General features: G+C 44.1%; 1 protein-coding gene across 3 annotated transcripts in view; it reads left to right on the forward strand.

Moving 5' to 3' along the window:
• The first annotated feature begins 135610 nt into the window (after positions 1 to 135610).
• The window catches only part of CRBN (cereblon), a 22767-nt gene continuing 14198 nt past the window's right edge, over positions 135611 to 144179 (forward strand). Inside the window, exons 1-4 of one of the 3 annotated variants that reach the window (XM_075158595.1) lie at positions 135611 to 135763; positions 139288 to 139400; positions 139566 to 139768; positions 140652 to 140801. In XM_075158595.1, the coding sequence (XP_075014696.1) occupies positions 135697 to 135763; positions 139288 to 139400; positions 139566 to 139768; positions 140652 to 140801 (533 nt within the window). In that variant the 5' untranslated portion in view covers positions 135611 to 135696. The remainder of the gene's footprint in view (positions 135764 to 139287; positions 139401 to 139565; positions 139769 to 140651; positions 140802 to 144179) is intronic. The other 2 variants (XM_075158596.1, XM_075158597.1) reach the window with 2 other exon arrangements.

The following is a 144179-nucleotide window of genomic DNA, read 5'->3' on the forward strand; positions in this document are numbered from 1 at the left end:
CTAAGAACATTCTTTGCAAAAAGTACTCGGCCATCTGTGAAAAATAGTTGGATTTCTCTAATCTGCATTGCGGGTGCTCAGCCACCACCAAACCAGGCGTCCTGTGTGACCAAACACTGCCCAGAAGGATGTGATGGATACCTGGTTTGCATTTGAAAAAGCTGGGGTTTTTGCATGAAAACCAAGGAGCTGTTGCTCCCTGGTTGCTCACTGGTGTGCGGGCATTTGGGTAGGTCCGTAGCGAAGATGAGGGAGCCCGTACACGAGCGTGTTGCCATCCGCTGTGTGTACAACCTGCGTGTGTTTTGGGAGCCCTCAGCAGAAAATGGGGCCATGGATGATGATGATGGCAGCGTGCGTGCCTGGGCAGGGGCTGCTGCGCGTAAGAAATTAGAGGACACCACTTTCAGGAAGCAGGTGATGAAAGGAGAGGGAGATGCTGGCATGTATGCGGAAAGGAACAAAGCCTAAATGTTATGGACAATAATTCCAGCAGGTTGCAGAAAAGCAGGGACACTTCTGGCCATTGCACATTATTATTTATTTATGACTTGCTACTTTATTGACATGGAAGACAGTTTTGGAGAGCAGCTGATACAGGTTTTGCAATTTAATTTTTAGCTGCATGGGGTTGGTGTGTGATGCGAATCTCACCTGATAGGCAGTAAAAGATGCCTTTATTATTCTTTTTTTTTGTTATCTCTCTGGAAGGTTCAAATTGTGCTTGAGAAAATGAAGAACAAAAATATGCATAATGACTAGATTAACTACCTGGCAATTACACTATAGCTCTTTTCAGGATTGCTAAGGCAAAATTAGTCCCTTAAAACATGCCTCAAACCCAGAAATTTCTTTACTAAGAAATTAATGAAATGGTTGACAAAAAGGAATTGTTAAATCCATCCTCTTGTTAAATCCATCACTCCACCATGAAATATTTACAGTCATGCAGTTATGTTGTGTGAACCAGAGTCCTTGCTCTCATGGCTTTACTAGCAAAAGCGTTGTGTTCAAAATCCATAGCAGAAGGGGATGTATAGTGGACCTATTTTCTGTGAAACTTAGGTGCAGCACGAGTGTTTATTTGAAAGCAGACCATTTCCATTAAATGTTATTGTCTGCTTTAATGGGAAAGCAGCAAATAATTTATTTTGGTTTGGGTTTTACATTTCTGTTCTTTGTATCAGTACAAAATAAAGGTTTTGGGTTTGGGGTCTTTTAAGTGAAAATTGTTTATTGCAATCTGTTTCTCATTTGGTCTGTGTATTCTTGCAGTTGTTCTTGGAAGTAGAAAAGTTTTGGGGTATGAGAATGAGGCACAGATACCGGATGAGTTCATGATATGTGTAGGTCACTGACTTTTCCTTCCTGCCTCCTGATGTGGAGCAGTGGAGCCTGATTCTTTCCTTTCTGAAAGCAAACCTGGTTGTGGTCCTGCCTCCGGCAGCACAAACCAGCACAGAGCTGTGCAGCACTTGGCTCCTGTAGCATCCCTCCAGCCCACGCCAGCGTTCACCCTGAGGTCAGGAATTTTGTAGCAAAGTGCTGGGCACTGCTGGTGGCACGAGGGGCAACGAAGTGTCACTTGAATTTTTATTTTTGGCTGGAAGTTTCGAAGCTGCCTAAGGAGTTTGTCCAATTCTGAGCATCCGTGTAGCCTAGGTGCCTTCAGCAATCACATTAGTAAAAATTAAGGAGGATGTCTCTGGAGCATAGGAAAAAACTGAGAGTAAATGGCTCTATATTCTAGAGGCAGTAGTATTGTAATCTTTTCCCAGAGTGAAAACCTCACTTAAAGGTTCATGGGAACATCCTTTTCTCAAACACAAATTCATACTTTAGGTTTTACTGATGGTACTAAAAACGTGTAGGAGCGGTAACACTTTGCAATTGTATAATAGCTATTAACCAGAAGAATCTTGATTTGAATGTTTATCATATGCAGATACAGAAATCGTACCACCTGCCGCTGAAAAAAATGAAGCCTCAATGAATATTATGGGAAGTGCTCTATGACAGCTTCTAGCAGGGGAGGGCTTTTCAGCAGTTGGTTACTAAGCAATCAGAATACTGAGAATACCATCAAGTCATTTAAGATCCCTAGGAGACAGGACTGCAGTTTTGCACCTTGATAGACATATGTCCAAAAGTGTGTTTAAAAACTGCAGAAAATAAATCGTACTGCCATTTTTCTATGATGAACAGGACGCTTGCCAAGCTCACGTACACACTGCTGCCGTTGTGTTGTTTGGGGTTTTTTTTGTAAGCTTTTATCTCGCTCGTCTTCAACTGTCCCGTTTAAATAACTTTGGCGCAGGTTTCTGCAACTTCGCGGTGTCCATGCAGTATGTGCCTGTTGTGCCAAACAGAAATTGCCGGGATGGCGCCTGCCTGTGCGCTCCCTTCGCGTCACCGGTTGCTCTTAGGGCTTCCAGTTTCCTTCTGCAGCAGCGCTGGCCTGCGGCATCCTGAGAAATGCTTGGGGGTTGTCAAGTGAACTGGTTCTTAGAGCGCTTTAATGCGTTTTCAAAGTAATACACCGCTAATTAACGCGTAAACTCCTTGCCACCATTAATAAGATAAATCGGTGTTTTCTTGATTCTTATGCACAGTTTATGGTAATTTTAAGCCCCACAGAAAGTGGCTGTTTCCATGAACAAATGTGGATAATTAGTCGTAGATAGTTATTATGCAAATTTAGTAATCTGCACCTTTAAATGGAAGTGGATGAGCAGGTTGAGCATAATGCCCAGATTTTGGAGGCAAATGGAAAAGCTGTTTCAATGTAACCTGCCCAGGCTGCCCACGCTTAAGATCAGCTGCAGAAATTAATTTGGGAAACCAAAGCCAGAAACCGGCCCAACCTTTTCTCCATCTCCAGGTGTGACCGTGGCTGGGGTTGAGAGGCTTGTGAGTGAGCCCGGCCGTTTCCAACAAGCGCTTCCCCGCTTGCCGTTATAAATGAGCAAGCCATGCTTCCAGAGGGGAGATAACTGCGCGGCGCTGCCAGTATTAGGGTTAATGTTCTGTGTAATTATGGAGACGAGCTCTCTAACTAGCTCTACGGCACAGCTCTCGCAGCTGCAGGCTCTGCCGCAGAGCTCGACTCCTACCTTTTAATTTAAGAGCATGGATGGGGCAATAAATAGATCCAACCTGCCACAGGGCTGCGATAGCAGCTCGCAGGGCATGCTCGTTCCAGGCGGCTTGGCTAATTAACGGCTTCAGCCGAGGGGCTGAGAGATCACGGGGGCTCTCACGCTGTGCCACCCTGATTCTGGAGGCCTGTCTCGGGTTTGTCAGAGTCTCTTTGTGCTCAGAGACCAATTCTTTAAGCAGAGCACCAAGAGTGGTGTGGCTGGGCTGGAAGAAGAGTTTGCGTCTCGCAGAGAGGCTGTGTCTGAAATAACCGCGTTGAATTTCAAAGCGTTTGCTTTGGCCTCACTGCTTGCTCTCGCTGCCTAGCAAGGGCTGGTGGGAAAGTCCTGGTGTGGCAATTTTTTGAGCAAAACCTCACTTCAGTGAAGTTGAAAGGTTTCGGCAAGTATTGATATTTCGAGGTTTGTTTTGAAAAATCCTGACTATTTAAGTGATACTAAATTTTAATGCTTTTACTACCACATCTTTTCATTTAGGTTTGTTTTAAAATATTTTTTTAAAACGGATATGTAAATACTTTCAACAGGCTGAAATGCAAAGGAATGTTTTGGGTTACGAGACCGAAACATTCAAACAAACCCCAAGCTTTTTTTTTCTGCAGAGTTCAGCACAGGACACCTCATGTACATCTGCTCCATTTTGAAACTAAACTTCCCGTCAAACCCAAAATCCGGTTCCTGAACATCCTTCTGGTGCTGTCAGGAATTGCAGCCACCCCTGGGAAGCGGTTGAGGGGCGAGCGCGGTGGCTCACGGTGCAGCCGTGCCGGGAGCCCGCCGGGCTGGAAGCAGGTGGTGCCGTTGGCCGGGCTGGTGAGCCCTTCCAGGAGAGCTCTGTGCCAGTGCCGTTCAGTGTAAGCATGTTCTTACAGACTCGTTGCTTTTGTATCGGTCGAACTTTGTTCATCTGGGCTATCTGGGCAGGCCTTGGAACAGGCTGCCCAGGGAAGTGGTGGAGTCACCACCCCTGGGGTATTTACAAGGCGTGTAGATGAGGCGCTTAGGGACATGGTGTAGTGGGCATGGGGGTGTTGGGTTGACGGTTGGACACGATGATCTTAGAGGTCTTTTCCAACCTCAATGATTCTATGATCTCAGCTTCATGATCGCTCTAAGTAATCAAGAGCTGGCTATCAATTAACATCAAACAGAGTAGCAGATAGCAACATGCTTTAGGTATATTTTTCCTGCAAGAGACTTCAGCTCTACTCCTGTTTCACACTGTGTGATTTACAGTGATTTGGGTTTTCTATTCCTACATCTCAGCTTCTGCTGCTCAAAAGTCCTCTCAAAGCGCACCGGCAATTGCCCGTCGGTACCAGACCCCGCGTTGCTTGTGCAGTCGTGGCCGTTAGGGGTGTGTAATCGCACACCCGCTCTGCTGGAAGGAGGGCTCGTGCCTGCAGGCTTTCGGATGGCTGCGTTCTTACGGGAATGTTTTGTAAATATTTTTGAAGTGGTCATCCCTTGTTCTGCCTTGGTATTCAGGGAAATCCTTGACATCCCCAAAAACCAGAGGTCTGGCCACTGCGTGCCGAGGAGGGATGAATCGCTGGGCCCAGCTCGGTCACCCCGTGCCCCCCTCGACCCCCCCCCTGCCGTGCAGGGACTCTGGCAGCCCTTGCACCAGCCCTGCCGCTTGGCCAGAGACCTGCTGCCGGGCTCCGAGACGAGCGGTGGGTATAACCCACGCACACGTGCTCTTCGCTCAGGGAAACTCGTACACAGGGGAGGTTTGTCGCATTGTCCGCAAGAATAAATATAACGATTGGAAATGTTTGATGTTAAGGGAAAAGAGGCTTTGTCCTTGACAGGCTGGTTGAGGCTTGGCTTCCCCGCAGTGCAGTACTGAGGAGGACATGCAAGCGCAGGTAAACATAGCCCCGGATCCGCTTGGCTTTCCTGGCAAACCTCAGGAGCATCCCGGGGCACGGGTGAGCTCCCGGATCGCTCCCACCTCCACCCAGGGCTTGGGGGAGAGCGGCTCCTCCGCGCGTGCCCCGCTCCCCCCCATGCAAATCAGGGTCCGTGCCGCCACCGACTTCATGAATACTGAATAAAAATGCCTTATGATGTTTTCTTTCGAAACGAAAGGGAAATCAGATGGATGTAGGATACAAATGAGGGCAGCACATCATAGGCTCTTGTTTCTCTGAAGGAGGACAGAGCAAGTTATATTTACATTATGCGACGCGTGCCCTGACTATCAATATTTTGAAGCTTCTACACAGATGCGCCGAAATCTCCACCTGAACTTTGTAGAACTATGTTATCACTCAATCTTTTGATTATCATTAAAGGAAAAAAAACACATTTCCATAACAATAGCACTTAATGACCAGAGATGGTGAAAATTCAAGGTCTAATTTTATACATGGAAATAAAGATACGACTTCTCTGCCGAAATATTTGAAACTTGTTTTAAGAAAAGATGTTGGTGGAGAACAGATGGCCGCCTCCTGCCATACATATTCATGAGTGCATTTATTTCATTATGTCTTCCCCTAGGAAACTCGGCGCTTCAGCTTTTATAAGTTTGCCTGGCCATCAAGTTGAGCAGTCAGAAGCCCTCTGTCAAAGCTCTGTTGCTGTAGAAATTGGAGAAAGTATGCGAAAGGCTTTAGCACTTTTGTCTTGACTTTTATCACCGAAACACCTGTTGTTTCGGGATGGAGAGCAGGGGTTTTTAATAGGTGTTACATATGTTGTCTTTGGGTGGATAAAGTGACATGTTCGTTTTAACTAAATCACTTTTACCTTAATTTTGTGACATCCTTGGGCAGTGCTGCTTAATAACTTTTAGAGGGCTGAGACCGACGGGCTCAGCGTGTGGCAGGAGCTCCCACTGCAACCCAGAGCTGCCAAAACCTCTTCTGGGGAAATAAGTCGTGTGATTCTCTGCCTGATATATATATTGTGCAGGATAAATTTTACAAAGCAGCAATCACTTAGATCGCAAAGGGAAATAAAACATACAGCTAGAACTACAAATACAAATTGAAGTGTCTTTTCACAGCGAAAAACATGTTGTTAAGCACTAGTGAAAGCTAAAAATGTTTCGAGGATTATTTTTAATCTACTTTTAAGCTTTCCATGTGAAACTTCGGATTTCTAAAAGTTATACCCAAAGAGAAAATTCTTTCCCCCCCCCCCCGTTTTGCCCCTTTCCCGGTAACATCTAATTTCATATGAGAGGATACAGACTGCTTTCTCTAAACACTGACTGCGTTTGGCTTTGTTGCTACAACACAGCGTGTGCAGCCCTGCACGTGTCTCTGACGGACGCCAGTAGCGCTCTGTGGATCTCTGCAGGGTTGCAAGCTGCCGCGAGCTTCGTCCACCCCCAGGGGCAGAGCGTCCTCGGCCAGGCTGAGCCACCTTCTGGAGGGCGAGGACCAGGGGGTCCGGCAGGCCGCGGTGCCTCCTGGGGAGGTGTCGGCTCCGTGTCGCTGAGCCCCTTATGGGAGAGCGTCTGCGGCATCAGAGCTCCGGGTCGGTCCAGGGACGGGGAGACTCTTGGTCTGAGCGAGAGGGCAGGAGGGACTGATTGATAGTGGGGCCGGCGTCCCTTGGACTTTCTTCGCCTTGCATTCAAGACCTACCTCTTTTTTTAAGGCAAGTTTAGCAGCTGCTCCTTTGATTTGCAAAATGAGGTTTAGTTCTAAAGAATAGGCCAAGACTGAGGGGATTCTGTAGGTTTGGGACTTGAAATTGCTTTCATCTTCCTCTTTTTGTAACTCCATTCCTTTCTTTTGGGCCAGAAGTATTTTTGTGCGCTCTTCAAAAGCGGGACTGCTGTTGTTACGCGGGCTCCAAAGAGACAGAAAACTGAGTGCCTTAAATGTGCCATTTAAATTCAGATCTTTTGCAAAGCTTAAAGGGAGAAAAGTTTTTAAAAAGTTTCCTACTTGGACATAATTGATCGTTAGCAGGGTAAAACTCGGAAATGTTCTTTCGGGACCTTTGCGGAAGCCGAATGAAATTAGAGCTGGCGTAATGCGGCAGCTTAAGCTGTCAACTGTTTGAATACAGACCAAATTTGACCATGACAATAACGAGTCTCCAGTATTCTATTTTACTAGTTTTCTAGAAGTAAAAAATATGGTTAATATTCTCCCATTTGGCTTACGTGTTAAAGAGTACAGTTTAATTAAATAAAATGAGCACAACTGCAATTTTTTTGCATTATGGAAATGTCAGTTTAGCATACAGTTCCCGAAGGGTACTCGAAGGATCATTTAATTTTAAAATGATTGTAGCCTTGAAATAACTTAAAAGGCACTAATATATTTAATCAAAGGAGGTAACTGGTAACAGAAAAATAAATCTTTCATGCATATAAATAGCAGGGCTCCAGTGAGTGTGTAAAGCCAACAGGGAAAATATTTAGGACTAAATTGTTTCCTCTGGCCCCTTTCTGCCCGTGTCAGTGGAGCTAAAAGAGCTGATCTGTTTTGTCAAAGGCGAAATTTGGCCTTTATATGTATACAGTATATCAGGATGTACTGTCAAATATCTATATGCCTATCCTCATGCATAATTTGTGCATATATTATCCACACAGATTACGTATTAAGTGTTTCCCGATCTAAGAAGTTCACGGCCTCTCTAAATGTCAGAATTCAGGTTGCCTGAACAGCCTTAATTTTACCCTTTCATCTTACTCACTGACTGAGAAATAACGAAGAAGAAAAAGTCATATGTGGTTGTGCAATTAAAATGTCTTTGCTGAGACTGAGGGGAAGAAGTTATTTTACTTTTGGTATTTCTTAATTTATGAGGTTACCTGACCTCGCTGTATAAATAATGTACTTTTAGCAGTGCCTTTTGTGTTTTGTTTTGTTTGGGTTTTTTTTTAAAGGTGTGGAAAAGCACCGCTTAGCATATGCAATAGCAGGAACGTGCTTCGTTTATATCCTGGGGGCCTCGTGCTGCGCGCAGGGGCTGGTACCGCTGCCGCGGTGCTGCTGCTGCCGCATCCCAGCGAGCCCCAGGGATGGCACCGCGCTGTCCTCCCGCGAGCACTGGGCTGGGACTCGGCAAAGCCAATCTCCTTTGAACTAACGTCTAGTCGTTGCAGAAATACATATTTCTGTTGGTTCTTTTTAATTGTTGTTTTATTTTTTTACTTGCGGTTTTATTTTTTAATATAAATATACAACAGGCTTTTTCCCAGCAGTCTGTCACGAACAATTGGGGCTTGTGCTGTGCTCCAGCTACCGAGGCAATTGAAGTTCACATCAAGTGCTCTTTACGTGCACTTAAACACTTGAAACGCTCAAAACCTATAAATCTTTTGACAAAGCACCCACTACAGACTTGAATTTTGTGCTCTGAAGTATTATATTTTCATCTGTAATTTGCAAAACCTCTTGGGGTGCAGCAGCACTGGTGCATCTCAGCTGGGTTACGGCTGGGAAAAACCCCTCTCCTGGGGTCAGGAGTTTCCCCAGGCTCCGTGGCCACAAGCAGAAGAACCAATTTCTTGGCAATACGCCTCAGAGGGTCACAATCCCTGGGATATTCCCCTTTTTGCTGACATACCTTCCCTGTGACAGCCGGTAACTGTTTTTTCTTAATATTTGTGGTTATAAACTATCTGTAGCAGTTCACGTAAAATGAGGCAGTGGGGTGATGCTCCCCGCAGAAGAAACAGAGACAAGGAAAACTAATTTGATAAAAAGTGGTAATGCCACATCTGCCTTGGATTTTTTTTTTCACTCTTTGGCTGTCATGTGTTGTTTATTATCCGGAGGGTCAATTTGCTAATTGGCTGAGCACAGGTAGTCGACCCTGTCGTAGTTTTCTTAGAAACTGCCTGTTCTAAGTTATCTTCCCTCCTTGAATGAAGTTATTAAGTTAATTCAAAGATTTTCAAAGTGATTTAGTGAAAAAGTAATTTCTAGGAAAAAAAAAAAGGGTGGCAGGTCATAAATAAAAGATACTTTCCATCTGTTCGTGGTGCATGCCTCGGTGCTACTTGCATACACCTGGATAAAAGATGAATAACCTGAAAATAGTGCCAGAAGAGCTTTTCAGCTGGTTGGGATCAGGCAGGCGGGCCAAGGTCGTTTAGGATTCCCGTATAATATCAACTTGTTAGAAATGACGTTTTAGTGTTATAACTATATCCCTGGGAGCGTTAATATGAAGGAGTAAGACTTGAGGAAAAAGCTCCAGTGGCCTGAAATACCTGCTCATCAAATGTGCTGGGAATTAAGGATTTTGATGTTCTGTTGGTGCTGCCTGGGGGAATCGGGGTTTAATGTGCTCGGGGTGCGCCTTGGGGCTTTCCCCCGCCGCGTGTCCGCCGGGATCCTCGCTGGAGCCAGGCGCCCGCCCAGCCCCCACGTCCCGGGATCAGCATTTGTCTGCTAGAAAAGGCACTTTCATCGTTCAATGTGTTGGGTTTTTGCCCAATAGATAATTCAGTTTTGTTGCAGACAGGGATGTTTCTGGGGTTCTGGTGTTCATTCTGAGCAGAGGTTTGATTGGGGCGGTGGCGTGGTATGAGAAACCCGGCGTGTTCCAGGTGCTGCTGAGAGAGGTGCCGAAGTGCCGTAGAAAAGCAAAAGAAGGGGTCGTAGAGAAGCAGCACTTTCTGCTGGTACCCAGCGAGGTGTAGTTCTACCTTTCATTTCTTCGGAAAGCAGAAATCTATGATGATATTATTAGATAGAAAAAGATTTTGGGAAAGTGCCACTAAGACATTTTAGGAAAAAAGCGAAGAATCAAGTAACTACCGGTGCTGTAGAGTGCAGCTTTATTTTACTGCCTGTGTGACACGCAAGTAATATCCAGTAAGAGGCTATAAAAACCTTGCCTTTGGCTGGAAAGAGATTTTTAAGTAATAATTTTGCAAGGAGTTACCACCAATTTCAGTGGGTGTCAAAAAATAAAAGAGCTATCAGCTTTAAAATTCCTTACTTCCTATGTTTTAGTTTTCCTTTATTTCCTCAGATTGTTAGGGAATCGCTGCTGGTTTGTATCCCGCACTACATTTTGCCATCTCTGTATATCCCTTCAGGTTGCAGTTACAGCTATCATCGTCACGTTCAGTTTTGCACCCTCTGGCTTAGCTGGGTCCGGGATGATTGCAGGGCAAGCGTCGTCCGTGTCTGCCCGGCTTTCAGAGCAAGAGGCTGCTAACCTGGGAAATGTCCTTAAAAAAATCCCAACCCCGTATGAATTGAGGCTGGTAAGTGCTTCTGAGGGGCAGCAAGTTCCATATTAGAATCACGTTGAAAAGCTTTCCTGGCACTCTCTTATGGAGAGGAAAATCTTTTTGTCTGTCCCTCATCTGGGAAGGGAAATTACCTTGAGAAATGTGGATTTTAGTGGTTGTAAGTAACAACAATAATAATAATAATAGTGATGGGAGTAATAATAATAATGATAGTAATGGGAATTGTGGGAAAAATAATTATAAAGGTATGCAAGACATTGGTACGCAGTACGGGTACACAATACAGGCTGTGGGTGCCATGGAAAGCGCTGGGTTTCAGCTTTCTCTTCTCTGCTAAAGCTCTGCAATATCTCTGTTTTTTTTTAATCTGTGGTGGCACTCCTTTAGAGAGAAGGTACAATTCTATAGTCTCTTATTTTTAAATACACAGCAGTTGGTTTAACGAGAAAGCAATTTCATAGGTAGAAATCAAGTCATTCCGTAAAAGAGCTGAAGAAAGTTGTTTCCCACATATCCATCAAATTCTTAAAGTAGCATTCCCAAATCTTCTCCCAATGTTGTTATAAAATCTCAAGGCTGTGGATGCCACGACAGCCTGGTCTTGACGATCAGCCCATTTTCTGGGCTCTCCAGTACGTGAATCATGTTTACTCGCTGCGCAGCAAACAAAACCAACGCAAACCTGTCTCACAAACCTTTTGCTAGACTTTATCTCTGTATTTGAAGATGAGTGTGTAGCAGGTCCTGTGCTGTGTCCCTCCGAAGTGTGGGAAGATGTTATTCCTGCTGGCATACTGTGTGTGGGAGAGTGGGGAAAAAAACAGCAGAAAAGCTGAAATGATATTTCAAGCTAACGAAGCTTTAAAAAGGCATCTATGATTAAACAGATGTGGTTTAAATAATTTAAATTCACTGCATCCCTTAACATAGAAATGGTAAAAAGTACCATAAGTTTTCCAAAAGTCGGGAAGAAAGATGTTTTAAGGTGACTTTAAGGTAACAACAGAAACGGTGCTGGCTGCTTCTGTCAAGGGTTGATCTGAAAAACGAGTATTGGTGTGTGTTGGCAGTCACCAGGAAAAAGTTATGCTATGTAAATTTTAAGAGTTTTTAATTTAGTTCGTTGGTTTGCCACTCCTGTTCCTCTCTCTCGAGACAAAAAGGGAAAGCACGTGGAGGGAAGTGACTTTTTCAGTGTGGTGGGATTTAATTGGAAGAGGTTTTGTGCATCTTTAGGTTTCTAGATGCCATAATGTTACATTAACATTTCTTGTAAGGGAAAAGATGATCAAAATCCTGCTAGCCCTGCAATGCAACACCCTGGGCACTCCTGCAGGGATCTTCGTGTCTTTGGGCTCAGGAGATTTGGATGTCACAGGGATGTTTTATCTCTGGTCCTCATGACCGCAAGAAAAAATGGTAGGTGTGCACTGTCACGGTTGAAAACTAAGTGAATGTACGTTTTATGTCAGGCTCTGAGGAGCTTGACTAGCACAAGTGTTCGTTGCTAAATGTTGCTTCTGCTTTCTCTGCAAGAAATAGAGCCATTTACCAGGGTCACCTGGTGTAACCCGTGAGCGTTAACAGCGTGATACGTAATGGCTTAAATTGTCCCTTCTTACAGCACCAGCCTTTGAAGTCAGTGTCAAGTGCAGAGAGTTCAAACGCCTGAGGTGAGCTGTGCGACCAAGGTTGGGAAATAAGTACTAATCTCTTGATTTTCCTGTTTGGCGCCTCCAAATACGCAATTCCCACGGCTCTGCAGGCAGCAGGCACGGTTTACTGGGATTTCGGCACTTTCTCGGCTCTGGGACTGGGGCGGCTCTGCCCGGCGCAGGCAGTGCCGTTGGTCACAGCGCGGAGCCTTGCCGGCAGCTTCTGACTGTGGTTTCTCCATCGTTTGAGGGAATGGCCTCTACAAACTTTCCACGTCTCATCCCAGGAAATTAGTAAATAAAATCGTCTGATCAGTAAAGTTTTCGGTAAGGAAAGCTTTTAAAGAGACGCGAAGTGTTTCTGTATGGAAAATGAGAAAGGACGAGTGCCTCGCCCTTGGCTTTATTACCACTGCTGTTTCAGCTCTGCCACAGTGAAAATAAAAGCAGGCTTTCGACACTGGATCCTCATTTACAGAGCAATAAAATTTCAGGGAAAAGTAGCAATGCTTCATAAGTACAAACAAAGCAAATACCTTTCATAGGATATGTCCAGCAATCAGAGATTATTTGAAAGGTGGTAAGCAGAAGTGCAGGATGGTTACTTTCCCACTGGTAAAACAAAAATCAATGGACATGAAATGAGTTAATATAGGTGGAAATTTTTCGCTCATGGCACTGCAGAAGGTTTTCAGTGCAGAATTTTCTGAAGGGAACTATTTATCTAACACTGATTATGTTTTTTCCCTTCATATTAATTTAGCTTTTGGTAATGTCGGTGTTTAACTGTACTCACATTTTTTCATTAGACAGCTAATGGGCACTTCTTACAGAGCACTATCAAACACTTTTTATATCAGTTCAGGTTACGCTCTGCAGCAGAGCGTGGCTGTGGCTGAGCTCGGGAGGAGACACAGCTCTGTCCAAGAAGTCCTGCAGCCCAGCCTGGATGAAACATGGAGGAATTGCTGCTGGCAGGTATAATTTCTCCTAACGTTGACGCTGCCGTAGCCTCACGGGGGATGGAAGCGCAGAGGGTGTGGGCTCTGCAGATCGGGCCGCCCGGGAAGGACCGTGCAGGCAAGAGCGGCCGCTCGGGCAAGGCGTTGTTCACGCAGGGATAAAACACGCAAACTCAGCTTAGAAGGGCGTGAACTGCGTGTTTCCCGTGCGCTGGGGCTTGCAAACTGCAATTCCTCTTTGATAACCCGGACACGGCAGGGCCAGATTTTGCAACTGAAGAATTCAGGTCTTAGAAGTGGTGTCTTGCCCCGTGGAGCGATGCACAGCTGAGCTGAGGGGGCCCTTCGGAGCAGGCGGCACGTGGGGGCCATGGCACAGACGTTCCCCACGGGTATGGGTTAGATCTGACTGGGGACCTTAGTGGCTGCAGCAGGTGGGATTTTGCAAGTTCTTTTGGATCCCTGATAATTTCCTTTTCTTTTTTTTTTTTTTTTAAAAGCAATACAGTAGAAAAAAAATTGAGTAAAAAAGGTAATCAATCTATAATATTACATAACAGTGTAGTATGGATTTGCTTTGCAGGAACACAGATGAAGTTAAAAAACAGCATAAAATCATGGAAATATAAACAAATACAGACTTTAGTATGTCAATGATGTATCCATGAGAGAAATGATCCTAAAATGTAAGCTCTCACAGAACCCATCAGTCAGCTTCCCACAAAGCCTCGGCGTTTTATCGTCCATTTTCATGATGTTGCTCCCATCAAACGGGAGGGTTTCGGTTAAAGCCACATTAGCCGTTTCATTCTGCACAAGTCAGGCAAGGCTCTTCCACAGTTTCAATGTAAACTTCTTATTGATAATAAAGTCAAGCAAGTAATGTTTACGTATGATAGGCTGTATTTTGCCTAGTATTACTTTGATCCTTAGATTAAAACCTCTTCTCAAAAATCACGACGACAAAGGTGTTTAAGGAGAAACAGAAAGAGGGTCTCATGCCCTAATTCTGTTTCTCCCGCGGGTTATTTCTGTAGCACTTGGAGACACGCGAGCGAGTCAGGGTGCCTAGGTAAGAAATTGAGGGTTTCCTTGCTGAAATTTGCCTGGACGATCACAGGTCGGTGATGCAATTTTGCATACCCAGCTTTGAAATCAGTTTTTTGTTCATTAAAGCTGCACAATAAATGTTGTACAGGATGCCACCACGCTAACAAAACGTGCTTTCTGACATATTTTGGCAAAAAATATCTGATGGCAAAATTGTGTCTCCGTCACCGTCCCACCACAACCAGACCTTGCCAGGTGACCGCAGGTCACCAGACAGTGTGGCATCTCTGATGTCCTGTGGCCACGCGGAGTCCTGCACGTCCCGTGGTGTCACCAGTTGTGGCTGATGACAGCCTAAGTCAGTTTTGGCTGTAATTTGGCTGTTGGGGTAGGCTGTACCTCCAAGCCCTGTTGGACCATGCCAAGTGCCATGCGTGGCACCCGGCACCTCTGATGCCGCAGGTACCGCCGGGCCTGGAGCTGACGGAGGCCGGGATGGGAGCCCGCGCAGGCTGGCTATGGGAACGCGCTTCCTTAGCCGGATAAACCCCTGGATGCATTCATCCACATAATTCATTTTGTGTTCCCAGCTAGATTAGACCGCGGTGGAGTGTTTTGTATTAGAGCTGTTCTTCCAACACATACTCATATTCATCCGGGGAGCATTTGCAAATGATTGAACATTTTAATCTTTTTCTTGGATTTTCTCACGTGTATTCCAGTAATGTGCATACGGTAACAGCAAGTGGACTATGACCCAAAAGGGATTTATGGGTTGTGGAACAACGCGTCCCTGCTGTAATTTCTTTCTCGTCTTCATCTTCTCCTGCTGTATCCTCATCTAACTTCATACTGGGGTATTCTGAAACATCATTTATAGCAGCACTGTTCCTCGAGGCTCCCTCCCTGGCCTGAGCCCAGCCGTGTGCTTCAGCAGGAGCTTCACAAGAGACACCGCTATTAATACAAGCGGAAATCCTTCTCCGTGGGTAGTCAGTCTACGCGTGCGGTTTGGGCATACTATGTGTAATGCGGTTTGCTCTGTGTGTGTGTGTATAAATGCAAAGGAAATGGTGCCTGAGCATGGAAGAACCAATATAATGTTCTCTTCCCACCCACACTTTAAATTGTGTTTTCCCAGCTGGGTAGCTTTGTGCTGCGTGGTGGTGCAGTTGTGGTATAGCTGCTCAGGAGAAATCCCTGCCGGTAACGGGTGACTCTCTTTGGGAGATTAGTAGAACATTTGAATTTAGTTTGAGTTTCTCTTACAGTGTCCACGGAGCAGAGTGGCCAAACGGCCCCAGCCGTTGCGATAAACCTCGTGTTCCTCTAACCTGCTCCCTGCAGTCTCATCCCAGCGCTCCTCCATGGTCCCAGGGCACGGGGTGCAGTGCCACCAGAAATGCTAATCCAGAGGAGTGCTGCTTCAGACAAAAGGCTCGTTCTTTTAAAGGCTGAGTTTATACGTTGTGATATTGAATCTGTCCGAAATTGTTCCGATGTGGGTGTCCTCTCGTCAGCTGCACGGACCTCGGCATGGCGGTGGCTGCGCTGCTCGGTGTTCGTTCTGGTGCCGCAAGGGCTGGGTTTTGCTGGCTCCAGTGGCAGGGTTGGACCGCGTTGGCCACCGCTGAGATGCAGTCATCTGCCGTGTTTTCAGTGTCATTCGCTTTCCACTCTAAACCAATTTTCTCAACAGTTTTTCTTTCCCAGTGGTACTAATTCTACCTCCATATCATTTTCTACTGCAGACACTAGTCCTAAGCCACCTTCGTGCGAGTGTATGTCTCTGGCAAACGCATTTAAGCATTGCAGTCTGGTTACGTTTCCCTCCAGCCGGTGTCAGAACCTGCCTTTGGATTCCTCTGCTGAACGCAGCACAGGCTCAGGACCAGAGCCTGCCTAGATCTAATATTGCATGGTTTCTAGTTTCTCGTTCTCCTCCTCGTGTCTTGTTCTCCAAAGACTACAAAGGGAAATTGCCTGTTTGCAAAGGCTGCGGCTGCTGCCTCTCAAGGGGTTGTGTTTTATTTTGGTTTTTTGAGGCAGTCAGCAAGAACAGCTGGTTCTGCACTTAATTCAGTGGGTACAATGATCTACTTCATAAACCTTGTGAATATTACCCCCTTGCTTAGTCCTCACGGCGTCGGTGTGCGGGGAATGCAGTCGGTACATGTGGTTCATCCTCGGGGCCTTTCCTTCAAGATCTGGCTGATGACCTGCTAACACTTGCTGTGGGAATATGTTGGATTTGTGCTTGTTTTTAACTTCATTTGCAGAGACGATGATGATAACTTGTGGCTCCCTTCCTACAAAATGACACATTGTGAAAAGGATAGACAGTAACTTGCTTTAAAATTCAAAACAGCAGTCTTTCTCCAGTCCAACAAAATGATTAACTATCTCGGCGTACATTGAATGATTGCAGGCTTGCCTTCACGCTCCCACCTCTGTATTGTTCTACTGAATATCAGCTGATACATCTTTACTATCAGACACTTTTTCTTGATGCACAATTAGAATTATAACACCTTTTACGTTACCCTCTGAAAAGCATTCAATGTAATTAAAAAGCCAGACTTCCTTTGAAATAACAAAATTCTGGCTTTTCATCATGGCAAGTAATAGTGTTACAGAATGAATTGCTTTTAAGGCAAATTATGCTGGCAGGTTGGGCTGTACATCAGGCTGTAGAAGTAGAACACATTCCTTATTTGTTGTCAGTTTTCCTGTTGTGCCTCATGCAGATTTGTCTTGCATTTCCAGCACTGGAGAGGGAAACCAGGAAACTGTGTTTCGATAAGATGAAAACACTTCATGATCTGTTGGTGTAAGGCTGACATCTTTCTCCTTGAGTTGCTCGGATGCCTTTGATATGATTTCAGGGAGAGAATTGGTAAGGGTGACAAATGCAGCCCACGCGATCCTGCACCACCCCCGTGGAGGCACCTGGCTCCTGCTGGGATGCAGGGCTGGGCTGGCAATAAGTGAAATCAGCCGGGTCCCAAAGCCCAGCTTTATTACTAAGCTGTCAGAGTTGAAAGACTTTGTCATAACCCTGTAAAATGTGATGTTACACCGGTGTTTCAGCTTCCACTTAAAGTTAAAACCAAGTTTCTGTTCCTTGCAGTTGTTGAGGGAGGAAGAAGAGGTGACTCAGAATCCCAAAGACAGATAAAGACAATATAACTATTAAACAAGACAATTAAACAAGAAGAAAAATGTCTTGTGGTGATTAAAGCAGTCTTAGAAATTGCAAGGGCTGGGAGGGAAGCAGCCTTGTGCCAGGTTGGCAGCTGGCGTTGGGGCATGCCTTGGGTACCATTTTACAGCTTCTGTCTGTGTGTCAAAGTCTTAGTGAAAGGAATTTTAGGTCCAATTTTAAGTCCCGAAAAGTCTATATCGCTAATAAGGCAGCATTTATTAGGTGGTTCCACACTAATTGGGATTTTCATGTCTCCACCCTATTTTTACAGCCCTTAAAAATCTTTCTTTATTCCTAAAACTGGAATGCGTTATCACCACTAATGTAAAATACCAATACTGAGAATATGTAGTATGCTTCTCCTGGTGACCTGTATAACATTTCTTACAGGGTACAGACTCAGAAAACGTGAAAATCTCAGTACGAGGAAGCGCATGGAACTTTCCTCAAGGTTGCGGTGAAGAGCAGGCTCCTCGTGCAGAGCTGTTGCATGCCCTGAATGCAGCCGAGCAGGCAGCCTTCCAGCGCGCCGGGCGCTACCCGTGCTCGCCGCAGGCTTCGGATGCAGACAAATAGCTCTTAGGACGAGCTTAAAGCTGTTGACCTTTGGGGCATGGTGGAAGGCTGGTATAGGCACTTTTCTGTTGTTGTGTGAGAGAGCGTTACAAGCGTTGGAAGAAGTGGGAAGATAGATGTTAATATTTTTTGTTCTTCCTAGAGCGCTGCAGTTTGGGTTTCGAGGGGCGGCGTGCGCCGTGCTGGAGGTGGGTGTTGCTGTATTTAGAGTTTGTCCCTGGAGTCCGTTCAGGATGATCAGGCGTCCTTAAATCCATCTTATCTGGGAATCAAAACAAACAAAAGGAGAATAGAGGCACCATTCAGCCGCTGGATTTTTTTATTTTTTCTTTTCATACAAGGAACCAAATCCTATCTTACTGTTCTGGCATAATGGATATAAATAAATTGCAGTGTATTTGTGTTCAGAAATCTGGCCTGGTATCTTTTGTCTGATATGGATACTTACATTTTCTCTTTATTTTCAGTTACGTGATAAAGGAGAAGCTGACCTTTGTGTCTGCCTTCCAACATGCTTTTCATTCGTGCTATTTGCTTGAGCTCTAAGGGGAAAGTTTTGGGTGGAGTTGATGAAATATATTTTGCTGCAGTATTAACTGGCTGATAATTTAACTTTTCTTATTACATTATGCTGCTAAGCAACATTTTAATGGATTGTAAGTTTCCTTTTTTGTATGGGTGCCTGGAGAGCATGTACAGTCTTTATAATATGCTTTAAATCTAAATAAAAAGTTAAGTATATAGCACTCTAAGTCTTCGTAGCATCTTTAATAGATTTATTTAATCATCCTTTATGAGCTAGGCTAGCAGTTACTGCCTCCCTGTTACCGAAGGGGGAAATTATATATCAGGAGACTGAGTGACTTGCTGTGGTCAGGAGAAATGTCCCTGAAGCAGGAGAGCTCCCACTCGCGCTGTTCTCGGGTGGAAGAATCCCCGGAGCTTTAATCGTTCCCGTTTTGCATTAGTCCTCGCCACTGGTTCGGTGCAAACGTTGGTCACCCCCTGCCTACCGGGGGTCAGGCTGTGAGTGCAGAACGTAGCATCGCCCCGGGGCCGGGTTTGCAGTAGGTAAAAACTGCAGTCACAGGTCTGCAGCGATTTTCTTCATCGCAGGATCTGACTCACGGTTTGCAAGTTCTGTCAGAATAAATTAACTGCTAATTTATCATCTAGTCAGGTGAGTCCCGAATAGGTTTGAAAATCCAGTTCCCATCGTGCACATTTCCGATCTGATTCATACAAAATACTTAGCGGTCCTGCATACCAATGACCGCGGTTACCTGGGCAGGATTATTTAATAACCTCATAAAAAAAAATGGAAACAGATACTTAATGAGTCAAAGTGCACTCAGATTAAACGATCAGAAATTCCTAGTTAATCACCAGAAAGGAAACTAATTAAATTACCATTCAACTTTTATGGGGGCCTTGGGATAGTAAGCTAAAATAAGTCCCTTCAATCACTTTTTCATTAGATGGGACAGGCATATTCAAGGTTAGTGAAGATAAATGCAATGTTCTTTGCTTGCTCTTGAAATTATAGTATTTAAATAGTGTTTTATGCTTCATCACCTAATACTGAGCCCAATTGTATATTGGTAAGAAGCAGCCATGGCAGAGAAAGCTTAACAGACAGGCACACAAAAGAAAGGTGAAAATTGTGGAATACATGAATCAAGATTTAAAATATTTTCATTTAATTATTATTTAAATTTCTAATTGGATTTTGCCATAAGGAATAAGGTAGATAGGCGATAGTGGGAAGTGAGACACTGATTCCTGTGTTGACTCCGGCCCTTGGGAAGCACGGGGAATGGCCGTGCTTCAGGCACCACGTGTGGTTAAGTGTGGTGTGTGGACGTCCCGCTGACTCCGAAGGCCATCGAACGCTTTCGATAGCCAAAGGGGAAAAAATTGTTACTGCGTATTTTGTCGCAAGTATAGGATATTAGCAGCAAAAGAACAAATTCTTTTTTTGACAGCTCTGTGTCCTTAGGAGACATCAGCGTGGCTTTGTGGTGACAGAGCTTCAGCAGGTAGGTCAGGTCCTGGTGCGCGGAGGTGCCTCCGCTCCCCCCGAGGCAGGCAGCGTTCAGGTTATCATCCGGCAGGTACTGCCTGCCTTTGACTTTTTTCCTTTTTTTTTTTTTATCCCTGTCAGTTATTTTAATGTTGAAGGCAATGTTTTGTCAGGGGTTCTAAATTTAGTATATTGGGTGTCAGTGGCAGCGGCTCCTGCTGAGCCGTGGGGAGGCAGAGGAGATGCGCCGTCTCTCCTGCCTCCCCTGTGCCTCCTCCCGTCCCCAGGGCGGGGGGCGATGCCGGCGGGTGCTCAGCACCCCTCGGCCCCGATGGGCCTCTCGGCTGGTTTGATGGTGTAGTTCTGTTGCCAGTGCAGAGGCATTTTCTCTTACTTAGAGCGGTAGCTACTCATCACCGTGACATTTTTGAGAGGTAGCACTGCTATTTCATGGGTGGGAAACAAAGATGCTGTAACCCCAGGAGGTGCTCGCAAGATGGAAGGGAAATCCCACAGTGCTTCAAAGCCAGAAGTAAATATAATTCTGAAATACATAACAACCCCTATAGAGAAGAAAGAATAATAAATCTTAGTTTAATCATGGGTCTAAACATTTTGGTGTTCCTTTTTTTAATACAAAAAAAAAAAAAGGAGAAAAAAAAGAGAAAAGCAAACCTTTACAGGCTCACAAAAGTGACAAAAGATCCTGGTGATATCCCTTCAGTTCACTGAAAGGGAGGATTTTCAGAAGAAAGTGAAATCAGATAAATCCTTTCACTTTCTTTCTTAGCTTTTTAACATCCATACCCAAGGTTACTGAAACCTCGAACTTGCTTGAAAAACTAAGAAAAGAAAACACAGCTGCAGGATTTCAAAGCAGGTCACAATCAAGTCAAAATAATCTAACTATAAAATCTGGGGTCTTTTCATTCACTCTGAGGTTTTCCCACTAATGGAGATATTGGAGAGACATAAGGTCATTTAGATTGCTTGTTAAATTGGTGCAGCCTTACTTACAAGAATAATAAGTAGCCTTTTGCGATGAATGATCAACTGTAAGAATATTTGCTAACTAAAGCCCACAGAGCCTTGAAGCGTTGCTGATTTTGTTTTCTCGTAATACTGGTAATTATGTTCACTTTGCCAATTGGGATCATATCGTCATGTGAAAATCGTCACTTCCATTGAAATCATTAGTACATTTCCAGATACTTTGATATATCTAAAAATTTTCTCTAAAAGCCTGAGAATACAAACATAGGAGGCAAGAAAGGAGCATAATTATGTTATTTTTCAATTTAAATATTTTTAGATCAGTATCAACATTGGGGGGGGTGGCACATGGTTTTGAAGTGGAGAAGAATACGCCTCGCTGAGCTGCAGAGGAAAATACTGTCTCATATTCTTCAAGGAGTGAGAAGAGACCTGGAGGGGGGCTCTGGAGTGGGACTGTCAGCTGGAGCCTCCCTCACCTCCCAGACCTCCTTCCCAGCTTGCACCCTCTCACAGGCAGAGGTGCACAGGGGTGCCTAGGAGTGGCCCCAGATGTTCGGCCGGGTGCGGGTTCTGCCCCCTGCACACCCGCCACTTCCAGGGAGGTTTCTGTCACGTAGGGAGGGGGAGGATGCCCAGGAGCTGCGTCTTGGCTCACCGTTTCCTCTGGAGCCGATTTCTTTTTTTGTCCGCCTGGGAGGGGTTTTGGAGGTTTTTTCCATATGTTTCTTTGCTTTGTTACCAGAGCAAAGTAATTACCAAACTCTGCCTGCGGAGTTTGGGTGAGCCCATCGGTTTCATTTTGGTGACCAAGAACTGGAGATTGTTTGGGGGGATGAGGGATTATCCGTGATAATCCATTAAGCAAACTTCCCACCCACTTCTAGCAGTGGGGAGAAACTCTCTTTGGAACACTTTCAAATATCTGATTATAAATTAGGATTTGTGTAGCAAGGACTTTGCCATTTCTTTGTCCTTTGCGACTGTGAGAGCAAGGGTTGAGCTCTGAACGTAAAGGTCCTATTGCTTCTTCCTCCTGCTCAGCCAGTGAAGTTTGAGTGAAAGCAAAACAACAAATAGAAGACTGGGAGAAGTCTTAGAAAGCATGTAAATACGATTCCTGGGAACTCTGCTACAAAACAGATGCTGCCCTTGGAAAGATCAATGAGATCATTGACAAAGGGGAGCAAAACAGGGCTTTTGCGTTAACTGTCTCTGAAAGAAATTTTGGGTGGGCAATGGGAAGAGAAGCCTAACAAGAGGCATCAAATAGGAGTATTCTGAGAAATGTTTGATGTGCCTGGTGAGTACTGTGTGAGCAAGGCGGGCTGGAGAGAGGGACCGACCATGGGCAAGCACCGGTGGCCGGCAGAGCCCTGCCAAGAGTTTTTGAAGAAAGGCTGAGGACAATTAGGTGACGTACTGGAAAGCTGCAGCAGAGTAAACGTGTTCGTTGTGTAAATCTGCTCTCCTGAGCCGGGTCGGCTCTTCTGCCTGCGTATCTGATCGCACCAAGTGCTGCGTGTGCGGTAGAGAAAATAATTAAGCACAGCAGCCCTGTAATTTTTCTAATGTAACCCTGATTTTAATAACAGGAACTCCCAATGGCATTTGTGCTCTAACAACCACTGAGATTTCATCCCCTGTGCTTCATGGACCTCCTGATACCAGCAGTGGACATGGCTTGGGCTGATCGTATTTAAAGTAGAATAGAATAGTTCAGTTGGAAGGGACCTACAGCGATCATCTAGTCCAACTACAACTATATAGACCTTGTCACTTTTTCTTTAGTAATTAAAAAAATGGCTTTGAAGGACTTTTCTGTCCAAAATATTCCACCCCCACCCCCCCCCAGTAAAATTTTCTTCCAGGTCTTTTACGTCCTTCCATCCTTGCAAGGATACAAAAAGAAGAATTTAAAAAAAAAAAAGTCAAACATTCCCTAAATAAATTGTAATAGCAAGACATTTTGGAGAAATAAAAATGTTTCTCTTTAAAACCTGGAGACTGGAAGTTATCTAGAAACACAGAATTTTGGACAGAAATGCCTTGGGTTTTTTTCCCCCCACCTGCTCTCAGAGGAGCTGGGGAGAGAGGGGGCTCTGGGCCGTCAGGGGTTGCAGGATGCCGTCTGGAAGCGCAGGGTTTTCCCTTGGGCTGCTGCTGCCAGCACCTCCAGTGCCGGGAACAATAAGGAAAGTAGATGATCTTAAACGGTTGCGTGCTAGAAGTGCCTCATTTTGTTTTATTTCCCATTCAGAAAAGATATTTGCAGGGGAGTAAAACTGTTCAGGAGTCAAATTCTCCTTGACAGAAGCCAGCCGAAATCTTTGTTTGTTTAACTCAGGGGAAGCAGCACGGAGGCTCCCTTAGGTCCTGTGCTACTACTACTGTCACTTCTACAATGGGAAAAAAATTAGCATACTGAAATTTCAATTGAATTGCCAAAATACTCTTTCAGCAGATCACTTCCATGTGAAGGATACCTGGAAATTATTCTGCTGGCAATTGATTTGCAGTCAGACCCCGATTGAGATGAAGAGGGAGATGCCCAGGACTGAGTTTTAATGGTTGTTATATATTACGGAAACACGCAAGAATGAAGTGTGCTATACGACACTTTCAGAAGGTATTTTATAAGGAGATCCTGGTTTGAGTGACCTGTTGAGTAGTTCACTTGCAGGCGCAGTCCCGAGGTGGCTTAAATCCGAGTTGCCGCAGTGATGTCAATATGCATCACTGGAGAGTTCGGCCCCTGACGCGAGACAGCATCGTCTGCACTGCAGTCGGTGTGCGACAGGGTCTGCCAATCGCGGCAGAGTCCAAGGACGCGAGTAAACCCGGTTAGGTTTCAAGTTCTTGATAATTCTAATTTCCATTCAAAAGGCTAGCCTAGAAGAAAGCTCTATATTTCAACCATTTCGCATTTGAATCCAGGTCCTAAACCACACACACTTCTTGCTTTATTATGTGAGGCATAGTTTAAAGTTAAATTTCACCTTTTCTAACGTTATGGCAAGTTTGAAAAAAGCCTTTCCTTTGGATATACAATGTTAAATTGTCCACAGACCTGGTGCAATGTGACTGGTTATTTTTAGGGAAAAAAAAAAAGACACTTTATGTAGGTTTGCGTTCTGACTGATGTAACTCTTAGCAGGGGATTTTTTTTGTTTCACTGAAAATTTTCCTATAACACAGAACCCTTTTTTACAAGAAATATTTTGAATACGCCATCCGTGTCTCAAATACACTTAAAATACAACTTCCTTGCCTGACTCATGGTGCTTCAGAGGTGTCCCGGCCCTGGTAGGCTGGCTGCTCCGTGGTTGTGCCTGCAGGCTTTCCTCACCCCGTCTGCTCGTTTGCCAGAGTCTTGGTGGGCTCTCAGACCACGTCCCCGTGCCGTGGGTAACAGCAGGCAGCTTTAGGGGAAAAGGGGGGAACTCCCTGCCGGGACTGAGGCTCAGAGAGGTTCGCCACGGTACCCCTGTCTCTGCAGGGGGAGAACTAATTCCTTCATGGTTTAATGATGTTTAAGTGACTCAAATGGTTTCAGTGAACGAATACATTACAGAGACCATGTTTGAGAAATAGCAATAAAGCATAATGGAGTTAACAGTTTATTCGTTTCATAAATGTCACCCTGTTATTAACAACACAGGTAAAGGTAGTTTTACAAGGGATTGCATTATCATCTGGTCTGCGCGATACCGCGTGTGCTGAGCACTATGTTTAGAAACACTAATGTTAATCTAATGTACTCTTGCATCGCGCTCTACAACTACCTGAAGGGAGGTTGTAGTAAGGTGGGTGTTGGTCTCTTCTGCCAAGTAACAGCGATAGGACGAGAGGAAATGGCCTCAAGTTGTGCCAAGGGAGGTTTAGATTGGACATTAGGAGAAATTTCTTCACTGAAAGAGCGGTCAGACCTTGGAACAGGCTGCCCAGGGAAGTGGTGGAGTCACCATCCCTGGGGTATTTACAAGGCGTGTAGATGTGGTGCTTAGGGACATGGTGTAGTGGGCATGGGGGTGTTGGGTTGACGGTTGGACACGATGATCTTAGAGGTCTTTTCCAACCGTAATGATTCTGTGGTTCCGTGATTGTGTGCAGTGCTGCCCATGGGCTGGCGTTGCGCAGCCGCAGTTTCCCGGCTGGGATCCGCAGGGAGCTTACTGGGGTGCCTGGCAAGACTGGCTCCTGCTCCGGCTACTGCATTGCGTCGAGGCGCAGTTAAAGCCCACTGCGTGTGCTTACATCCCGCTGCGCACCGTGAAGCATTGCCGTGGCCAACGCAGGGCGGTGGTGTGGTCACGGCCTGGGGAGCGGCCGGGCGGCATTTAAACACGGGGGGCTGTAGGTTCTCGTGCCCTTAACTGTTTTGTCTGCGGAACTGGAACGTGAGTGTATTGGTGCGTAGGAGTCTCGAGCACAACTATCATAAGGACAAGTAAATCTCAAACTGTTTAATCGCTTATCGAGAACCTTGTGTGCAAGGAGGAAGCCATGTCAGGAGCTGGCTGGGTTCGTGCAGTTTGAACTGGCCTCTGCTGGCGCGGAGCCTTTAAGGAGGTGTAGCCCTCCATGGAGAACAGCTCTCTGACGACTTTGCTGGGCTTTTTAATCTTGGAGCTCTGCCAAAGCATATTCCCAAAGCGGGAGATCTTGCAGTAGCCGTGTCTCGGGGAGGTGAAGGTTGCAAGTGGTTGCGCCGTACTCTGAGCGAAGGGTTTTCTTCACTCTGCTGCACCAGAAAGGCATTCAAGGGCCAAAAAGACATGGCCCTGGTTTTGCCTCTGCTCTTCTGAAGAGACTAACGGTGCCAGAGGTATTGACCTGCCTTTGAGAGACCGCAGTTGTGCAAAAAACATCTGTAAACGCTCTTTTCCTTGCTCTGAGCGAAGCTCTTTTTTATGCTTTGCCTAGGAGAGGCACATTTGAAATATCACAAGTCATTAAATTAATTAGCTAATGTCTAAGAAGTGCTTTGAAGAGGAAATCATTAAATAAATAGGAAGTAGTGTTAATATTATTTTTAATAAGTATGAAAGCACGATCCGTAATGAAAGCTCGTAGGATGAAGTATGTTTCACTGTGTGTTATTTTCCCATGCTCTTAACAAGAGGAATTCAGAGTCTTTCTCATGATTTCAGGATTAGTCTTTGGGCACTGTAGAGAGCTCAGACTTTTATTCCCTAAAAAATAGGTTAAAAACCATATTGAAGCGTTTTGTTATTTTATACTTAAGGAAGATGAAGGAGGGCACCATGACAATAATCTCCACCACATACCCTCCCCTCAGATACACAATGGGGCTGGAAAAGCATTTCTAGAGAATAACTCCAGGTCTGTATTGAAATCCTGTCAAACTCCCTTGGAATAAGATCCGAAGATGGATAAAGAAACCTGGATCACAGTGATAAGCGCCTGAAGTGAAGACCAGGCACAATAGAGTGAAAAGCAGTAACGTTATGTAAGTACATTATTTTAATTGAAAAGCAAAATGTCCTTACATTTTTTGGGAACAGCTTGTCTCGCGGACTGTAAGGGAATACAAAAAGTGAGGGCTTGCCATCATCTCCAAATATAGAGTATCTTGCCTCATTGAAGTCAATAGGATTTTTTCACTTACTTAAATTAGACGTTGGATTTCACTCCTCAATTTTCAGCATTTTGATCTAAGTGAGGCTGCTGTTTCTTCATTTGACTTCGAAAGATGGTCGCGAGATGCACTTGTTAACTTCTGCTCAGCACATTTTTAGAAGAGAAGTTGCAGACAGTAGATAGCTCAGCCTGTGGAGAGATCTGCTTGAATTGGAGATCTTCCAAAAAGCTGTTTTCTGGTGGTAAGTGGCCTCTGTCAGCCCTGGCATGGGCACAGACGTTCCTCCTCCTCCTCCTCGCTGCAAGGTGGTCGCAGCAGCGTCTGCGCCGGTGCGGTGCTGGAGCAGAGCATCTTCCGTGCAGCACTGCCAATGTCACCGTGTCCCGAGTGTTGCAGCACAGGGAAAAGTCCCTTGGAGTTTTTCATAGCAGCGTCTTTCCTGAAGCCAGAGAGGCCCAGGGAGGCCAGCGGGGCGTTCTCCGAGTACTCGTGTCCTTCACGGCCACTGCTGGAAGGAGGAACCGCTCTTCTTGCCCAAAGCACAGAAGAAATCACAGCCTGGTCTGATTCATTATCATAATCTCTCTTACATGTTTAGCATTTTTCTGGACCACTTCATGTAGCGCATGCATGTGAGTATTTTGTTCAGTGAAGTATGAGAAGATCCTCTCTGTATGTGTATGTAGATAAGGCAACAAGTGAGACGGGGTTTGTGTTTGATTTTTAATCACTGGAATAATTTTCCCACGGCAGCTATCAAGAAAACCTGTGCTTTCTTGCTTAATATTTTCTGAAAAATATTAGGGTTTTTTTTCTGGTTGTTTTTTTCTCTCCCCTCTTTTTTCCTGTTTATTCCATTTACTATAAAATGTGAAAAAAATCATCTACTTTTCAAATAATGACTTGAAATTTTGAAGAAATATTTTTCCCTCCAAAATTTTATCTTTTAGGAGAGTTATGTCAACGTCTTTGGGAGAACAAGGAGGACAGGGGAGTTCTCATGACCTCTTCAGTAAGCGTAGGCATGGTTTGGCGTCAGTCTCTGTGGACCTGACTGGCACGCCACGTATTTGATCATGCCGGTCATTCTTCTTGTAGCCATCTTTGTTCTCGCCCTCCAGGATTGTTTCTGAATTTATCTCTTTAGAGAAAGAGCAATCGCATACAAAGTGCTGTGAGGATAAAGACGACTGCCTGGGGAGGTGGAGGCAATGGCGCTAGTGGAGGGCTGGGGTCCTCCGTCCCCCCTGCCCTGGCAAGCCCCTGCTCTGCCGGCACGCGGCGCCCCGTCAGCTCCGTTATTGCTGAGTGTATTTCTCCGAGACGAGACGCACCAGCAGCTTCATGATTCATTTGCCATCCTTTGTGATGAGAACACAGATAACCTTGCATGGTGCTTTCCAGAGAGCCAAAGCCCGATCAGAGGTCATCCTTCCAGAAGTCAGGCACCTCGCGAATCGGCGCGTATAGACAGACATATGGCCTGAAAAACCAAACCAGCGCTTCAAACTAATGCACGCAGCACCAAAGATTGCAGTTGTTTCAAATAATGCTGTATTATGCCCCATAAATTCAGTAAGGTGACCCAAGAGTGTTCATTAGAATTTATTTTAGCCGCACTTATTGTCACTTAACAGACTAAACAAGAACTGATGGCTCTTCGAGCAGTAATAGTAAATTATAGCTATGGCGAACACAAATGCCTCATTACATCGAGTCAAGGCCTATTTCCCCTTTATAGCGATAACTGTAGGAAAGCATTGTTTTTAATTTATGAATAAGGATGCACAGGAATCTTCGCTTTCCTATTTACGTAAACACGATAGACAATTAATCTTCTGTAAAGTAACAGGAGCGGTGTTTAAAACATACAGACTCCTTCCGAAACACATTCCAAAATGCCTATGGGGTATCCATATCGTAGGGTGTTTTAATGATAATCTGTTACATAGATGAGTACAAACAGCAGGAAAATAGGCAATTTCTTTCTTTTTTCTTAAGTCTAATTTTATGCTATATGATCCTTTCAGCGAAAACTGATGCGTGGATTTTTATTTGGTGAAGTATTGGGGTGAAAGTTATGTCAGACTAATAGGAATAGCTAAGGTAGCAAAATATGATGAATTTTTATTGCAGTATTACTTGTCCCATCTCCTCTATGTGAAATGTTCTTACGATTTTCAAAAAAATCTTTTATACTAATGTTGCAGTATAAATAACGGAGTGATGGAGAAAAATTGAACTTGTGTGTCAAGATTAGTCCTGCTTGAGAAGCGTCTTTTGGTTTTAATAGTTTACCGTGTTCTTGATATATTACCTACTTATATTCTGCTTAACAGCCATACGACCTACACAGATTTTTTTTATGCATTATAGACAAAACAGAGGGAAGTGCAGCCTGAATGGGCAGAGAGGACAAATGCAGATAACCCAGCCAAGGCTGATACGCAAGGCCCCTTTTTTTCTTCTTCCAATCTTCTCAAAAAGCCTAATTGTGTTCTACAGATACTTAATTATTTTTAACAAGTAGACAAGCATGCAGCATAGAAAAGGAACAAATTAAAGAATATTTAGATGCTGTAAATATTCTAAGATCAGTAACTGTTCTATAAATTTTTGCAGAAATGGGCAACTTTGCTCAAAAATCTTATTTCTCAAGCTGTTGCAATGAGCCAGAAAGAAAATGAATGTGGTTTTCAGGGCTCATATAGCAAGGCTTCTGTGTTCCTGAGGAGGTAGGGAGAAGATATTTGCCTGTACATTGAATGCATTTCACCTTAACGTCCTTGAGCAGTAACAGAAACAAACTCCAAGATGTTAAAACAAAAATCATATTTCCACGTACTGACTGTGCTTCAAGAAGAAACTAATTTTTGCAACAATTTCTTTTTTTTTCTGCTTTCCCCTAAAGGTTTGTGTTTTTCAGATCAGACCTTTGGCTTGATCCCGTCCACATTTCAACCTATTTTATTGTTGCTGCTAGAGATAAGTATTGGATTCCTCCCACATGAAATGTCTGATACTATTTTTTGATTCCTTGGACATGGCACAGTTGTTCTTTGCCCTCTCTAGGAGTTTTAAGATCAGTAACTCAATGTATCTTTCAGGGCATAGCTATTTTTTGAGATGAATTAACTTCGGACAGTTACACTGAACTGATCTTTCCACATGGAGACTCTTGCCTGTATCTCATCCAACAGAAAGTAATAAAATGTGGAGATCATAAGAAGTAAAATGCAAAAAGTGTAGGTAGAATGTAAAAGTTAATTATATATATGCTATATTCAGCAGGGCTTGGTGACTTGCTGCCAGTCGGTGGATTTGGTCCTTTTCTCATGAAAAATTTTGGCACTAAAAAGTTAGGAGTTCTTGTCACCTCTTTGGGTAATCAGAGAAAAATGGACTTTTGGAGTTTTGTGGTTCCAGTTTTAACATGTAGTTTTACAACTTGATATTGTGTTTGCCTAAAGCAATGAAATCAATGAAAAGTAGCCTGTGGATTCCATTCGAAAATCAAAATGAAAGGAGTCATTCATATTTTTTTTATCTCAAAAGTTCTCCAAATTGTTGTTATTTTAGAACCCAATTATTTTTCAGAATTTTACAGATTTGCTGTCTGTATTCTGGGCAGTGCCGCTGACACGACAATTTCTTGTTATTTCTTTTGGTAACTGAAAAGTTTTTAAAAGTTCCTGTTTCCAGAGGAAGTGTTGTAAAAAGGCAGTTAGAGCTGCCCAACCCCTTTCTGGTGGTATTCCCGACGCTCGCCTGCGCGCTCGGGAAGAGCGGTCGCTGCTGCCCTGGCCCCGTTCTAGCTCAGGCGGTGGCGGCTTCTCTCTCACCATGGCTGAGCGTTTTTTAAAGTTTTCATATGATTTATGAAAAAAACAGTGAAGCTGAGTTAACAAAATATGCTATCAATTAAAGAAAGCAATCAATAGTGGGAAAAAAGGAGAAAATACATGGAAATGCTTTCGTTTACTTCTTCTACTTAGCAGTTACATTAGCGTTACGTGCAGTCACGCAAGGTGCAAAATTAACATGCCAATGTCACTTTGTCCTGAAAATAATGCCCTGGAAATGAAATGTTTCCTGACAAGAAAATATTTGGTGCATCAGCGTTTAAGTTTTTGAGGGAAGATTCATAAAATACTTTTTTGAGTACCAAAAAACCCCCGACTTTTGGTACTTTTTTTTAAGTCAGACTGAGTTGCTATCTTTGTATCTTGGAATTAAATTAATGCAAATTATTATTTTGCTTTTCTTAATAACTGCAAATAATTCCAATTAATTCAGACTATCATAATTTACCCTGCTTCACGCAGAAGCCTTCTGACGCTGCAGGATGCATTACACGCCAGAGCTTTCAGCCTGCTATTGATTGATTCTTCGCAGTGGACCTTAAAAATCCATTAAGGAAGAAGTTAGAAGATGTGAATTAATTCTAAAGCCTTTGTTGGTATGTGCAGCTGAAGAAAGCCTTTTCAAAACCATTAATCATAACTCAAAATAGACTGCTAACTTTAAAATAAACTTTACAGTAAATTGGAGGACAAATCCAAGTAAGGTATTTAAATTCACTGTCCTGGTGCGCGCTAAGAGTTTTCTCAAGTGTTTTACTGAATGTATTTTCAATATTTTTCAATTTACATTGTTCTGATAAGAATATGTTGACATGCAGCCATCTGTGCCAAAAATGAAGAAGATGATTGCTATTTAATAGATAAGATATGTCACCAGTTTGGAGGCATCTGAAACGTAAAAACAATAAAGCTTGCCATCTCCTCCCAGGTAGCACCATTAATCAGGCAAAACTTCATTTAGAACAGGGAAAAAACCCTCCTTCTGAAATCCTCACCCATTATGAATTATTAAAATTAATTTCTATTGAATAGCTTATCACCCACTGCTCCCAACAACATCTCAATCTTAGAAATGAAGTTACAAATACTTTAAATTTAGACTGAAACACAATAGGAATGATGCCTGAAGAGCCGGGTGGTATTAAATAGATACAGAGAAACCTTGACTGAAAGAATAATGCAGATTTATTGAAATTGAGCTCTACTTACATACTTCGTATTTACTGAACTATGTAAAGCAATCTGTTACTGGTTTCTGTGTGGGCGCAGGAGGAGCCGGAGCCCAATCTGCCTTTTCTGTGCGTCCCTGAGAAGTCCCTCGAAGGGTCGATGGCTTTGTGGGCTCTCCCAGCTCCACGACAAGGCTCGCTGGCTCCAGTGGCCCCGGGTTTTCACACACGGTGTTGGGTTCCTCCTGGCCTGCTGCCTCAGTCCTCCGAAACCCCCGTCTGCTGTCGGTTTGTCCTTAAATCACATGCGGTATGAGTTTTGTGCGATCAAGGCGTAAGGCAGCTGTACCGAAATACCACAGTTCCCATGTGGTGGCACTTCGTTGTGTTTGAGCTTCATCGCATCAAACTCCTCATTTCTGTGTCGTTAATGGCCGATAGTTTGACACTGCTGAAAACATAGAGCTTTGGTAAAAAAAAAGAAATTTGACTCCTAATTGTGTATCCTGCTTAGGCTGGGCTTGGCTTTGCCGCTGCCGTTACTGTTCCAGGTTCAGGCCGAGGACATTTTGGTAAAGGGAGATCCAGCACTGCGGGCAGAGTTGCATCATTTCTGAAATGGAGTGGTTCAATTTGGTTAATTGGTTAAATATTCCTTTCCCCTACTTCGATAGGCTGATCAGCCCTGGAGAATAGGACTGTTGTCCTAACAGCTCGTAGAGCTGTGGATCGCCATGGTACACAGGAATATTTTTCCTAAAATTGTAAATTCTTTCCCAGTGAGGAAAATCAGAAACCGCATTTTCTAAAACTTGAAGGTGAACTTGAAAAAACACTGAAAATATTTTCATCGTTCCCCAAAGGTCCCATATACAGTAGTAAATTGCTAAAGTAATTGAAATGGAACTGGTGAGCTGTGTAATAAAGATTAATCCTTCCCCACTCGGAGAACACGCAGTACCTGAGACGACTGCTCTCATTTGAGACGTGTAACATTGAAGCACCACAGTTAATTTCTAGGTGGTTACTAAATTCATTAGTGCTTTCTGTCAGTTTGAGAATAAATTTGCATGTTGATTATATATATTAAAAAACTGCGAAGAAGCTTGAAGCACAGTCGGACAGCGTGGGCTGGTCTGGGTGGGGTGCTGCTGAGCCCTTCGCCGGGAAGTGATGTGTTCTTACATAAAGGTATAGAAAGCTTGGATAACGTCTTAATGCACGTTTGGAAGCAGTTCTTAAGCCATGCCATTTGTGAGCTAAGAAAAGTTACTTTGAAGAATTTTAGAGCAAATGTGGTGTTGGAAAGAGGAGAATCGATTTCCCCTCTCGTTATGCCAATACTTATACCATACATTATGCCGGTGCCGCGCCCGGCGTCTGAGGGGTTGTCCTGGCCGCGCGGGGGGGCGAGGCAGCGGAGAATGGGACCAAACGCCTTGCAACGCTGTGCAATCAGTCCCGTAAGCTGGTGCCAATAGGCAGCTCGGCAGTGCAAGGGGCAAAAATTAAGAGTTCATCTAGTACTGAGAACCTCTGTGGCTTCTGACCCTGCAGGCGTCCCCAAATCTGCGTCTTTACTCAATTAATCACAGGAAAGTGTCGGATAAACACACCCGCACACCCATGTTCCAATGTGTATCTTGTATGACCACTCAAAACGAGTGTGTCTTTGGCCAGAAATACTTGTGCCGATCACGCTGAATTGGTTTAAAACTTTGGGTCAAGCTTGCTTAGACTATGATAGGTGTTGTGGCCCTTAGCCAAGAGCTGCTGTTGATTTCAGTGGTGGTTAGATCAGGACATACACTGAATGCAGATTATCATGACCAACAGAGCCCCTACAGTTTTATGTACTATGATTGATAGGAGTCCTTTTCCTAGTTTTAATCCCCTAACCGAGTGTTTCGCATTGATCCTTAATTAGACTTACATATATAAAAAAAGACTATATATAGTCTTACATACAAAAAAATAATTTGAAATGTCATTCTGTGAAATGTCTCAAAAGCTAAATTTTCTATTAGTGATTCCTGTGGGGTTTTTTCAGTCGTTTTGGGGTTTTTTTTTGTGTGGGTTTTTTTTTTTAAGTTCTTGCTTTGGAAAACACATGCAACAAGCTTTAAAGGACACCATATAGCAGCAATTATAACATAGCATCAATAGTGCCTATATGGTAAAAATTATAGGACTGTTAAGAGACTTTATTATTTCTTTAGGGATTTGTTTTCCTTAATTTGCATACAACTGTCTTTGGTTAAAAATCGCCGGTCACAAAAGTACCTCAGTGATTTTTTTTGTAGCAGTCATCGTTTCTTCTAATGAGAATATATTTTATGCAAAGGTATCTTTTTATTTATTCTAAGTGTACTCTTTATTTTATTGATTGGTTCTATCTTAGTGTATTCAATTAGAAAACTGTATATCCTGCTGTGTTATAACTGTTGGTAATTTAGCTGCTATACTACATTTCTGTTGGTGCAGGTCTAGTTAGCGTGTGGATTCTTCTATCTGGAACAATTTTGTGCAGCTGGAATAATTTCTGCTCTAGAGAAGCTTAAGCTTCAAATCTCAGAGGTCTCATAATCAAACATTGCTATGCAATAAGCAGAGCTGAGTATAGAAATTTTTTACAGTGTTTGGGTGTGCTCTAACCTCTTCCTAGCAATTGTTATCAATGGCATTCATTTATAACAACAATTACATGAACAAAAATGAATAAATGTAAGGGGTATTCTATGAGAAGTCAACCAGAACTAAGCAGAACACCTTGAAATTCAGAACAGACCACTGTTGTTCTCTAACTTTTCTAATTCTCTCTCTCTTTTTCTCTTAGATGAGAAATTAAAGAGTTATATCAAAGTTCACCTTTTATTCACAAAGTGATCTTTTAGCCTCCAAACTAACTGCCTGAAGTCAAAAGTCATCTGCACTGCTTGTCTTTGGGTATGACACTGTGCACCTCAAATGGTGAGAAATCACATTGGCTTTTTTTAGCCACGTCAAAAAAAAAATCTTAGGCACTTTCCCCGTGATTGATGTTGCATTATCACTGACGTATGCCAAGGTAAAGTCCAAATATATCGCTGAGCGGCAGGAACAGACCCAAAAAAAGTCTCCATCTGTCCTTCCTGTAGATCTGTTGCGCGTGGTGGAAGCTTGCAGCCACTGCGAGGCAGGGCCGTCCTTGGCGCAGTGAGGTCAGGAAGCAACGGCTGCAACGCCGCTGCAATTCTTGAGGGAAGTGAGCGAGGAGATGATTTGTAGAGCATAATTAATTTGACAAATGCCACCTTTCTTTCTTTTTTTGTGTATTGTCTTTGAATAAATGGCCAGTTTCTCCTATGTGTTTGACATTTGCAACTTCGACTTCCCAGAAGGTTCTCCGGGAGTGGGAGCTGTAGATGTCCATGCTGTACCAGCCACACGGGCCAGCTGCAGCGTCCAGCCCTGAGTTGTTAAATTGTGTTAAATGCCCTGAGCATTTATTTTACTGGTAGCATGAGAGGTTTTTATTCAATGTTTGACCAGCCAAAGGCCAAATAACCATTTCAGCCCGTGCAGCAAATGCACTCTTGGGTCAGGTCACCATATCTTACTGCACGGTGGCATTTGGCCCCGTTCATCCCAAAGAAGGGTGGAATATCTCCATTTGGAAGGATTGCTCGTTTTACCAAGGCAGGGGAGCCTGTGCTGCGCGCATTCCCTTCCCACCACGGGTCTACCTCCCTGTGCGCTGTGTCGTCTCCTGCCAGCGAGGAGAGCTGCCGCACAAATCCAGCGTAGAGGGTGGTTATACAAGAGCTGCATTGCAGCACGCTGCACCAGCTCAGCCGGGAGCATCTGCCAGCAGCACCTCCTGTGACAGCTCTCCAGGCTCTCAACAGTTCATTTCCATCACCCGGAACAGGAGCACTCAGAAAAGGTGTTGCCCGACATTTGCAACAGGTTGTTAACACCAATGGGTTTTTTGGTTGTTTTTTGGTTTTTTTTTTAACTTGGCTATAAATAGCCTGATGAATTTTTAATGCAAATGCAGAATTCTGATTTAAAGCAGCAGTGACTGGATTTATTCTCAAAGTTTTGTGAATTCTCTGATGGGTTTCTTAGCACATCCACTGCTAACGATCTTTTAAATTCTTTTTACAGTGCATGTGGTCTGTTTTTCTGGTTGGTAATGGGTATTGACTACTTCCTTCACTTTTTTGTTTATTAGCTTCTAGTCATAAAATTTGTACAGACAGTTGCTTATGGTGCGACCTTTACAAGTGCATCCCAGTAGTCTGCCCATTGTCCTGGAAAACTGTCTCCTGTGAAGCTCTATAGTTGTTATTTAAACTGAGCTTTTTATAGACTTGCATTGTAATCTGCATTTCCCAATACTGAATGCATTTAGAAAATGCTCTGTGCTGAGAGCAAATTGCCTTTGTTTTTGAAGCTCCGGGACCTGCTTTCTCATGCCTTGCAAAGCCAAGCAAGTCGCTGTGGTCCGTATTCTCAGCAGAGCTCAGCAGATCGGGCTCTTGCTTGGATTCCTGGCTGGGAGCTGGGCGTAACCAGCTGGCGAGTCTGTTTACAAGTTTGAATATATTTCTCCCGTAAGCTTTCATGCCTTCAAACTCCGCTCAATCTTCGCTGAAGGAACTGGCAAAGGGCAGGAGCAGCAGATGCCAGGGCACTGGGGTGCCCCAGCACGCCGGTGGGCCCCACACACCGCTGGGGACTTGCAGCTGGCCAGATGTTCACAGAGGGAGGAGAGGTGTCAGCGGCTGGTGCTGAAAACACGCTCAGGATGAGCCTTACCGGCAAGCTCAGCGCCAGTAACAACCTCCACAGAACTGGCTTACGGGCGTCTCTCCTGACTCATAAAACCAGTGAGCGCCTTGTTCGGGGAACCCAGAGCTCTGGCATTCGATATTTTTTCTTTAAAAGGTATTTTTTTTAAAGGCTACAACTGAAGTTTATGGGGTTATCATGCTTGACGATTACAAAAAATACTTTTTTAGTGTAATTGTTCCCACTAAAATCTAAAATTTGTTATTAAAGAGAAAAAAAATGTGGAATTGAGCAAAGCAGCTTGATTATTGATATTCTGAGACATGGCAGTTTAAAGCCTTTTCACACTGATTTTTTTGGTAATTCTCCAAGTGCAGTCATACCAGTGTTTCTTAAATGTCCAAAAATACAAAACAGGGGCACAAAGTGCAAAACAAACCCATGGCAGGTTTAATCCCTCAATTCCACTTTTGTTTTGAGAAATACGGGAAACACAAATGAAAATGTTTAGAATGGTATTGGCAAAGTATAAATAAATCACAAGATACACAGAGATCCAAAAGAAATAATTTGCATGATTTTCTGTCAAGTTTTGAAGGTTATTGTGACAAATTGGAAGTGTTCTTTGGACACTTGCATTGATTGGTAGGAGATTTTGTACTGTAATGCAGATGGCACTATGAATATACGACGTTATTTCATATTGCTGCTCTGACAGCTGAAGTGAAATGGTGAAGTCAGAAAAACCGCGATAAATACTTTCAGGGCCAAATTTCCACTTAGTTGAGTTTGGATCATCGCTTCAATGGTTTCATTATCCCGCACGCTGGGTGAGAGGTTCATCGTTTCTCTGCTTCTCCACCAATCATTAAACAATTAAGAGATGAAAATGGCATTCAGTATTAAATGATGGTAAACCGGGGACAGCAGTGAAGGAAAATGGCTGGTTTTTAGGCATAGCCTGGATTGTTGATACTGCATTTGTTGGGCTGCGTGTTTACTGACTTGGATATCTCTCTCCGAGTTAGACACACGAACCAGAATACCCCATATTTGAATACAGGGTTAGCAGCAAACGTGCCCCCTGCCCGTATGCTAGAGAAACTTCTATGGTTTGGTCTACTAAATACTTCTGAACCTAAATTACCTTTTTTCCGCCTGTGCCCCCCATGGCCCCTCAGCAGAAGTGCCTTTTGGTTTTCCATAATGCTCTTTCTGTGCCTTACGTAAAAGAGAAGATAAGGGGTTCCTCTGCCCACGGTGAAGATGTTCTGCTGGAGGCATATTACAGACCTTCTGAGCAGAGCTTTCTTCTCTGTTACTGCGTCCCCAGTTACAAAGCTGTGCTCTGAAGTAGTTAAACCTCTGAGTCGGAGGAATAATGAGTGGTTCTCAATAGCATTAAAAGCCAGAGAGTACCCAGGCGACTTGCGTGAAGCAATACGCTTTACACTGAAGCGCTGGATTTGTCTTTTCCAAGATGGTCTATCGCTTCACACGCCGTTGTCTTCAAAATGGAAGGGATTTCGCTCAGAAGTGCTCACACCTCGTAAGTCTGTAATTGCCTCCTGCATTAAAGCGGTGCTTCAGCAGTCCGGCTGTTTTAGTCCAACCACTTTTCACACATGGTTGTCTTGAAAATGCAATAGAGCTTCAGCTATTTGACTCCATCTGACTTGCAGTCCTTGTCCTATCATCTAAGGGGACGCTAGCTGAGATCATTGTGTCCGCTTTCTCTGGCTAACGCTGGACTCGTTTCAAAATCCCTCTGCGATATTTTATAGCTCATAGGCAAAAGGCAGTGCTTGCTGGAAGGGTGACATCTTTTCACTTGCTCTTAGAAGGAGGTCGAGTGAGTAATTTGCACAAAATCCCCCAAACGACAGTGTGGGTATTTATGCCACTCTTTGTCAGCTGGAAACTAAGGACGGCTTAACTTTTGTGTTTAATATATAATGAGGTATTGATCTAGTGGCAAGAGTTGCTCCCTGGGCGCTGTTCCCCGAAGTTTTTATTTCTTTATAGACAACAATCGGGTACAAATTATTTCACGTATGCTACAAAGGTAAAATTGTCTCCAGGAAGGTAATGGGCCTCTCTCTTCCTTGAGATTAAGGACGTAGAGATTTAACAAAAAACACTGCAGTAAAATCGACTTGGATTTTTTGTGTGGCTTCTGGAAAAGTAAGCACAGGTGATATTTAAATGATCTTAAAAATAGGATTATTTCTACAAAAAAAATTAAAAAGCAGAAAAAAATGAGCTGCCTTTCCTCTGAAGGCTCTGTCAGCAAAGGTCCCTAAAGCTGTGCTAGCCGGCGACTGCTGAAGACTTCCAGTTAAGTTCAACTACTTATAACTGAGAAATTATAACCGGAATAAACTGAGCTGAATAAACCCTGAGCTTTAGGACTGGGATATTCTGTGGGTTTTTCTTTGGGGTGCCCAAAGCCCGTGCAGCAGCTCTCAGGGCAGGATGAGCTGGAGATCGGCTGTGGAGGGGCTCGCACCACGTCTCCTCTCTGCTGCTTCTGCAGGGTGGGTCTGGCGCGACGTTGGGGTTGGCTGTGCACCACCAAAATAACACAGTAACTCCAGAAGCCGTTCTCGCTTCTCTGAGGCCAAATTTCAGGTTTTCCTCGCATGCAGCGTGTGCCTGCATTGTCCACCGCCATGGGCTGTGTCTTAATAATCCTGAAAAATTTGGAAATATGCGAGTGGTTCTTTATTTCTGTGCTTTTAATAAGAAGTCTGCAGCGCTGCTTGGGAAGGTCAAGTCTGTCTGACACTGCCAGGATGCTGGTATTCTTGGAACAACCATCTGTTCAGAGCACAGTGAAAAATTGGTTTGTGACTGCCCAAAGTCACTTTACTCGTGAATTTTTTTAAAAAAAAAAAAGTACACCAGTGTTTTACCACTTACAACAAAGAAATTACCATTTGGAAAAATTGGTGTTTTTATCCGTGACTTTTTGAGTGATGGTTGGTTTGTTAGTGATCTGATTTAGGTATTATTGACCCAAAGGAGGACATGGAAATTGAGCCCCTGGGACCATCGCTGTGTGACCAAAAAGATCTTGGTCAACAGCTCAGTGTAATGAGCTGCACAAGGGCGCAGGGGAGGGAGGTCAGGGACTCGCCGTGGAGAACCACGCTGCCTGGCAGAGCTTGAAATAAGAAAATAAATAACCTGTATACTCCACTCCTGTCCGAGGCAGAAACCGGTGTATAGATCATTTTCCCGTTCTCTCTGCTACATTAATACATTGTATGAAATTGGGCAGACTTTCTTCCATTCCTTTGTTCCTTTCTTTTTTCTCTCGGCAACTTCAGTATTTCCTCTTTTCTCTGCTTTTCTATCTTATTCTTCTTTATGGTTTTTCATGTTCTTACCAGCTGCTGCATTTTCATCTCTGTTTCTCCGCTTCTCCCCTTAAGGCATGATCCAAAAATATGATCCAGTGGCTTCTGTGGATTTTATATTTTGCTGGTTGGCCCCAAAACGTGCCATATTTTGATCATTAAGTTTTACAAGCCAAAGCTGCAGACCAGCTTCTCTTCTTTGCTAATTTGAGACTGTATTGCTGCTTAAATTAGTGAAAATACTTTTCCCTTGAATATGATGAGTGTTGATTAACGTATGTTTTCCAGGTATGCTGTGGCTTACCCGGTGCTGCAGTGCTCATCGTTGAGATACTCAACGCTGCTCTTTGGGACCGTGCTTCATGATACAGCGAGTAGAAAATCCCAGACAAAATACTGGAGCCTTTGTATAACGGTGTGGCTCAGAAGGGCTAAATGTTGCTCCTGCTGCTGTATATGGAGCGGCTGGGCTGGGCTCGGGCAGTAGCGGTGGTTGGTGCCCAAGGGCTCCAGGGCTGCGTGCGACAGCCTCCTGCCCGCCGCGCCGAAGGGATGTCTGAGCACGGTGACGCGCGGTAGGAAATCACTGGTGTTTCCATACGGAGGGTGGACTGTGGCCGAGCGAAGAGCTTGCAGACGGGGAAATTCGTACTGGTTCACATGAAATAGGAGTCCATTGCAATAACGTGAAAATAAGAAACTGGGAAGATATTGTATGTGGCAGGCTGGTGAAAATGATTAAAATTACAAAAAAGCTTTCTGGTGTGGAAAGTTTCATTAAAAGTTACATCTCTGAGTTCAGTCTCAATTTAATAAGGGATAACGTCTCCAGCTTCTTAAAATTTAATTTGATAGTTTATGAAGAAAATAATTAAAACATACTGTGGCATCAGTCACTTTTTATTTCATAGAAAGTCTGTATAAAAAAGCACCATTCATACTGCAGCGAGAGTTTATGTTGGCCTGCAAATTTCATTTGTCCTTATTGACACAACATCCACTAATCCAAAGTAAATGGGAAGGAAATGATCGAAAATTTTTTTTGTAATAAAGGGTAATCTTGACCTTGAGGCTATGTAAAGTGAAAGTTGGTGGAAAGTTTGGAAAAGTTGCAGCTTTGTGGGGAAAGAGGCTGTTTCTAGTACCTAATAGCAAACTGGTGCTACCTGTCTGTGGGAGGTAAAGAGATAAACCAGAGTTTCTGCGTCCTTTACTCATACCAAATAGTGTACTAGTGCACTGACAGTTTTACTGTGTCCTGTGAAGAGTAACATCAAATAATACCACTCTGCCCATGGTTTCATTCCATGCTAATTAATGTCTTCTCTTAGTCACGGCTCACTTGAGGGCAGGTCAGCAAAATACAACTCACTAGCTGTTCTTCAGTCATCTGAGCCCTGAATCCTGGATGATGAAAAGCTTAACACTGGGGACCTCATCGCCCCTCGACAGACTCCCATTACCTCTGTTCACTGACCTCCCTAGCACAGTTTTGCTTTGGGGATAAGCAGGAGAGGAAACGCATCCCCTCGTCGCTTGCTTTCCTGGGAATCCAAAGCTGGAGCACCTTTTATTTGACGTAAAACTTATTGTGGCTCTTCCCAGGTCTCCATCTCCTCTTGTGACCAGAAAATGTCCAAGAGCGCTTCATCTGCCGGCCAGAACAGTAGGTTTCAGAGGGTGTTTTGAAGACTGGATTTGCCTCCTGAATGGTTTTAATCACACTATTCTTTTCTATCACTTTTCGGACACTTTGCAGTTTTCAGCAACTGCCTTGAATCAAGTCCATAAGTATGTCTAACATGCCAAAAATAGATTAATCTCAAGCCTCTATTACAATTACCACTTTGGATTTCTGTATCACTTACCACTTAAGTGGTTTACAAGCAATTACAGACTAAGCCTTCCAGAGCATCTTGGAAGGAGCATTTCCTACCCAGCTTTATGGAGAGGAACGGAGCATTGGAGAGGATCAGATCCTGGTGAGCAACGTCTGAACTCCAGCACCCACCTCCATGAAGCGCAGACGGGAGGTTGCTCCACTGGCAATCCGGCTTCAGCAGACTTGCCCAAGGTAATGTAGCAGCAGGGGCAGAAAAGGAGAATCCAGATTTCCTGCGTTCGGTCCTGTCCTCGAGTACAAGTTGGATTTAGTCAGGTTGATGCGCTGCTGCTGACAAGATTGCTTCTGTTCTTCGATGATGCTGGTAAGGGTTAGAAGCCCTTAAGCCTGCTAAATGGACAGACAGGTAGATGCTCGAGTCATTGCTCATGTGGAAACAGCATCTGATGAGGAAGATTAACTACGTGTTTGGCAAGCGGCTTGCATAGTCACAGTTAATCCCTTCCTCGTGGCTTCTTAGTACTGAGCAGATTCGTTGTGAATAACAGAACCTAGTGCCATTATATCTGTGGTCTTTCCTTTGTTACTACCTTGAGGAACTGATAATACGAACATGAAATTAAGAATTACCTGAGGATTGGGTTCAATAAAGTAGCTGGGAGTCTCCTAGCAATTAGAAATACATAGGAGGGTCTTTACGTACATGTTTTCATAACCTTTTTTTTTGAATTAAGTAGTTATTTAGACACATGGAAATTAATTTGGTGAATAGTCTCCCATGACATTAGGATTCCTTTAGAGCATGTACATCGGAGGTCTGATGTGAGTGTCAGGTCCACTCCGGTTATTTTGGCTGGAGGGCAGCGGTGTGGCCGTGCCCCCTCCCTCGGCGCAGGGCGTGCCGTGGCACTGAACTGAGCAGGACAGCCGGAGTTCTGTGTTCCCGAAGCCGTGCGACGAAACAAGAGCCGGCTGGGGTCCAGTGGAGTAAAATCGCTGAACCACTCCTCACCTGCTCAGCTCAGCACCGGGAGGACTGTGCCTCTGGCTTTTCTGGAAAGACCACAAACTAATTCACTGTGCCACTTCTGCTGGTGATGTTACTGGTTTAATTAAATAAGAGCTTGCGATATGGAGAGCACTGACCTCGTAGCTAAGTTAGTGAGCTCGGTGTAGTTGGAGAAGCAAAAACAGGCAGCGGAGCCTGTAGAAGCACACGGAGTGTATGCACACGGGAGCGTATGCCGTAAAGGTTATAGCACGTGGTTAATCCTCATCACAGGTGGAGAGCTGGAAACAGGCTCTGCAGTGCATACATGTGGCTGCTGTACAAAAATGGGACAATATTAATTGAAATGCTATTGAACAACAGTGATTTTTAAAAAAACAGGATTTTTTTAACCTGATAAGATTAAATTGAAATGTGGCATTACCATCTCTGCTCTCAATCCTTAATGCCGAAAGGCAGAAGGAATTTTGGGAGAACCTGAAAACCTCAATTCCTCCCGCAGGGAAGCTGCCGCGATGAAGGAATTTCAGTGGATGTTTGCTGGGCTGTGCTGAGCTGTGGTGGCCGTTTGGGGTCCTGCTGCAAGGACCGAGGGACAAGAACTTACTTTACCAACAGTGATGTTCAAATGTGATGTTTCATAATCGTGCAGAGGTACAGCATTGTTCTGCCTTTTCTGCTCAGAAAATTACAATATGCAGCACTATAAGACTGAATAATCCAAGTACTGTTGAAAAGACATCTTATTTTTCCTCCTAGGTTGCTTAATTAATTTCTTTCAGCTTTTTTATACTGTTTGATGAATGTTATTTCAAACTACTGTCAAAGGGAATGTGAGGAGGGAAAAATGAGCCACCTACATACTGCTTCTAATACAATTGTATCTCCCTTGAAAAACAGAGAATTAATAAAAATAGGTGTTAGCCCATATGCTTGACAGAGAGCATTTAGAATAGTCAGGCATGTTTCCAGTCTAATTATCCTTGTCGAGCCATTTTGTAAACAAAAAAAATTGTGTAAGTTAAATAAAATTCAGGGACAGGCCAGGATATTTGAAGCTCCACTTTCAAACCAGCAAACCAGTACTTGTTCTTATTTCTGTTGTCACCTCCTATCCATAGACCTTTCATGCCATATTCCCATGAAAAGAAAAATGAACGCATCAGGTAATATTATGAATTTGGTTTGTTTGAAGGTTGTTCGACATCTACTTGAGGAAATCTAACAAAACTGGAGAACTGTACAATGTTTTGTGTGTAGAAGAAAGTCTCCAGGTGGAATTACGTGGACAAGTTTTCACGCCCCTTTATTATCACTGAAAGGGTAAATATTTGCTGTTGCTAATGCTTTAGATACTGTTAGGGCTTGGAGGCGTCTCATCATAGACGCTGACGTAACAACAATACCCCTAAGTGCTCACTGTGCAACAGTTATGAAGGGAAAAGGGATGATTCCATTTTAAAGATGAAACGTGTAGTTAAAGGTGGGGGACGGAGGCGGCTGGAGTCGGTGGCCGTGGGGTGTTGTGCACAGAAACGCACCTCCCTGACATGCTGCTGTGCGTCAAGGTGCAAGATTAGGTTATTAGCAATTACTCTAATTAGGAAGATTCTTGGGCTGGGCGCCCCAACTTCGAGCTTTCAGGGAAGTGGGTACGCACGAGCTGTTCAGCTGCTGGTTGCACACAGTTAATATTCTTGACTTACGCAGAGCTGCTGCTTCTAGCTTGGCTTGCTGTGGCATTTCTTCCCCTCACAACGCTGAGTGAATAATTTACGGATAAAGTTTGTCTTTTTCTCACATTTATATTTGCCATTTCAAAAATCTTTGCTGAATAATTTATCAAAATAAGCTTTTTTCTTTAGTTCTTTTCTGAGGAGGCCGTAGGAAAAGTTTCTGCTGCCTAATTGGAGGTTCCCAGAATCAACTTTCTCCTGCGAATACGCCAATTTAAAGAATCTGTTTTGTGAATATTTGCTGTAACTTGAGTGAGCTACTTCTTAAAAACGTTACGTTCTGATGAATGTTTCTCCCAGGAAAGTTCGCTTTTCAATATTTGTGGAAAACACACAAAGGACAAGGACACAGTTGAAGTCTGTTCATTTGCAAATATATTTGAATATTCATGATGCATATTTTAATAATCACTCGTTTTCTGCTCGTGTGAATGCAGCATGTCTCTTTTAAGGTAGAATACATCCGCGGCGATTTGTTTTGCTATCAGAAACATTAATGTTGGGAAAAACTAGTACAAGATTTGGTCAGCGGAAATCCTACTGCCTGACTGAGGCCTTAAATAAAGTCATAAATCACAGAGGTTGTCTTCCTCCCCCAGCTGAGTGGCACAAGTAATTAATATTAGGGTCAAATATACACAGTGTGTGAACGTCGGAAGGGCCGCCGTGACCCCGCAGGTGCCGTAGGAGCTGAGCCGGGGCCGTGTGGGCTGCGTTTGGAAATGTCCCCCTTCGGCGTATCACTTCTCATCACACACTGCACTCAGCAGGCTCATATCCCGAGGTGTTTAAAGGAAGGTGAGGATGAGAAGCACTTCGGACCCAGTCAGAAGGAAATTAATTTTCCATTTTACATCAGTGCTGCTGAAAACCATTCCCTCTCTTGTCTGCTCAGCAGGCGGCATCCAGCGCTTCTCTCCATTCATCTGGTGCCTGTCGACAACTCTTCAAATTGTCTTACGGGGAAATTTCCTCCTACATGTTATTTGAACATTTTTTTTCCCTGTCCTGGTAAATGATGTTGCCAGCAAAGATTACTTCTTTTCAGGGCTGGCAAAGACTATTTCTTACCTGACGGCTTATTGGGAATACAATTGGAAAAAACATGATAACATTTTTAAAAAGGCATGATGGAATAAAGGGAGAAGAGAGATTTGTATCTCCCACCCAGTAGTTGCAGACAGAGGAAATTCCTACTCTGATTATCTCCGGAACGTGCAATTTTTCTCAGTACTTAGCTGAAAAGCATGAGTGTCGCGGGCCGCTGCCTTCCCAAGGTCGCTGTGCTGGCACATGGAGGAAGGTCCCCACCGTCACCTCGTGAGTGGTGCGGGCTGTCCCCTCCGATGGAGCGGTGGAGGAGATGACTTCTGCCCGCCTGACGGCGGTGGCGTGGTGAGGAGCCCGACACCTCAGACTTTGTTATTTTTACATGCCACGTGCTTGGTTCCTGTAGAAGGACAGTCTTCCCATTTGTCTTCTCTCTGAAGGCACAGACGTTCTTACCTCCAAGACGTCCTCACCGCTCCTTGGTGTGCTTTCAGATTGTGTGAGCCACCGTGATGCTAAATAATGTCCTGCTGCCTCTGCTGATTGGTCTGTGCAGTAGCTGTAGGAGCTGCTAAATCAGAGCTACTTTGGTAGGTACAGGAGTGGCATTTTGCGTACCTGAGAGCCTTTCAGATCCTCTCTAGATCTAAGCTTACTTGTAGTTTAGTTTGTTTGAATATAATGAGAATTGCATCGGTCAAACAATCCACATGTTTGTAATCTCTGTTGAATAACTGCTTTCTCGTAGGTGCTGTTGGTCTTCAAGATGTTGAGCAAAGTCAGTGGAAGTAAGGTACCCCATCGCTCAGAAGTTCAAACCCAAGTGGGAGTCCCCGCAGCAAAGGTCAAACCAATAGAAACTTTTAAAATTAGCTCAGTTTATCGCAGTTCCTCTGTGTTTGGGGGTGGTGGGGGTATGGTACAATGCACTTGTTTTAACTGGTACAAAATCAGCAGTATTGAAAGTTAAGCAACTTTTCTACATGCTTTGTCTTCTAAGCAGAAGTTCTTAATTTTTTATATAGCCCTGATTTGCTATCGATGGAGGAAGTATTCAGAGATACCTACTGTGATCTTTTTCTGGAGATGTCATATACACCCTCCAAAAATAACCTGTTTTCAGCAGCAGATAATTCATCCACTGTCTCAAAGTATAATCTCAAAATCTCAATACATTGTTTTATTTCTTACTCCATTATGTCAATAATCCCTTAATCTACTGCTATACTTGCTTATTTATGTATTCATTGAACTGTGCTGGGAAATACCTTGTTGAAAAGAGAAGTTATCACCGGTTATTTTATTACTCAGTATTATTGCAGGATAGTACCTATTTATTCGGAGAGGGGGAGGGAAAAGTTACTTGTCAATTTTACTGAAACTCATCAGGAAGTCGGCATAAAACACCCTAAAAGATTTGCTTTCCAAAACCAGCCGAGTGCCTCTCCCCCACAGTCTGCCCAGTTGAAGAAGTCACCGGCCACACTGACGACTGAAAGTCTTGGCCACCCCTGCGAGGTGACAGGATATTCTGGCTGCAAGCACGGACTAGAGAATGTACTCCTTACCGTGTCAGACAGTAGGGGAGAGGAGTGCTGTAGCTCTTAGCTTAGTCCTGTGTGCGTAAGATAAATATATACATGTTTTCTCGTTTTCATGTTGGATCCTTAGTGGGGAAGCCGGGAGGAGGAGAACAGCTGTGCCTCTGAACTGACTTCTGACGAATCAGCACATCTACCTCGGACACCGTCCTGACCTTCAAAATTCAGGGGAGAGCAATCAGTCCTGACAAAAGGTCTCTTTAGGACTTTTAGATTGTGTTTATTCTCCCTCTCTCTTATTTCAATTACCTAATATAATTCAAAAATTGATTTCAGCACAGTAAAGCAAGCTATAGACCAGATACGGTATTTTCTTTGCTATGTAGCCCATAACTAACAAAGCAACAATTTCTTTATTATAGGATGAAAGCACATCTAAGAAATATGCTGTCAGTGGTGTCAAGAGGAATGTGGCACCCTGCACCCTTTCTGGGCATTAATACTTCCATTTATTTTCAAATACTTTGCAGAGCAGCCGACACCTGGTATATAGATTGTGCGCCATTACATCAAATTGAGTAAGTGTCTGAAGGAGTTTTTGGAATTACTGTACCGTTCAAACCCTCTACTGTCACTGTAAGGCAAAAGAAGAAACGTATGCTATTAAAATTTTTCTTATAAGATGCAGTTCACTTGCTCAGGCACTGTTCGCACGGAACTTATTCTGGTAAATTTAGGGTACGTGCTATTCTGCATAGCCGTGAAGCGTATCCGTAAGTCTCCCTGAAATACAGAAGAAGGCAGGGATTACAAGTCCTTCCTGAGGAGCCGGAACAGAACCCATTAAGGTATTGCAAGTCATGCAATTCTATGGCCCTGAAAGTATAATTCGATTGTAATTCAGGAGGTTACTAAAAGGAAATCCATAGTAGGCTGTAAGATAAGCAAAAGCGAGATGTGTATTTACTACGAGTGGTTAAATGTGAGGTGTGCGAGTCCCTTATCTCTTTTGTCTGCAGTTTATCACCACTGAAGGCAAGTGAAAGAGGAATAACATCCAGTTCACAAGAGAAGATTGGATTAAGCTTTCCCAAAGGTCTTACGGGACTTATTTCCATTTCACTCTCCTCTGGATTAGCCTAACTTCTTCAGGCTATTTCCAGATCTGTAAAGGAGAAGGTCTCGGCGCATGGCAGGGAGGGGAGGATGGCCAGCACGTTGTTTCTTCGTGGAGGAATTTGCCTTTGACTTCTGTAAAGGAATTAGGAGACCTACAAAGTCCTACTTGAGTGCAGGACTTCTCTTATGTGGAGCTTTCTTTTTCAGATTCCTTTTTGCTATGCAAGCTTACTGCTTTGTTACGGGTGTCTCTTATAGGGGTTTATTGTAGTCGTTATTTATTAGAAGAAACCTGGGTGCTCTCATGTCTTGCTGTGGTTATACTCACTGCCTTTGTCTACAGCTCTGGTTACTTCAGTTCAGTTTATGCATGTGAAATAGCTAATGAAATACTGGAGCGGACTTGAGGTGGTTGAGTTTATGTACTATGAATGAGACGGAATTTTTTTTATGTTACCTCTTTGTTATTGTGTGCAACCTTGGAATAAGCCCTTTCTAAAATACACCTAAATGAAAGGTGCAAGAAGTGTAATGAAGAGCAATGTTCCCTTGGCTGCAGACAAGCATGTGAGGATGCCTAATGTGCTGAAAGGGCAGTCTGTCCAAGGTGAAAGTAGAGGCAGCGGCATCGGGAGAGACAACGCAGATGCCTGCCGTGTGCATGCAGGAGCCCGACACCGCTAAAGAAAAATTACTCGGGCAGAGAGATAACGTAGAGTACCACATGTCGGTGTTGCCGATTAACTTAGCTTCCATTGCACGAATCCTGAACTTTTCCCTTAACTTTCATTGAAGGAATCAAGAGGAAAAAGGCAGCCAGTCTCTCTCTGCAGAATCCTGCCTGGCTCATTGTGTGCGGTGGAAATAGCCCCGGGTTTTCTGTACTTTATTTCTGTGTGAGAAGGGCTTCTGCGGCAGCGGAGCACAGGGTGCGCTGGGTCCTGTTCTGGCGCAGGGAAAGGATGCCGCTGCTTCTGATGTGGTGAAATCCAGCCTCTGTCAGTGCCCCCGTTCCACCTGCATTATATTAATTTTAGTAGAAATGACGCAGTCTGGGTGCAAGGTGATTCTCAATCATAAGTATTAGTTCAGACAGGGTGGGTTATCCAAGTGAAGGCTGATTATGCAGAGGAGATGATTTTGTGGTTCATAAGTATTTACTGTCCAGATACTCCAATTTTTTCTTAGCCTTTTGCAAATATATCATAATTTGCTTTACATGCACTTGTGTGAAAAAGAGAACGCACTTATGGAATATTATGTTTTACTACTCCAGCGATAGCTTAACTTAGAAGAAGTGATCACTAATAGACACTCATCACTTTCCAGCTAATACCACACTGTTTGCAAATGGAACAGGAGAAAACCTCTGGATCTTGGAGGCTCTGACAGGTAACTGCGAGGAAGTTTATAACAGCCCTTGGAGCGGAAATGAAGGGCAGCTTTCCTTGCTTTTTCATTTTGAGGAGGGAGGCAGTGACTCTTTCTTGCCCACTAATGGACAGTGCTGATCAGCACAGCATCTTCCCATTCGTGTCAGACCTTTGATTTTCAAAGACCACACGGTTCGTTTTCTAACACTTTCCTTGTTTCTCTCTGGTTACTGTTGGAACTGCTGCATCTTTGAGCTCCTGGGCACTATGAGACATCTCCTAGATGTTGAATCTTGTCATTTTTGATAAATCTCTGTAAACCACAGAGCTCAGCTGAAACTGCAGCTCAGCATCCTGAAGTGCCAGTTTAATCTATTTCTAGTGTTGGAAAAAAGGAGGGGGGAGCGAAAAAACTCACAGCTTTGTACCAGTAATAACAATGGGAACGAATTGGCTTTCAGAAAATAATTTAATCTCTGGAGTATTGGAGATGGCTTTTGAGTGTCATGTTTGACAGAGCCTAAGGTAGGGGAAGTGTCCTGTTGTTGTGGCTTGTATTAAAAAAAACTAACCCTTTTTCCTCTAAAAGTTCATTAAAGTGCAGTTTTATTTTACTATTTTCCAGACCGAAACTGCAAGTGGAACAACCTTCTCTGGGAAATCCTGGGGATTGTTTTTGCCTTAGCATTGTCGGATCACTTCTTGTGTATGTGCCCTTCATATTATTTTATCTGAGCTTGTGATCTGAAGGGATTTGAGGATTAATCATGACGGTGGAGAAGCCAACGGCAGTTCTTTTTAAGAGATGATTGATTACTTACCAGGAGAGCTAGAGGAAGCTTTTAAAGACAAAAATGGGTGCTGGCTACCTATTTGCCGTTGGGAAGCCGGGAAAATTCGGTGTCTATGTCTTAGTCTCTGAAATTTCCTTCTGGATTCACCAGGGTAAGAGAACAAATTTCCCTACTGTTTTCATAATTCCATCTGGGTTAAGACAGTCCTTAACGCAGCAGTTGCCATCAAATTAAATGTCGGACAAGTGCCACAGAGGATGAGAATTAAAATTCGGATGCCACGTCTGCCTGGTTCTTAGGATCAGACAGAGTTTATTTCCTCGCAGATGCTAATCAGCAGCTTCGCTGGCTCTGGATGGGCTCCAGCTCTCCAAGAGCTGTGGACAGAGTTTCTGGACGTCGCCACGGGCTGATGGTAGACAGGTCTGCGGTTGCGTGCCTGCGGTAAATGGTAAAACCCGTCCTTCCGTTTCAGCCTGCTGTCTTTCTCAGGCCAGCAAATTCCATACTCATAGGCTGCTTGAGGTGTTCTAGGACAAGCCCCTTTTCACCTGCTTTCACTTGTGATTCCCTCTGTGCCTGGACATCTCTTTTTTTTGTGTTTGGGAATCACTGGTTCAAATTAAAACTATTCACTATGATGTCTTGTCAAGGTTCATGCCCTTGAGAACAGCACCCCTGCTTTAATGTTTGGGTTGCTTCAGGTTTCTTTCCAAATACCATTAATTATCTAGAAAATCTGCAAGCATATTTATAAGTATATAGAGTATACAGAAGTACATGCAAATGTATCTATAAGTGCATTTAGGCCAGGTATTAGGAATAAACAGGATGACCACCTGTTTAGCATTCATGTTCATCTATCTAAACTACCATTTTTATTTGTACTCTGGTTGTGACATAAAAATTAATGCACACAAAATAAAATTGCTTTGTCTAATAATCCTTTGTGGCAGGGTTATCAATAGTTCATTAGTCTTGCTTTGCATCCATCAATAAAAGGTGCAATTGAGAAAGAGAGAGCTCAAGGAAAGAACTGAGTATATTCTATATGGGAAGATGTCTTCCACTTTGGCCACCCTTTCTCTCCTTTCGTAGGCTGCATGGTGTGGTTGCAACATACACACAGCTTTTTTTCTCTTGAAACACCTTAGAGGCTGGTATAAGGTTTCATTTATTCCTGAAGAGGCCAAAAGGGCTCTCGAGTCTCTGAGCTATATTCACACCATGAAAACGCGAGTGTGAGAAACTTCCATAATGGGATCCGTAATTATTTTAGCTGTCCTTTGGGTTTTGCCACTCATCCAAAAGGCACTCATGCAAAGGCAAGTTGTCCCTTCCTGGCCAGAAATCAGTGTGCCTCTGACCAAGATGACAGCATGCTGCCTGCTGACTAATGAGTGCCCCTTCCTGGGCCACCTAGGTGCTTCTCACTCATTACCCCGGTTTATGTAGCTTGACGTGAGAGATTGGACGGTATCCCAGCAAGGTGGCATGGCATCAGGCGATGATATTTTACTCCCATAATCTTGCCAAGTTCATCTTAGCAGCATTTTGTGTTCTGGTTCTTCTCGAGCTGTGTCCCTGAACTCCACACAACATGCTGGAGACAATGTATGTACCACTTCTGTGTCAAAGTTGACCAAACAAAACTTCAGCACGCCCTTGGTAGTTCCAGCTTTTTATCAATTAATTAGAACTCCACGTAGTTTGACAAGGAGGTCAACAAATAAATTGTGTCATTAATTAGATACCAAATAATTAGTTGATGGCTCCTGGGATGCCACTTGATTTCTTTCACCACGGTCATTATATAGTTACAACAAGTTTTACTAATGATCAGCATGCAGTAGTTTCAAAATTCATCAAACCAGTAGGTGTTGAGTGGTGGAGCAAAACATCTGCATCACCAAGGTGTTTGGAAGCCCTGGTCTCCTGCAGCAGTGGAGTACGGGAAGGAGCCTTGGCTGGGTGTACTTGATTGGGTACAAATGGGACTTCTGGTCACGGAGGGGCTTCTCGTAGTTACTTGGATGGTGAGCTGGGGTGTGCAGTAGCACAGTTGTGCCCGTCGCCCTGCAGCCGAGAAGGCTCTGCAGGCTGGAGGCTGGGCTAGATAGCTGCGGACTGGAGCTCCACCATGACCCTACGGTTAGGGTACGAGTCGATTCAGCACACCTAAGAGAAGCAGAGCGTTTATGTAGCCCCATAAAGGGACTGCAAAGACCTCAAGGGCTATGTAGAGTTTATTCTGAAAAAAGCAGCTAAGTGAGGCAAAACCCTCTGGCCTTCTGGTACGCTAGAAACAAATTTCTTGAACATATATGTTCCATGTGTAGGTAGCTGAGTAGACCAAGTGAAAAGTTTTGACTGAGAAACTATTTTGTCAGCATATTGTTTCAATGAATGTTTCATGAAAGCCTTTTGATTTCTTCAGATTTTCCTGTTAGAAAAACATCGATCATGGTTTTGGGTAATTCTGGTGCAAGAAAATTCTTCATCCAATTTATTTTATTTCCTTTTCCTTTTTGCCACAGGAAAAAGAACAGAAGATTGAAAAGTTATAGTGTCTTCAGAATATAAAAACATTTTCTCATACCCTTTGTTTCACAATGTACTGCTGAAAATGACAAATGGAGAAAAAAATTAAAAATTTGCAAACTGCAAAAAATAATTTATTTTGAAATTTCTCACAAGATATGTTTGCCTTTTTTGAAAAGTCAATCATCTTATTCGTACGTAAGTTAGAAAAGTGATCTGGTACCGCTAGGCTACAGTTGAACAAAAAAAATTTGTGTATAAAGGACTGAGTGGTTTTAAACTTCTTGTGTTACAGTATTTTCTATCAATATTTCATCATAAGAAGTCGGCGCAGAGGCTTTGAGCCTCGCTTTGCTGGCGCAGGTAAGCTGTCTCTCTGTTAAAGTGTCATTCTTCGATGGTTTTCTCTGCTGATAAAAGTTAGCAAGGGGAATGAAAAGGGACAAATGCTCACAGCTATCCAGAAGAACAAGGAGAGAATGAAGGAATTTTAGTTCCTTTTGAAACGACGTCTCTTCCCTTCTGCCTGCAGGAGTCCCTCCCTCGCGAAGCTCGCCCAAGCTGACAGCAACTGCCGCAACAGGCGAGACTAAGCAACGGGAAAAGGGGACAGGTAGAAGGTAAGAGGGTATTTGGCACATTTATCCCGTCTGCTCCTTGCAAAGCTCTGCCAGAGCCCGACTGTAGCTCTGTCACACTGTGTTTGAAGACCAGACCCAAGAAATGACTCAGGGCCCATCTGTGTTGCCAAGTAACTTCACTCCGTTGTTTGCTCCTGGTCTTTGCCGTCGGGCTGTCCATCTAGGTGCTGTTTTGAAGTGAGCCAGATAGTTTCCTCCAAGAGGAAGCTCTCCAGGCTGCTGTCACAGATGCAACGCGTGTTCTCCTCGTCGTGCTGTCTCACAGCTTGAAACGTCCCTGGTACCATCCCAGCTCTCTGGGACCGAGGTCGCCATCCTGCCGCAGGACTGCCTCACGGGTCCCAGCGGCTCTGCGGTGCGCACGAGGCGTCTCGTTCAAGTCCTGAGCAATGCCCTCGAATCCCGTCGGCCAGGGAGGGAGGAAATTGTTCGAGGTTGGACTGATGCGCGTACAACAGGGGCGGTTTGCTCTGACCGTGCGGCATTGCTGTGCCCGTGGCGGGGGGTTGCCTCGGTTGTGAGTAACGCGTGGTTTTAGTAACAATTTAAAATTTACAGCGTACTGTGAAGGTAACTTTGTATGGCAATCCACAGCTATATTACTTTTTCTAGTTTTATCAACAAATATAGCCTTTCTTAACAGCCTTTCTACCCTTTTGCCTCGCAATTTATTTTTGAATGTGTTATAAATAGCCAGTGCTCTAGATCGGGTCAGTTCCCTAAGGAAATAAGTGCATGCCACTTACATATTAGAGGCTAAATTCTTCCCTGCCTTATACTCACTGAGTACAGCATCAGGGGAGGTGTAAGGCAGAAGGAACTTGGTACTGTGTACAGAAAGTAATTTTAAAGAATTACACCAATTGTATTTTTAGAAACTTTATTATAAGGTCAATTTATTTTGCCAAACGACCGGTAATTAATTTTACAGAAGATGTTAAAGAGAGTGAACTCCAAACTCTCTGCTCTAACTTGGACCTTGACATTAAAAGTACAAGGCTTGAGCGGACTGGCCTTTAAAGATGTGCTCAGTGTTGGCTGAGTGGTGTGTGGTGGTGAAAGAGGTGGCAGGGCAGGGGAGAGAGGTCTGAGCACCCTGTCATCAGCCGGCGAAGGAGCCAGCGGTGGTCCAGCCACGCCGCCCAGCGCAAGCCCATCTCTCTCGTCAGCAGCTGGCCAGCGCGCCGCGCTGGGGCGGCCCCGTTCTCCGTGGCTCTGGTCCTCCAGGGGTTACGAAGGTGGATTCTCAGGGCAGGGCGAAAGACAAAGTGTGAGGGATGCGTGTAATTATATGGCAATTCTGTGTTATTTTCCAGAAATGCTAACTGGCAGGTATCATCCAGCACTAACCACTGTGTGTTTCTTCACCTCTGCCATCTGCCGTGGTTGCCCTCTTCCCTGCCTACTGGTGACAGAAGAGTTGTCTTTTTCTCCATCCTGCTAAGCTGCCTGGGCAAGCAATCCCCTTGTGCCACTGCTGGACCAGTGTCACAAGGCTGCTGAGAAGACGTGACCTGGAGGAGATGGGTATCAGTGCTGACTTCCCTGCAAGCTACACATCACCCACTGACGCTTCAGTTTAGCTCCTCACTCAGAAATCTCTCTTGATTCTAATAAGGAAACCAAAACAAAGGGAGGTTTGAAGAAATTGTAATCTGTCTTATGTGCTGGTGAGACAAAATCCCTCTCCTCACTGGCTGTGGGAATTGTACTCCAAAATTCACAGCAGCTGACTCTTTCATACTGCTGATGTATGTAATGTAATTTACTCCTTTCCCATAATGAAAAATGTTTAGATACAGGTGAAAAAAACTTCAACCTCTTTTGACCCTGTGGAAGGTCGAAAGAAAAGCCTAACTGATTTAACACCGCCTTTTTTTTTGGAAGGATGCTATTCATACTTTGGTTTAACAATCCGGCATAGAAGAAAACAGCATGACTCGAGCCAAGGAGAAGAGTAGAGCGAGTGAGTAACGACAGCACAAATCAGCAGTAAGGAAGCAGTCTGCTGCAGCACCTGCACAGAAAGCCCCAGGCCAGCGAGGAAAGTGGCAGAAAGATTGCAGTGGGAAATGGCCTGGGGAGCACCATATGCACCGAGCACCGAAAGGCTGAGAACAGCATTTTAAGCTATCCTGAAGATGGGGGAAATGTCTCTGCCCTTGAGTAAGGGCAAAGAGAGATGAAATTTTGAAGATGGACGGTTCAAGACCATACTTTTAATGTTAGGGAAGTGCAGGTTTGCTTTTATTTAAAATACAGTGTGTTGATGCTAATGAGGCACTGTAGATGTTCACAGGGATGCAGAGTGCAGAGGAATCTAGCACTGGGTATTTCTTTAGATGAGAAATGAGTATTGATATGGTTGCATGAAGTTTACAATAAAAAGCAATCCATTAGTCAATCCAGCAAATTAACCACTTTGAATGCAAATTAGGGAGAGCTTCTGTTTTGCTTTGTTCGCTGTGTTCTTGTTTTAGATAGGGTTTGATGCAGAAATTGTTTAAAGCAGGAATATAGTTGATTAACATTCTCAAAACAGCCTCTGCTATTACTATTAGGATGTTTACAATCTATGTAATGCTAGACTTTTCTACTAAAAGTATTTTCTTCCTAATTTTGAATTTCCCTAGTCTGCTGAGTCTGTTTCACTTGGGATAAAATAGAAGAAAATGTATTGTATGAAATCAAAACAGGTCGTTAAAGCCATCCCACGGGATGCAGGGTTAAGGTTCCTTCACCAAATCAGGCAGACAGTACGGTACTGTCCTTTCTGTGGGTTTTTTCCCATTTTGTTTTAAATGAATACTACTGGAAGATGAAGGATGGGCCACTTACCTGACTTGCTTTGGTACCTAAGTCAGGGAGAGAATTCATGGCAGAGGGTCCCGGAGATGCTGGGCAGAACCTCCTGGTCAGAGATGGCAGCTTCCCAGGATCTTGCTCTGGGTGGATTTACTTCCTCCTTCAGGTCTTTCCCTTTAATAAGAACATAAAATGAGGTCTTTTGAATAACCTAAGTGTTCGGCTTCTATTTTTGCTTGGTCAATCTATTATGTTGTGAGCTTAGAGCTGAAAGCCAGCGCGAGTTTGCTGTTGACATCAGTGGGGGTGGGAAGCAGCCGGGCTCTCCTGATGTTAAGGGCATCGGCGTCCCAGAGCCAGGCGGGACACGAGGGCTCGGCTGGAAGACTCTACCAGAGTCCCACGGCTTTACAATCCATTTACTGGTGACTGCAAGATGTTTTGCATACATTCCTTTTGTTCTCACCTAAATGTGAACACACACACACATCAACGGGACTTAAAATCTTCCTGGTTCTTTTATGAACATTCTGCTTCGTTATTCCTTTCATGTGTTTTGCACAGAAGAAGCCAACACCAAGAAAGTAACTTATTGTGGGTGATCAGAAACACCTTTTTTTCCCTGGTGTTTCAAAAGGCAGTACATATAGATTGAATATTGTCTGTTCACAGGGTCGCCATTTTCCATATATAACTAAGGTGTCATGCAGTTCATTATTTCATAATGTTTAGGAAAAAAATCAGTGTCAACAACCAAGGCTTGTGACTGTCATTGGTTTTATTAAAAGCAAAAACATTTGCTCTTTTGAAGAAAGAAAAAAAATCAGCTCCTGTATTTTTTTAAATATTTTGCACTTGGTCTTATCTAAAAGCATCAAAAAGTGAAAAGTCTAACATGACATTATACATTCTAGTGGCCCCTAATAGCCAATCACTCCACCAATTTTTCTAAGTTTATCTTTAATCTACTATTCCCAAACTAATTAAGGACTGAATGCCTTTGGACTGGTTTTCATTTTGTCTTGAGTTATTGTGACATCTTTACTACAAATTCTTTTTCAGTCTAATTAAATTCCTGCAGCATAAATGTCATTATTAATATCATCACCTTTGGTAGACTAACTTTGCCTTGGTCTCCTGATAACTGTGCATTGTAGGCTAACTCCCTTTCTTCCTGGTTAATATTTGGAAAGTTTGGCTTGAAGAAAGAACATCTCAAGGCTTAGCATGGACAGAGAATCCATTAATATAAATGTATTAATTCAAATTGACGGGGTTTTATCAAAAAAACCAATAGTTATGCTATTGTATTATTTTTCAGAATAGTATTTCAAAACTCATTTATAACTTACTTTTTATATTCAAAAATCGTGCCTGGATGCTAAGTATTCTAATAATTTGAGGATTAGAAGTAATGCCCACTTATGTGGCAGAAATTTCCAATCAAATCATTAATGCAGGTGGAAGGGAGACTCACTAAAAGACTGCCAAAAATGAGTACTCATTTCTTCAACCCGAGAAGAAATGGGGTTTCTGTGGGCTCTCTGCAGAGGACAGGACAGCGTTCCAGGAATGGTGGGAGCTCAGCATAGGACTAGTAGGTGAGTCCTTTTTTCCTTAGCAGGTAAATATAAAAAAGAACTACCATGAAAAAAAGAACTGATACGAAAATTTCATAATCTATCCATTAGTTTGGCTAACATTATCTTGATGATAACTTTTTGTTCATCGTGTATTTAATAATGATTTTTTTACTTCTAAATCCATCAATCAGTAATACAGAGGTTTTCTACAAGGGCACAGGTAACAGTGAATTACCTTTTGTGTGAGGTGTGTTAGGAATAAATCAACAGATTGATTCCCAGTCTGAAATATTCATTGATTTCTTAAGGTGAAGTTTTGGTCTTTGATCTCTCAAAGTTTTGATGAGCATTAGTGGTATTAGAATTGCAGGTCCAGACACCCAGAACAATCTATTCGCTTAATAGGCAGTGAGAGTTTGAGATTGATTGCTATAATCACAGCATGAAAACTGAAATTTGTTTTATAGATATAGATAACTGGGCCAGACTCTGGCACAACTGCAGAGATGTATGTTGCTACAAAAATTGTCCGCTTAAATTCTGATGAACTAAAAAGGAGAATAAAATGCTATTCAGAAAGGGTGAGACTCCTACAATTTGATCCTAATAAAATAGTCCTAAATTCTTCTTCACAAGCCCATACAAGTTTAGGCAAGCCTAAATAAGTATAGGGAGGCTATTAACTTTGTGGTGGCTCTACAGCACAACCTACGCCAGCCCCTTGAGAAGCCGTGATGCAAGTAGCATCATGGTCTGTATTGGGGTGGTATAATTAAGGAAGTCTCTGGGATCTTCAAATCGAAGCAGAGAGAAGTAGAAAGCTTGCTACTGCTGTGAAATCCTCCTTCCCACCCTGTATCCACACCGACCCGAGGGGTGCTCTGGGGGGTTCGGCTGGGGTGCCCTGCAGGCAGAGGCTGTGCCTGCTGAAGCAGCCCTGTAACGGAGGCCAAAAGCTCTCCAAAGACTGATTAAATTGCCAAGTTAATGTATGAAGAAAGTGCACTTCAGTAATTAAATGGCTCCCATGCAGTTGCTACATTCTACAATTTTTTTTTCTTGCGCTCTTGCTTATATTTTGACTATCCTCGAAGAAGTCCACGCTTCCAGAGCTTCCTTGGAGCTCCCTGAATTTTATAGGAAAGCCCTCGACGCCGTTCCTTTCGCTGCCTGTCGTCACGAGACTCAAGGGGAGAGGGGTGCCTCGCGCACATTCGAAAGCCTGGTCCTGAGCTGTCAAGATGGTCCCGAGACACCCACCCAGCTCAGAAATCCTCTGGTCTGATTTTAAACATGGTGCAGTGGCTTATCTGCTAAATAAAATCTAAATGAGAAATGTTGATACTCAATGGAATATAAGTTTGGGGGTTTCACATAAGAAAGCTGCTGTCACTGCTTTAATTTATTAGGGGAGAGTTATGTGCAGATGGTATATGCAGAGTTATTTCCTGACTGTACTCCAAAGTAAGTTGATTTGTGGTTTAATGACTTTTATCAAAATGAAATAAGCATTTGATCTTTGGATTTGGTCTGGCTATATCTACAGCTGCTACACCACTACAGCAATTACTTCCAAACTGGGCTTTTTGCCCAGGCAAATGGAGTTCGTCCTTGTTTCATGTCTCATTGACTGTCCTGGTAATACACACAGTGGTACTGTAGGTTTTTCTTCCTCTGAATGTGATAGGTGTGAAAGTAAGAGAGTAATTCCCTTTTTTAGTATCAGTGTTGTGTTATTATAATACATTCGCTACCACTGGTTAATTTTATCTTGAAGCTGCTCCGAACTAAAATTTAGTATAAGAATGTGTGATTTTCTCTACATAATCCTGCTATGCCCTTTTTATAGAGAAACAAGAAATTCATTTGTGAATTCTAAAGCTGGGAACCCTCGTGGTAATCTTCACATGTGTCCGCATGGCTTAGGGATGAAGTTGTAGCGATACCTCTACACCCACGCTGGACTAAATCCACTCCTAATGTATTTGCGTGGAAGGCAATAGAGTTGTACTAGGAATAAATTTATCCCCTTGTATTCATCTTTGCAAAAGTGCTCTTTTTCACTACTGGCTAATTAATTACTTACAGAACTAAATTGTCGTGGGTTAAAATGAGCAATTCTTCTTCCAGGACAATACTTCTGTCTTTATTTACTGTTCAGGACAAGATTTCCCGAAGTTCAGCCCCAAAAGCTCCCAGTGAGAGACTGTCGTTAAGATTAACGGTTCTTGGGGCTTGGTGCTGCCAGCTGTGACTTCCATGAGCCGCCCCGGCTCACGCCGGCTGCCTTTTTGAGCAGGGTGTAGGAGACAGCAGCTAATTTGATGGCTCGCAGCCAGCTCACCTGGGTGAGGACTCACAGAATGAAGCTGCTGGTCTGCGGCACGCGGTGCCTTCTCTAAGGCGATGCTGGAGGGGGATGCTCTGGGCACAAGGTGGGTTTGCAGCTAGCAGGTCTGAAGGCTGCAGATTCACAATGGCGAGGAGACGCAGTCGCAAAGAACTACAAAGCAAATGAAAGATTTTTGTTCGCCCCTTGTTTACAGTCACATTGGGAGAAAGCGCACCGCGCTTTGTGTGGTTGGAAGCTAGATTTTAAATTGTCTTTTTTGGTGGGATACTTCTTAGAGATACGCGATAGAAACGGCAATAACTGGAAAGTGACTGGTGAACGAGTTGCCTGTAGATTTGCAGTCCTACCAGAAACTGTGTGAGAGGCGGTTCGTCATGAGCGCGCTGGAAGGTTTTCCTGTGCCAGGGTTGCTGCTGCGTCTTTAGCAAATCAAACTACTTGCATAGTACTTGCTTCTTAATCCAGGAAAATTAAAACCACCAGTGATAGCTACATTGTCTAGCCATCTGCTCTCCCAGGTGCTCCCACGCCTGATCAGAGATGAAGTGATGTGACCTAGAATCCTGCTGCATATCTGGGATCATTCCCAGCACAGTCCCAAGCTTCAATCTTCTGCATGACATCAGATAAAGTAAACATCAAGATCTGATGGGAGAGCATATGGCCATTGCATAATTCATTAGACTTCTTCTCTAGGACTATTTTTAAATATTTTTCAATCAGAATTAGAGGGTGAGGATTATTCAGGAGAAAAAGATAAGAAAATTATAGGGGTTTTCAGAAACATGTCTAGGTACTTCTCATGGGACTGAAGGCAAATTTGGCCATTCAGCTATGTGTGTTTGTTTTTTAAATAATTATTTCCATCTTGGACAGTTCCACAGTCCTTCACGGTAGCTCTGCTGTCAGATGGTGTAAATCCAATACCGGCACGGGAAACTGCTCCTCTTTTACTTACCACTCCTGCTAAAACCCCTGTCAGGTCAGACAACATAATTCTACCCTCACACCAATTTCAGAGCTGTATCACTCCGTTGCCTTGAGTGCGGTTGTTCCCGATTTCCACACACGAGACACGTTCACAACTATTTACCTTCTGTTTTGCAACGTATCCACTAAGTGTCGGTACGACGTAGCGGGCAGAGTAGATGGTTTGCCTGCCCAGGCTGTGCAAAATGCCTCGTAACTGCAAATCATTGCAGCACTTACAGCTTGTTCTCTTGTGTCAGCAAGAAAATGTGAAATGCATTCAGCTTGTGCGGGGCACCTGGGATGCTCATGTGTTCTTAAATGAAGGCAGTGCATGCACCCTTTTCCTTGCCTCATTTCACCTGACACACACAGTATGAGTGGTTTTGCTATAAGAAAGCGAAAAAAAACCCAACAAAAAACCCAAACCCAAAAAAACATGTTGTACAGTATGAGTCACTGAAAAGAAATGGAAGGAGGAACTATTTTGGGGGCTTTTACATCTTCCTTATTGCTAGGAGACTGCTTCCCGGGCGCGCGGTGCTCTTCAGGCTCTCAGCAGCTGCCTCATTTGTGCAGCAGCGTTGAGGGCAATTTACGGAGCAGCTTTGTACGAGAGCGGGAGAAGCAAACTTGGATGGGAGCTTATTTTCATTTTTCTGTCTGTCTGAGACGGATGCAGGGGTATACGGGAGAGAACTGCAGGTGTCAAGGAGAGCATCGTGCCTGGAATGTCAGCCTCTCGGGCTGACCTCGGTGCGTTACTCAGGTTTCAGAACAGCCATGGCTTGCGCTCTGCAAAGCGCGGTGTGATGATGTAATTATACCACATTTGGGTTAAATTTGTAGTGCTAGGAAGCCACTAGTGCAAAAATGTAGTGTTGCCAATCACAGAGGCAAGTTTTGGCTTGTCCGTGATGGTCAGTCCCTGAGCTGCGAGGAGAACTTGCACCACCAGCTCCCAGTGCTGTGGGTCACACCAAGGGCAGGGGCTGGGGACAGCCTGCAGGAGAAAGCGTCAACAGCGGCCGGACTCACCGTCCGTGACTCCAATTTATAAAATTCTCAGTTTTGAGTAGAAATTACTCTCTGGGAACCACACTTCACTGAAGTAAGCTGATTGAGGTTGGGATTTTAAACGGACAAATCTAGGGTTGTAGACACGAGTGAGGAAAGCCTAAGAAAAAAACAAATCTAAGATCATGAGAACATGTGAATTTATCATCTAGAAGGGAGTTACTGAGACAACTGTATATCTCTTACCGTATTTTTCACACTAATGCCAGATGGCCAGGACTGGGATCCCCCACGTTCTCCTTCTAGTCTGAGAAGACAAGAAAATAAACAAGGAAAATGTCTGCGATGGTATGAGTTGGCTGCCTGATAAGGTGAGTCATTGCTTTTGATTGCTGAAATAATTAGGACTGCTTTCTAATCTGATTACCATGTTAACCCTTCCTGCTCTGTTCAGTCCTGCCCCACAGATCTCAATCATCCTTTAGTTCCTGCTGCTCCCTCGTGCTCCCTGCTCGTGACTACTGCCAAGTTTGGGGACAGTAGCCAAATGTCAGGTGCCTTCAGCACCGCGCGGTATCGATGGACTAACAGACTCCAGCAGATGTAAACAGTGCGTCAGAAAAGCTTTATTCAACAGAAATTAAAACTTAGAGGAGCCATCTCCAGCAGGTCCCAAAGGCAGGCCAGATGGTCACCGTTGGCAGGGGCTGCCAGCTCGCGGCCGGCCGGCAGCCTCGCCCCGGGGACTCCCACTTGGTGTCTTCACACCAGTGCGGTGGCGTGGTCTGTAATTCTGGAGGTTTCCCTTTTTAATTGTCGTTGTGAGAAGCTGGGAGGTGTTTGCAAGCGCTGACCCCCATGAGTAGCTGGGAGCACGTGGCTGTGCCTTCTCCTCCACCACGTCCAGCAGCGAGTAGACCCTCGTCAGGCTTCCGTCTCTTGCCACAACAACAAAGCTGTCGCACGATGAAGCCCTGGTAAGAGGTTGCTGGCAAACCGCACGCGTTTGCACCCACGCTTTTGATCGGGGACTGGTCCCTGTCACTGCCTTTTGGCTGGCTGGACTTTGAAAGCGCCTTTGATCCATCTGTGCCAATGAAATGGAGTTGTTTGAAGTCTTTGATCCTTTCCATGGGCAAACTGTGCTCAGGAAACCTGATGGGCTCGGGATATTTCTGAGGATTTCTTCCATTTTAAGAGTCATGAAAAGCAAGACTTGGCAGCTCTTCCCGTTGGCTTGTTGTGTTTGCCTGTGCCCAGGCAAAGGTTTTCTACACCGGTTGGTGTGTTGGGGTTGAAACCCATCCCTCTGTTGCTCCCATCATCTGCAGGACCATCCTGTGAGTTATCAAGACCCAGCTACAGGACAAGACTGCAAGGAATGACAGGAAAAGAAACACGGGGTGGAAATTTTCAGGTGTGGTCTTGAGAATGATGGAAATTTTGGCAGAACAAGATGGACATTTTAAAAAATATTGCTGTGGGTTCATTGACAGGCACAGACTCCCCGGATGAGACAAGAGCCCGTGCGGGTGTGGGATGCCCTGTGCTCAGGTTTTATTTTGGAGGTGCTTGGCACACTGTACGGTCCCACGCTCCCTGAAATCCCTGGGTTCATGCCGTATGCATATTCTGTGCACATACATTTATTTTTAAACTTTAATATGCTGCTTTTCCTACCTAGCTAGTATACCAAAGCAATTTTGTTCCTTAGAAAATAAAGGAAATAGCTGGGTAAGTATAACTGTGTTTCTTAACAGCCTTGTTTGTGACGAAATTGCGAACTAAATCTTCACACGACAAGTATTCGAGTCACATTCGGACAGCAAAGCCCACTGCATGCAGCTTTAATTACAATATTTCTCTCAAACACAGTCTTTCTCTCATGTTTTTCTGAACATTGTTTAAAGAACTGATGAAAGGGCTGAAAACTTTTCCAACTTTCCTTTTCTTCGGGTCTCTTCAGCTCAGCCTTTCATCGCACAGTCAATAAACAGTTGAAAAGGCCTCTTCTGAACTGCAGCAGGAGGGGGGAGGACGAGGGGAAATTAATGATATCACCAAACTGAAACTCTTTCAAGTTCCCTTTAATTGCAGAGGGCACAGGGAGCTCATTCAGTTTCTAATTCTCTGATCTCTTGCTCTCCCCGGAGGGACCGGTCTTCCTCTCCTCCCACGTTGCACGCGATTTTCCCGGAGCGTTGAGCCCGGCTGAGCGAAACGAGGCGGACACCCGGCTCCCTCCTCGGGGCTCCTCCGCGGCGCAGAGCCCTTCCCGATGGGATTTCGGCAGCGGAGCGGCAGCCCGGGATGCCGGCAGGGCCAGGTCAGTGGAGCAGCTCCCCTGCAAGCCCCGGGGACTTTCTCTGGGTAAGGAAAGGGGAGGGGGTCTTTCCAGAGGGCAGAGTCAGGAAACCTTGGCCACAAACTACGAGCAGCCCTTGCGCCCACTCCGAGTACCTCTACCTTTCTAATCCACAGCCCTAACGCCATCTCCTCCACCATTCTCACCCTCCAGCTGCACTCCTGTGCATAACCGGGGCCGCAGTGATGTGTCCCCCAGGACCCCCACCTTCCCATGCTGCACCCTAATTTTAGGTAGGGCTCTGTGTGCTCTTCACCCTCCCGTGGTCCCGCACCGGGGCTGGTCCAGCTTCATCACCTGACCTTTGCCTTTGACCTCTTCTTCACAATAACACAGGAATAAAGTCAGACATCCTCTAAACAAAGCTCTTATCGCCTGATCTGAAGCGGTGGGAATCTTTTATGCAGCCCTGGGGTGCCCGAGCTGTGACCAGACCCCGCTCGACTGCTGGGGTGCCCCGGCCTCACGCCGGTGGTCACGCTGCCGTTGGTGTGCAGCACCCACCACGCAGGGATGCTTCCTACTCATTTAGGCACCTGGTAAGCTGTTCTGCCTGTTTTTTATCTTTCAGACAAAAAGACAAAGGTTTTAGAGCAGAATGGAGAGGATGTGGGAGGGTTCATCTCATTTAGGTTTATTGTATTTAAGCCAGATAATGAAGATCAGTGTGCACGCAGAAGCATTTTGGCATTATTTTAGGAGTCTCTTCAAAATAGTTGGCTTCCTTAGGAAGAAATTATGACACTTTTTGAAACCTTGTGAAATATCGTATTTATTAGAAACGTCCTTACGCGATATCTTTCCATCTTGTCCGTCCTGGTTAAACCCAGCCTGTGGCTGGCAGGTACAGCCGGTCCGGTGCCTCGCCTGCCCATCTGTGAGATGGTAAGTGAGAGTTACGTACCCAAGGAGTCCAAAGTTAAAAAAGAAAACAATAAAACCCCAAGACGGTCCCAATATTGCCACTGCCCACCGAGGAGCTGCTCGACTAAATGCTCCAAGCGTGTCCGGGCCGTCTTCGTCTTGTGGGAAGTATCAGTGCAACAGGCTGAAAACTGCTCAGGGAGCCATTCCCACGCTGAAAGGACTGAGGATTATAATTGCAACAGGCCCATGGGCAGAAACATGAAGTAAAAAGCTTTAAATTCATGTCACACTGATAAGTATAGCAAATAAAGAGACCAAATTCCCTTAAAAAAAGGGATTACAGAGGCTGTGGGGAAGAAATATTTTGAAGGAAGTTAAAGAGAAGTTAATCTGCTTTTATGTAATTTCTATTCTTCCTGAACTGGCTTGCTTTGGAGACAGCTGCTTTCAAGGTTTACAGCCGTGCATATGGTTAGGAGGGCTGGAATTGGCAGCCGGTCGCCTGACAGGATAATGGCTAACTGGAAAAATAGCTGGGTATATAATTTACAGATGATACGACCACATCAAAATCAGTGAAACACAAACTCTTCATTTTTACAGTCTCCAGATTGCTGTCTGTTGTGATCTGTTCCTCCTGATTGCTCCCCCGTCGCACTGCTGATCACCTCTCCTCCCGCCGGCACCCGTGGCGGGGAGGACGACGACGAGCCGCAGCGCCGCGGGGCCGGGTAAGATGGAGATCTCGATTTCTGGAGGTTTGTATGGTTTAGATATGGACGGGAGCCACAGCGTCGGTACCACCAGGTCCGTGTCTATGCTGGTGGGCGCCCGAGGTCTGTAACCCATAGCTCCTGCCTCTCCCAACCACCACCTGGGCTTCCAGCCCTGTGGGATCTCCTGGGGCTCAGACAGCCCAGCAGGTGTCGGACCTCCAGTTCGCAAAGCTGTCCTTGCTCTGAAAGAGCCACACGGCCCTCGGTTGGTCCATTTCCAAATTTTGAAATTGTCTGGCTTTGAACCCAAACTGGCTAAGGTGGAGCAATCACAAAACCAGCACTAAAACTGGTGAAGACACAGAGTTTGGTTACACCAACAGTATTGAACCTTCTGCAGATATCCCTGTCTTTCCTGTTGGAAAATTGTCTGAAAAAAGTTGCCCTTCAAAAAATGAGTGTGCTGTTATTTTAAATCTGGGCAGAAGTTCTGCTTCATGCTGTTTTTCTCCTTCAGTTTTCTCAATGGGGGAAATGACAGTGAAAAGAGAGAGAGAGTGGGAACCATGAAATGTAGACATGGAATCTGGAAAAAAAGAGCTTTTTCTAAAAGCTGGAAATATTTCATCTCCAAATAAATGGCTTTCTATACAAATATCCATTTATTGTGAACATACCAGTTCTTATTTTTTCATTGGAAAAAAACCAAAAGTGTTTTGTTAAGCCTTCTGTTCCTCTCCCAAAAAGATAGAGATGTGGCAAAACCCAGGGACACTGGGAGGTGATTCGTGCTGTGGCACACGGGGATTACGGGAGGAGGAGGCTGCTTTCCCTGCGAATGCCCGCGTTGCCCTTGAGGTGATCTCTGTGATCCGTCCTACAGTGCGTGTTGAAAAGTCCACGTTTGAGAAACAAATGCCGGTCTCATTGAGGCATTAGTCTCGGTTGTATTCTGCCCCAGGTTTTTTTTGAGTTTTTAGGCTCAACTCTTCTCAGCTCCTCCTGACATTATCGCTCTGTTTGTTATCCCTCACTCAGGGAACTCAGCTGGCCAGCGTGACCTGCCTTGATGTTTTCTTGTCGCAAATTCCCGGCTTCACCAGGTAAGCAGTATGTTACGTTTGAAATACATTCTGCATGGGTTGGAGAGGGTCACGCTGCTGTTGAACCTCTCCGAAGAGCCCAAGCAGCGCAGAGGCGGGCGTGGAGCACTGGTAATGCTGATTTCTCCAGCTGCATTCTCTTACGGAGCGTGGCCTTGCAAAGGCGGCGGTCGCAGTAAGCGTAAAAACTGCCGTGTCATTTAACAGACGTGGTGCCAGGGCTTTTATCGAGTGTAATCCAACTCCTTCGAAATTCTGCTGAAGGATGCTTGAGCTAACAAAGCTCTGCGCTCTCTGATGAAGCAAGCCGTGTACATTAGCTTTATTGTCAAGACATGGCGCAGGGCATTTATTGCTTTTGGCTCATGTACAGTGTAGGATTATTCTGTGAGTTTACACAAGACTGTCTATTTGTAGTTGAAAGTGAATTATTTCCTCATTAGTGGTTCAGAAAGGTCTGCTTGCTCCCACAGCGTGGGCTTCTCTGTGTGGTGAAACGTGCTTGCTTTAGCCCGTGCCCAACAGACTCAGAGCACCTTCAGGGTGGTCCAGAGGACATGGGATTAGGAAAATCTGCAACTATTGTAAGAAAAATATGCATCTCTCCTTCTTTTTTGTTGCCCTTGCTGGCAGCACCGCCCTCCCACTCTGAGGTCTGTGCGTGCCAGAGGAGGGAGGAGGAGGCAGAGGACAGCGATGCTCTGCCCGGCCTCAGCCTCTCCTGTCACTTGGCCTTCCTCAGCGTGTCGGTTCTGGTGAGCTCAGCCCAGCTTCCAGGCGCCTGCCCTGGTCTCAGATTTTATACTCACTTTGCACCTCTTAGAAAGCATTCTCCGAATCAGAAAATACGGCAGATGGCAGCTTCTGAGAAGAAACAGCTCTTCAGTGCCAGATTTAAGCAAGTACGTCAGTTTTCATTATATATATATAAAAAAAGAAGACAACAGTGCTATTTCAAAGGGAAATAGGAATATGCTTAATACTTCGCTGAGCTGGCCCCAGGTGTTTGAACCCCAGTCGATTAAAGTTCCTTAGGTTTGATCGGGGCAGCGCACCACACCACGGCCCACCGAGCCGCTCACATCCTTCGACCACAGCGTAAGCGGCTGCCCCCAGGAGTGGGGTACGCAGCACTGCCGGGGACACAGACAACCCCCAAGCCAGGCCAAGAGCCGGTGAGCTCGAGGGGGGGCCGTCAGCTGAAAACTGCACCCTGCCTTTTCTGCTGGGACACCACGCAAGCTCTGTCGAATTGCAAAGCTGATTTTCTGAGTCTTTAGCGGGAACTTAGGCAAGCTTTTGGAAAAGGGCGTGAATTTGCCACTGACCCATATTTATTTGTTTCATGAAACCGCGGCACTGCAACTTTATAGTCTTTTGTCCTACTTTTTTTCTGAAAGAAAATACTTACTAGGCTTTGAAGCGGAATATTGCAGAAGCCGGTGCTGTACAGTAGGCTTAACATTTTGCCTCTCCTGGCTGGAGCACTTGCCGCTCACCTTTTCTTATCACTGCCAACCTCCATGAGTTCATAGAGAAACAGGGCCAGACTGCTCTGCCTCAACGTGGGCAAATTTCGGATTTTCAGTTAGTATTTTCTGGTATGATTTCTGTCATACAAGGGTGGAATATCTAGGAATATGAAAACAGCATTGTTATAATGAGCGGCAGCAATGCTCTACTGCCTCATCAGCTGAGCGATGAATGCAGGAAACCATGGCCCAGATGTGGGCAGCTGTGTGGACGTGGAAATCGATGGATATTCAAGGTGTGGATTACTGCAGGGGCGGCTTATTTGTGTGTAGACAGGTGCAATGCTGGGTATAGACTTGAGACAAATTTTGCCCCACTCTGACTTCAGTGGAAGGAAACTATTTTATAGCAGAGACTGAAACCTCTGGTGGCAAAAGCTGTAGACAATGACCCTAGAGCCTGGTGTCCGTTCACTGTGCCGTTGATGTGTAGGACGACGGTTCTGAGTTCCACTTCGTCTCTGTTTTATCTGTTAAACCACTGGGAACAAGGATTAGTCGTTAGTTTGAGATTTTAATACTCAAGGATAGATTAAGACAACAGCGTCCTGATGTTACATGACCATTAAATACTAAATTCTACCAAATCCTCCAGCAGCATTAGTCAAATCAAGCCCTAAGTCCGGAAAGCTTTATACTTTCTCCAAAATCATTACACCACAGTATCACCTTTGAAGCCATGTTGTTCTTTGTTAATCAATAAATGAGCAATTCCTGGATACGTCAACTGGAGAAGTTCTAGCGGGGTTAGTCGTGGCCCTCCCTTGGCCAAGCCGTAAGTGAAAAGCAGATTCTCGTGGCTGAGTTACAAAACCACTAAACAAAATGGAAATGTTGATGTTCATTATTGATTTTATTCTTTGCTGCCATGGAATGGTGCCAGTGGGAGCTGTTGTAATCAGATTACCTTAAAACTTACTTACAGAAGGAAGTGCTTAATTTATCCTTATCCCCGCTTTTTCCTTTTCCAAAGTGATACGATATCAAGGTATCAGCTGTGTTTCTTGTAGAACAGCCCTTCTCTTTTTGGTTTTCTCGCTCTGTTTGTGTAATTCATTTCTTACCACTCCCTATGATCTTTTTTAAAAAAATTTTGCATGTGTTTTATCTCCTAAGGTAATCACTCATGTTCATTATGCAATAGAATAGACAATGATTGTTGAAGGTATAACCCCAAAATGTTTCCGATTTCTGGAAATATCTCTCGAAAGCTACATTTACTAAACATTCATCTAAACCCCCCTATGCTGTCAAGTCACAGGTACGTGCCTGTACAGCCTGTACGTCTTTGGGATTCAAGTCAGACAGGCTGATACCAGTTTAACTGAGGATCTGGGAAATGCTGCATTTTGAGTGATACATCCGCTCATAATCTGTGAGGTTAAATGGTTTTTCTGATTTGATTCTTTACTGCCTTCCCCGTTTTGCATCAGATCAAATCGGGTGTGAAATGATAGGAAATCCAAATGGCAGGTTTGTCTGCCCACCCTCCGCTCGTTCGTAGCAGCGTGAGTGATTGCAGCGAGCACAGCAGAGAAAGAGCAATTAGGCTTTAATTGCCCCTGATTAGTCATATGTAATGTACCAGTATTAGTGGCAATTTCAATGGGCAAAGTGTCTGGGGAAGCCATCCCCCGTCGTTACTCAGAGGTGTTTGTGGGGCTGGACGCGACCCTGACGCAGGTCCCCAAACGGCCGGTTTTCTTCCAGCAAACCCAGCTCAGCAGCAGCTGCCCGGAGCCGTCCCGAGTGGTGATGGCGCTGGGCTTCGTGGCGGCGCTGGGAACACGCTCCCGCATTTCCCCCGCCTCCTCGCTGTGTTCTGCTCAAACGCCCGTGCTCAAATTCACGTCGAACCTGGCTCTCCATCCTCGGGAGCCCGTGGGGGATACCTGAGCCTGAGGGAAGCAAAGCCTTTGGACCAGGGCGAGCTACGGCCGTGCTCAGCCCTGCCACTGTCCCTTCCCTGCCGAAAGTACGCCAGCTCCTGGCGAAAACGTGTCCTGCCACGGTCCGCTCCGAGTGGCCGCTTGACACGGGGAACACTGCCTTTCAAATGAACAAGGTTTGTAATCTCTGGAGCCAAACTTAACCCTCTCCTGGCCGTGTCCTGGCTGCATTCCCCGCCATTGCTTGGCAGCGAGCGGCTCTGAACCCAGCCATTCCCGTCACCTCCCCCGGACCACCACGGACCGCCCTTGAGAGGAGCAGGGAGTTCGTGCTGACTCAGCTGGATGGCAGCAAATCTTGCTACCTGCCTCTCGTAGCCTGGCTCGTGGGCTTATAATGATGTATTTACTCCAGCACCTAGAGTAAATGAATTATATTAAGCTTCTGCAAATGGTCATAAATATGATAGTCTGTGTGAGCTGAGGTAATTGCCTGCTTTATGTATGTGTTTATCTTCACGGCATTGCATACACAATGTGCATTATGTCAAAAAGATGATAAAGAGCAGCCATAATGCTCCTGAACTGCGTAAGTCTTTTTAGTTTATGGCTGAGGCTCGGAGTTATCTTATGCAGAGTTAGCTGCAGTAGGTTTAATATAAATTAACATACTTATAAAATGTCAAGGAGCATTAATTGACAATTTCTGAGGCCTACCTCGCTAAATACCAATTCAGTTCTGAAACCTGTCTCTGCAAGTTTAATATATGGAAAATAATGCTTATTCATGAATGGCTTATGTAACTTGGAATTAATTACATGGCAGCTAGAGCTAGCTGTTACAGAGACAGTTCTTTCTATAAAACGAGGTGCCAAAAATAAAGTTGCAAGCCCCACAAGGGAACTTCTGGGCTGGGTATTCAGCACTTTGGAAAACCAGGGCACATCATCTTGTGTGTAAATATCGACCTACTAACCTAATTCTGGACCCACTTTTGAAAGAGAACTGGCCTATATAAAAGCATTTAACATCAGCAACTTCTGCATTTTGAATGAGTATTGCAGACGGGGTCTGCAGCAGAAACCCGGCGTACCCCCAGCCCACCCGCTCCCCCGCCTTTGTCCTCATCTGGAAAATGGAGATGACACTGAATATCTCCAGTTGAAAAAGGTGAAACAAGCTAAGGTTTATTTATTTGAACAATTAGCAAAGTGTTGGTGGGTTCCTTTGCCTGCCCTACAGCCCATTACAGCTGGTAGGAGTCAGTGTAATGGGCCCGTCTGGAGGTGCTCAGGTGAAGGCTGATTGTTGATTAATATAGGCCTGGGTTATAAAAACAGCCAGCTTCTCTCTTCAGTGCTTTTTGCCAGGCACCAGGAAAGTGCTCATGTCTCTGCGAGAAGGTTACCTGCTCCTCTTCCAGCTCGTGCCGCTTCCAGCAGTAAGGGTGGCCAGCTCAGCACCGCAGCGTGCCGTGGGACGAGAGCTCGTGGGAACTTTATTGCCTGCCTAAACAAAGTTAAGTAAGGCTGAAGGATGAGATTTTAAAGCATTTATTGATTTTTCCTTTAATATTGTTATTTCCTTTCCATCAATACAATATTTACTTTATCTAGTGCACTGCGGTTTAAGTATATTCCCAGAAAATGATGCACGTAATGTTATTTTCATATATGGACATACAGATATAAAATGAAAGATTGCCTGTAACTCACTTAAAAAAAGAAACACGAACACCATCTAGGAAACTCTGCTTTATGAGCTCAGCACTCCGCAGCTCTCCGTGCTGCGGTTGCCCGCCTCGGCGCGGGGAAGGGCAGACCTTCCCAGGGCACGGCGCGGAGGGATGGGTTTCCTTAGCATCGGTGGAGGTTTGCAGTGGTTGGGGCCCCGGAGCTGTGCAGTGATGGGTTTCTATGGCAACCGGCTGGTAAAGCTGGAGATGCGGGGGGGACCTGCCCTGCACCCCCCACTGTACCTGCAGTTTTTACCTTTTTTTTTCACCAAATAGACCCTTCTTTCATGTTTTTCCTCTTCTCTTTTTTGCATTGCTGCTGTTGAAACACAGGGTTTATCTTCCCATCCTCTGCTGCTCACGAATCTCCCAGGAAACTTGGTGAAGGGCTGTAGGGTGCATTTTCCCGTGGGTGCTCGGGGACCCCGCTCCTGTGGCCACCCGCATGACGCTCCCACCAGGCAAGGGGCAGCAGCAAGCACCGGGGTTGTCAGCGTGGATCACCTTCAGCGTGTTCAAGATTTGTTGGTGTTTCTCCCTCGTGCCCACATGGTACATGGGACACCAAACCCTTCCTTCCCGTTTCAGACCTTCCCTGCTTCTTCAAAGTACAGAACTTAAATTTCCGTATGTCCATCTCCTTTATGCTGACTTTGCCAGAGATGAGAAGCAGAGGGCAAAGACACAGATTATCAGATCCATAGGAAGAAGCAGCCATCGGTTTACTGTGCGTTACCAGCACGTGGTGACAGGCTGCCTTTAGGGATGAATGACAGGCTGGACCAGTGGCCACTGGGGTGGACGGCAAAACACGTCTGGGCAACCTGCTGTAGCTGCCCCGGTTGAGCCTCGGCTGTCCTGGGACTCGGTGACTCTGTAATCAGTGCTGTAACTTTGGAGTAGAGTCTACCCCACCGTGCTAGTGGTAGTACAAATGCACGGTAGGAGGTAGTCCGCGTCCCAGAGATCTCCCCGGGCCAGGGAGGACAGCTGGTGAGGAAGGAGGGGGCAGAGCGGAGCAGTTTCTGTTTCTCCTAAATTAAGCCCTCCCCTGAGGTCGGTGGTGAAAATGAGACTAGAAACAATCTCCCCAGCTGACAGCAAGCGCTTATTCCCCTTAGCCACCCTGCCCTTGTCTTTCTGCTTGCTTTTGCATCCCCTGCTTCTCCCACCCAGCCGCCCCGGTGACCTGCGGGGAGACAAGCCTCCCTCTCTTCAAACCTCCTTGTGTACTTTATAACTGTGACTCGTTATTTGCTTGGTTTTTTAGGGGGGTTGGTTTGGTTTTGTTTCTTTTTTTTTTTTTTTTTTTTCCTTTCAGCAGCAACACTGTGAAATTTTGGGAGGTGTTTCCCCCCATCTGGTGCCAGAGATGCTGGCGGTCCTCGAAGCGGGAGGCGAGGCGCGGTGCTGGTGGCGGTGGCAGAGCGAGCATGCCAGCGCGAGGCCGGGGGGTCGCGCCAGCTGGAGCCCCTCGAGGCTTTTTGGGAACAAGGCAGGCAGGTACGTGGCCCTCGCCAGGCAGAAATACTGTTCAGCTGCACAGACACGCAAACTGCTCCTTCCCACGTACCTGCGGTGTTCCCACCGCGATCATCTCCCATCCTGCACCGTAGCGGGGTTTAGTTTCATATACAATACCAGTAATCATCTTGTCTTCTCTTCCTCGAAACCTAAGAAAAAATGCTCCAACCCATCTGCGAAGCAACTGCTTCAAATTAAATTTTGTGATAAAAACAAATGAAGCGTAATTGAGAAGAGACAAGAGAAACTTGCCCTGAGAACCGAACGATAAGAGGTTCGCTGTGACAATGGTGCAACGCACATGTTCCTCTGCGGAGCACCAAATGTCCCTGCTGTCGGGCTGCGCTGTCGTCAGGGCAGTTTCCTGCTGTTATTGTGAATCTTGAAAGATGTCTTTCCCCTTCCATGTGAGACCACTCCTCTAAGGTCTTACGCATGCTAATGAAAGAATTAGGCTCAGCTCTCAGGAATTAGGCAAAAAATGTACTGACACGTGTTCCTAGAGATACTGCCGAAAGAAAAGGTATTTTACAGAGATGCTCCGATGCCTGCTGCAGATATGAATATTGCAGAGCGGGCAGCCTGTCTCTAGTGGGTTGCTTGACCATGAAATTGCCCATGAAATGGGAATCTATTGTTTATCGTGCTAATTAGTAACCCAAAAAGTTTATTTAAAGGTCACTAGAAAGCAGTGAGAAATATCAGAGTGTGTTAATGGAAGAAAATTCAAGAAGCCATAGGGGTTTTGGATTATTTAGTAGAATATTATTCCTGATATTTAAGAGACTTTCTGAGATGTGCATTAAATTAATAAGGGAGATGAAGGAATGTTTTAATATAACTTAGTGTGAAAATAGCCTTCAGAATTTATTTTATTCATAGATTTTTGCATCAAAGGTCCTATAATGATTAATTTTCAAACTTACAGGTTTTAATAGCAAAATAAGAAATAATAGCTCCAAAGTTCCTTTGAAATACTTAATAAAATACTGTTCTTTAAAGCACTAGATGGCTTTCAAATGCCACTAGTACTTCAAAGAACAGTATTCTTTACAATATTTCTATCCAGTTCTTCTATTCAGTTTTCTACATTGTGCAAAGCTGACTCACTTTATGTAGCATAGAAATATTTTCAGATGGGCAAAGTCAAGGTATTGTTATTTTCCAAGAATACGCTGAACTGAAAAACTGTAGTGAGTACTTGATAGGGTAGAAGTTTAAATGCAAGTTAATTTGACGTTACAGAAGGTTCCTTGGCCTTCCGGATTCCCGGACAAACTTTAAAAACCCCAACCCAATCAGCAGCTAAGGGATGTAATTATTCTAGCTGTCGCTGCTCTGCAGGCCTCTGGGGGAGGAGCAGCACAGCAGGTCGCTGGGGATGGGGAGTCACAAGCAAGCGAGGAAGATCCCTCATCGGTGAGGTCCAGTAGCGAGCGAGTAAGCTAAAGCTGGTTTTGTCTGTTGAGCAGAGAAACTGGCAATTTAGGTAGGGTCACTGACGCAGTCACCGCCCCGGGGGGAGGAGGAGAGGCTTCTCCTGCAAGCACGGTCCAACGGGCTGAAGGGCTGCAGGGGATGGGGGGCTGATGATGCAGGCAGATGGGAGGACCGAGAGATCCCCGATCCCAATCCTTTTTGTAGGAAAATGTACATCTTTCCCCCCCAGACAAGAGACAGATTCATGTCAAAGCGAAGGTGCGTAAAACCAGGGGTTCCAACCTGGTGCGTGCCAAAGTGCCCCCTTAATGGATATTGGAGAGAGAAGTTCCTCCTTGGATGCTATAAAATAAGAGCAGGATTTGACCCATTCCAGTGGCCCGGAGAGGCAGAGGGCAGTGCTGAAGGGCAGCTGGGATCGCATGCTTGAATCCTGTTACAGGAGGGCTACTAATTGTAAATTCAAGCATGCAAAGGATTAATTGCCAGCAGGTGTCAAAGATAAGAAATTTCTCTCTGATCTGGGCAGGGGGTAACTTTGTGTATTTTCCTGTATTGTTCTCTTCTTACTGTTGTTCATTAGAACATAAAATGAACCTCTATGTGAGGAAATGGGATAAATAATTTTCTTGCCACCAGAATAGGAAAAAAAACCCAATTTGCCAGTGCAAGCCTTCAAAGGGGAAAAATTGTTAATTAGGAAATTGCTACATGAAAAAATGTAATTGTAGAGGCCAGACAGTTCTTAAAAGCTAGCCTGTCGTTTCACAACCTGCCCGCAGCAAAGGGTTATACATAATCTGCCCCAGCAATTTACTTGGGCTCCTCGCCTACTCACGTTGTAGGAAAATGAGAGAATTTAGGCAATTAATAGAGCTGGCAATTGCCAGGGCCCTCCCGGTCATCACCAGCTCCTCATCCGCTTGTGGCTGCCCTTTCTGTCCGTCTCTGGGTGCAGGTCTCAGCCGGGGAGGTCCACGCGCAGTAGCTGGAGCAGGAGGTCCTGCCACCACCACTGCTCCTCTTTGTGCCGTGGGAGGAGGCGGGGGCAATGCAGATCCTAACTGAACGCTTTAATTAGGGGGCTGGTCCCCGTGGAGAGCAAAGGGAGCAAATGGAGAAGGATACCCTTTAGAAAGCGATTCCCCCCAAGATCTCGACTGCCTTTTTTTCTTTTGTCTTTGCAGAGGCTGCGGGGAGAGCGGTTTCTGTAAGGGATTGGTAGGGGCAGGGCCTTTCCTCTGCTCGCACAGGGAACGAGCTGGCTTTCAATGTGCTGCACTAGGAGCATCCGTGAAGGGAATTACTGCTGAGAAACAGCTCTGTAAATTCAGTCATCACTTCGTCATTTCAGTATGTGAAAGAAAAGTCATGGCACCACTGTAATAACGGCAAAGCAAAGGGAGCAGTCAGAAATAATTAACTACATGGTGAGCGCCAGCGTTGGCTGATTGGGCTGTTCCAGTAGATGTGGCTTCTGTACGTGAGTTTGTAATGCAAGAGATGATGCCACGAGGTGCGGTTTCCTGGTGGGGGAAAAATGTTGGTACTTGGAGTCAGAAAACAACGTGGCGTTAGGAGTTTTGCCATCACCCTCAACAGGACCTGAGGCACCATCATGTATTGGGAACCTCTGTACAGCATTTACATTGATGAAAATGGACAATGGACCTTTTGGGTTTATTTAAGAATAAATTAAAAAAAAGGATTGCCTGTAGCCTTGCGTGCCTTTGCAAGCATAAGGCCGCCAGCCCACACACCCCATAAAAAAGCCAACGCTTTGTTTTAAATTAGCACCCAACTTCTTGCCAAAGGAAACAGAAGCAGCAAGCCAGTCATCTGAGGTTCTCTGATGAGAACTTCGGCTGAGTATCAAAAGGAAGGACATTTATTCAGTGCAGAAGAAACACACTTCTTATGCGCATCTGCTGAGCAGTAAGTCTTGACTACCCATCCAAGAAATGAGAGACCCTGTGCTTTTTCTTCATGCCTTCTGTTAAAAAAAGGGCTGTACATCTTTGACTGATAGATTTAGAAAATAGAAGCAATGCTCAAATACTGTTTCATGGCATTCTCCAGTTTTCCTTTTTTCTGTAAATATCATTGTTAGCGCTTGTGAAAGATCATTAGCAGTGAGTCCGCTGTGTCCCAAGACATTAAGGACAGGTTTTAATTATTTTCCCTTTACTAAAACAGTTTCTTAATGGTATTATGGAAGTCTTTACATTTTGATTTCAATCCTAAAGTAATTAAGGACAAATTACAGATCAATGCAATGATGTTTTTCTTTACTTGTTTGTTCATTCTTTAAAAGAATGGCGCTTAGAGGAGCGACTCCCTTGAACAAGTATGCTGAACAAGATCTTAATCTCCTGAAATAGCAGAAACTTGCTGTTGGTCTGTGCTCAGTCTCTACATCCGTTTCGGGCTATGTCAGTGCATATCAATAAAGTTAAGTAAAAGCAAAGGTGATTGACTGAAGTGTAGAAGAATCTATAATGGGCATTTCTCATTTTGACAGCTGTCCTTGACATCATGCTCATCAGTCTTCTCCAAGCCTAACCAAGTGATTCCTTTAGCAGAAAGCTTGTAGGGTCCATTTTCCCGAGCAGCGGAAGAGGTAGCTTTCCATCTGTAGAGGTTTATTTTCCTTTATTGCAGTAAAAGGAACAGGCACTCAAGCGGAATTTGAAGTCACTGGCAGAAAATAAGGCAGCAAGATCACATGAAGGCAACTGAGGAACTGTAAAGGTGTAAGCGATGGATGGAATAGTAATGAGGGAGTTAGATAAAAGACAGGCAATATGTAGCACTTTGAAGAGTAAATGATAAGCAAAGCAAAATGTCCAGCGAATGTCCCGGTGACAGGATCCCAGCAACAATAAATTCTGCTTGTGATAGGGCAGGCTGAGAAAAAGCCGGGGACTGACAGTTTTCTAATCTCCTGCCAAAAAAAACCCTGGTCACTGGTACCACTGCATAATGTTGAGTGTGATGTGTAAAACTCATATAGGTATGTAGGACTTTTATGCAGCAGCTACTGCCAAGAAAATTATTCAGAGAGAGAGAAGATGACAGACAGTACTGATGATCGGCGTTAGAGCTCTTTGAAGAGGTATCTGTTGGCTGTGAGAATTAATCTGACTTCCAGTTCAGGTGGAAGATGCTGACAAAGAAGTCATATTGCTGGATGGGCAATTTTGGGGTTATGTTTTCTGCATGGAAGTGATGTTGGCCTCTTAGCTTATCCGCTACCAAGAAAAAGGAATGGGATGGCTGGTTGCCACATGGCTCAGTTTATCAATGTAATGGGGTCTTGCGGACTAAAGTAAATGGGAATTTCCTGTGGATGAGCAGCTGTGTGGCAGTAAAGGGTATCAAATGGAAGATGACTAGCACAGTTTTTGAGGAAGAGGAGAAATGAGGCTCATGCAGGTATAGTTGGGTATTCTGCCAGTGTAAGGAAAGAAAGTGATAAATAGTCAGATGTCTCAGAAAAGCCTGAATGGAGGAATAATAGCCGTCAGTAGTGAAAGACATTGAATTAGATGGATTCCCACTTCTAGAAACTTCCTATGTTTATTATTGACGGCACTGAAAGTTTTATTTCTTTCCTTTTTGTACTTCTCCAGTGATCTGGTTAGTATTTCAACATGCAAAGGCAGGTGATGGAAGGATTCTGGAAGGAAAGTGAAAAATGACATAAACGAGCTAGAACAAGAGCTGTGCACTGGCAAGGTAAGTAGGAAGAACTGGAGATAATCCCAAATGACAAAGACTTTGCTTTCCTAGTTATCATTAAAATATGTTGGAAAGCTTCTCAGGAAATGGCAAGTCACTATTTCCACAGGCTTTCTGAACCTCTGAGCCTTTTTTCCCTTATCTAATATCCTAGACCGGATTTTAAAGGTACCTGAACACCAAGAGGTTCTGATTTGCATATAGAAAATTCACTACTCCCCTATTCAAACTCTTGCACATCTGTCAAATTGGAAAATCCTGCCCCGTATCCTCTGGTGAGGGATATTGAAATGGGTGCAGTGGTTCTCACAGGGAAGGGAGGCAATGTGCAGGTGAGTAAGTATTTCAGAGATGGCTCCACAGTGAAATTGTCTCAGGCAATGAATCATTTTTGGACTTTCTAAAGGTCATTTGAAGTTCCCCATAACTTTTAAAATTAGCTATTTAATAAAATAAAAAGAAAGAACTATTAGTATAATAAATGTCAGTCAGGTGAGACACCCTGAGAAACGCTCTGGCAGGTCGTGCCACTTCGGCGACAGCTTTTGGGGAAAAGAGAGCAGTCGACAGTGCTGCCTTCCCCGATGATAGTTTGAAATTGAAATACCGTCTCTCCTTCTTGCAGCATATTTAAGTGGAAGTTCATTGCCCTCTTGGGCACCCAGATTTTAAAACTGACCTCTGAGAAATGACTAAGCCAACCTTCTGTCTTCTCTTCTATAAATTAAAGCCCAAAGACTGGCTGAAGGCAGCTACTTTTTGAGCGGAAGAGACCAGGCTGAGACCGGCTGTCCTGGTTTTGGCTGGGGTAGAGTTAAATTTCTTCCTAGTGCTGTGTTTTGGATTTAGTATGAGGAGAATGTTGATAACACACTGATGGTTTCAGTTGTTGCTAAGTGCCCTGCTAGTCAAGGACTCTTCAGAGGCTGGGAGGGGGCATAGCCGGGACAGCTGGCCCAGCTGGCCAATGGGGTATTCCATACCGTGTGATGTCATGCTCAGTGTATAAATAAGAGGCGTGGTCCAGGAAGTAAAGATCACTACTTGGTTATCGGTCAGCAGGTGGTGAGCAATTGCATTGTGCATCATTCACTTTGTATATTCTATTATTGTTATTTTTTCTTTTTCTGTTCTATTAAACTGTCTTTATCTCAATCCACGAATTCCCCTCCCCCCCCCCCCCCCCCGATTCTCTCCCCCATCCCACTGTGGGAGGCGGAGTGAGCGAGCGGCTCTGTGGTGTTTGGCTGCCTGCCGGGTTAAACCACGACACCTGCCCCTTTTTTTTCTGGAACCTCCTTAGGGCCAGCTCTGGATGCCTTTTGAGTGATTCATGGGGCTGGCGAGGCGCTGATCATCGCTGTTCTGGGATGTTTGGTACTCTGCAGGTACCAAGTCTTAAGCCCCCAATGGTATTGAAGGAGGAGCGGACGGAGGCTGTGCTTGGTGGGTCAAGAAGTGGAGACTTGTGTGATGGAGAAGGCTGCAGGCTTGGGGCTTCGGGCAGCGGGAGGAAAGCCTCCTGCTCCACCTGCAGATTTGCAGCTTGAGAGTAGAGTCAGTGCCCTGGCAGCGATGAGCACCCGAGCTGGCAGAGCCCGAGCCCCGCAGCAGCACCGGGAGGGTCGGGATCCGCGGGGCACGGCTGGAGGGAGCAAGGCAGAAAGCAGTACAGGGAAAGGTACATACGAGTACAGTACTGCATGTATCAAAAAACTGCAATTTAAAGCAGCAGAATGATGTTTTCCTTTGTTAGAATAATTTCAGGTATGTAGATTTTTTTTTCCTTCTTCTCCAAATCTGCAATCAGTGCTTGCCAGAAATGAGAAATGGATTGGTTTTTCAACGGTGCTGTGCTCCAGGTCAGCTTGATAACATGGGAAATGGCAGACTAATGACAGTTTAACACCAATTAACAGACCACTTTATAATAGATTAGCATTCTGAGTCTGTTCAATTGATAATTACAATAATTAACTCTCTGAGCTTGCCTGCACTTCTGAACAGAAATTTTGTACCTTTGTTTATGCTGAAGAAGGAAATGCTCAGAGCAGGCATGGATCATTTGAAGTGTTATAGTCAGTCAGGATCTTAAGTGTACTAAATTTGGGCTTGCTCCTGAAATGTGTTTGCAGGTGACGTCCTCCCAGGTGGAGGTGACTATATAAATGACTATTTTAGTCTTAGCTGAGCACAGCTGCAAGCGGAGGCTGAGATTTAACATGTTGCTGTGGTTCAGATAAGCTGTGAAAGGCATTTGTGCTGCAGAACAGCTCTCTTCATCCTTGCTTCAGGATCCCTGGTCTCAGACTGATGGATTTCCCACCTACTTAGGCCAGTTATTGTCAACGTTTAGCTGAAGTCAGACTCCCAAACATGTCCTTTCCTGTTGGGAAAACTAACAATGAGAAGCGTTTGGTAAGAGGCAGCTCCGTAGTGATGCTTACAGTGAGATGCTCAAAAGAGCGCAACATCCAGTGTGACTGTGTCCTGAATTCTTTGGGGAAGCTCCGTTTGGTCTTGAACCCTCCAGGAAATGCAAGTGTTGCTGCCATAGTGATTCCTGTAAATTGTTTATGGAACGCTGCGGGCACCCACACGAGATGGTGGTTATCTATGGGACCGGAGGCAGAGCACGGAGAAGTCAGTAGGACAGACCTGCTGGCTCTGGGGACATGTAGCCAGGTCTTTGGTCACATTGTCTTGGTGGGTTAATGGTTGCAAGATCTCCTTTGGAATTCTTGGGTTCCTGTTGACTTTATGCATCTCATTTAATTTCATTGACCTCCTCTCAAATACTGTGAAATTTCCTTATGAGAAATGCACAGAGTGAGCTCTGTTCATGGTTATTTTTTAAATGTTCAGGCAGCGGTCAGAGCTAACACAGCAGGGGACCTTTGCAGATGTAGCCTGTTTGGGTATTTCTTCAATCCTGCACAGATTAATACAATAAATAATTAATACAATTGATGCATGTGGCACCAGCCCCGGAGAGCAGCGATCCAAATCCCACTTCCTCTGGAGGATGGATTTCAGTACCATTAAGGAGCCAGGATCTGTCCTGGCAAAGGGGAAAAAGAGGTTTAAAAGAAAAACTGGATTTTTAAACTAGAAGTGTATTGTTTGGATTGTATGTCTGGATTGGTTTTGTCATGCCACGCTGTACCAGAATAATTGGATGTATGCACGGTGCAGCAACAAGCCTGGGTGCCAGTGGGTTTGTCAGGGAGCTAAACAAGACGCCTGAAAGCAGAGACTGCAGTTAAAAATTGTCATCATCTTCCTTTACCCCAGCAGAGCTCATGTCCCCCGTTCTTGACATCTCATAAAACCGCGCACACGCAGTGAACATCAATGTCCTCGCCTTGTTTGAAAACAATCTAACGGAACAATAAGGGGATGAAATAATAAAGATAAGTGGCATTAATGATGCTACAATTGTAAATAAAAAGCCTTGACTTTTCCCAGTAATGGCTCGCTGGGGTTTAAGTATTATGAGGGACAACGCTGTGATCTCCGCTGTCCCTGCATGTGGAAAAAACCCCGGCAGCAGGGAAGATCAGGTGGATCACACAGAGGAACATCCCTGTAGGATAAAGTCCTGTGGTGTGTCCTCAGGCGTGCCTGGGTGCCGCATTGCCCGAGTGCCGGGTCCTTCCAGGGGAGGCTGGGGCGCGGCAGAGATGCTAAACCAGCGTTAGCTGCTGCCGCTTGCTTGAGCCTGGGGGGCTTGGGGGTGCAATGGGGGCCCCCTAATCACGTTACAGCTCCCTGGAGAGCAGCAGGGCTGGCTATGGAGGGGGAAAAGCTGCCTTATCCCAGGGGACTTTGAATAGATGGTTATATTTCTAGTACTAAAAAGTGCTCCAACTTTCTAAAATCTATAGATGAGATTCTTAAATTCATGAATTCTTCTGGAAAAATTGCATGTTTGACGATCTTGACAGAAAAAGAGGGAGTTAGCGTACAACACAACTTGGTCACTAAGGAATTAAAGTAAAAAAATCAATGACCTGTATATAGGGTGCCTTAAAAGAGCCCAATTTATAAGGCTGAAAGCAATTCTGGGCTAAATAGGCTGGGAAGAAGAATTTGGCAGAAAAATGGGAGTAATTAGGAAAGTTGACTAGGAGTTCGAAATTCCTCAGTCCAGGAGGATAGCTGCTGCTTGTTACAGGGCATTGTTTCATCGCTTGCTGCTCAACAGAAGGTAAATCCTCTGCTGATCCACTTAAAATATAAATAAGTCGTGCAATGCACTCTGTGGGGCGTGGAGCAGATGCTTGAGAGCACAGCTGCTAGGCATCCTTATTGTTAGTCACTCACAGCTTTTTAGAGTCTAGTGTCTCTCTGTGCTTGTATTAAAGAACACTTTCTATCCCCAACGTGCCTGGGATGAGCTCTTCAGCTCGGGGTGTCTCCTGCCCTGGGTGTCGCTGCCTGTCCTGGGGAGAAACCTGCTCCCTTTGACTTTGACGTGTCTCGCTGATTGAGGAGTCGGGTTGAAGGGCTGTAAAAGGCCCCGCTTCTAGTTGTTGTCAGCAAGAAGACTGATCGCTGACACAGAGGTGATAAAACGGTTAATGAAACGACGGGATCCTCGGAGATGCATCAACCCTTCCCTCCCCAAAGGAGGTGGTGGGCCAGGTCCTCAGCTCGGGTGAGCAGAGGCAGCAGAGCGGCCGTGGATCAGGCTTGCAAGACATTAACTCTTGCAAATAGTATCTTATTCGCTGCTTTCTGTGCCATCTGTCAAATATTACAATTGTTTTGGGTTTGTGTCCCGGTGAGTGTAAAAGGAGGACAGATTTCAGACCTCTCCGAGAATCCTTGTCTGTGACTGAAAGCCTGCAGACACGGCTGTGTTTCTAACAAACGTCTTCATAATACTTAACATTCAATGGAGTAAAAGCAGAATAATGAGCACTGCAGCTATCCCAGGTTAGTAATTACCACCGTCATTATTAATTTTCCAGAGCAATCTTGTCAAATGAGTCATTATTATCACAATTCCTTAGCCAGGACTGATTGATTCTTTCTCCCTGTTGTGCCTAATTTCATATAATGTCTGAGTACAATATAGAACTGTAGAGCCAGTGTAATTCTAATGCAGAATAATTCGAAATAACCAAATCTCTTGCCTACAGCTGTTTAGATCTGATGCTTTATACTACTTAATTGAAATAAATGCCCCAATGCTGTCACTCCCCACTCTCCATCACAGTCACCAGAATTCCACTGGAGACTGGGATTTACATTAGCCCGGGATCTGGCCTGCGTGTTTCAATGTTATATCTGTGTTGGCTTCACAGCACCTTGCAGAAGCAGCATGGCATCGTCTGAAAGAAGCGTTGATAATCTTCAGCATTTCACAATGTTCATTTCAACCATTTTCAAGCAAGGAATATGCTGGTTAGTCTGGTCACGTGGCGTTTTTTTGGAGGAGAGGCTGAACGTGATGGTTTTCCAGCTCTGTCCCATTAGCTCTCTGTTTGCAGTCTTCTGTCAGCAGACCTGAGGATGCAGAAGTTCACTGCAAGACAAGGAGAAGGATCTCCGAGGGGGTGGTAATCTGTTTCTTGCTTCTATGGAAATGATGAGGTAGATGAGGTAGAATGATTACCTTTCCTTTAAAAAAATTGGAAACCCACTTCTTGCATTTTTCTTGAGCTGGAGGGAAGGGAAGGAGGAGGAGACAGCAGTTATTTTACAACGGTGACCTTTTTGTCTCCCAGACTTTAAACATGGTCAGACTGGAGAGGGAAAAGAGCAGACTGTAAACCCAGGACCCCGAGTGGCGGGGCTGCCGGTGGTACCTTAACGTTGGTCCTTTTTTTTTTTTTTTTAAGACGGGAAGATATGATGGTTTAATCCTGAAGCAACAGCCTAGAGATCTTGGTCTGCATTGGTAGGGAAGAGGCGTGTGCCGCCTTGTCAGTGCACACAGCATGAGCGCCGTGCCTCGATTACAGCTGCGGCTGATGCACGCGGGCGCTGCCGGCCCCACCGCGCCAAGGGGGAGGAGGTGAGGCTGCCGGGCTCCGCGGGCACGGCTCACACTCTGCAAGCAGCTCCCGAGAGAAATTTTACCCGCGTTCGGCAAGCGGGAATGGGGCCAGCAGGCTGGGTTTTCACGCCCGAGCTCCGCCATGCGCGAAGCGGCAGAGATGCTGCTCGCTCCTTCCCCTGCGCCGAGTGACCTTTCTTCCTGGCCCTGCCCGCAGAGGAGGGGTGCGAAGCTCCGTGTCACCCTCTCAGCGTCTCTTGGCTTCGCATTCCTAGCGCCAGCCCCTTCCCCAGCGGCGGGCGCGTCCCGGTGCCAGGCTGGCTTGTGTCTGACATTTAAGGATATCAGTGTAGGTTGCTCGGGGCTGGATTGGGGGAATTGAAAATATTGAATGGGACAGTAAATAAATGAGGAGGGGTCTTGCGACATTTCAGTAGCGTGGCTATCCAGCACTCATTTATTTCTACTAGTTATTTACCGAGGCAGTTCCACTTTAGTCCATTACTGCTGAATTAAAAAATATACTTTCACACCTGTGAAAGCAGAACTTGATTGTGCACCCTGACCTCCTCTTCGCTGATGTCTTTGAGTATCTAAATCCGGCGGGAGCGTGTGTTGCACCAGGGATTGATTTGCTCCGTAGGATTCAGCCAGGGGAGCTGACCTGTCTCAGCATTTGTGAACAGCCTTTTGCTGCTTGGGGAAACTGGGCAGTGGAACTCATACCGGCTGCTTTGCCGGCACCTTCCCCTCCAGCCGGGCTGGGTCAGGCTGTGCCATCCCCGGGGCTTGTGTGGTCTCTGGAGACCTCGTGTTTCGCTCCTGACCCCAGCCCCGTCCTTGTTCTAGCCCCAGGTACAGCTGGCCCCGTGTCTTCTGCTCCTCTAATGGGGTCCATCCTGTCCTGTTCCTCAAGGGGCATTGCATAAAAGCTGTAAAATGTGTATTAAAATTTTATGATTTCCAGATTTTAATAGGAATACTTCATAATATTAGTGCCTTGGAATTCTTGGAAACATGTCTCGACTGTAAATTTCTGCTTTTTCTGGTGTTCCTCCCAGCCATACGGATTCAGTCAGCAAGAAGAAACTAAGGTGATAGTTTTACATACTATTTTTTCTTATTTATAGTAAATAATAATACCCTGTTTATAGTAATTACCAGCCAAGACGTTTCCTAGGTTTGAGATGCTGAAATTAAAGCAAAGCAAACCTGGGGCTAATCAGAGTGTCCTTTCGGGCCGTGGAGTCCGCTCCTGAAGGCAGCGGTGGTGCCTCCTCTGCCCGCAAAAGGCGAGCACAGAGCTGCTGAAGCAGTCGTTGCCCCAGAGCAGGAGCTGACTTACGTCTAAACCTTCCCTGCATCCAAGCCTATGAATAGTTCAGCTGAAATCAGTGAAAAGAAAGTGTGCTTAAAGGATATGTTTATAGGGACAACAGACTGAGGATTGTAGTAACCTGCCTCAGTCGAGGTTGTGGTGTTACGACAATATGAATATAAGTTAAAGCAAATGCAACTTCTCGCATACAACCAAGCTTGGAGATAAATCTCCATGTTTTTATAATAAATGTTACTTTATGGCAATCACCATATGCTACCTCTAGTCCTGTTTTGAGTATAAATCATAACAAGTGTGTATCCTAAAATGCTTTATTGTCTTTTTATGGCCACATATGGCTGCTGTTCCTTCCATTTGTGATTAATTTTTTTAATGGTTCCCCCTAGAACCTAAAAAATAATTAAAACTAATGAATACTCTGCAGTGACGGTAAAGGAATGAGCATATTGCATCTATTCTCACTTCCCAGATCTGATCAAAAGCAAGTGTCGAGCTGTGAAGTTGTGACACTGACATTTTGTACTGAGCTTCCGACCACCTCCTGAGACCAAACGATGACTTTGGGGAAGATCATGAATTAGAGTTTTCATTGTTTCACAGGAATGGTGCTGAGAGGGTAGAATTAAAATTAGTTGAAGTCACAATGTTTATTTCTTAGTGGAGGCTTTTTAAGGAATTAACCTAACATGTAAAAGACTTTAAGACGAACAACTTTTTTTTTCCTTTGTCCTTGCCCCTGCCTTCAAGATGTGATATATTCTACATACTAGGACTGGCCAGACTACTTGTTCCAACCAAATCTTGTGAAGAGTGCAGCCCCTTTTTATTTAAAAAGCCTGCAAGCCGTATCCAGGTTGGTGTAACTTGCTCAGGGGGCTGCGGCTCCTGAAAGTCAGTGGGAGGCAGCGGCTGACCCCCGCGCCTCTGACAGCCCTGCCCTGCCAGAGCATCCCCGCTGCTACAGTTAATGCTCAAAACCCAGAGCTGTGACCCGAGGCGAGAATAACCTCCTTAACGTGGTTTTTATCCGCCCTCCAGAAACATGTGGGCTCGATTTTTTTTTTTTTTTTTTCCCCTCCACTTGGTTTTTGAGCTTATGCATGTGTTTTGCATGGGAGCACAGCCAGCTTTTAGCATTTCTTAACCTCTAAAATTGACTTCTCAAAACTAATATTTATCTGTAAAGGATGTAATTAAAGTGTGTGTGGGGGGTGTTGCTGTGCATATATCTGGCACTGTCTGGACTTCCTGCAGCTCACAGTGGCTTTGAAATGAAACTTAAGGGGAATAATTGACGACAAAGTGCTAGACAGGGGTTAAAGTGTCATTACCGCAGGAGGAAACCTTCAGAGGTCCCATTCAGTGGGGGACTGGCCCGGGCTGCAGCGCTGGGGACTGATGAGAAGCAAGCTCTCCAGGCAGCTCCTTGCATGCTCTCACCTACCTTCTTTCATTTGTGTACATGCATGCACGTGAGCACACGGTGGTTTGAGTTTCTTGTGAATTTTGCATGTCTGTTTTGCAGGCCATGAGCGACTTTGGCTTCCCCAAACTATCTCCTTTTCTTCTTCTTTGTGCTGGAGCAGACCTACAGCCGCACAGAGGAGCAGGGTCTGGGCTCTGCAGCACCAACCTTTCCGGCCACTGGACTTCTGGGCCAGTTATCAGTTACATCAATAAATACTGTTATTCTACTAGAACAGGTTTAGTTACACAAATAAGCAAATAAGGGATAATAAGAAAGTATCATCATCTGCATAACTGAGGGGGGAATAAGTTACCCTACATTTAAGAAGTTAGTCGTAGAGCCGTAAAATTAAATCCCAGCCTTCCTTAATGGTATCTTAAGCTTGATACCATTGCTTACACTTTTATGCCTTCTGGTTATAAGAGTTTTAACTATTTACATCAACTTGCTTTACAAGCAAGATAAAAACAGAGCTTTAGGAAAGCACTTTGTAATTTCCAAAGGTATTTGTTAATTGATTCCAAATGGACAACCGGTTATAGTTAGAAAACAGAAATGTATAAGAAAAAAGGGTCACTGAAGTCAATGTCAAGATACTGCCAGGTGGTCAGATTTTGCTGTCCTGACTCCTTTTAACAAAAAACTTTGATGACCATAAAGTTGCCATTTTCTGTACTAGTTTCTCGGAGCTTCCCCCTGTACAGGTATACACTATCATGAGGTAAAGTGAACCAAATCTAAACTGTTGTGGCATACAAAAACAGCAAACAAAGGAAGGCAGCCTTTTTCCCTAACCCCCTGAGATTTATTCTGACAGTTTGCAACTAGATGAAATGGATAATGGAAGTCCCTTGTCACAATAACTCAGTTTAAATGTATTGTCAGATTAATAGACTCAGTTATCCACTCTTCCAAGGAGAAGAATGACTTGTGGTTTCAAATCATGCCCTTGCTCATGGCATCCGATCAAATTAACCAAACAGGCCAAATTTAGACTCCCAGCAGAAGCCTGGCGTTTTATGCGTTGTGTCATAAAAACGAGGTTACTGCTTTATTTTTCATGCCGGCCCAATGATTTCCAATTGCCACAGCAACGTCTGTCGGCGACTGCGCAGCTGATCGCGGGCCCGAAACCCCGGTCCGGCGCCGGCCGCGCAGCCCCGCTGGCTTGGCCTCGGCTCCCCGCGGGCGTCAGGAGGTGGGGGTGCCGGCGGGGCGCACGTCCCGGCGCGGGGGGTCGGTCCTGCGTGTTCTCGCCCCCTCCCTCGGCAGCAGTGACCCGGAGCCCAGCGCCCACGTGAAGGCGTGCGAGTGAGCTGACGGAACGACTGCTTAACGAGGGTGATAAAAACCACTCTTAAAAGGACTGCAGGGCTGTATTTCTGCTGCCTTAGGTTGATACGGAGGAGTGGGAGTTTACAGCTGGTGCAAACTCGGCTTGCTGACTTTCTGCGGAGTTTGTAAAGCATTCTGTAGGATTTACCCTAGCTGGGTCACAAAAACACCTGCGGGAAGGCTCTCCCTGTCCTTCCAGTTCCAGGGAGAAAGCACCTTAGACCACGTCTGTTCATACCTCTCTTGTCCTTTCGCTAAATAATCTCACGTGATAATTTCACTCCCTTTTCAAGGTCAGGAGTTGGTTCAGAGTTATACACAGCAGAAAAAAAGCCGTCCGGGCAGGGCATTCACGGGCTGTGGGAGCTACAGCAAATCATTCCGGGCAAGGACGATCTCGGTATAAATGAAGCAGCCCCTTTTGCTGCCCTCGGCTGTGGTGTTTCAGCAGCGGGAATCGCTGGGGCGCGGGCGGACGTGCTGGCTGCAGCGTGCCGAAAGCGGGGCGCGTGTGGGGGGTCCCTTCGCGGCAGCGGGGCTGGACGCAGCGGTGGTGGGCTGGGGCTGTTGCACAGTGTGCGGGCTACGCGTCTGCAGGGCTGCTGTCCCAGCTTTATGTGGGGTTGGTTGGGGGTTTTCCGGGGAGTTTTGATATTCTGTTCTGCATGTTGTCAGGAAACAAATCTGAATTTGCAGTCCGTCCATCTGTCGCACGTGGTGCTGCATTTAAGAAGCAGAGTCGTTTATTAACGCATGTGGAGTGAATTATCCCGGTTTGCATCTGGAGGGTGGCAAATTGTTGGATTTAATAGCTGTAAGCTCCTCTGATCTGCAATCACTGTCTGCTGGATTTTTTGATCTGACAAAGCATTGTGCGCAGTACTGCAAGGATCCTTCCCCAGCCTCTCCGGGGGAATCCTGCTGTCAGGCTGCAAATGTTCGGTGCATGAAATGTGTAATTTTGAAGTCTAAACCTCTGAGAGCTGGCGACACTCTGAGGCAGCAGTTTACCTTCAAAGTCGCCTCTCTGCCTGTACTTGCCACCTCTTGTGATTTAGCACTACCGCTCACATTTCCTCCACAGAAAGTCATGAAGTTTACTTTCCAAAAATCTCATTTTCTTCTCTTAATTAGGCATTTTCACACAATGAACCATATGGGAGTCAGTGAAAAAGGTGTCGATGTGCAGCGCAGCCTGGCCCCGTGGATGCTGATTGATAAAGCTGGCAGATGGATGGATCACCGGCTTTGAAGACTGGATTTTTAGTGAGATTTTCTCTGAAACCATTGAATAAATAAGACAGGGAGGACATGCAGCATGGCTCCTTGCTGCGTTACCAGAGGTTGCTCAGGTCAGTGGGGTTTCTTTCCACCTCAGCGTTTCCTTCTCTGTGGCTTTTTTAAGCCTTTTTTTACTAATGCCAGCTGCTGCTTACCCCTAATATATGGCTTATATACGGCCAAATACGGCTGCCTTGAAGTGGTTGCCCCTGAGGGGATGAAATGATGCCCTGCTTGGTGCCTGAGCATGAAGTCAAAGTCAGTCGGCTTATCTCATTGCACTAGCTGTCTGTAAGCCGCTTCACACGAAAGGCGGTGAGACACAAGTTCATAAAGCATGGGAGTTTTTAACTGGCTTAGCCTTTGCTTTCCTTTCCTGTTTCCCATCCAAGCTGATGTGCCGGGCCGCCTGTACACAGCTCACCATTTTCTACTTCCATTTGCTCGTTTTTCATTTCCCCATCTCCTCTTTCTTGTACTTCTCACGAAGCCTCCATCTTCCATTTCATCTTGTCTTTGCACATCTCCATCTTCCGTTTTCTTCAAGAACGTAGACACTGCGCCACTATTTTGGACTTTTCACTGCAAAGTAACCCAGAATTGTTATAGAGATTTGGTCCGTGGTCTGAATTCCTACGTGAGATTCTACACGCATTGATTTAAGGAAAGACTTGAAGAGCACACGGTCAAAAGCAGGTTTGTTGAGTGCTGTCCCACACCAGGCTGTTGGAAAAATGTCTTCTCCTCTGAAATGTGTAGGTTGTTGTGTCATTTCTGTAAAAGTTCCCCGAAAACTGTTAATTCCCAGGAACACCTGGAATTGTTCTCCACGTGGCTGTGCGGAAATTGAAACCCATGGCATAAAAAGTGACGGAAACGTTTGTGTCGCCCTCGCTTGCGTGGCAAAATTGCGGAGCATAGCAGTGTGCATATCCCTGAAGCACATGGGAGCTCTTTTATTTTAAACTGTAACCATGAAATAGGAAAAAAAGCCCGGTGAAGCAAAAGCTCCTGCCTTTTTATTTTTGCTCTTACATGTAAAAATAGAAGCACCTGCTGCCTGCTGGGCTCATTAAATATGTCTCTTTATTTTCATAAATCACTACGGTAGAATTTGAATTATTTACTCGGTAAACTCGAGGCTACATTGATTTCCATTCTCCATTTTTTTGTGACCAATCTTTTGTGCATTAGCTTTGGAGCTGTTTCCCACCCACCTTTTGTTCAGTGCCCACCTTGGCTTCCCGAGCAGGGTCCCTCCCCTTGCTGGCTGCAGGGGTTTCGTGAACTTCAAAAGCAGCCTGAAATGTCAGCCACACGCAGCCCTTCTGCAGCCGCTAAATTATGGATCAGAATACAGCAGATCAAACAGTTCAGAATTATTCACTTGTGGGTCTTTGCTTGGTAAAGCAATAAAAATCTCTGCATTTCTTCTTTGGTAATATGTGGGGTGGTTGTTTTACATGCTCGAGAGTAATGTTATCAGGGGTATGGGGGTGTGTATGTAATATTTTTTTTAAGCCAGGCACTTCAATCAAAGCTTCATTCTACTGTAAACCCAATTAGCTTCGGTCTGCCAAGTCAGCTTGACTGTCTGCAAGAATGTATGTAAGGCTATGAATAATTGCTAAACTCAGTTTTCTTTCTATCTAAGAAATGCCATGAGGCTTTTGTTACCACTAGATAAACCCTCTGCACTTGTCTCTGAGGTTCCAGCCGAAGACACCCGTTCAAAAATCATAAATGTGTTTGAATAGTATTCTGTGTGTGAAGAGGCTCAGTAAAAAGCAAGTGCTTTCTTTGCTTTGGAGCAGGAGGTTGCTGAACCCAGATGCTGGGCTCCTCCAAACGCTCAGGGATTTTGCCGTTAGCTTTAGTGGGAGCAGGACTCAGAATTTACAAAGCTTTATTGCATGTGGCTGCAGAATAAGCCCATTACGGTAGGAAAACAGTAGCAGGGCTGTCCCCTGTGTCATACAAGAGGAAAGGTTAGAAAATGAAATGCTCCAACAATACGTGTGGAAAATGGGTCACCTACTTTGTGCGAGGCAGCGCACGGGATGCTCTCGCTGTATTTTAATATGCCACGTGCTGGTTTCTAGCAGTTTGGAGACGGTTTCACAGCCGGGACGATACCATGTGAGAATATCAGCTGTGCTGGCCTGTGGGGTGCTGGTTAATCGACGCCCCTGGCTGGGGGACAGCCAGCGGGCTGGGCTGTGAGGGACGGTATGGGAGGTGCCCATGGGACTCAGCTGCACAACCCACCCAAACCCAGGCGGGGAGGTGGGACGCGCAGGGGGCCCTTGGCATCACCTGCTGTGAATTGCACCCGGGGCTCCTGCCCATCACCGAGGTGTGTGCTGTAGATCCCCTTGCTTTTGGCCAGTTGGCGAATATGGGATGTGTTTCCTAAGACAAGAAAGGTTGGCCGTGTTGATATATTCGGTTGGTTTGAATAGAACATGACTTCCCCATCTGCAATGGGTCCCCCCTTAAATATTTACTTGCCTTTCCACCGTGCATGCATAATATCCCTATTTTTCCCTCTCCAACCAAAAAAGTTGTCAGGGGGTGGCGAGTTATCCATCTCGCTTGAGTTGAGAGTCCCCTGCTCATTTTTTAAATTGGACTGTGATTTCTGTTCGTGTCCCTCAAGGATGGTCATATTCCAATGACACCTTGAAGACTCTCCAACTGTTTTCTTTAAAAAAAATTTTTTTCAAATTTATTTTCCTTCAAGTCTGAGGTTCAGAAAGTGATATAATACTCCGTGTGATGGCCATTGGTGGTGAGCTCTGTGACAAGATTTCGATGCTTCAGGGAAAAGGCTGGATGTTTTGCAAAATTTGAAAATGTTCAGATTTTTATTACGTCAGCGTTAAGTGATGTGTATTTACACAGACACACACATATAGGCAGCATTTTTTTTCCAGATACGGCTTTATATAAAGCATCACAACATTATTGCATGTCTTTTGTAATGTCTACCAAAAGTAATATGTTTGCACTAAGATTGAAAAATTTAGACATGAAAATATTTCCAGTGCTCCAGGGGAAGATAGGATTTTGACTAATTTTATTATAGCAGGTACATAAGTTTTGACAGCTACGAACTAAGTTGCACAAAGTAGGAGTGACAGTGTGATTCCCAGCAGCAGAAGTCAGTGCCACGCTGGTTTGTCACAGCTCCAGCTTCCCTTTTCCTACAGGAATGACGGTGGTGCCTGTTACCCCCTGTACGCAGAGATCTGTCAACAACTACTTTCTCAATTACTTCTAGTGTGTATGTGGGGGTGGCACGGAGGAGCAGGTGGTACCTGATAATAGTACATTATCAACAGGGGAAGGTTTCATTTTCTTTAAATAGGAACCCTGTCTGAATAGCTGCAAGACTCCCAGACACTGTGAAATCTAGTGGGAAATTTTAGTCTTAGCTCTTCTGTGGGATTATCTAAAAAGCACACGATGTCCCATTTCTTTTGAAAAACGTATTGACAGACTGATGACTGCTGCTCCTGTATCTGGGTGTGAACAACAATATAGAGCCCAAGACGACTGAGTGGTCCTCTAGTGACTCTTCCAAGCAGTGTAAAGCACCATATAGTGTATAGGAACAGGGGGCAGCCCTCAAAAATAGCCGAGAGAGGAGTTTCAGTCGGTGGAGGACTTGTCCCAGGCAGCTCTCACTCGGTCGTTTTTTGTTGCCGTTGGGGAACTAAGAGCACAGGTTAATGTGATGAGCAGTAATGCAGCATCGGGATTCAGTTGGATCCTGCCCGCGCTTGAGGACACGACGACAGCAGCGTTGGCGCTGTCAGTCCTTGGATCCTCACTTCTTGCCGGGCAGAGCTCGTCGCTTCTTTTTTGCCCAGAGGCCCTTCAGAGCACCCGCTGTTCGTGTTGGTCCTTGGTCTTCGTGGCACCCGAGTAGGTGTGATTTGTCTGGAAAGAAATAATAGATGTATTAAACTTGGTAGTTACGATGTATTGAGAAATGCCATTGTTACACGAGGGGTTTTTTTGTTTGGTGTGGGTGCAAGTTATTTAACTAAAAGTGGAGGAACGTCAGCCTCCCCTCGCGAGCTATCAAGAGTGGCAAAAATTGTCAAGGACTATGTCGGGGGGTACAGAAAAATCGTCATGCTGCTTCTTCCCTATTTCATTAGGGACCGTTTTGGTATGTTCATTACCCAAGGACATTATCGCAAATTGTATTTTGTCCTGGGCGATTATGTCGTTGACTAAAATGTCAATGATAGTGGGTAAAACACAGCTGAGAAATTAGGGGTAATTTCGGTAGCTATTAATGAACTACAGCCTTGCTTAGCTGATAGAGTCTTCAGAGAAAGGAAAGATAAAGAGATTTTTGTCTTTTTCAGTCTTTATACTCCCAGTAATATTACTGTTATCGATTAGGTGCAAAAGAAGTTTTGCTCCCACTTATTTTAATTTCTGGCTGCTTGGCTGATTACAGAGCCTCTGTGTGCAAACCCCGTGCATCTCAGCTGAGACGCTCAGGGCTCGCACCCAGGGAAGCGGCCGGGAGCCCGGCCAGGGCTGGCTCTTCAGAGCTACGGAAGGAGCTGCGCAGGGGCGGCCATGGGTCCTCCTGCTCTGCGAAACCCAGAAGCAGGGCTCCATCTCCTCCAGCATTTTCTTGAGGCCTTTTACTTATTTCCTGTTCACATGTCACTGCTTAGGATGAGTTTTTATAACTTTTTGCTATTACAAAGATACTAGGAGCCTAACTCAAGTTGGGCTTTGTGGTGGGAATTGGTGGGATGCACGTCTCGGCAGAATTTAGTACGCTTATCTCAGCGTTTTGTAACTGAAGAGAGCTCTGGAATGGAAGAACATGTGGAAGCTATTTTAGAAGATTTATATATACATATGTGTATATATATATGGTGCTTTAAATGCAATTAGGGAGATTCAGCTAAAGGTTTTACATTAGCTCATTAAAGCATGGCAGCTGTAACTGATCCTCCCGGCCATGGCCAGCAGTTTGCTAAATGAGGAGAGGCTGCGTAGCTGCCCTGCTCCTGGCCATGTGTCGGGGCTGGAGGATTCCAGGATGGGCTGGCAGACGGACGCCTGCAAAGAATCCCAGAAATTTCCTCAGATGGATTTAGCAGCACGGTATTTGATATAATCAATATATAGAATATTGTTGTTTCTAGTCCAACAAACGACTCAAGCGGAGGGAGCACAGCACTTGCAGCCGTAGATTTGTGCAGAGGAATTCTGGCAACGGGACTGACGGTTGGAGCCAAAGAACAAAGTGTGGATTTTTCACTTCATTTGAATATTCAAGCATGTGCTGTAATTTTTTGATTCATTAGAAGTGATATGGCGGTACTCTGCAGTATGCAAAACCTCCGCGTGCTGCTCCAGGCTTTGTCTGCAGCATCCGTGGTCCTCTTGTGAGGCAGAACCTATGTGCACCCCATAAACGGAAATATCGAGACAGCTTGGAGCTCTTGGGGAGCCTGTGGGCCTGCGGCAGTGGCACCGGGGGGGTTAGACAGGGCGGTTGGCTCTGCAGGAACCCTGAGTCACGGGGTTCACGAATTCAGCAGAGCTGCTGCAAGAGCCGGAGGAGTGCTTCTGCTGGGGCCGTGGCCTGGCCCTGCGGTCCTCGGGACTGTCCAAGGGGAACAGACAGGCTTTGGCCACTCATCACTTGTGATGGCTCAGCTGCAGCTTAGAGCCAATTAATTTTATGAATCCTATTTGTAGCTCATGTTCCTCCTTATATAATCCTCATTTGTTTCAAATGAGCAGAGAGTGTGCCCCTGAGATTCTAAACATACCTCTTTATTAAAGCTTAAACAGAAATTGTTACCTACAGAAGCTAAACTTAGCACTAATAGATGAAGTGAGAAGAAAAGGATCCTTTCAAATCTCCTACCAGATGTTAGATAACACAGCACTGTGAAGAGAGGGGGAGAAGGTGACTGCATGGTGTTACCAACATCAGCATTAATGATCTATTGTATTTATTTCTCCAGTAAGCAGAAGTAGATTAAAAACAAAAATGCAGAAGTTAATTGGGTGATTGCACAGCAATCGGTCTTTGCTTTTGTTCTCCGCTCCCCGTGAAGCCGTGCGCTGCCGGAGTGACAGTTGTGAATAACAGCATGCAGCTGGGGCAGCGTCTTTCTTACCAGCTGCATCAAACACAGGGAATGACAACAATTTTAATGAACCCTTGTCCTGTTAAAATCTTGGGGAGCCAGCAGCCTGCGGTGGCCGGGCTGGAGCGATCCTGGCGGCTCCCTCCCACCGCCCGCCGGGGATGCGAGCCCGGCAGAACGGGCCCCTCGCCTCCTCGCTGGCCTCCCTCTGCCCTCAGGGGGTCTTGGAGAGTGTTTCCAGAGCGGTTTCGTAGCTGATAAAGGCAATCAGAAATCACGCGTTATCGCTGCTTTGCGGCACCACACAGCGTGTCTCACGCTGCTGGGGGTGCTGGTGCCCGGCGCGGGGTGCCGCTCTCACCTGCCGGCTCCGAGATTCCTTTTGCAGGTTCATCTCCAAGGATATTCCCGTACAGCCCGAAGCAGGAGAGAAACCAGATTGTTTAAAGTATTGATGTTTTTAATGAGCCAAACTGAAAAATGTTCAGCTTTTCTAATAAGCGCATGGTTAAAGAGCACCAGGAGGAGAGGAGGGCAGCAGCCACTTCGCAGATCAGGAAACATCGGCTTCCATTGCCGTCGTGACCGTGGGACACCTCTCTGAAATCAATGAAAGTCAATTCTGCCTCGGTGACAGATTGCTCTGAGATCTCAGTAGAATTTTTCTGCAAATTGCGAATTGGATAGGGTCTTACAGATTACAAAAGCCCTAGACTAAATGCACATTCATTTTCTAGCGTATTTTCTAGGCCATTGTGGGAGCAATAAACAGAAATTTAGAAGATCAGAGGTTATCTGTGGGCTCTCCAGTAGAGCTTCTCCACTGGGAGAATCAGGGCTGGGAAGAACCGGTGGTGTGGGGGAGCTGGGACTCCCCCCAGACACAGGTCCGTCGGGAAGGGACTTTCCTGTAGGAGTTTTTGGAGATCTACATTAGCCAGGTGTTTTCTGCCCTTTCTCCAGTCCAGTTTAAAGCTGGCTGTATGTGCGTAGAAGGCAAATTCCCTACTACCACGAGCAGCTCTCCCTGCAAAAATTGTTAAGGCGAATTAAGTTGCAGGAGTATATGAGAAAAGATTTGCTCTTCCTCTAAGGAACAGTAGGATATTTGTCAGTTCCTCTCCAGCAGAAACCTAAGACATTCAGAGGTAAAGATGAAAAGTGAAAGACCCATGAAGTTCAGATGAAAGGATGGAAATTATCATTCAGGTAAGCCACTACCTTAACACTGTCACCATGGAGATCCCCCATTATCTTCTGCTCTTTGCATGCAAAGTGCTGAGAAACACTGGTTTCATAATTGGCATCATATTTCTCTGGGTATATTAAGCTCGCCTGTGGAATAATGCTCATCAGGTCCGGAATGATTTCAGATAACTAGCGGTAATATATTGAATCAGATGATTTGATATTATGATTTCCGATCCAGGATCACTCAGTGTGTTTCCAAGCACAGCCTGCAAGCAGGGAGGTGACTGGAACTGTGCTGGGGGTGAAGTTAAGGCATTCCGGGGTTTGTGGCTACTGAGAAGGGAACCGTGGTTTTGGGTGATGGATAAAGTAGCATAACATTCTGCTGGGGCTTGCTCTACGTTCCTTGTATTTTCAGATTTCTGTACTCCGACTCTGATTTTCCTGGATTTCTGACTTGGAATAAATCTTTGCACTGCAGTACCTGCTCAGAAGGCTGTGTGGACCCAGCCTTAAACTTTTCTTTTTTTTTCTTTTTTGTAGGTCAATACATGTGGGCTTAAACAAATTTTTTACACAAGAAATACGATTAGACTTGGCTTTTTAGATTGTCTTTATAATCAGCCTTCAGTGCATTAAGTAGCTGTCTTCGATGAATTCAGCTGGTGCGTTTCCTCTTTCCCCACCCAGCACGTTCCAGGGTTGGCAGCAGAGAAGTGTCACGGTTGTGGCTGTAGCTTTAAATGAAATCAAAATCTGTCTTTTATCCTCTTGTGTCCCTAAAACAATTTAGTCCTACTGTAATTATTAGCATTCTCATTAAGAACAGTTTAGCTAAAAATCAAGACACAAAGATGCAGTGACTTCATCAAGCAACACAAATCCAGATAAAGCTAGGTTTCTAATTCGGCTTCTATGCTTTGAAATAAATCCTCAGAGCATCAATTACTGTATCTGTTGTAAAGCAATTACTATCAGCCTCCATTGCTCCCCTTTACACATTTTAATTTAATTATTATTTTTGCTTTAAAATATAGGGTAAGGAATTTTACAGTTCCTCAAGAAGAACTAAAGCAGACAACAACAAAAAAAATTTCTGTAAAGGCAGAAATTGCTTTCTTTTGTAATCAGGTTGATTAGACTCATGTATAATCATACACAGCAGGTGGGAAGATTAACATTTCACTAATTCCTAGTGGTCATTACTGCAAGGAAATTTAATCTGCAGAGTTCACAAGGATTGGAGTTGCATGCTGGTAAAGCTCATTTAAAGGACAGAGCAAAACCAACACAACTTCATATTCTGGAATCCAGTTTTGCTCAAAACTGTTTTGGTCTGCAGGCAATACACATACACTCAGTATCTTCTGCTTAATTGAAAAATGGGTTTGCATTGATCATGACCACTTAACGCGCACATTCAGATCCCGTGCCTGTTCTCAGTGGCTTTGGTGGGGAATACAGGCAGACCCTCAGCGGGTTAAGATGGTTGATAAAATAGGTATTTTTATAGCAAGTGTATTTTTTCTCTGCGGGGGCTGTATTAGTACACAGCACTGATAGATTCAGTTCTCATATTTGGATCAATTCGGAATAATTCTGCTGAATTTGAACTAGTTTTTCATTTTTTATATGGAAACAAAATGTGTCGTAATTATTATGATCAGATTCCACTTCACTAACCAGTATGTGGGGTTTTTTTTAATTCCAAACTCCAAAATAAAATGCCCAGCAACTTCCGATGTGAAAGTTATGGTTATCTGGTACTCTTGCACCCACCTCAGCTCTAATCTCTGAACTTCTTCCTTCTAGTTTCCACCAGCAGGAGACTTTCCATCGACATTCAGTGGTGCAGCTCAGGGGGGTCTGTGACTAAGCTGGAAATGCTTGAAGGAATATTTGATGGGTAAGTAGGGATGACTACTCTGCTTTTTTACTTGTGCGGGGTCTAGCTGAGATTTAGCTGTGTTTTCTGTCTCCCATGAGCACGAGCAAAGGGAGATGAAAGAGCAAAGAGGAAGACAGTGGTCACTACTTGAAGTACTTTGAAGACTTCTCCTAAAAAAGCATCTCATGCCATTCATACCCACTGAAAAGCCTTTTGCGTCTGTCTCAGAACATTGCCCACATGAGAAACTGGGAGGTGGGACCTGCACCGAATCCGTGAAGCCGAGCAAGGAGGTCCTAGGGACGAGAGGTAAGGTGCCACCGCGGGGCAGAGCTGGCTTGGCTCGACGGTTGTCCCTCCAGCGGGAGCCCGTCTTGCCGATCTTCCCTCTGGTCCCCTCTAAATAGCAGGACTGCAGCGACTCTCCTGTTGACTTAGTTGGGCTCGTTGGGCTCATTTTCTCACCTAATGCTTTAAGGGCAAAAATACACTCCTTTGGTCTATGCAGTTAAAAGTATAGTTGAGCTATATTGTTAAAAACTAGATGGCACCGTAGCTGGATTTGCTGGGGTTAGAATAGGGTGTTATTCCAACACAGATAACAACGCATCCCTCCAAATAAAACAAGTGACCACAGAGCGTATGTTTTATTAGAGCTTTGTTGAACATCAGAGATTTTTACTGTGATAATTATGATGCTATTACAGTGATACAATGCCTTTATCCACAGAAAGCTTCAGTGGGTTTGAGCCCCGGTGGGACTGGTGACGTTTTCTTGTCCCTTGCAGGCCCACAGACTCGCCAGAAAATGTGGCTGAGGCTCAAACCCCTGGCCCAGCCCCGCTGCTCTGCCAAAGTTGTGCCAAGTTCAGGATTACTGAAGTTGTAATGGGGGTAAACAAAATCAAAATAAACTCCTGCTATTGCAAGAGTTACCTCCACTGGTTTTTCAAACTCTGGGTGCAGAATAACAGCCACAAAATATGCAGCATGAATCAAAGCAGGTTAAGTGCAGCTAAACTAGGTTAATAGTGGTGTAGACGGCGGTTTAAAAATCAGGAACAGCTAAAAATATGATGTTCTTGCTGTATTAGCCTGATAAAGGGACTGATTTTTGTAAGTCAGTCTTCAACCAGTGTCTGTCTCAACCCTCGAGTGCAGCCTACTCTTCTGTGAAAAGATTCCGTCTGAGCTTAGCGTCCTGGTTTAATCGTGGCCAAAATACGAAGTAATGCATTTGAATAATGGGGTGTATGCGCAGTACTTAATCCTCACAGCCATTCGTGTTTTGAAAACGTGACTGGGATTTAAGTGATGGAGTCGCCGAGCAGAGCGGGAGGCTTTGTCCCTGCGAGGTGCCAGGTAAGCCCCTGCGGGAGAAATACATCCCACGTAAAATTAGGTAGCGTGAACCCGTGACGGTGGCTCTGGGGTGAAATGGTGGGGTGACCCACCTGGACTAAAGGGGTGCCCCGACCCACCGCAGGGGGATGGTTCCCTCGCTCCTGCCCTCCGCAGCCCGGCATCCAGACTCGGTGCCCAAAGTTGGGTATGTCCAATCTTTGGGTTAAAAAAAGATGGACAGGAGCCTTGTGGGGCTCCGGGAGAATGGAAGGGGTGAGCGAAAAGGGAGACGTCAAGGGACTGTCAGTAGCAAAGATAACAAAATTAACGAGTAAACGAAGAGGCAAGTTATAACATCAATATGCACAGTAATAAGTGACAATGAATCATCAGAGATCTGTTGTTTTAATGATGCTGTTGTAAAAATGATGGCCCTGAGCTATTTCAGACCACGTATACTGAGTTTTGGCTGATGCTTATCAGTTTATATGCAAGAAAATTTATAGCATGCAACCTAAATGTAACAGTCCTTTGGACGAGAAGAAATGGATTGCAGGTGCAAACAAGCATGAAATGAAAATCTACTAATGAGTTTCCATTAGTAGCTAAATACATAATCAAATAATTTTTAGCCAACATAGAGCAATGAGAAAATCAATTTATTCCTCATAAGTACTACTATATGGATTGATGCTCTTGTACATCTAAAGCTGGTTTTGTTAGGTGAAAGCTGAGCTTCAGATTCAGTTAAAACTTAGCTAATAGCAGCAGAACATGGGTTTGCTTTTACTGAATATGAATGGAATATATTTTCTTTGGAAACCCTAAATAACATAAGGTAAAATGAGGTATTAGTTAATATGTATTTCTATCTGAAAGCTAGAGACTAAAATATTCCAGAAAGATGGACTAGCCCTGGCACATCTGAATTTACTTATGCATATCAATTAATGAAGTAAGCGTTGTTCTCCATCTGCTCTTGAAGCAATGGTATCCTCAATTTCCTTTCTTTTTGCCTTAAACAGCCTCTAACCTGAGTAGTGTTTGCATGGTGTTTTCACACCTTATTCAACTATGGTAAATATTTCTCCTTCACCTATGAAGACCCTGATTTCAAGGCTCTCTCAGTCATATACACAAACAAAATAGCTTTGAAAAGCTGGTTTGAAAGTGTTGGTGAGGATTCTGCAGCAGAAGAGACGCTTTGGTGTTAAAGAGGCACCACCTCAGCACCATGCACGAGAACGGCAGAACTGTGTGGTTTGGCAGTTACTGCAAATAATGAAATTTATACTGAGAAACTGGCTGATATGTACAGTGCAAAGAACCTCATGTTTCTTCCAGGCCAGATTCTTCACCTTTACTTCGCGCGAGGTACGTGTCCCATGGACCTCACGGGGCTACTCGTGGAGGAAATACTGTTCCACAAAGTGGAGCTCAGATGGGGATGATTTGGCCTCCACCATCCGGTGGTTTTAATTATGGAGAGGTAGGTGGGTTTCTGCTTCATCCTCTTAGAAGCACAACCCTGTGAGCTAAACGCGCTCAGTACTTTTCAGGGCAAGCTACTGAAATCAAGAGGGATTTTAAATGGGATTGGCTTGGAGACTGACATTAATCACAACATTTTAAGGCTCAATAGTTTATGAGTCAATGTATGCATAATATTTACCAAACCAGAAGTCAAAGGAAATAATAATAATAGAGAAGGAGAAAACCAAACACTTTTTAGCACCTTTTTTCAAGGAGGAATTCGTTGCGATAGCTCAGCCTTATTAAATTTTTAAAACACTGATTGATATGATGGGGACCCTAGATCAGAAGTAGTTACTTGATTGGGACAGATTTCAGTGGATGTTATTTCTCAGTGGATCTTACACGTGGAAGCTGAAGCTTATAATAAGCTGGAAAACAAATGGACTTGCTTGGACACATAATACTTTTAGACAAGCTTTCAATAAATGCATGGCTGCATATAAATCTCCTATTTCAGCACGACAAATATATCCCCTCATAACAGAAACTTCAGCAAACCCTGGATGGAAATGTTCTGGCTGGTGGCAGTCCCAATGAGGAAGAGGCTGGAGAGCACAATCAAGCTGATCATCCTGTTAAATGTCTCATGTTCGGTCACCAGCTCTTGCACGCTGATCGCACCTTGCTTCACAAACGGCTGTGTTGAATTCGGTGGAGTGACAGCCTGTATTCACAGAGGCTTTGCATTTGACGGGATCCCTAAAGGATTTGCAAATTTGTCGAACTGAAATATGGTCTGTTCACTACTGAAGTCGGCTTCCTGCGGCGTGGGAAGCGCATAACTCTGCAAGGCAACTGTGTAGAGCAGGGAGTGATGAACAACGCGCTATGGAGACTCTGAAGGGGAATTGGGGCAGGTGCAGTGCAGTGATCTAACTTGACATTTGGTAGGAACGTGGGAGTTTTTACAAGCCAATTTCTGAAAAAATACAATGTGGCATCTCTCGTGTATTCAGAATTTCAGATGTGGGTTTCTTCTGAAAGTAGAGCCTCTAGTTTTAGGCACCTGTCAGACCCGCTGGCTGTAAGGCAGGGGGAAAAAATTCTCCTTTAACCCCCAAAAAAGATGTATGAGAAGTGAATAAATGCTGTATTTCCAATATTAGAAGAGGTTACTGCCTTTAGTCTTGGTCATACCACTGCCACAGAGTATGGCTTCATCAGAAAGTGATGATGGTAGTGAGAATGTGGGGTCTCCCGGTGGGCTGCTGCCTGCGGCCACGTGTCTTCCGCATTATCCTTATCCTCTCATTGCCACTGCCGCCTCCTTTGCCCACATACAGATGCACAAAGATGGATATAGAGGTAATTCTCAAATCCATGGAGATTGCCGTTCTTGGGCTCACGCTCGGGATATTTCCTCCTGAATTACTGTAACTTACTGCAGAACAAATGCCTGATAGAAAAGCATCAGGAAAGACATCATTTTTATGGTCTTTACCAGTTATTATTGTAGCAATGATGGCTTTCAGGGAACTGGAGATGGCTCTGTCAGAGGTGGTAATGGCACTTCTGAGCTGTTGATTACCTCCACGTTGTGCCATTTCACCACGTTTGATAAAGACATCTCCATTCTCTGAAAGCCGTCGGTGGTTCAGTGATAATACAAAAATCAGATTGATTCCAGGCGCTTTCTCTGGCGTCCTGTGTTTAAAACGGGACGTCCCCGTGCCGTACAGAGTGAGATGATATCTTTACAAAGATGCAATATAAAACCACTTGAAAATACCTTGTTTTCGTAAGAAGCTGTTTGTATCTCTGATTTTTAAACCAAAGTGAGACATAAATTATTGGACACTGTCTGGATACGGCTGAAATTTCTGAGGCTCGTTTAACTCAATTTGTCTGAGAAAATGCCTGCATTTTGGACCCAGTCTAATGGCAGTTTCCCATTGACCCCAGTTGGCATTGTATCAAACCTTAGTGTGCTCTACAGCAGGCAAACGAGAAAACAAAGTATTTCTATTTCTCCAGAACTGTGAAAGCTGGGGTAATTTGGAGACTCTCACAAGGTCTCCCCGAATGCGCCTGCATGGATGCTACGTGCAGATAAGTGATGACAGGCAAGAAACCAGGGACACAAGAAAGTGAAAATATTAGTTAGTTCCCAAGTAAGTTTTGTCAAAGCGTTAGAAATATCTACCCAGCCTATCTAGCTCCACCTTGGAGAGCTAGCTAAAGCGTATCTTCCTTCCCATCTTCCTCTAAAACTCTAAATGAGAAACAAATAAAATTTTTGTAACCTTATATAGCCACTGCCATAACCCTATGTATCAGCCAGCATCCTTTGTCTCTCACCGGCTGGAAATCTCGCATTTTCATTGCCCTGAATCACCAGATGCATTCATCAAACATGACAAATGCCTCCAAAACACTAAATCACACCACTCGATCTCAATGGGCTACATAATCATTGTCATACCGACAATAAATTTGAAAATATCTGTGTTCCAGACCTACAGCTCCTACCAGGGCTGAGAAACTGCAGGGGGAAAACTGAATCCTAAATTAAGTTTAAGAGTTTTTCAGTCCCGCAAAAATTTGATAAACTCATGAATTTTTGTGAGGCTTTCTGATTTATTTTTAGAAAAAAGTATTTTTTTTCTACCCACAGGAATGATTCATGGAGTAAGAAACATTTTTCAAGACTAAGGTTATATCTTGGCAAATACAAAAATGTAGAAGGGAAGAACTCTCCTGGGGAGGTGCCAGTTTGCGGTCCTGCCCACGCATGGCTCCCTGGTGCTCCCGTGTCCCAGAGGACCCGCCCCTGCCCGAGGGTGGCATTGTAAGGGGCTGGCAATGCCTTTACAGCTTCCAAGGGGAGAGAAGTGCATCAGAGCAGCATCCTCCTTGCTGTTTGACGGGACCCTGCGCCCCAAAGGCACTGGCAGGAAAACGCTGAAGTCACCGCAGGTCAAACCTTTGGTATCGCTCAAAAAAAGGAGAAGTTGGGCTATGGACGCGTGAGCAAATTGCCCTAAGGATCCCATATATCAACTGACCTGAGAGAACCACGTCTTTTCTGCAGTAAAAGCCAGGCAATGTAAGGTAACTTGATAACCTTAATTAAAGAGATTCTCATTTTCTTTGGAGTTGGTCGAGGCTAGCAAAGCGGTACTACCTCAGATAACCTTATTTTATCCAGGAGCACACAGAGGCAGATTATAGCTCATACAGTAAACTGTTTTTACTTCCATGGAGCTAGGACTCCATGTTTAAACAGACGTTTTAAAATGAGTTCAGTAGAAGATGCATGAATCTAAAATTTTCCTCTTCAATGTTTATAACCCAAATGCAAAAGCCATGTGTTAGTATGAAGGATTGCAACATGGACATGTAGGAAGTCTTTGTTTTCAGTCCATGCATGAATCTTCAATTTTTTAAAGTGTATTTATATACATGTATGTGCATATACAAAGACATCATCACAAAAGCAAGCATAGCATTTGCTGCTACGCAGTCATATAGCATTTTCTTAGATCTCTGCTAAGTGCTATTTATTGCATTTTTAATTTTAAGTCAGGTCAAAAAGGAGACTTGCCTGGGATTTTTCACTGTGTTTTTGCCACCCAGTTCCCACTAAAGCTGATTTTGCTGTAAAAAAGATGCTGATTTTGCAAGAAAGCAAAACCTGTGCTGACATCAGTGGGAGCTGTGTATCTGGAATGATTAAAGACCAAAGCCAATGATATGACTGCATGGTATTAGCCTGGGATCTGGGAGATGAGAACTCTTTGCTCTGCAACTGTATCTTCTTAATAAGGGGCAACTTAAGGTGACCGAAAACCCAATCCTGCTGATCATCTGCACCATGAACTTCTAAATTCAACTCCTGGCAGCTGCCCACTTGGACCTTGAAAGCTGTGATGACCATCTAGGCAGGAGGGAAGGTCTCCAGCCTGTCCTCACCTCCAAGCCTTTTCTCCTCGATGTACCTGGCATGATGGGCCAGACGATCCACTGGCAGCAACAGCCTCGTCCTCTCCTCCGGGCTCCCAGGTCCTTGCTGCGTTGCTTCTCCTTCCACGGCTCCGCGGGTGAGCTGAGCTCCCAGGGAGACCCCCTGCCAGAAGGGCTTTCTCAGGCACTATGGTAAGAAGGATCTATTAAGTTGCTATGGCTGTAGATAACTTCCACTACTATTTTTTCCCAAACATCATCTGATTTACTCCAGTGATAAATCCAATGTTCTGTATAAACATTTATTTTCTTGACAACCTAGTTTTCCATTAGAAAAATGCCCAAACCTGGGACCTATTATGGCAATTGACAAGTAAAAATCCAGCTCGTGTGCACTCACGCTGTTCAGCATATATACCCAAAGAGTGAGAAAATGGCATGTGCCACAAACCCACAACCGCCTTATTATACTGCGAGAGCCACAGGGGATGCACATGGTGACAGGGAAGCCAGATTCTTTTCAGCCCTTTGTCATATTCAGAGTGTTAACAGGGCCGAGATTAAAATATCTGGAATGTTTTCCATTACTCTCTAAGCAATGATTCTTGCAGACTAATTGCCCCCAAAACAATTTTTTAACCCACTGTTTGATACAGTTTTACCTGTCAAGCTAAAGAGAGGTGTCAGAAAGTTAAACCTGTTTGCAAGATGCTTATTCGATGTGAAAAGCAGCCAGGAGCCTGGCAGGAGAGGATTTTCCCAGCTGAGGATTACGAAAAAACATCTTTGTTTCAGAGACGAGTTCAGAGGTAAGCCCGTAAAGCAGCCAGGCACGGTACCACGATCTGCACAAAGCCTCGGCGCAGGCTTAGCAAGGATGTCTGCTGGCATCCTGAACATCATGGAGAAGGTTGCTTCAGGCTTCTCTTTTTAGAGCTGAGCTTTGCCTCATTTCGTTATGATCAGACGTCGAGTGCTGAGGGTCTGCGGTCTCCGGTTGTGCCCACAGAGCCAAAGAACCTCCACATCAGCCAAAACCTGCAGCTGGAGCTTCAGGAGCCCTGGTAGCACAGGCAGGTTATAATTCACAAACATCCTCAGAGTCTCCTGTGCCATCAGAAAACAGGGAGGACGCGTCCAGAGGCTCTCCTCTCTTTCTTGTTTGCTGGCAGTGGCTCAGGACTAGAAGACATGGACCGTCTGTGTGCGGAGGCTGCTCCAGACCTGCTGGGATGCAATTACCTCCGTGGTGCTTCATCAGCGGTTTCCATATAAAAAGAATTTTGGAAGGAGCAGAAAAATGCTTTGTGCAATTAAAAATATCAAAAAGGACTTGGGATGGTAGAATGTAAATAACTAAATGACCAAATCAGCTTTCTCTTCTTGGAAGAGATCCATAACACAGATGCTGTTGGGTATATTGTCTTTTGAATGGCTCTGTCCTATTCCTTCCTCAGCTGCCTGTACCCCCTGCTCTGCCGTGACACTGCTAGGCTCCCTGCATTACCACACTCAATTTGTCCAAATAATGGTCTTTCGAAGAATAATGCCCCTTTACTCAAGGTTGAGAAATGGCTGAATCAGGGAAAGCAGCGCTTGGAAGTTTTCCTGGGAGGTTACTGTCTCGAGTACTGGTCAGGACCTCATCCAGCTCAGCCCGTTAGAAATGCTGACGCTGCAAACCCCGCTGGGGAGATTTCAGGCTGTAGTCTTGCCCGTTAAAAACCCCACAAATAACCTCCCTTGCTACAGAATGAAATATGAACCTGTATTTTTTCTGATTTCCACAAGTAAACCTGTTAACCTCTGGATGCAAAGCTGCTTTCCACATCGGCAGCCATCCAACCCAGATGCAATTTTCAAGTGAAATCGTCACTAATGTGATAGCGCACGTGAGTGACAGGTTTGTGAGGCTGCGGTTAACAAGACTGCTTTCACTTAGATGGGCCCAGAGCATGAAATCTGTACTCTGCCTATGTTTGGTCCGGAGTAGACGTGCTGTAGTCCATGTCAGGTGCTGCAAATGCAAACCTATACTACTACTTTCATTAAAATCAAATCTAGATCTTAACAAAGCAGCTGTATTTTTGGCACCTAACTTGTTCTGTTAAAAAATATTTATTTTAAAAATTAATAATGCTAACAGTCATTTAATTATGTGAAACGCTCACACTTACTGCTTTGACTTTTTCCATGGGAATGTGTCACTAAAAGGAAAGGATGTTACTTTAATACTGGCCAAAGCACAATTCACACCCAGCCACTGTTGATGCGATACAGCTTTTCACCTGAGCAAAACAGTCCGCCTTGCAGGAGCTCCAAGAGCAGTTTTGTTCTTTAAATCAAATGATTTTTGAGTCAAAAACATTGATCAGCTACTGTTATTTGTCTATTCTTTCTATTGGTGCCAAAAGGAATCTGCTCTTCCTACCTCTATGAAGATGCACGATCAGAGCATTCACTGAACACCCAGTTTTGCTTGAAGTTTTGTGCTTAGCAATTTATAAGAGGTTGAGAAATGCTGAGATATAGGGCATTAAGTGTAGGACACTGCATCCATCCAGTTAGGGACACAGGAGAAACTAAGGCCGCTTGGTCTTTAGCCTAGATGAGTCCTTCAGGCTGGTGTAGACCTTGCGGCTGCTGCCAGGGGTAGCTGTAGCTGAGTGCGCCTTTCAACTAAACCACCCGTCTGCGAGCGGCACTGGTCGATTTGGTACCCACGTGTGGTACCGATGGACAAACCCTGCTTTTTCAGACATCGGTACAGGCGCCTGGCATGTGCAAAGCGGTTCTCTCTAGAATTGCTTTCACGTGGTGTTTGGGGGCTTTTGATCTCCTTGGGTATTGCGAGGCGTGGTGTGAGAACAAAATGTAACACAAATAAATAATGACATGAGGGATATCAAGGTGGTATGGGTTAAGGAGGCAGGATTTGGAGAGGGAGAAAAAAAAATCCGTTTTTCCAATCCAGCTCACCAGTCCCCTGTGTGCGGACTAATTTTAGAGATAATTGTTACATGATTTCCTGAATATAACCTATTGTTATCTGTGCCCTGCAAAATAAAGCCATGTCTAATTCTGGATAACCACAGGGGTGGTTTCATAGTTACACTGAAATGAGAATAAGGACTTGTTAACGATCGTTAAAGATCACATCATTTAATTCTGGGCTGTTGGTAGTTAAACCAAACTAGGCACAAAGGGGTACGTGCTCCTTCCCGTACAGGCAGCAGCCCCTGTTAGTTCCGATGGCAGGCAGAAGGGAGGGTGCCTCTGGCCACACGTCCCACCTTGGTGTGCCAGCATCAGGCAAGCGTTGGAGACAAAGCATGGGGTGATTTGCTATTTCGCTTGCGTAGCTACTCCGCAACCTGGAGCAAAGGGTTTAAAGGCCGGGTCCTGCTGCTGCTGAGAGTGCTTCTGAAGTGCTAAGAGCCGCTGCCTCCCCAAACAGCGAATGCGTGACATGTTCTGAAGCAGGCGGAAATTACCGGCCAGAAAACGCTCACTCTCCAACTGGGCAATTAGGAACAATGGGAGCTGCTGGGCACTTGATGGGCTGGAGGTAAAAAAAACCACTGTGGAAAAGTACCGACAACTCAGGAGGAGATGCTGCTATTTTTCCTGCTTTCCAGTGTTTTCCTGGCTTCAGGTGTGATTCTCCACTTTAATGAAACCTTTGGGTTAGGTTATGGAGGGAGAGACAATTGCCTGTAAGGAGCGAATGATAGAATCACGTTTATCTGTGGTTTCCAGTAGAAAAGAAGAGGGGAGCAATCAGTTCTCCTCTCCTCTCCAAAAACAGGTCCGGGGAGCTCACTAGCTTGAAATAACGTGATGAAGAGCTAAAGTTCACCTAACAAAGTAAGGTAAATTATTTTCAGCTTACTGGAAATGATTAATGGATTTCGATAAAATTTGTCAAATAGTTGTGAACAAAAAGGAAAGAAAATGATCAGAAAAAACCAAAAACTTGGAGAGGTGTTTCTGGCTTTTGTTTTCACAATGGTGCTTTCATTTCACAGTTAGCTGAAAAATGCAGTCTTGGAGGCTTTAAAGGACTGTAAAACCTAACCCGGCTGGACAAAAGCTAGTAAGTCACCTTGAAGTAAGTTTTTTAAATGTTTCGTCAATGAAACTTTTTTGGGGGGTGGGTCAACCCAAAAATATATTTTAATGCCTTTTTCCTTTACTTGGTTTGGCTACAAAGTGAAAAACAAAAAATTCTCATGATTTTGTAGAGACCATCAAACTGGTCCCACCTGCACCAGCAGTTCAGAATTTACTACCACTTAACTAGCTCTATGGTGTTTAGATTCAATAAAAAGGTAAAACTCTCTTATGAGTTTTTTTTTTTTTAATCCTGCTCCCTTTTATTTTGAAGCCTAGGAGGCACATAAAATGCAGTTCTCAGCAGAAGGACGGTAATTGGGAGAAAATGTAATAGATGGTCCACATTTCTCTTTGAAGTTCCCATTGATCAGTGTTGCTGAGACTATTTTTCTAATCCATAACTCAGAAACATGAAAGAATTGTCACTTTATTCTTTGGGTATATGTGGTTCACCTCCTAAGAAAATAGACTCTGGACTCCTGAGTGTTTAGGTTTTTCTTGCAAGATGGTGTAAAACGGGAAAGAATCAGGACCCCAGTTTTAGTATTTTCTTGAATACAAATTTTCCTGATGTTAACCAAAACAGTAGTGGTTTTATGATTTCTTTTTTATATCTGAATTTTGGGTAAGAAAACGACATCTAGTATCTTCCACTCAAAGAATGTGCTTTTCAGCCAGTCGAGCGTTAGTTAGGAGGATTACCCCACCTCCTCTCCACTGGAGAGGCAGCTTGTGTTGCAAACCCAAACCTTTCACAAAGAGGGAAAAACCATCTGTCCAAACGATGCTTACGAAAGAGATTATTTTTTTATGCTCACATTAGTTGAATCTCCATGTAATAACTTGTTTTCATAACGAAGCCAGTTATAGGACGAGTTTTCATGCCCCTGATTGACACAGCTATGCTGGCAAACCTGGCAAAGTGGCTCTGGCCACAGCTGCTAGAAAGATCAGGGAGTTAGAGCCGGATGCTTAACCAGCACCGGGACCCACGGACACAGAAACCTCTCTGGACTCCTGTACGTGCAGAAGAAGTGTCCTGGTGTTTCAGGTGCCACTTGTACTGAGAGAACAGTTTCTCTGCATGGTCAGGCACTGCCAGGTCTTGATGTCTTTGCATTTCAGTATCTCAACTGAAAAACAACCTTCCTTGGCAGGACTTTCCAAAGAGAAAATATTCGAGACTTTGAGGATCTTGCATATGCTACTGCTGGGGCCGTGTAAGTACCTGAGATGGGGAAGCCTGGTCACAGAGAGGGCTGCTGGCTTGGAAAAAACTTCTGTTTTTTTTTCTTACTGGCCAGAAACAAAACTGGAACTATGGCACAGGAGTTTTCATATTCTACTGCCCTCCCCTTGTCTAAAACATAAAGCAAAACCCACGCTTACTGCCCAAAGGTGAAAACAAGCCAACAGAGGAGGCATGTGCTCACATTCCTGATTACATTTTGATAAGAGAGAGAGAGGGAAAAATTATACTCGTGAGTGAAGAAATTATGGAGATCCAGAATTCAGGATAAGAGTAATTAATAAATGATGAGTAGTCTTGTGAAGAAGATAAATTTTTCGAGGACTCTGAAAAACATACTTAGAGCTGCAGTCTGGAACCTGCACGCAGAGTAACTGCAAACATCATGTATCTGCTCACGTTAGATTTATCAGAAGTTTGTTAATTAACTACTTCTAAAATACCTTTAGCAGCTGATCTGATATTAATGAATTGGTTCGTATCTCCCACCCCTAGAAGTTCTCCTAGGTCTCATACAAAACCCCACACGCAGGGGAGAGCGGTGATGGGCGAGGGCGAGCCCGCCCAGCAGCTGGTGGGCTGCTACTCTCCGGAAGGAGCGATGCTTTCCAAAGTTTTGTCCTGGTTTGAAGAAAAAGAAGGAAAATGGTGATTTCTTATGTGACGAGTTCTACCAAACTGTCTTCAAGTGGCAGGGGTTTTTTACGACTCGTATCTGTAATGTGTTGCCCTGTTGCTGCCCTGTTACATGCCCCTGCTTTTACATTCTCTTTGTGCCAAGCACGCTGGTTCCCACTCAGGGACTGACTAATAATTCTTCATAACAGCCTTTTGCGTGTTTTTTGCATCTATTTTTGCCCAGAAATCTCCTCCTGTCCTGCATTTAGAAATACTATAAAATCCTTCTCCATGGTCAGACACTTCAGGACAAGCTGTAGTCATTGTGTAAGTGCAGAGCACAATCCAAATGGAAATGGAAATGAAAACAATTAAATATACACGGCAAGCAGGTATTTAGATGAGCCTAGATTTGTTACTGGTTCATTTCAACCTTTGAACTGAATTAGATATTGGTTTCATCTATTTTTAAAGAAATGTCTATTTTCGGACTGTAGATGCCCTGCTCCATTTGTTCTTTAGATGGTTTTTACTTGATCTTAAATATAGCACCCGCTGGCTTTGTTTGTACGAAGCACGGATGCTTTTTATGCCACCATAGATGAGGATTCGCACAAACCTATCAGCAAATGGCTTGAAAGGTAGATTGACAAGCAATTACCTCCAGGTCTCTTTTGAAAAGTTGAGTCCTCTGTATTTAGTGGTGATTGATATTAATTACGTGGCGCTGGCACATTTTGCACCATTGCACTTACAGGATGGATTTTCGGACCTGCTTCTTCCAGCGCACCTCTGCAGCTTCGCACACGGCGGCTGGAAGGTACGGAGGCTGTAAGTACTGCTTGTACCGAAACCAGCGGAGCTTCTCAGAGCAATCAAAGGACCCAGCCTATGCCACGCTGAAAACACGAGCTCCACTTTCGTTGGCATATCTATGGTTGAGCAGCCACGATGGGAGCCGGTCACGGGGCTCCTGGCAGTTGCTCCGCTTGGAGAAGTTCTCAGGAGTCTCATTCTCACTCAGACAGTCTGAAAATCAGGGACTGGGAAACCAAAAACCTGACTTTGACTAAATTTCTGGCCCTGTGCTAATAACAGGCAATCTAAATACTCAGATGCAGCACAGAAAAATCAGGGGAAAACTGATCAAGGTTGAATGTAGAGAAAGCACATTTGGATCTTGCAGTCAGAAAAGACAGGGAGAGGGATACTATATTTCTCTGAGTTTTTGGGTTGCCTTGCAGCCTCCAAGCAAGAAGGCAGCGCATTTCTTGTAGATATTTAAAGATGGAGCCTGACCCACTGTGTGTGGTGCTACGCTGTGTAAAGGTAAGGACTGGCAGCAATCTTCCAATATTTAAATATGTCGATTCTGAAAATGTAGCTAAAATGGCTACTCCTGTCACAGAGGCATTGGGGTTTTTTAATCGATATGTGACAGTTTAATGCCATCTAACATCTGTGTGTTATTTCTGGCATGCTGGTTAACTTCATTAGTGGAAACCGTTTAGACAAAAATGTGGCAGGGTTTTCCCAGGGATGACAAAGTGCTGTCAGCAGAGGCCAGTGTATCGCTAACATATATTTGTTTGTCTTATCTAACATATATTTGTTTGTCTTCTCCAGTTTTTTCATTCTTTTGAAGCTTGCTGCGTAGTGGCAAAGGCGTAACTGTATTCTGTCCGTGGTGGATAGTGACATTAAGTATTACTTTCTGGCTGGAATAGTCCCTCTGCACTGAATAATCTGTAAGGCGTTTTTTACATGTTACTTTGCAGAAATAGGAAGGCAGCTTCCTATACGTTCCCACAGAGGATGGCATCACTTCCACCGTGGTGGGCAGCAAGGCTCAAGACGCTGGGAGAAAATGCTACAGGCATTTCTTTCTCATCTTCCTGGGCTGTGCTGCACAACCCATGCGCAGTGCTGACAACGAGCTTGCCTTTTCTTTTGCTCCCGTCAGTGGGCAATCTGTGCTTTTTGGTGCAATCCCAGTACAAAACTCTGTATTTCCCGTGCAGGGGTGGTGCAGGGACACAAATAGGCCTTTGAGCTGGTCTGCAGCTTCCGTTCCTCCTTTTCCGCCGTCTCTCCTCGTGCCAGCCACGGACCCAGATCCGTGGGAGAAGGAAGCCCTTTGCCCCCCTTGCAGGAGTGGGATTTCCACAGCTACGAAGCTGTGTTTCCAAGTCTGTATGTATTTTGTTTTACTCAATCTGATTCTTATTATGGATTTTTTTGGTTTCTGAGGATTCTTCACCCAAACCAGTCACCAGTAGAGGTTTAAATGGTAGGAAACAAACTGAGCGGCTGGCGGGAGGAATGGGATCTCCTGGCCAACTTGCTTTACATGTACTGTCATGGAGCTGCGTCAGAGGAATGAAAACTGCAGCACTACTTCTGTTTCTGTCGCGGGGGAATCGTGGCGGCAGGTTTCCCCAACAATCACCGCTGGCAGAAAGACCACGAGCTTGTCGTACGCTTGCAAGGACACGGGCTGCGTGACAAGGGCTGGGTTTGGTCCTTCTTGGCGTTCCCAGCCCTCCCCTGCGAGCCTCGGGCTGGGGAAGGGCCGAGGAGGGAGGTGGGATGTGGGAAGATGGCGAGAGCCTGCGATGGTGGGCTAGCGAGGGAGGTGGAATGGGGGGTGTGGGAAAGTAGGAAGGGAAATAAAAAGAATGGAAAATGAGAAGAAAAAATGAGAGGAAAAAAGACTGTAAAATGTAGCACGTGAGGAAGAGAAGGATATTTGCATGTTCTTCACTCTTTAGGGTAGCTTGAGTGGATGTATATCATGGTTTTGTCTCCATTTGATACAACAGGTATTGGCATTTGAATTCTGATGAAGGTTTAATGGTTTCAACCCCTTGCAGGTGGGCTGAGGGTACGGCAGTGCAGCCGGCGGAGTGGCCAGCCGCACTCGGGCGGTCCTCCTGGCCCCCAGCAACCGCCCCGGCACAGGGCAGCCCGGAGGAAAAAACTCCCGTTGTAAAACCCAGTCTGGGAGACGTACGTACACTTGCAGTTTACCACGAGTGTGTATTGATTAGGGCAACGATGTCATTTTGTTTTGTGCTGAACAATCCAGCGTTTGGAATTGAGACCTGTCAGGAGCCGAATGACTTAGTGGAGCAAATTGAAAAGAACAGGGCTATAAATTGCAAGGGAATTCACTTCGTGGTTAACACTTGGGCGTGCTGTGAGGAACAGGACTGTACACAAACTGCCCTTCCATGCAAATCCCAGTCAATGTGCTGACAAAGTATCCTGCTGAACCCCGGTGTCTCACTCAATAGTTCTTAAAATAGACATAATTTAGGAGGTATGGGAAGGCATACATTTTCACCTTAAGTTATGCGTGGATGGGAGGTATTGTGGAATTAATAAGGAGTGTATAGTGCTTTGTAGCAGCCTTATTGCATTTATTTCATATATATACTGCTAAACTGTATTAAAATGGCTGTAACTGAAAAAGGACCTACTTGATATGTATAACACCATTTTCCTTCTCCAATATGTATTCTGAAAAGTCAGTACAATATTTTTTCATAAGTATAAACCCAGGAATTGCCAGAAAACTAGGTCAATACATTCATGCAGGAAAGTAGTAAACCCCCACACAGCAAGTTCACCTCGCTGTGCCGGTCACACACCCCGTGCCGCAGTCAGTCGTTGCGCGGCATCTCCACCCCGCCACAGCCTCCCGGGGCCTTCCAGAGCCCCAAATCTCTTCCTGCGTTTCAGTGCCAACACCAAACCCTGTCTGAAGGTCTTACTCAGTTCTTCAGGTGTCTCGGGCTGGATTATCGTCCCCTCCGACTCTCCGTACAGTGTTTGCTGCAGTTGCCACCCCGCTCCGCTTCCAACCACCACCTGCTTAAATGAAGGTGGTGGTTGGAGAGATATAAGGTTTCAAAGGGCAATGGACAAAGCACTTTAATGTCTTGTATCTTTGCTAGTCTTGGTCAATTAGAAAAATCAGGAAAAATGAGTGAACACTCAGAGATATTTGATGTGCAGAAGGAACCTATGAAGTATTTGGAACGGCACCGATATCGGTTGGGCTGATGGTTATTAAAAGCAGTTCTGGGAAAGGAGGAGGGTATATTGCAAAGATGAAGCAAGGTGGCCTTGGATAATGTTTGTTAGTTCAGACAAACAAAATTTTTACACTTTTACAAAATTCCTGCTTGACAGCAAGCCAAGTGTCGGTGAAGCAGCATCGCAGGATCATTAAATTTACAATACTAACGGGAGTGAGAGCAAAGGAAGTTACACAGTTTAATGGAGGGGACTTTCAAATGCAGTAGATATAATTTCAGGAATTATTTAGATCCCTGTAAAACCTTGTTATCCCAGATTATGCTTCCTTAAATTACAGGTTATCTTTCCAACCAGTGTGACCGTGTCACATGTCAATCCAAGGGCCATTTGTCCTTTATGTGGAGGGGACCCGTGCGTACTCTGAACCCGTAATTCCACCTTTCGGTCCGTCCTGGGAGGGAGCCGGCTCTGCTGGAGGGGGGTTCATGCCCACCGCGCTTACCAGCACTCACCGGCCCACTGCCATGTGTACTGGGAATTTGGGGAGGTTTGGAGGTGGGGGTGAAAACCATGAAATGTAAGGAGAAATTTGGAGTGACACTTGACAACTTTTCCGTTTTGTAAATTCTAGAGGAATTTGAATTGCATATGTTTTCACTTGCAAATGTTTCAGATTTGTTATTTTTCTCTTTTCCACATATTTTAAGCTTATAGCATTGCATAATCTTTTTTTTTCCTCAGTCCTTGTGGAGGAATGAGCAGATAGCGTATCTCAGGAATAATTCCCTTGCAACAGCAGTCTATTTCTGACTGAAGACAAAATAATCCAAAAGATGTTAATAGTTTTGATTTCCAGTTGTGTAAGAGCTGATGCTTCTGGAAAGGTGTGATCTTTAAACCTGTCATAAACTCGGATGTCTCTCAGCAGAGCTTTGTGGGAGCTCCGTGTTTGTTAGAGGAGCGAAATATTGGAGCTACAAGATTGTTTTGAAATACAGTACTTTGTGGAAGAGCAACTGGAGAAAAATAAGCAGATGTTAAACTGAAAGGACTGCAATGCAATTCAGTCCTGGGCTGGTTTATGCTAAGAAAGGGCAGAGAAGCCGAATGTTTAAGGAGGGCTGGAAGGGAATATTAGACAACAGTAGGAGATGTTTAGATAAACAATAAACAACCTGCTGAGCGCAAGGATTAGGAGATCAGTGGGAGAGAGACGTAAAAAGAAATGAAGGGGAAAAAAAAGATTGTAATAAAATGCTGAGAGGATCTGGTCCTCTGGTTGTGCAAACTGGGCTAACTTCCTTGCAGTCAGGGGTCCCCAGCTCCCGGGACTGTCCCCAGCTCCCGGGGCAGGTAACACGCTCACGGCCAGCAAGGAGTTTCTCCAAACTGGTGGTAGAAAACACAAGTAAAATTGAAACTCTTAAATGTTATGGTGGGGAGGAAGAGAGAAGGAAACAGGCATTTTTTTCTTAATGCCTGCTGGCTCTTGTGTTTCATGGAAGAGGAGGAGGAGGAGGAGGAGGTGGAAGAGAAGGAGGACGGTGACTTTTTCCATGAGAGAGGAGGAGGATGGAAAGTTGCTCAGGAAAGAAGATTATATTTCCTGGCATGATGCGATGGGCGAGTTTCATCATCTCTTGATAAGAACAAAAATGTCTTTGCAAAAACTTCTGTGCTATCCTGGAAAAAAAAAAAGTCAAGAGAGTTTAGTTCTGTGCCCTCTTAAAATGAGTGAGGCCTTCGAAGGTCCTTTGAGGCAAAGCACGGTTAGCGTAGCATCCCCGCTTTGCATCCAGCCCACTATGCGATACATCGCAAGCAGTGACAGAGCCGTTATTATACAGGGACACTTCTCTGTTATTTTCTTTCCTTCCCTTTTTTTTCCTTTCATTACACTCCACTGCTGGAAATACTCCTAGGATACTGAAAATAAACAACATTTCTTTCCCTGCCATTTACCAAACACTGCTGCTAATTTACGGAAGCCTCTGCCCACCTCAGGAGCGAGGAGACCCGGAGATGCCGCCTGCCCCATCTGCTGGCTGCCTCGCTCGTGCATGTCGGGCTCTTTGCAATCACGTTAAAAAGCATTTCGGTAGGAAAAGCAACATTTCCACCTTCTTCCACTGATTTAAGCTTTCCTGTTAATGGCATGCATTTTCCTTTTCGCTGCGTGCAGTATAAATCCAGTTTTAGCTTTGTGCGATGTTCATTGGGCCCTGTGGGCTATTGTGGAGTTATTCCACCGTTGCTGAGAGAATTTGGATCCCTTCCTATTATTTGTCTTTATACCAGGGAATAAACACGCCGGCGTTTTCTGCAGATGTGCTTCCTCTCCCGAAAAAATCCCCCACAGCACCAGAAATCAGTGCAGGCACAAAAGACAGAGGTGGAAACATATTCTGAAAATGCCACGCTGGCTTTTCTGAAATGACCGTGTTGACATTTTGCGTTTCCATTATCAAAACCATTGCGTGTGTGCTTCAGGGAGCAAAGCCGTGGGGTGGGGGTTTGCTGGGGGTGCCCGGCCGGGCTGCCCGGCCGCCCCCGCCCCTCAGCCTCCCAGCAGTTGCTGTTCTTGACCTTCTTTGTCCAGGAGATTCCTCCCAGTTGCCACTCTCACTCCCCTCTTGTGTTTTCTTTAGAAAAATTAAATTGCTATTCCAGTGTGCTATGATGAATGTGATCTGGTCACCGTATTTAACGTACCCTTGGATAACATTTAAATATGCAACGGCAAACCAAGCTATGATAAACCTCTCACAATGAGTCGAGAGCAAGCTCATTTACAAAAGTACTTCAGTAGGAATTAAAATAAAATTTCCATTTTCCACAGTTACATTCTGATTCTAGTTGTCATTAACTTACTCAAAAACCCATTTGGTATTTCAAACTTTAGTAAATCATTGTGTCTTCCAATTAACTTTCATACTCCAGACAACATAATGTGACTAATTTCATTCAACTCTGTTGTTTAATAAACATCTAAACAATTCTTTATTTCTGAATCACAAAGAAATGTGCAGTTATATTATATTGTGCACGCGGTAATGGGCAAAAGGAAAATCACTGAAGAGAAATTCATCCTGGTTCTTTGGTTTATCAGCTTCGGAGAAGTGATGCTCTATGAGTGATGGGCACAGCCAGGGAATTAGCCGGCCCTCCCTACCGCACGCGCGGCATCATTTGCAAGGAGACAGTATTGCACTCTCGTACCGAGCCTCGGGATTTTTGGCTGCCTAAGCAAAGGCACCGCAGGGGTCAGTTGGATGCTTGGCAGCCTGGAAGGTGCGGTGGATGTAGCGGTGGCTATAAGCTATGATTATTTCCATCAAAGAGACAAGTTCGGGGAGCTGGGACACTGGAGCAGCAGTTGGAGACGGGCTGGCAGACTCCCAGTGCTCTGGGACCAGCTGTGCACATGCACAACGGTCCAAGCTAAATTTAAGTAATAAGACCTATTAAAGTGACGTGAGCTAAACAATACTATTTCAGTAACAGAACTAAGATGTTAAATTATTCAGTATTTAAAAATTCAGAGAACATGGCCGTAGGGGCACAGTTCTGATCCCAGTGTCCTAGCAGATGCTGCTGCAGCACAGCCGTAGGCAGGCACGGAGAAGGGCAGTGTATCTGAACAGAGGTTTTCTCACTGATGCTTTCTCATTAAAACTGGCAGTATTTTAAAACTGTCAGTTTTTACAAGGTGGTCAGCACATGCGTGAAATTTTCAGCTGATGTAATTGCAGAGGGCTCCGTGTGCTCACAGGGGGACGCGGTCCCGCACGGCCGCCGTGCCTCGCCGGAGAGTGCTGAGTGCTGGGAGATGACCTGTAAAAAAATTATTAGCATTGAAGAAATGTAATTCTTTCTGATTTTTCATTTTGAGTATTCTTTCCAGAAGAGTTTGAGCAGGCATCTAATCAGGGAGGAGAAAGACTGCTGTGTAACTTATCAAACTGATCACACCTGAGTCTGATATTTGAGCATCTGTGGCCTTCCCAGCGAGCAGAGCCTTTGAGATGAAATGTGCTAAACCCATTCCAATAACTAGTGTCTTTGAGGAACATGATCTCCTCAAAGGATTCCTGGAGCAGAGAAGAAAAAAGACTCGATCCCTCGAACACTTTGCTAATTGCTGCGCTAGGGCCGGGCTGTGGCGTGCGGACCCCGATCTTTGAGATGGAGGATTTCTGTGGTTGGCATCACCCACGGTCAGGAGCATCAGTCTGAACACACTGGGAAAAACCTTCTGGCCCATTTTATGTCCAACACCAGTAATGTGTTTCTGCTCATAAACTGAGCAACCACAATACTGCCCGAGTTGCGGGAAGACCTCTTCAGAGGCAGCGCTGTAGCTGAACGCAAGCAGGCCGTGTTGGGAAAAAAAAAAGGAGTTTATGTAGTGGTAAATAATGAGTTTATGCTCTGGTGTTTTTCTCAAATGTAAGTGTTTGCAGAGCCATTAAAAGCTACGTTTAAGCTCTGCTCCATTTGCAGTCTGATACGCATTATGCGTCTTCCGCAAGGAGCAAGCGCGGTTGCTGGGGCTGGACGGCCTTGCCTCCGCGCGCAGGGGCTGCGCGAGGCCTCCCCCGCCGGGGCTGCCCTGCCCGGGGACTCCGGAGACACCTCAGCACGGGGCTGAACGCTGTGACGTCTTTGTGCGTACCAAACCTGATGCCAGCATTCGTGACCGAATGGAGACTTCCCTGAATTAGTAATGACATTTTTATTTTTAAGGCACTCAATCTCAGGCAACGTTTTAAAAAACGAATCATGATTTTGGGTGATTTCTTTCTGCATGGATGTTCAGAACTGCCTGAAAATTGTCTGTTAAAGCCGCTTCAACTTCTGTCTCTAATGGAGGTGCTCACACTCGCTAAACTGTTTGGCAAACGCTGGCCGTACTCATCCTCCTGATGACATTCTGTATTTGCATTTCCTTGGCTATACAAAGAAAAAGCAAAGCAGCAATGAGCAGCACAGTTCTAGCAGGGACAACCAAACTGGGATAGAGAAATTGCTGCTCTGGAGGTGGCACACTGCACCGCGGACACACACCCGGGCCCTTGGCAGCAGAGCTTCCCGCTGCCGCTCGGGCGCTGCGGGGCTGCGGAGGAGCAGGGTGGCTCGGGCCAGTTCCCCGCCGGGTCTCCCCTGGGGACACGCTGGCAGGAGCAAGCCGTCAAACTCAGCACAGCTCAGGCGCAAGGTGCTGTGGGAGTTTTCATTTTTGTCCTTTTCAGTTATTTTCCCAGAAGGATGCGAGCCAAGGTTTGGTATTTTAGCACTTGGCCTAATATTAACTAGGGAAGTATAGCAGGTGTACTTCATCATATTAAAGATACAAGCAACCTCTAACGGTCTGTTATTAATGTGGGTAGATTGACTGAAAACATTTTGCTTCAATGGCTCTTAAAAAATTCACGGTTCATTTCCAGTCGTTAAAATAATTAGGTGTTGTGCTCTGACTACTCTACGAAGGGCACAGCTATAGGGCCAACTGACCTCAGCGCGAGCGCGGGTGTGAGCTCGCAGTACGCCGTGCTCCCGCCCCGCCGTGGCGGCGATGCCGCTGCAGCGAGAGCGAGCTCTGCCCCAGCGGTGCCGAACCCCGCCAGAGGACTGATGAAACCCAGGGGAATGCAGGGCTTAAGTAGGACTGAGGTGCTTAAACGGCTTTGAGGAGCTGGGCCCTGGCCCTGGAAAAAAACATATGAATAGCCCGCTTGTGCTGGCCCGTTTGTTTTAATGAGATTGCTCCTATAATAAAGATAGTTCCATAAATAAGTGATTATAGGATTGAGCCAAAAACAATTGCTAAGGATTAGATGTAACTCATGGGATCAAGAGAAGTCCTTAGTTTTATTGGAGGCAAGGGAAAAAAGCCTGTTCTTGTTTGCTGGATCCCATTGTGTATCACCTTCGCTACATAAAGAGGTCTTGGAAAATGTGAGTTAAACCAGTGAGCCCCGTTACGCTGTTCAAGTGATGTGAGGATGTGAGTTAGAAGGAGCTCTATAATTGCACTTCTCCTCCTATGCTATTTTTTCAACTAGTTCTTAATTGAAAAGTCTTTTATCTTTTTTGAAAAAGCGAAGAGACGTTCTCATAGTTCTGGTGTTAGGTAGCAATATCTTAAAGGTATTTCTGTAAATACACTTGAAATGTATAGAAGTCGGCTCAGGGGAATTGCTGAGGGCATGCAAAGCTTTTCTCTGCATTGGCAGTTTGGACCTAGGTGAGATTTATAGTGGCAGAAGGGCTGGACAGTTTTGTAGGGGTTAGGAATGTGATATTAGAGTCAGGTCGGTACGACCACAGTACAAAGGTGCCTCTGGCACAGCTGCTTTGCTGCAGCCTCCGTGAGGGGGCTGTAAACCCATCGTTGAAGGGGTGCACAGTGCTTCAGTCAAAGTCATCGCTCTCTGGTGAACTAGGCGCAGCAGATGAACTTGCATCGGGATCTGCTGCTGAAAGCATCACCAAAAATTAAGCATGCACCAAAATAACTCCTTGCCACTTTGCATTTTTCCCTCCACCGCAGGGCTGGGGTGCAGGGGGAAGCGCAGCCGCGCTGGCAGCTCGGCTGTACCGGCGTGGCTGCTTATCGTGTTCAACCGGTCCCGCGGAACCAAAACCAAACGTGAACCAAGGTGAAAATCTCTCTGTTTGCTACATGACAATGCAGGATTTAGTGCGATGGTGTCCATGCCTTCCGCTGGAGTCTGTAAAACTCTGATACTAAACATAGGGAAAGTAGAGATGTAAATGGACCTTTCAGGTAACCTTCACTTCAGTAAACCAGGAGTGCAAAACAAACAAACGAACAGAAACCAAACCAACCAACCAAAAAAAATGATAATAATCATCCACTCACTTTAATGGGATCTGAAGAATTCAGATGTTTAGGTGAGTTTTCTTTCACTATTCCCCTATTTAACTTTGATAAATATAACTCATTGGTGTTTTAGAAAACTAGATTGCGAGTGTGTTAGTGATAGGAAAAGAAGAAGCAATAAAAATGGCTGTCGAGATACTTGTACTATGAGAAGGGAATTTTCAGAACAGCTATAGTTGAGTAATTATGAACAGGACCAATGTTTCCACTGAATAAATTTATATTATTCCCCAATTATAAAGATTATTTAAAAGACAAAAGTTATAGAATAATATACACTAGAAGATGTATCTATTTCCAAAGTCCCTGAAACCATACTTCAATCTTCGGAGTTATTACTCACCTTTAACATAGTTCTCATCAACTGCAGTATAAGCCTTAGAGCTGACACTTCAGATAAGTACATGATATAGTTCAGCCCTAAAACCCCTAACAGAAAATACATCAGGACTTACTGTAAAATTTCATGGAGGATTAGAGAAAATATTAAGCCAATAGTTCTTTAGTTATGAGGGGCTTTTAAGGTAATCAATACTTTCCAGCGATATTAGTGCCTACGATGATGAAAGATGACATTAATATCCAACTCTTCTTTTTTTGGTATATTTATGTATATCCTTTCTTTAGTCAGCCCTGCTAGAATCAATAGCAGTACAAAGAATACGGTTATTTAAAAAATGTCATCAATATTGATTTGCTTATTACTGCCAGGTTCAAGTGGAACTTGATTTCAGGAAAAAATGTACTTTTCCATACAAAAGAATCACCAATCAGCCTAAAACTTTGGAGTACCACCTGACTTTGCCTATGGAGGTATTCATGGTTAGCAGTGTGCTAATGCAGCAAAAACTGGTTTAGGATTAATAAATCCTAAAAATAGGATTAATAGGATTAATTCTAAGAATTCTTTAAAGTTACATGACATATTAGGCCCTCAAAGCATTGCACAGATGTTAATTAAATTTAATTGATATAATTCAGTCCTGAACTTATATGCATGCAGTTATTAATAACTTAATTATTTTGTCAATGGAATAGATTCTTTGCTTTTGATTCTGTTTCAGAAAATTGAGACCGTCACCCTACGTACAGCCTTTAGGCTCAATCCTTTTTAATTCAGGCAACTCAGGAATATGGCTGGTCAAATGACAAAATTTCCAATCCTTTGCAACAGCAGTGTTCTTGAATGTACTTTCTTTTGTCTCTGACTAATCATCTGCTGGCTTTCTTCTGTATTTCTCAGGTAGGAATTTGCTTAAAAATTCTGGTGATATCTCAGTGTTCGTCTCTGCACATCCAGGACCTTGTTTATGAGCTGCTCATTTCCCTGCTTGTGCAGTTCCCCAAATCACGTATTTATTTGACTGATTGCAGCTTACAGTTTCAATACGTCCAACGGCAACAACAGAAATATTACAAACGTGTCTGTATCTCATTGCCTGTGATTGCCTTCGGTTCAGAAACTAGTCCAAGTAAGTACTCAAGACAGAAACTTCCCATAAAGAAAAGAACCCATGTGCCCCAGGAATCTCAGACCGTACCTGTTGGTTCTGTCTCTGGTAAACGATACCCGAATGCATTAATGGAAACTAAGACTTTTTCTATCTCTTCTGTTGCCCTGATGCAAGGGTTTGAAGTGTGCTGCATCACCAGGACTACTGCAGCATCGGTAGCCACGCTCGGCCAGTCCTCCTGTGCTCCAGACCCTGGCCAGCTCGGGGGGCTTCTGCTGAACCTGCACCCATTTACCCATGCCTTTCCTGCACGACTTCATCAAAGCACTGTAATAATTTAAATTAATGTGTCCATTGAATGGCATCCTTTAATTCTTTTGTAATTAACAAAATCATAAACATTGTCATCTAGTTTAGTCAAGAGTGGCTGTGAGATCTGCAGTGTTTGCTATACATATGTTACAGACATATGTGTCAGGGATGATGAACAGCAGGTCTGTGTCATGTTGCAGTTTTCTTGTTGGAATGTACTTTTGCAGACTATTGTTTCTAGTGAAGTGCGGGGTTTGTTTGTGTGCCGTGATTGCTCAGGTTTGAAGTGAGTGCCAATGAATGAAGAGTGGATACATTTAACTGATTATGGAATGCAGAACTGCATTATTTTGGCTAGATTTAAATAACATTGGACTACAATTTTAATCTTGTTTCCAACCCACTTGTACGTTCTGATGGATTTAGGAACCCAGACTCTTGCAGCAGTTGCCAGCTGGAATTTCCCTTGGAACTTAACCCCCAGATGCCTTAAGATCAGCAAAGCTGTTTCACGTACCATTTGTCCCTTTCTGACCCATTCTAAGGCAGCTGAAGAAAGGTCTCGTACTAAATACAGCCAGGTTTGAAAATGAAAGAAGCTCCTCCTTAAAAATATCCCTAAATCTACTGCTTTTAGAAGCTCAAATGTTGCAAAACTACTCCCAAAAATAAAGTGGTTGGAAAGAGCAAGAGGGTCGACGCACTATGAAACCACTGAACCATTTATGCTAAAACCATTTACTCCAGCGGGTCTTAGCACAAGGCGTGATCACTTGATATGAAGTAAGTCGGCTGCAGGGCACTTGGAGTGTTTCCGACATGGAAACCTATGAATTATCATCAGCTTTCTAAACCTGTGTTCCTGGCTGCCAGTGTTAAAATCCTGTTGTGTCTCTAGACTACTTATGCAGAAAGTACCTTTTCTTAGGAACGGTAAACATCTCTGAAATGTAATGGGGAAGGCGTCTCCTTTGCAATATTGATTCTTGTTCCTCTCGCTGTCGTGGCTACTCTGGGCTGAATACAATTAGACGTGATCCATGCACTCAGGGGAAACAAGGCTTCTTTTCTCTAACTAAGCCTTCTTCAACTCCTAATAAATAGGACATTAAAAGGGAATTATTCAATTTTGCATTTTATAAAATGGCTAGTCGTCTTCTATCTGAGTGTCAGACCTTAATGATCAAGTCAGCAAAAACATTTCTAGTCAGGTCTCTTTTTATTTCAATCCCTTCTTATCTGGGGGAAGAACAAAACATAAAGAAAACACAGAAAACACAGCATTTAGCTGACCTTCCACAATACATCATTTGTATAGCTTTTGCTCCATCTTTCCAAAAGGCCATTTAGCTTAATAGCCTCTGCCATTTTTCATTTCCTTATGTTGCAGGTGCTGTGGGGATGATTTTCAAAAGAACAATGGAATGACATTTTACCTGACTTTGGAAATGAATTCAGCAGTGGTTTAGCAGTCTCACGCCTTTTGTGCCTTAGATTTGCTTTCCATAATATGGAATGGATGGTAAGATACTTCAACAAAACAATAGAAAATTTAAAATGAGAGAATACATACAATTTTCTATCCTACTATGATTTTCTAAAGCCATTAGTAAATTGTTTATATGTCTGTATTTGTAATAAAAGATTAATTGACTAATTGAATTTTCAGAAATTTAGGCAAAGACAAAATGAATTGGCCTCCATTCTAGTTTGTTTAACTAAATGCCAAAAAAAATCACACTGAAAAAACCGTGCCTAATTGTATGATACATATTTAGACAATATATATTTAAGCCCTGTAAGAACCTACAATAGTCAATTTACATGAAATATAGAATAAATGAAAAAGGGGCAAAACCTGGATATTTACCTGGAAATTTGGACTGGAGTTTATTAATCTCTATCTCAGTATTGGTTGTTACTATTCTTATTTGCCATTGATAATGATAGGTCATTAAATGAAGGTCAGTTCATTGTGGAAGAGTTTGTTGACTTCTTCAGGGTCCCAAAACTTGTGAAGCGTGAAATCAATGACAAATTTTGAGGAGGTATTAGTGTTTTAAAATGTAGAGCTTACAGTGATTTGGAACATTGTAGAAAATCAACTGTTCTGTGAATGGCCAACAAAATACGATATATTGCTGAAAATCTCCTTAAATACTCAGCCATTGAAGGAAATTAATTCTAAGTGAGACTTCAGTAGTAGAACTTCTACTTTGATGAATTTTTCACGCTTGATAGATAGTGCTATTCAACTAATAATGTTAATAACCTTACTATTTACAGGTAATTATCCCTATAAATGAGCTGTGATGATAGTTTGAAAACATCTGTCTCCTTTTGGAATTGGTGTACATCTGCCCTTAAACAAGGTGAAAATTTGGTGTGATAACTCTGAGGACTGAATTCCTGTTTTTTTCTGCAGTGCTGTATTCTCTGCAATTAGATAACAGCTTAAAGTATGATTACTGCATTTTTATGTATCACTGTGTATATTGTTAAAATGCCTGTTTCCTTAATCCCTCTGCTTTATCTGATATTTTAAGCATTAAAAAAAATCATAGGGTTGATGTGTATAAGATTTTAAAAGAATTGGTTTATTCTTTTGCTTACGAAATCCTTCGATGGAGACATCCTTTTAATGAGTTCTGTCATAACTACTTCCTCCCTGGAGCCTCTGACCTGCATGGTGTATATCCACCCACACGTTCATCCAGACCTCTTGAACTTTGAATAACACACACAGCCTGCACTCTGAATGCACAAACACAATAAAACTCTCAATTGAGAGCTAATTTGATGCCAGCTGAATATTCAGCTAGTACTCCAAAACTACTGGTAATCAAATACCTGAAACATCTTGTGCAGAGTGAGAATTTCCATTTTTCAGAAGGTATCTTTTTCTCCCATTCCCAGCAGAGGTTTTCACCGTCACCTTATCTGAAGTCCTTTAAAGCCTGTTAGTTTGGTGTTTCACTAGGAGATTGTCTCGGGCAGAGGAATCCTCTTAATGTGATGGTTATGCTAGTAAAGAGAAAATACTACTCTGTAAGTAGTTTTGTACATGAGAGAGGTTATCTGACAGAGGTTTCCCTTCCATACAGTTGGCAGCAGGATCCTTCTTTTCCTTCCAGCAGAGACGAAACTGGCCGCTGGATGGATTTTAAACATGGAGCAGCAGGGGAATCTGAGCCCCTCTCTGAGGCTGTAACTACCCTCCGAAGGGACTCAGCTGTACCGGGAGGATGCCAGCACAGGTTCCCACGCTGGGTAATGCCGCGAGAGCAAGGCTGGGATCGTCATCAATCTGCACGGCGGAAACTGGTGTGACATGACGGTTGCAGCTCTAATGTTAGACTATAGACTGGTATGAGCTCGATATAGCTGGCGTGTCCAATACGAGTTGTAAGGCCAGATTCTCTGTGATTTTCCAGCTCTTTCATGTCTCCCATGTTCTTCAAAGTGGGTGAAAAGCAGTTAAAGGGTTTCCTGAGATTTCTTTCAGAGTGTGAATGTTGTGAAGCGTCACACCAGGAGATGGTAAAGAACAGGTCAAGGCACATAGAAAGTACAGCTAGTCTCGCTGTGCCTAATGTACCATCACCTGTGGGACCTAGGCTGCTCTAACCTATGTGAGGGTCAAGTCCTGCAAATCAAGAGCAACATGAGAACTGCAAAAGCATAAGAGGATGTCTAGCGTGCCCATTCCTCTGCTACCCCAGGTAGAAATCCAGTGGAGTTTGGCATTTATGTCCATTACATGTACTTTATGTCTGTTACATTGTAGCATATATTTTTTTCCACCATCTTTGCAGTGCAACTACCTTGGGATTGGCGTGATGCAATGCTCAGTACCACTACTGAAAAAAAGTTAGGGAATGATGATAACAAGTAACTTTCAGCCCAAGAGATGGAGAAAACCTAAATAAGCAGACTACAAAGAAAGTGTACTCAGTCTCTACTAAATTTCAGTACTTTGTGATGAAAAAACCTCAGGAAGGTCTTGATTTCAAAGCCTTTGCTGTGTCTCTTTCACTCTTTGTCAATGTTAGCTCTGACTTGGTAATCCGTTTTCACTGCCGTCATCTGCTGAGGTTATGTGCTTTCTTCCCCAAGACAAACTGCAGCCGTGTGAAGCCAGCAAAAGCCTCAAACAGAATCAAGAATGTTTTCCCCAAGATTAAGGACAATACTGTTGTAAATGTTGCCATATTAACTTCTCTGAACCTTCCTGAGTGCTGAGTGGTTTTCCTGCATGGATAATGGAAGTAGCATGCTCTTTTTACCACTACAAGAAAGATAGCCCTTTTAATGTATATTGGTACTCTTATTTTAAACTTAAGTGAGATTTATTAACGAGTTACCTCTATCTAAATGTATATAAACCCCATTATATTATTTACATAATATATGGAAACAATTTATTTGTCTCCATTGGTTAATATATACATGTTTTAAACCGACACTGCTCGCACTGTGAGTAGGGATTGCTGAAGGGAGGTCTGCGTAAACTGTTCAGGCAGGGCTAGTTAGATCTTCTTTGGCAACACCGTCTAGAACTCTATATACATTGATCTTTTTGCTAAGACGGATGCTGACAGATCCAGTAAGAACAATGGAGAAAGAAAAAAATGTTATAGCTAGTAAGACTCAATGGAATTACTCTTGTTTACGCTGGCTAAAGATCTTGCCACCTAATTAACGCAAAGACAACAAAAAATTTTTGTATGGAGAAAATGAAAGGAAAGATCAGACCCTCATCTCTGATAAATCTTTGCAGCTTACACCAGCTGTGGATACATCAGGTCTGTGCTAACCTCCATCTGAAAGCTATGGACACATCTCACGGTGGCCCAGGAGCGGTGCAAACCACAGTGGTTTCCAGAGCAGGTTAAGGACGCTCTCATAAATCTGTTTCTTTCAAGCTCTCAAATCAGCACGGTGTAAGCGGAGCTCAGCTCAACACTACTGCTGTTTTTACCACTGATGCTTCTGAAAGTCTCCTTAAAGTGCAGTTCCCCACAGCCACAGAAGTTCCCCACAGAAATGTTTGGAGCAGCTCAGGATCTGGCTTTAGGGCCCATCTTTAATTTACATCAACAACCGTAAAGCTGCCCATCGACGACACTGATTTACGGCTCTATTTGTAAGAGCAGCAGTCACATAGGAATAGGTCTTGGCCCCTTTTCTCAGAGGGGTACCCTCGTCTCTACGCTGCCTGGAAGCTCTGGATTTATGTAGAGGCAATACTCTTAAAGGCTACCTAACGGACACGGGGTCTCTTTGACTTGGTATACCCTTCAGCTAGCATTACCTAAAATGGAGTTTTTCTTCACTTTCTATTCTCTTTTTTGAACCAAATTTCTGTTTATAGTCACATTTGCTTTCTATCCCATGCTGTCTGTCACTTGTGTTGAATATGGGATTTGCACACATGCCAAATAGTTTGTTACTTGGCGAGAGTTCACTGGCAAGAGAATTTGCTTCTACGCATAGTAATAGGCATGTTTGGCTAATAGGCTCTTTGTCTGAAAGCCTTTTGCATATTCAGAGCTGCTCATTTGTCACGCTAGCCTGACCTAGGCAGCAAATATTAAAAAAAAGTCATAAATATGCCCGGTTCTTACTAGAATGCCAGCTGAAGCAAGTATTAGCTGCTTCATGATCAACTAGTCATCTGCTGCTCTTTAACTTCACAAGCGATGTCCAACCACACTTATTTCTAGAATAGTTCTCCTGTCCATCACTGTTTTTTTTTTTTCCTTTTGGAATTGCCTTGCTGCATGGTCTGTGTTCTCTTAAAGTATATTTAATATTGAAATGGACAATTCTGATGTAGTTTTGGGATGGCAAATTTGATAACCTGGTATATGCGAAGCTGACAGCTTAGGATCTGTTCCGGTTTTACAATTAAAAGAAGGAATTTTTCCCTGTTTGCTGGGTGTGTGTACCAGGGCCTTCGGCTGAAGTACTGCGCTGAACTTCTGCACTCACTTGGATGCCGTGCTCCGTGCATCAGGTGGCAGGTCATGCCTGCATTGCCTGGCACATCTTCCTACTTTGTGCAACAAAGTTGTGACAAAGGGAGTGGTAAGTTCAACTGGTAACTTGTGTTGATTGACTTGAAAAGCCAGGAATTTCCTTGGGCTTGTGGAGATGGCAAGTGTCTTTAGTGTTGGGACTGCCTGGTTGTTGGTGTGAAGATGGCTTCATGTATTTTTTGTAACTGACTTTTTTCAGGTCTGAAGTATAGGTTTTCTTTTTGTCTTGTAACTGCTTTCTTATTGCCACTATTTAATAAATTGTCCAGAGGTTGAGAGTAACTTTTTATTTTTAAATACTTAGACATCTTACTTTGTTCTGCCTAGAACTAGCGGGTTTGTGTGTATAACAAGCCCATTTATTGCCAGAGTAGAAATCAATGGCATACATACACAGGACTTTTCCTATTTTAATTAGACTATACAGACTACTCTTTAAACAGAAGTAGTCAAAACAGTATGTTGCAGAAACACACAAAAACCTAATTTAAAGGGATTAGGTCAGAGATCAAACTTTTCCATTGTTTGCTATGGATGCCCTAAAAATAGAAATCCCAAAGCTAACAGTGCAGCACAGCTGACTGATTAATTCTCACAAAGAAACAAAATCTGCAAAAGTGTATGTTACAGCACCATCTAGTGTCTCTTATCCCAGCACCAGAGTAAATTAATTTAATTTTCCACTTAATTCAAGTATGTAGGTGGGGAAGACGGAGTGCATTGGCTGCTTCTACATTCTGACAACTTATTTTCTTTCAACTAGTGCCGAGATGGAAGGGAGCTGAGGAATGTAAATGAGCTTTGGCATTTTACATGGCGAAGATTTTGTCAGTATAGCTGCTGTTAGTTCCTCTTCTTTTATCCTCTTACCAGTCACATAGTTTTTCCTCCTGGGGATAGTAGGGAAGTGGCCACAGGAGTGCATATGCTGAGAAAATGGGAGGAAAAGTACTGCGATTAAATAGCTAACTGCCCAAATGGTATATTTTGGGGGGGTAGAGACAAATTTTTGGTAGAGCATATATTCTGTTCCGTGTGTATGAATGACTGACAAGTGGGAGGTTGGTGTTTGTTTGCGAACATATTTTGTTGAGAACTGCACCCGTAATTAATGTACTTGTCTCGGATAACCAGCACCCAAACCTTGGTTTTCTTCATCCCGAGTATGACCCTCAGCAACAGCAAACGAAATTCTAACCATTGCTATGTTTTAATATCCTTTACGTTGCTGTCCTTTTCTGTGTTTTTTTCTTCTGGAAAGGTGATTAACGTCCTCCGACTCCAAAATACAAAGAGGTTAACCAACAGCAACTTTGCAATTAGCCACTATTCCCAACCAGCAATTGCAAGATACAAAAGACAATATGATTTTGAGCATTAAACCCCACAAGGTCTGGTAGCATGGCATTTAGATTTTGTTTCTAAATCAACGTTCTTACAAACAGCATTCCTAAAAAAAAATGAAAATTCATCACAGCTGGCTGGGTGTATCTTTGATGAACAGCTGCTAAAAAGAAAAAAGCCCATCATATTGAAGTGCTCTGACTTCATCTAAATTACAGTAATTTGGGCTACTCACAGACAGATTGGCACTGACCAGATTAACTAACACACTCTGGGATATACATATACTTGTTCAAATTTAATAAAGTAACTTGGGATTTACACAGTTGCTCTTCAGTCTACAACTGCTGCTTTCTGTCTTTAACCCGACCTGGGGTTAATACTGCTGGAAGAATAGGAAATGGCTTCCAGGGATTCCAGTCTGAGTTTGGGAACTCTGCACATGCTGGGATGGATTAAAGTGTGAGATTAACGACTCTCACACTCCCAAAGTTAAAGACTGCCTTTTGTAATAATAAATGTAAATATTTATGTTAAATGTATTTTCTAGCAGGTTTAGGTTAAAACCCTAAATATGAATCATACTTTAGCATATTTAGTAAACATCCTGACAGTAACATGTAAGCTAACAGAGGCCACATATCTCAAGACAAATCTTCACAGTGTCTTCACTATGTCCTTGTAGGAAAGGCTAGTAGATAGTAATGTCTGTAATTTATAGTCAGAGACTAAATTAGAGTTAATGCCCAGTTTGGGGTTTTGGATTTAGATTTAAGGCATTAACTAGAATGATACATGCTGCACACAAATATAGCCCTTAGCAGTGTTAAGGTCATAAAGAGATGCGATATCATCCAAAATAAGAACTAGGGAACTCTTGGGTTTTGGTCCCAGAGTTTCCAGTACTCATAATTTTATTATGATTATTATTGTATTTAGTGTTTCCTAAAAAAAACCCAGCTCCTTCAGTTATGTCAATTGAGAATCTCAGTAGCCGTTAAAAAGTATGTTCTATCCCTCAAGACTGCAGAAACAAGCTTAAAAGTGTGACTTAAATGTACCCTCAGCAATTAAGTAAAAAACCAACAGAAATCAAAATAGATTAGCCTATTAAAAGAAGCCAAAAATATTTAGCATAATGGTTTTTAATCAAATCCCAGGGTTTGGAGAAGAAATGGCTCATTTTTTTTTTAGTACTTCAATTTGCCAGACTGCAATCCAACCCGACAACAAAAACATTTGATTTTTTTATTATAGTATATGTAACAGATACAATACCCTGGAATTATGCATATTATACTGAGATAATGCAGTAAAAGTTATGGAATCATAACTTAATCATCTAAGTGATTATTGTATTCTTATAAATGCTTAATGTATCATCACAGGCATGTTTGTGATACATTCCTCATTTGGCAAATGTGATATTGATTGTTGCTCTAAATGTCTTTAGACATTTAGAACGTATTCAGTTCATTATAGACAGTGAGTATTTTGGAATTTCCCACCCACGATGGTAAGGAAATTAGACTGCTGTTTATCTTTAAAATGTATTTGTCTAAAACACTTTAATTCTGAAGAAAAAAATTAGGATTTTGCTTGCTGGCTAATCATTGGTTTACTCTGTCACTGGTCCAGGGAGAATATTATTGCTGTACTGAAATTGGACATATTAAAGAGAACAGCAGAAAGTACAGAATTTTGCCCTGTGAAAAAGGCCTTACTTGGGAGACAACAAACAGGGCTGAGATACTGAGGAACTGTGAAATGCTTGGGAGCATTGTATGGGATTTAGTGATTTGTAACAGTTTCCAATGAATGCCGACAGCAATAAAAAGTAAGCATTTTAATACAAAGGGAGAAATCCCAGAGCTGTGGTCTGACAGGTATGTTTGTTTGGTTTTTTTTTAAAGGGGAAGGTAATGATAATAAATGATGAGATAGAGCGTTTGTGTAAGAGTTGGGCAGTGCAGAGGCAGCCACACTGAACTGACTTTTTTGAGGCTTATCAACCAGGTTTGCATCCTGTGAACTGTTTCTGGCGATCACACCAACCTCATGTCAGGGCAACACTTTGCCATTTTAGCTGACAAGTCTCAACCACTTTCTTTCAGCAGCACTACGAAACACAGTCTTAATCTTTTTTTTTTTTTTTTTTGTAAGTAAAAAATTATTTTTACTAAAACCTCCGTTCTCAAAAAGAGGAGACGACTACTTGTGCACCAGCAAGGCACAGTAAGTGCCACGTACGGTACACCTGAGGTTTGGCACTACTAGAAGACATTAAGCCATGGATGCACCTCAAGTAGTCTGCCAACCACCCAGATGTTTTTCTGAGGCACGAGTCTGGCAGTAGTACTGCTTTTGAGAAGGTTATATTCGAAGCCTGTGCTAAGTGTTCATGCAGCGGTGTGCCAGAGGAGTGGAGCTGTGGTTTCATGGCAGAGGGCTGGTGGGATGGGCTGGATCTTCAACTGCAGGAAGCAGATCAGCAGTGTCAGTTGTGCACAGGTACCGAGGTCTGTCCCATGAACAATGCAGGTCATTGCAACCTTCCTGCGCCAAGCATAGCTCCCCTGGCTCCTCTCCAGCTCACATTTCCGCGTCAGCGAGATCTGGCGTCCCTCAGGAATCTCTGCTGGGATTGCACATAACTAATGGTTGTGTTTACGGTTTCTGCTTCAGTCTATTTACCCAAAAGGTGATCCACCATGGATTTTATTCACATCCATCTGCTCTCCCAGAACTCAAAGACAGGCTCAGGCCAGAAGCGCTCTGGGGAGAAGCAGCGGGTGCCACCCTGGGAGGGTCTGCACAGGTCAGCCATGGCCGGCTCCTCTGAGGAGAAGCGGCACCGGCGCGCCCGAGGGACGCGCACGGCCTCGTCCCCGCTGTCCCCTGCCACCCCCCGAGCCCCGGTGACCTCCGGGCGGCGCCGGGAGACCTGTCCCTCCCTGGGGGACACGCTGCCGCCGCCCGCAGCGGCCGCCCTCGCCTCAGCGCGGCGCTGAGGGACAGCCCCGAGCATCCCCGCCCGTCCCTCCCGCCGGCGCTCGCTCCGCGAAGCCTTTCTCGGGGCCTGCGGCATAAAGCAAACCCGCTGGGAGCCGGGGCGGGACGGCACGAAGCCCCGAGAGCCGGCGGCCAGGCCCCGACCCGCTAACAGCCCCTGTACTCCGCCTGAGGCGCCGCTAGAGGCCGCCGGGCCGCGGCTCCTGCGCTCGCCCCGGCGGCGGCGACTCGGGCTCCTCCTCCCGCCTCCTCCCCCCGCGCCGGCGGCTTCCCAGGCTCCTCTCGGGGTAAACAGCGATGGCCGCCGAGGAAGGAGGTGGCGAGCCCCATAACAACATGGGGAACCACTTACAGCTGGTGCCCGGTAATGGCCGCGGCCGGCTGAGGGCGCGGGGGGAGCCGGGGAGGAGGCGCTAGGCTGGGGTGGGCGTGAGGCGCCGGGCCGGGGCTCGGCGGGCGCGGAGGGGGCCGGACCCCGGTGCGTGGGCGGGATCGGGGGGAAGGGGCGGCAGGGAGAGCTGTGGGGCCGGAGCGGGGTTGCTTGGGAGCCGCCGGCGGTGTGGGGAGCGGGAACTGCCTTCCCCGGGCCTGGGGAGAGGGCGAGGGGAGGCGGAGTGGGGCCACGGAGGAGGCTGCGGGGCTGTGTGAGAAGACGGGGAGCTCTGGGGAGCCCGGGCGGCGATACTGGAGTGGCCTTTAGGTGGGCGGTGCAGTGCAGGCTGATGGAGCTGCAGCCTTCCTACGGCAAGTGGCTGGTGTTGGCACGGCGGTCGCTTACAGCCCGGGTGGAGTGAGCCCATAATCCTGCGGTGGAAGGAGAGAGACTCGGTCAGCGGGTGTTGAGGCGTGAAGTTTCTGCAGATGCAGACGCTCTTCTCTGTAAACTTGGACCTCTAAAACTAAACAAAGTCTGAGGAAAACATTTGCTGTTTTAGAAAGCTTCCGCTCAATTTAAATGCTCTCTAATGCCATTAATAAGCAGGGAAGCAAGAGGTGCTGTGCACAGGACTTGAGGACAGGGGTGGATTCCATGCGCTGCCCAGATTTCAGCAGCATTTAAGCTGGAGTTTGTAGAACAGCCTAGCTTGTCCGTCCACGTACACCAGCGTAATTCCTCGTGGATACCTATTGCATAATAACATGCATTTTTCTGATCTAGCATATAGTGTCTCCAAACTGACAGGAGATTATACGGTTTTGGAAGCAGCTCGTGCTAAACTGGAAAAAACATTATTTCAGACTAAGCATGCAAAGGAGAATGTAGCAGTAAGTCCTGCCAGTAACCAATGTAATTTCCTATAGCAGGAAATTCTATGAGCATTTTATGCCTGTATATTTAAAAAAAAATGAAAATATGTCCTGAATATTTTAGGAAATACAACCTTAATATTTCCTACCCTATTCCTGTTTTTTTTAAATGAGGTTCACATTTCCTTGTTTCGGCACAAAGGTGTTCAGAGTAGATTTGGTAGTGTTAGTAGGCCAGGATGAGCATCTGGGAATGCCTAACTTGCCCCAAAGGAAATGTGAGCCTTGTCATGCAGGGTGCCTTTGGCACTTGCCTTTCCCTTGTTTCTGTGTATTGGAGATCTCGCTAATCTTGAAATTAAAAAAATCAACAGAAATTCGTATAGTTAAGGGTGTAAACGATGCAGTTCCTTTTGCCTTCCGTCTCCTGTTCCTGTAGTGGGATCGAGGAGGAGAGTGAAGACGGTGGTGTTTTTTCGGCGTTCACATGGTGCTGCTGCAGTAAAATGAGTCATCGTTCCTCTCTGCCACCACACAGCAGCTAGTGTGCGTTTTTGGCAAGAACGAGCAAAAGTTTGCAGTGCACAGTTCTTTCTAATCAACTGCTGTTAATTCCTTTGTTTTCCGAAAAACAAGTGAAACAGCCTCTCTCTAAAAGGCTATTAAAAGTGCTAATGATTGATGCAACTTGATGAGAGCACATGCAAACCAGAATATAATTTTTGATGAAGTCAGCTTCCCTCTCCCACCCTGCACTGCTGCCCCAGAACCAAGCAAAACCTTCCTACTCTTTCCCTTCGTGAAGTTAAGCAAAATGCTGGCCGTTTTGTACAGCTTAAACATTTTGCAATCGTTCATGGTTAGGGTTCCTAACTGAATATAATGGAGGAGAAATTTCAGAAAGAAACGGAATATTTTTTACAGTAATTAGGAAGATGATGTCTTGCTGCTTTAAGTTCTGTAATTAGGTAAAACACTAAAGAGAGTCTAACCTCTTTTCTTGTCATGCTGGATCATTTCTTGTTGAGATAAATGCAATATAGGATGGAGCTATAACATTAGCGTGTCGTGCCGTGCCTCCTACAGAGGAGGTTCTGTAAACTATGCAATAAAAAAAAAAAAGTGAGGTGAAGCAGAAAGAAGACCATTGACTAAACATTTTGTAAAGAATACATTTAACAAATGTGTCTGAAGGCTGAAGAGGGAAAGAAATGGTTCTCCAGAACGAGCTTATAATGTCTTCTTCACTGTTCTCTTGTCCTCCCACTCTGAGAAATAGTAAGAGCTCAGTGAAAGAGGGTGGTGGTTCTCCCATTTCTGAAGGAAGCTTCTTCCTTCTGGAGCATCTTTCCTTTGTAAAATTTTCCTACAAAGCCTTTCAGATAAGATAATCACTCCACCTTTTAAATTTTCAACTCTGGATTATTTCTTAAGAAGATACTAATTGCAAAGGGAGGCACCTAGATAGACTATTGTAAAGATATTTTTCTGCCTATCTTGTAATGTAATAGCTTTCAAGATCTAAATGGTGCTTTTCAGCACCATTGGGATTATCCATTACCCAGCAGCTATTGGTTTAAGAATCCTGCAGATTGGTTTGAAAAGTTTATGATAACATCTATTTTAGATAGAGCCTGGTGTATAAATACTGTTTGTGTTAAAAGAAGTAGGATCAAGTAATACAGTTACAAATGTATGATAATTACATAGCATTTGTTTTGGGTGAGTATTTGCAGGCATACATTGTATGGTAATGCACAGAACAGTCAGTGAAATCAGCGTTTTAGAGATAGGTATATTTTTTATTATCTTCAGTATGTTTTTTAATTTACTTCTAAATATTTATACAGATTTTATACAGATAAATGCACTATTTATGTGTTTCCAAAATAAAATATACTGATAATTTAACAGTCCTCTTGCCTGAAAGTAATTTTAGAATTGACACCTGGAACTGAGAAATGGGAAGAAAGAAGTCATTTTTAAATACTATTTTGAACCTGAAATCCTTTGCAGGGTCATGTTATTTGCTTCCTTAATAGTTGCTTTGGCCGGGTTTGTGGGTATACTGTGGTTTTTGTGTGTGTGTGTATGCGTGTTTGGTATACACATAGGAGATGGTATGCACATTTCACTGACAGCAGTGAAATTGTCTAAAATACCAGCAAGAGTCCTCGCATGAATATAGAGCTTCAGATTACTTTTAACTCACTTGCTTTATGTATGCAGTTATATTGTTCAGGTTTGTACTGCTTCAAACACTGTATGCAGCATCCTACAAGAAATTAAGTTATCTGGCATCCCCGTGTACAGGCAGAAGACATTTAGAATTGAGATAAGGAAATACTACTGTAGTGAAAATCTGAGCTGACAGAAGTTGTTTATTATTTTCTTTCAAGAAAAGTTGTTCTTTAGCCTTTCAAAAATAAACTACCAGCTTTTGACCCTTTCTATATAACGGTGATTTTGCTGTAACAGCGAGAAAATGATTTTTCACAAGTTTACAAATACAAAAGTTGTTTCCCTGTGAAAGGCTGTAGCCTGGGAATATTGAATGCATTTCTGCGATTCTCTGATTTTTCTCAGTATCTTAGTCTTTGTTGATTGATTTCTACACAATATTCTATATGTGCTTATTAGCAGAGAGTGAGGAAGAGGATGACAATGAAATGGAAGTTGAAGATCAAGATAGTAAAGAAGCTGAAAAGCCAAATGTCATTAATTTTGATACCAGTTTGCCAACATCACATGTGGTATGTTCTTTATATATCATCCATGAAATACATCTTGAAGAGGTTTTGATTGGTTTTGTGTAATTCTATTGTAATATCCTTAAGCCAAAGACGTAATTTTATTTTATCCTTGTAAGTCACCAAAACCTCTTATACTACTGTCATTTCTTTACTTATTGTTTTCAGTATTTAGGTTCTGATATGGAAGAGTTTCATGGAAGAACGGTGCATGATGATGACAGCTGTCAGGTGATTCCAGTGTTGCCCCACGTGATGGTGATGTTGATTCCTGGACAGACGTTACCTCTTCAGCTTTTTCGCCCTCAAGAGGTTAGCATGGTGCGGAATTTAATTCAGAAAGACAGAACGTTTGCTGTTCTTGCATACAGGTAAAATACACGAGTTTACTGATGGTATGCAGCATGTATTTTTAGCACAATTTCTTTGGATACTAAATCAAAAGCAGATGGTAGCATCAGTTCTGTGGTGATTAACATAAGTTGTGGTTTGAAATTGTTTGATAAAAATTGTCTTCCAATACATAATGAAAAGGTTTTTATGTCATATTGGGTAGCTGCATGACAGTATCACGTTTGTATAGAGAAACAGTAAGCGTTGATCTGCTTTCCTTGTTTGAGCATCCTCTTGACTTCAGTAACTGTCTGAATGCGCTGCTCCATCTTGCTTAAAGAATAAGCCTTGGTCTGTAATGTAAAAATCAGATTCTTGTTTCGAGAACTGTATTGTTGTAAAGATGTATTTACTTGTTTTGTGTATAAATTAACAAGCACAGACAAATGTTTCACAATTGAGTTGAGAGACAGGAGGCGATAGAAAAGCAGAAAAGATAAACGGCTAATCTGTGCCAAAAGAAGTTGGGAATGCTCCTCCCTCTTCCCCCAATTTACTATGGTTTAATTATGTAGGAGGTGGGAACAGTTATTTTTAGAAAGTCAATCTGAAGAATTTTGGTACCTTCAGTATCTGCATTTCAAATGCAGATACATTGGTGATCTCTGTTCCCAGAATTTCACCTCTAGACCCTAAAATAAAACCAAGTCACCTGGCAAAAACCACCAACCAGACAAAACATTGGAAGTTGCTTTTAAAATGGAAAAATAATGATTGTGGTTAGTTGATGGTATTTTACCAAATTTACTTTTTTGATAAGACTAATCGTGTACCGTTAGTGCAGGTAGACTAACTCGTGAAATCTGAATGAACAATGCTGTTTGGAGGGTAGATAACCTTTTTTAATTCTATTACTTTTAGTAACGTACGTGAAAGGGAAGCACATTTTGGAACAACAGCAGAAATATATGCCTACAGAGAAGAGCAGGAATATGGAATTGAAACAGTCAAAGTGAAAGCAATAGGAAGACAGAGGTTCAAGGTGCTTGAAATAAGAACCCAGTCAGATGGGTAAGAAAATTAATTCTACATACTGCAAATCTTGTTTCACCAAAACATTTACATTTTACTGCAGGTGGATCTGCCCTTTCAGTTTGACTTTCAATTGACTGATTAGTATAGATATTAATTGAATGCTTAATCAGTAGCTTCTCTGGTTATTAAGGACTTCTGACGTTTCCTATTCTAAGACTCATGTTTAGTTGTTAATAACTTTGCTATAAAATTCTCTAAAGAATATCTACCTGTAGTTTGATTTGATGTGTGTGAGAAAACATCTGTCAGAATGACTTTGTTTCTGAAAATTAAGTCAGGAAAAAGATGTTGATTTGCCTGCATTATAAGTTCTAAAGCTTTATTTCAAAATCACTCACATCCCTGTTTCAAACCAGATGTGAAATGAGAGGATACAATATGACGTGGGTGCATTCTGTTGTCTTGTGGAAAGCCTCCCTGCTAGCGACTAGATTCCATTCCTTTGAAAAACTGTAACTTCCATTTTCTGAAAGGAGACCTTTCTAGAGATGGTCTGCATTGGACGTGTTCCACTTCATAAGTTTATGTGCAATTGCAGCTCTGAACTGCTGCAGGCAAGGGTCTGACACTACAGCTAATAACAATACGCTTGTCCTTCTTTGTACTTTGAGTGATCTTTAACTACAGAGCCTCAATAGCATGCAGAAGGATTCAGCTGCATGATTCAGATATGGAGAGGACAGTAATTGTGCCCAGAGGGGTGGTGGTTTTCATGAGAAGCTGCCCATGAAAGGGGAGGACTGGAGTCTGGTAATAATGGAGAAACAAGTTGCTTCTCTTGTTCATTTTTCCCTTTGAAAAACATAAAAGCACACTGAGATTTCTGGATAAATATTTGAATATGAAAATAGGTTCCTGATTTTTGCTAACTACAAGCAGCCCATCATTTTCAGTTTCTCAAATACTAAATCTGGTTTATTTTAACTGTTGTCACAGTTGAGTACATCCTTACCTTCAGCAAGTCTCACCTCTTCCTTTCTGACTGTTCAGTGATAATTCACTGATAGAAGAGTGCTACTTCTGTTATTGGCTGACAATTCTTTTCATGTGCTTGTCAAACACACTCAAATTGGCTTTGATAGGAGTATTCTCTTCTCTTCTATATTCTAGTCCTGTTCTTTTCTATATTCCAATGTGATATTTAGAGGCCACTGACAGTTTTATCATATTATGTAATTAATACCTTTGTTCATTTATAAAAGTGGCTGAGACCCTTAACATTTAGTTAAGAGTATGCTGAGTCTTCTGTCATTTTCAGGTTCTTCTTGACATCATGCATTGCATCATGAGCCTCTGTCAACATCATTGGCCACAGATACAGGCTCCAGACATTGATTCTGTGAGCATGTGACAATTCTTAGCACAATTGCTAGAGGTTTTTGTAATCTTTTCTGCACGGCATATAACATCTTACTCCAAATCCGTAAATCTAAAGCTAATTATCTCTATTCTGCTCTTGTTCAGTATAGTGGCATTGCTTTAGAAAGAGGCCTAGGAACAGTCTGACCTCAGCATTTTCTTAGGCTTTTACGACCTGCAGCTGAAGAAATGAAGAATGTGTGTGCTACTTGCTATTTATCACTATCTAACATTTGGTTACAGATAACATATTCCAAATTTTACAGCTTAGAAAAACTGTTGCTTGAACACAAGATGGCAGTACTTGGACTGCTAGAGTAGCAATGGCATTGTTACTGAGAATTCAGTATCCAGAAACAGTTAAGATGTATGTGATTTTGTTGTACTGTTAAAACATTTTATTATGATGCTTTTATATCTGCTGACTAGCAGAGATCCCTTTTACACAGCACGTTCACAAATTTCTTAAGTATGAATTCTTAAATGCGTGAAATAAGGGAGGCAAGATTAATCTTCTCATCATGGCAAGTTCTAGATTTGTTGGAATGACTTAAACGATACATAGTTTCTCTGCTTTCAAACAATCACATGCTTGGGAATTCTGTAGGGAGGCATATGGGATTCAAAATAGTTGAATTAAGCTAGAATCATTGCTCAGTCTCAGTATTCTGGCGCTTTTCAGAACATAGAAACACTTCCCAGCATTTCTTCAGAGTAAACCTACGCAAGTAACAACAGGCAAAATGACCAGACCCCTACATAAACCAACAGCGGTCTGTATATTATGCACATGGAAGCAAGATTGGAATCAGTGTTTACGTTAATATCATCAGAATGACCGATGATTTACCTGAATATGTCAGTTGTCTCAACAGAAACTTTTCCAGGCTCATGGATGAATGCTTCAGGTCTCAGTAATATAGTCAGTATATGCGTACTTACCCATTTGTGAACCTCTTCCAAACCACCAGCAGTAAGGAATGCTGAAAATGTTGCTTTGGGGAAAACAAAAACCAGGCCATTTTGATTCAGTGGTTGGGCTAATTAATTCTCATTAATTCTGTCATTTGCAAGAATAATCCATTAGGTCTTTTAAATCTTACATGTACATTTACATTTGCAGTTTTGTACAGTGACGTCCGTAAGGCTTTCTAACTTGATACTGGTGCTCTTAGGGAGTCTGGTTCTGGTAATCAAAACCGTAATGAGGGCTGCTGGCATGAAGTTAATAGGCGGGGTGCTGTCTGAGGGACAAGGATAGCTAGGTTAGTATGTACTAGCCTAGTATCTGTTGCAAGAATTTTAAGTGTCTTGACACTTAATTCACTGTAGTGAATATTGAGAGAGATGGCACACTTCAGAGATCTCTAATTACTAGAAGAATGAATGTTTTCTTCTACAGTGTTGTCCCTGTAAGTACAATTGGAAATTTATAATGACATGCATCTTAATATTTCAGGATTTCTGATGCATAATACTGTTAAAATGTAAAGTCCTTCCTGCTAGACAGTATTCTTAGTAGCCATGTAACTTGCTGAACTCTTTGCGGAATAGGTGACCTGGTTGATGCTAGGATATTAAAAGATGATCAGAGTCTATATCCTATTTCTGCTGATTTTGAACTCCAGCTAAGCACATAAGCTTTTGTGGTTTGAAGATAGCAAACTGCATTTCAGCTGAACTTCCTTTCTGAGGGTTTGATATGTATTAGCTGACTATTAGTTTATACCAAAAATAACTTGAGGAGACAAAAATCTAAAAATACAATGATGAGATGGTAGAATATTCTGCTGTGTTGCCGCTGCCAATCTGGCTTTAATTCTGTCCACCACAATCCCAACAGATATCTAGTGCTCCAAAATACAAAGACAGCCCGTTGTATCCCATGGAAAAGGAAGCTAACTGTGAGAGGGGGAAAAAACAGCAAAGAAACTTTTGCTGAAAAAGTTAAAGGAGTGATCTTTGTAGAGTTCGTGTATCAGTGCAAAAAATATT

This window comes from Calonectris borealis, chromosome 10 (genome assembly GCF_964195595.1).
Source record: "Calonectris borealis chromosome 10, bCalBor7.hap1.2, whole genome shotgun sequence".
NCBI classification, from domain to species: Eukaryota; Metazoa; Chordata; class Aves; order Procellariiformes; family Procellariidae; genus Calonectris; species Calonectris borealis.